Source organism: Patella vulgata, chromosome 9 (assembly GCF_932274485.2).
Source record: "Patella vulgata chromosome 9, xgPatVulg1.2, whole genome shotgun sequence".
Taxonomy (NCBI): domain Eukaryota; kingdom Metazoa; phylum Mollusca; class Gastropoda; family Patellidae; genus Patella; species Patella vulgata.
In genome coordinates, this window is record NC_065887.2 from 9,887,235 (window position 1) to 10,025,381 (window position 138,147).

Consider the following 138,147-nt stretch of genomic DNA (forward strand, 5'->3'; position numbering starts at 1 on the left):
ACTGATGGAAAACCATCCAAATAAGAGATATCACTTTTGTTGGGCAAATTAGAATTTGTACCGGAATAATACATCTCCAAAGAGATGATTTATCTCCTATTTTATTTTTTATTTATTTTTTAAATGTTTGAAATAATAAAATAACAACATGCCAATCAGCTGTCTAGAAAAACTATTTGAAATATTAATTTGTGACGCAAAGTTTGATTATTGAAATAAGAAAAAAAGACGGACCTAAAAGTGAACCCTGTTTGACCCCTAAACATTACTTAAAAGTTACAATAAAATTATTCTTTAAAAATTGTGTTTGCATGAATGGAAGACATAATAAAGAACTTTTCGTCGCTAATATTAAATAATAAGCCTCGTTAAAATTTGACAGTTTCCTTTAATGTCCAAAAATAAAAATGAAGCAAACTTGGATGAGTGACAAAAAAAACAAACCACGTATTTTTTTAATAACGTAAAGGGTTCGATGTAGTCTTATATATTACTACCCTCTTGAAAACATTAAGTGTAAAGTAGAATTTAAGTGTCATATTTGTTAAAACACAAAAAAACTGATTCACTTTTCTTAAAAAGTTTATTGATTTTTGTACCAGTTCTGCTCACGTGTAAAAACTGTGACATATGGGCATTTGTGCGAAAACAATACCTGCTGTAATTTATGCATGTATTACAAGTAAAATTATATTTTTTCTACACAATTTCCTTCACACCATAATTGATAGGTAAAAAATGAAATATTATTATAATTTGATAGTAATCTATTTGATTACTTTAATATGATTTCAACGACTGCTTTGTTATAAGGTAACAATCGACCGGTTTTAAGTACATTAATTTCTAGCTTTTGGAACATGTGTTTTCAAGTGGAAATAGTGAAAATCTGTCTACAAAATCTTGAAAACAAAAGACTACATAATATTTTTTCAAAAGAATCGAATTTTGGGGGGATACAATTAACTGAAATTTGACATAATTTTGATATTCTCAAAATAGAACGCTTTACCTGGATAAACATGACTACACATTATTTAAAAAGAATCAAATTTGTTTTTCGTATAAAATTTTCTGAAATTTGAAATAATTTCTCATGTTCCTAAAATAGAATGTTTTACCTGGATAAACATGACTACACATTATTTGAAAAGAAGCATTAATTTTGTTTTTTTGAATGATCTCTGATGTTCTCAGAGCGGGTTACGTGGATAAACACGACTACACATTATTTAAAAAGAATCACAATTTTATAGTATAAAATTTTCTGAAATTTCAAATAATTTTTGATGTTCTCAAACTAGAGCACTCTACCTGGATAAACATGACTACAAAGACTTTTTTGAAATTTGAAATAATTTTGATATTCTCAAAATAGAGTGCGTTACCTGTATAAACATGACTACAAATTATTTAAATAAGGATCAAATTTATTTAGGATAAAATTTTCTGAAATTTGAAATTATTTTTGACGTTCTCAACAGATCGCGTTGTCTGGATAACCATGAACAAACGTAAAAAGTAAATTTCCATACATGGTTGTACGTTTTAGTTAGATTCATTTTGGACATGATGCAGTGGAATTTTGAAAGTTTCGGGATTATTAACATACAAATGTACGTACATGTAAAAACAGTCATAGAATAGATAGGTATTTGTATTATTGCCAATCTGATTATACCACAAATCCTATTTCGTTTCGTTTTTTTTAGTTCAAAATTTCATTTTACTTCTCTTTAGTACGCTTTATGTAGAGGTGGCCATCGAAAGTATATATATAAAAAAAACCGGAACGAAATATTATTCTGTATTTTAATGAGATTGTATTATTGCGTGGTTCACGGTGAAAAAATATCTTTACTTTTCTTTACTTTTCGTTGATAAACATTGAATTTATACACTCAAATAATATAAAATCAGACAGAATGTGTATAATAGAACATAATTTCAAAACAATCATATGAATTTGGAGAAATTTATAATTATTTGTCCAAATAATTAGTTTGTATAAATTCCTGAAATGATTAAATGGATTTATCATTTATTCATAAGACTCCAAATTAAAGATTAAATTGAGAAAATTAGAGATTGTCTCCAACCTGGAATTGTGAATATGTGATAGCAAATGTTTGACATTTAAGCTTATAATGAACTTGGAGATGGACAGGGGCGATAATTGCTATAAACACTAATAAACATAGTCACACCGACGCCCATATAAAGACCTGGTTTCATTTGAAACCCCCGAGGGTCCCACACCCTGGTCATAACAGAATAAGTCACAGTACGCGACCTCGTGTCACGAGCTCCATATTTGAGAAGTCCATTTTCTCAGCACTTACATTACAGTTGGCCTTTCGAGCCAATTTGGATAATATATGTACGAATTTGTTGTGTGAAAATGACCAATCTCCAGAATTCTTCATATAGATCGAGTCCTGACGTGACCTTCCAGTACAACTGGTCAGATCTTCATGTGCTGTAGGCCATCGAAAGTATAAAAAAAGGAAACGAAATATATAGATCTGTATTTTAAACAGCGATTAGTAAGACCGCTTTTTTCAAATTTCAACTGACAAAAGAGCAAAAGAGAGAGAGAGAGAGAGAGAGAGGTGGGGTTTAACGTCTACTCGACACAAACTAGGTCATTTCGGGACTAACACATGTATCCGGAGAAAACCCACGAGGTTGGACAGGCGACCCTACTCCTTGTCACGCACAAGCGGGGAATGGAAACCCCGCCCCGCTAGTTGACTCAATGACAAACTGACAAAAGAAACACTCTTGTCGGTGAATAGTAGGACCGGTCAAAATGTAACCAGTGTATTTAGAACAAACAACAGCAAAATAATAATAGAAAAAAACCTCAAACACCATCAACAACAACCATAAACACAACCACGTCATTTCAATATGTCTATCTATATCAAATTCTATAATAATTTCAATAAAATATAACAATCAGTTAATCAGAAGCGACACGTGCCACGTGATGTCTCGTGTGAAAGGATATCGCCATAACATGGTCCACCACGAACAACTGACCGGTGTATTATCTAGGCACACTGCTGATGTTTTGTCCGAAAAAACGATTTTCCGATAAATATCAAATTACTGGCAAATGTCAATACAAGTTAATTATAATGGCCCATGAGTAGTTTCCCTTCCTCTTGACATATTGAAATAATGGTAGTTTAAGATTGCCCATAGGCCAAACAATATTTAAAGATTGCCTGGGGTAGGAGCAAATTACACCTCTTATAATTATGAAAGGCGTTGACCACTCGTCCAGTTTGTAAATTTCATTTCATTTTCCCTTAGGTTTGTATCAAGTGGACTAAAATCAAAACAAAAAGCGTTCTTTGATATTTGAATAAACTCTCAGTAGGCTGGGATTAGATATATTTGATAAGGCCAACTTCAAGTTCAGGGCTAGCGCTTACCCTAACCCTGGACCTAGCCATAACGCTTACCCTAACCCTAACCTACAATCTCGCCAACAATCACGTGCCCTAATATAATATATACATCTTGACTCAATGGCGCGTGCATGGTTTACATAAGACGTTACTGGTCCGGACAGAATGGTGCCTTTTACTCATTTTAATACCTATTTACACTAATAGGAAATATTTTTACCTACATATAGGCTACTTCAAACCTCTTCTTTATTTTTCTAATACTTAAAAAAAATGTTTTGGAATTTAATTTATCGGAGGAAAAAAGTTAATATTTGGGGCTCATTAAGCCGCATCGATGCCATCCTTATCAGTGATTGCAGCGGCCTAAAGAATATTCATTGTTGATCTATATATATTTTAACGGAGCTAAATCGCTAATATTTGGCAATAAATATTGACACAAATGGGTCGCAACGCATATAATAATGTAATATGAATGTATATAAACTGTTTACATTCAATCGTTTCCGTTTTTAATCTAATTTCAAATCTGTTATGTTCGGCGAAATATGCCAAAAGTCTCAATCGAATGGCATTCTCTGGCGTCTGGTTTTTCCAGTCTACACCGAAAGTATTTATTGCGCATGTGCTGTGGCATATGTTTAGTCTCGTTCTTAGAGTTCCTTGTTACAAATGGTACTGAAACGCATTATGGTACACGATTCGTGTACCAATGGTAAAATGTTTACTTTGTCTTAAATATTGGATATCAGAAGCCCATCTTTTCCCGGTAAGATCACAACATCAATGTTGATTTAAATTGACAAATAATTCGTGTTTTAAATGTCGAAGACTTTGGATGATATTGAGTTAGAGCCTTAGCTATTTTAAATGTTATCGCATTCAAATTGGCAAAACTATAAGGAGGTTTTGAATTCATTGTCAGTGTATACAGATCAAACAACTGTTTTAATAGGTTTTTTTTTTAAAGATGTAACGTATAGCACGAAACTGTCAATTAAGTTTTTAAAATGGCGACGCTTCCGGTAAAAACTGAAAAATCGAAGAATCTCTTCGTACAATTTCCACTCTTCCGCTATTTTTGTTGATTTGCGGCTATATTACTCACACAAAAAATGGTATGGATGTACAGTTAGTTCGAATCTCTTCGTACAATTTCCACTCTTCCGCTATTTTTGTTGATTTGCGGCTATATTACTCACACAAAAAATGGTATGGATGTACAGTTGGTTCGGGGGCCACGGTGGCTCAGCGTGTAAGGCGTTAGATCGCTAACCTGGAGTTCCCGGCGTTCGATCCCGTTGCTCATCGAGATTTTTCCGGCCAAGGTTCCCCCTTGTCAGCTGTGCAGGACGGAGAGCATGGCACAAGCTATAAACATCTTTCGGATGGGATGGAAATTCGAGGTCCCGTGTTCACATTGACGTACACGTAAAAGAACTCTTGGCAGTTGGATTTCAAAAAAGGGTAGGCTGTAATGACTATAATATGGCGTGTATGGTCGTCTTCATTAGCCCAGTCGGTGCAGAACAGAAGGATGTTAAACCCCATTTCATTTCATTTTATTACAACATGGTTCCACGAGAAGACAAAAACTACGACGAATAATTTAACCCAAAAACCAAATTAATCTGGGTAGGCCTATATAGCCCATTGAAAACTAATAAATTACTGATCTAATTGATACTTCAAGCTTTTATTAGAGGCACTTGGGTTAAAATTATTACGATTAGACCCAAAAACATGTTATCATAGATGACATGATATAATAACAGTTGAAATTGTCGTCTGATCTCCAGTTAATGGTCGGCCATGTTGGTTGTGGGAATTGTCAACAAACTCTCGTTCCCAAAGCTTCAACTATTTAATCACGAGACAAGAATCTGATTAATAACCGACTTCTTATCTCCCCATATTCCTTTCAGGATGTTGCCATAGAATAAAGTGCTAGACCAACAACATAAGCAATAAATTGAAAAAAGTTTGGGCGACTTTATACGTTGCAACGTGTTTCAATGTAGGCTATGTACTCTTAAGTTTCCGAGCTTTTGAAAAGACTCCTTATGCAATACAGCTATAGTACCACCTATCCGGGAGGGCAATCAAAGTCAAACATCCATCACTAGAAAAAAATACGGAATTGAGACTTGATGACCAGGTGAATGTGCAGTAGTGATTTTCGAAGAGAGAGAGAGAGAGAGCGTTCACTCGACACAAACTAGGTCATTTCGGGACTAACATAATATGATTCAATTTTATTTCAATATTTCGGTTGCGCGTAGGGGTCTTTAGCAGTTGGAGGAAACCGGAGGACCCGGAGAAGACCCACGAGGTTGGACAGGCACCCCTACTCTGTGTCACGTAAAATAAAAATTTTGCAGGGACAACTTCCCGGCAAATTAAAAGCATTTCTAGTTCCAACCATTCTACTCCGTATTGTCTCCGGTGTGGATACAATGAATATTTGTAGAACGGAGACAATACGGAGTGGGCCGATCTAGAATACAAAACAGACGATGTCTATATCTTACATATTGACTAGAATCAGTAGAGTGCTACCATAAAAGGGTTACGGACACGAAAAGTCCACCCCTATTAATTCTCTGTCGACTAACCTGCAGCATTACTCTCACATCCCTAGCTATAGGAAATGTCTGTCACTTGCCTATATTTAAATTAATATTAATGTTTGGTTAATTCAGCTTGGCAGAAATTCATTACAACCCTGAATTTGATAATATTAAAGCTAACACCAATTTGTCGCCCAAACGCAGCCACTGCTTGTATATGATATCAACACTGCGGTGATAAAATTCACTTATCTCTTGGCAAGTGTCCGTTAACAGCTTGACATTCGCTGTGGTCGCGTGGTGAACACACTTCTACAGATAGGAAACATTTCAATAAGTTTGTCCAGAAACCGTCCCTTATCAGTTGACTCCAAACAACCAGTTTAATACAACCCAAGTCGCCATTTATAGCAACTAATATGAATGAATTTGAAAAGCAAGACCCGAATTCAATTAACTCTGTTAAATTTAAAGAACTACCAAATGTGATGATAAATGACTAAACTTTAAAGAGCTGGCAGTTCTGACTATAATAGTTAAAAACTAGATAATGTAAAGGGAATTTGATGAAAATTTCACTCAAACTGATCCACTCTGAACCGAGATTTTAGCAATAAAATTTTCGGCCTAGCCTCGATCATCGTTATTAAAGTCGGTAAGATAAAAACATAGTCTCGACTATCCATTTCATGATTAAATTATGAATGCAAGTCGAACAGCAAATCAGAACCTAATCCAATAAATATCGCAGGCTAGCGATGACATCGGGAGTTGATGGTCTGGATAAGTTAATTAATGTCTAACATTGCAGGCCTAAAGAAAGACCTGCAATAGGCAGATTTAGCTCTTGCATAATATGACGGGGGATTTGAGTCAAAAGTCAGTGCTGTGTTGTTAGTGCTTTTACATCTACAATGTTGCAAATGTTGAATGTAATGTGTCAATTGGAGGACGTCAAATGTAAAAAAATCATGTAATACTGACAAATACATCGTGTAAATTAACATCTACTTTTTGTCATTTAACATTTCACATTAGACATTTCCAAATTTCCACAACACGCCTAACTCCATCTACCCAGATCTTTAAACACTGAACTCTCACATCTTCTCATATGACACGCGCACTATGTATTGTACCGTTCAACATTTCACTTTTACATCGTACACAGAACTGACGACATGAACTTAGCCAGTTCACACGGTACCTATTTTTAATCACGCGACATCTCGCGTGAAGAAAACATAATTTTCAAGCAGGGAATTCCCCCCGGTATGAGACCTGCAACCGGATGTTGATTTCATGATTTTTATACGCCCACATTGAAATGTGGTCGTATATTGTCGTCGCCCCCGTCCGTCCGTCGATCCGGCGTCCACAATTGCTTGCGGACGTTCTAGAGACTAAAGTTAATATCCGATTAACTTTAAATTTATACACAGTGTTTAAGGTCATGAGAAGCCTATTGATTTTCAGCCATTTCCGATAATTACTGCCAGAGTGATGGCGACGTGATCACTTCAAAAAATAATGTGGACGCTCTAGAGGTCAAAGTTAATATCCAATGGACTTTAAATTTATACGTGTTTAAGGTCATGAGACGAAGAAGCCTATTGATTTTCAGCAATTTCTGGTAATTACTGCCAGAGTTATGGCCCTTGATCACTTCAAAAAACCTTGTGGAATCTGGAGGTCTAAGTTAATATCCGATTGACTTTAAATTTATACATAGTGTGTAAGGTCTTGAGACGAACAAGTATATGTATATTGATTTTCAATGAATTTTTATGACTTGAACAGCTAAACCCATGATGTTAAAAGTTTTGTATACTAAACGTTAGCATGGGGCAGAACTTTATCAAAACAAACAAATTCTAATGGTTTTCTGATAATTACTTAATGAGTTGTTACTCCTAATCTGATTTTAATGTATTATAAATGTTTCATTACCGAAAAAAGTAAAAATATGCGACAACTCTTGTTGACTGCCCGGACGATTTAACTGCTGTGGGCGTATGTTTCGTTGCCTGGCAACCCAATATCTTTTTTCTACATAAAGAAAGAAAAGTAAAATATCTCGGCTTCCACATATAACACAAGAGATTGTTCGTAGAATTCATAGACTTTATCGCCTGTCCAACCTCGTGGGTTTTCTTCGGGTCCTCCGGTTTCCTCCCACTGCTAAATACCCCTACGCGCATGCGAATTATTGAAATAAAATTAAACCATGTTAGTCCCGAAATGACCTAGTTTGTGTCGAGTGGACGTTAAACCCCATTTCTCTCTCTCTCATAGACTTTACTACGAATAATTTTACTCTGAAGTTACCAGGGTTTTGTGTGAACGTGTGTGACAGTCCATGAGCAATGTGGACACAGAAAGTTGCCACAACAACCATCCTGCCCTTCGTGAGAAGTATACACAATACAAAATATAATAGCTCAACAAATAAAAGGAGAAGAATGAACATGGGTATTATATAATTTATAAACAGGATAACATTATAATGCAAAAGATGACAGCACCAAAAAGAGAGTCATACAGCTTAGATCTCGCGTGATTAAAAATAGGTACCGTGTGAACTAATTTACATACTGGCTAATTTGATTAATTGTTCTGTGTTACGGTACACAAGACATATGTCGAAGGGTACAATACATAGGGCGAGTGTCAAATGAGAAGATGTCAGTCAGAGTTCAGTGATTAAAGTTCTAGGTAGATGGACTTGGCTTGTTGTGAAAAGTCTAATGTGAAATGTTTAATGACAAAAATTTACACGATGTATTTGTCAGTATTACTGGATTTTTTACTTTTGACTTAGTCCAATTTACACATTACATTCAACATTTGCAACATTGGACATGTAATAGCACTAACAACATATAGCACTGACTTTTGACTCAAATCCCCCGTCATAGCATAATGTATGTTTAACAATTGCTTGTTTCGGACCCAGAATAATGCAATCGTTGACGATTTATCGATTTTTGTTGTAGCTACGAATTTGAATTGAGCATCAACTTTCCTGATTATTGTTTTCCAAATATTTCAGTTTGATTAAGAGAGAGAGAGAGAGAGAGAGAGAGAGAGAGAGAGAAATGGGGTTTAACGTCCACTCGACACAAACTAGGTCATTTCGGGACTAACATATGGTTTAATTTTATTTCAATAATTCGCTTGCGCATAGGGGTCTTTAGCAGTGGGAGGAAACCGGAGGACCCAGTGAAAACCCACGAGGTTGGACAGGCGACCCTACTCCAATTGTCACGTACAACCGGGGATTCGAAACCACGCCAGTCGACTCAATGACAGACTTTATGATACAGCGCGCGCACGCTAACCATTCAGCCATCCACCCCCCCCCCCCCCCCCCGTTTTATTAAAGAACGTCTAGACTCAGTTGCTAGTCCCAAACTATCCATTCTACAATTATTAAATTATTCACTAAGTCAATACAATTTTTCGTTTTTACAACAGGAAATTTACAAATAATAAAAAATCAACGACAATATAAGCAGAGAGCTTCGAAACACGTCCTTCTCTTGTGGTTGACAAACACGCACTGGCTGTCGCTGGCAAGATGCAATCTCACGGGATCTCGTAAGGTTAATATTGGGCTTTGAAAAATTTGGTGTTATTGGGAAGAGGCTGACTTCCGGTGTATGTGATCAGTTTTCTCATGATACTGTTCTAATTTGATCGTTTTGTTTTCATGAACTGGACCGAGGGAGCAGACATTATATCTTAGACGGATTTTTGTCCATAATGATTGGTATCTGAAAAGCATAACTTATTAACGTGATCTGTCAATTAAAGCCAGGGGAAGGGGTTCTTTTTCCCTATACTAACACCTTGCATTAGCTACTAGAGGTTAGCCTTCTGTCAATAATATAGCCTAAAATCAACCAAAAGCATATTTTTTCGAAAGATCTGTACGGCAAATCCCACGTGTAGAAGGCACGGTCCTCACCGTGGTATGGCTAGATTTAGTTATAAGGCCAACTCAATTTTTCGTCAAGGTCGCTCAGATGTCAAGAAGGTTAGGCCACGTGATTGTTGGCGAGATTGTAGGTTAGAATCCAGGGTAAGGGTTGGAATTAGCGCTAGCCCTGTTTACATCTCGTGCCCTTTGACCAAACTTGAAGGTGGCCGTATGAAATAGATGTAACCCCGTGGTATAAAAAAGTGAGAAATTACAAAATGAACGAAAATAAAACGAAACGAAGTACTGGTATCTATACAATGGGGATACTCGATTGAACGTTCCGGAATTAAATTCTCCCAATTCCGAAAATAGTGTCAATCGAGTGAAAAGGAGAATTTCGGAGTACAGCGCATGTGCCCACTTCATAAAAAATATCTCAATCAATCATGGCAGCTGAAACATATTTGTTACTTAAAATACGTCACGATTCTACTCACACCACCTCAACTGTCGGGACTGGCAGAACTGTGACAGGACTGAATTCCGTATCACTCGATTGCAATTCTGGCAATTCGGGACTTCCGGACTGACAATAGAGCACCCCCTATAATACGCAAGACTAACCCACGGCCACAATATATACGTAGAAATTTTGAACAACAAACGTATAAAAAATATCAAACCATGTGAATGGGGACGGCATACACTATATAAACGCAATGCAATGAAATGAAATGGGGTTTAACCATTCGGAAAACCTCGACAGATTCTACGCATCTAATCTCGGCTGTATGACCATTTCCGACATATTTGAACTATTTTAAAGGTTCCGAATGAAAAATGGCTGCCCCCATGGAGATTTCTGTGGAGAGTGTATTATATCAACAAACATCACGTTTGGCATTGGGTTTGGGGAATTACCAGGGAATTTTATCAAACCAGCAGCCTTGAGACAATATCTCTGCTCATTTAGGTATATACACCCTACAAAAGACGCAATTTGGGACTTTTTGTAAAAGCGACACGTTTTCCTGTTTAAAGTAAACCGGTAGCCGCATCGCAAATGTATGGGCGTAGGCACATATCACTTACTGTCATACAGCCGAAATTAGATGTAGGGTACCGGAATCTGTCGAGATTTGCCGAGTGGGGGTTTAACGTCAGACTTTTCTGCTTCATCCGGGAAATGAAGGCACAGTCTATATTGAATCATGTTCACTGAGGTAACTTATTACTGTAATCTTCCAATGACATTTAGCGATTTAACATAATATAACACAACACAGTTCTATGTGTTATAACTTATTACTGCTCCAAAATAAAAATTATTTACCATGTATGCCATTATTGTCAGAAAAACCCAAATAATAAAACCATGCACCGAAACAAAAATGGAGGTACGCTTAAAAGGCAATTAATGTGAAAAAGCTGGTGTAATAAATTAGATTTTTGACAGCCAAGATCAAAATGAATAGTTTAATTGGGATTAATTAGTGTTTGACCATTTTTCTTTTTTATGACAGGTTAGATTTGTCGAAGAGATTATAAAACTGAGAACACCCGGCCACACCAATGTGCCATGCAATTACGATACACCTTCAAAGATATTTCGTCCATAAAATGGCTATTAATATCCCATAAAAGGGAGTTTTGATCACAGAAAGCCAATTTGATCAAAACCACCGTTTTAATCGATTATAAAACAAGAACGAGGTCCACTTGACCGACACGCGCCTATTTTAAAAGGTCAACAAATCCGAGTTTGAAAGTAATTAGATTTTGGTGAATAAAACGTCTTTGGACCAATATTTTTTTTTATAGATCTCGTTTCACTTGTTTAATCTTATTTATTATAACGTCACGTGTATAATATAATATAATATAATATAATATAATATATAGAGGATATTTGTCATTTTAGAGTGAATAACATATTTTATTTCATCGAGAAGCAAGAAAACTTATATTTTCACGAATGCGTAGCATAAGTGAAAATATAAACGTTTTCTTGCTTAGAGATGAAATAAAATATGTTATTCACGACAAAACGACAAATGTTCTATTTATTTTATGATTTTACAATCATTTTAGGTAAAAACAACATGGACTACTTTAGCCAGTGGAATAACACTTTTATTTCACTGATAAAACGCGGTATTCTACTACTGATCATAAAATAAAATATAATATAATATAATATAATATAATATAATATAATATAATATAATATAATATAATATAATATAATATTAATTATATACAGGTTCTATATAGCATTGTTTTCTACATGAGATGAAATTAATACTTATTCTAAAAGATGATGGGCGGGGTGGATGGCCGAATGCTTACCGCGGGCGCGTTGTATCATAAGGTCTGTCATTGAGTCAACTGGTTTGGTTTCGATTCCTCGGTTGTCCGTGACAAGGAGTGGGGTCCAACATCGTGGCCTCGCTCTCTCTCTCTCTCTCACTCTAAAAGTAGATAAAGTTTAAAAATATGCAAATAAAAGACAAGCACAAGCCATTCTAACGAGTGATTAAAATATTAAATCCAGTGAATGAATTACACGAAATCGATTAAGAAACAGGTGTTTTCGGTTGTTGTTTTCATTAGTTTGGGTCTATTTCTGATCCAATTTCATTAATTAGACGAAAAAACATTACCGACTGAAATAGGGATGACCTCTTTGCCCCCAGACAGCCTCTTTCCCCCATACTCATTTGTTATTTTTGTAAAAATGTGTCTTGAAAAATCTAAAAATAGCCTTGTAGAGAAAGAGGCCAGGGATCAAAATTAATCGAGGCTGATCAGCGAAGAAAAAGTTAACAGATGTGTGCTAGGAGTAGAGGTAGGGATTATAATTAAACATTGAGGCAATTAAGCGAACCGTTAAGACGCGTATAACTGTAAATCGTGAGTGTCGAGTCTAGATCACTTTCGTCCAGCCAGTATTGTTTAAAATGATGCTTGATCACGACAGTTGTCCACATCTTAAGATGAACAATAGTCCGAGAATTATCTCCCTATCATCCAAAACTCTTTGATCTATGACCGAAGAATACCGAATGTTTGATTGGCAAAACTACTCTACAAGAGAGAGAAAAAGAGAATTGAGTTTAACGTCCACTTGATACAAACTAAGTCATTTTGGGACTAACATATGGTTTAATTTTATTTCAATAATTCGGGTTTTTAGCAGTGGGAGGAAACTGGATGACCCGGAGAAAACCCACGAGATTGGACAAGCGACCCTACTCCTTGTCACGTACAACCGGGAAATCAAAACCACGCCAGTTGACTCAATGACAGACCTTATGATACAGCGCGCACGCGCTAACCATTCGGCCATTCCCCCATCTCTACAAATGGTAATATTGTATCGTTTAATAAATACTGCCAACAAACACTGAAATATAGAATATTTATATATTTGTGTTTATTTACTATAAAGTATTTCAATTAATGAAGATTGAAGATTCTCACTATGCAAACATAAAATTATATTTACTATTCAATTTAATATAAAAAGTATTTCAATTTATCTTGTAATGAAAATTCTCATTATAGAAAAATAAAATTATATTTACTTTTCAATTTAGTATTAAAAACCCCCAAAGAAATTAAGCAATATCAGTTGAAAAATGACTCGTTTTCGTTCAGTATTTACAAAGATGTTAAGAATTGAAAATTTCGCTGCGGATATAAACAAGATATCTAGCGCCACCCATGTTGGATGAAGTCTTCTAATAGACTTCTTTTAAATTTGATTTAATCCAAACCGAGGGATTAACTACATGCCAATGTTATTTTGATTTTGTTTTATTAATAAAATGTTGAATATTTTTATTTTCTTTTCTTAAACATATATTATGGAAGAGCTAAATCTGCCTATTGCAGGTCTTTCTTTAGACCTGAAATGTTATCTTAATTATTAATTAGACATTAATTAACTTATCCAGACCATAATCAACTCTCGATGTCATCGCTAGCCTGCGATATTTTCTGGATTAGAATCCTATCTGCTGCTTAACGCTCATTGATAATTAAATCAAAAAATGGATAATCGAGACGATGCTTTTTTTTTATCGTACCGACTTTAGTAATGATGATCGAGGTTAGACCCAAGATCCAATCGCTAAAATCTCGGCTCAGAGTGGATCAATTTAACTAAAATTTTCAGCAAATTCCCTTTATATTATCTAGTTTTTAACTATAATAGTGAGAACTGCCAGCTCTATATCTAATCTCCCATAATGTATCTTTAAATAAATGTCAAATATTTTGATTTTCTTTTCTTAATTAAATGTTAAATATTTTGGTAGATCTCTTTTCAATTCCAATCCTATTTAATCCAGACCGAGAGATTAACTACATGTCAGTGATATTTTGAATTTGGTTTCTTAATTAAGTGTTAAATATTTTGGTTCTATTTTCTTAATTAAATAATCAATCTGGGAATATTTTAGCGCGGATTAAACGGTAAACAATTTGATATCTTTCCGAAAATTGCAAATAATGAAGATGATCAGAGGCTTTAAGCAAATTTCTAAAATCCAAAGTAAGAAAAATATTTTTAATAAAAGATTCACGTGCTTGTTGTATTATGTTAATTTAATCGTCAATAACAAAACGAATCAAGTGCTGACATAATAATGCCACCTGCGCATGTTAACGGTCTGACAAGAAGAACTAGTTTCTATTGGCCCGGTCCGTCACTCCGTCATCATTCATAAAGCTTGTGAAAAGCGAAATTAAGATTCAAGTTACAACTGGGCGTGAAACTCGACAAATAAAATCGCTCTTCAATTGCCGGTAGCTACTTCTCTGAGACACCTTAAGCCGGAATCGGAGTCGATTCTTCTCATGGTTCTCCTCAATTCCAACCATGTGACATCCTATCTAAGAATACAATTAATATTACTTACACAAAATACGACCTTCTTGTCATTATCGAAAGATTAATTTTTATAAATAATTCAATCAAGTCATGATTTATAATAGTCTGGCGCTTAAGAGGGGAAGATACCAGTCAACTTGTTTTATTCTACCCTCCAATATGATTGTTTATTCCATCGAACGCTGCAAGTCGCGCCATCTGTCATGCAATTTCTCAAAACTACCAGAGACTCGGAACGGCGCGAAATTGGCACAGATGGCTCGATGAGTCTCATTGTTTTTCTTAGCTCGCTAAAACGTGCACGGGGCTATTGGAGTATTGTAATGTACATATCAAATAGCACGTATAATGTAATTTTACATTAATCCTCGAAGCCACGGATGAGATATGAAATATTCTTATGTCGAACATTATTGTTACTCGTTGACTAATATGTGGTCCCCATATGTCGTACCGTGGTTCTCCATTTTTTGTTGCGTGCGCATAACGTTCGTTTTAATTAATTATAAGTTGCTACTAATCTGTGTTCACTTTTTTTTCTCCTTTGATTTTAAAATTGCATAACGTGCCAACCCGTTCCTTTGAAGAGTAAAAAAAAAACTTTTGAAAAGATTTGCCAGATATGAAAAAAAAGTAACAGATGAAATTTATTATTAAATTATTTCTTAGAGGCATTTTGTTTTAATTTTATTTTTGAATATATTAAACGGGTAGTTCTGAATAAAATAAAATGCACCTCATTCTATAAGCTATTTATGAAAGACAGAAGCCATGTATAATAAAATATTTAAAAGATTATATGCTGGTTGTCCTTTCACTAGAAGGGGGGGTTGGATGGCCAAATGGTTAGCGCGTGCGCGTAATATTATAAGGCAAATAAGACACGTGCCTTAGGGCCAGCCAAAAATCCAGGCCACAAAATAATAAAGTAAAACTTTTTTGATAATTATCAGGTGGTGACAAAAATGCTTGCCTTTATTTTTCCGAATTTATTTATCTTTAATGGCTACGAACTGCTCAGGGGAACGCTCCTTTTCGCAACTAAAAAGAATTAAAGATGTTAAACGATCAACGATGGGTCAAAAACGTCTTGGTATACTGGTACTTCTCTGCATTGAAAGTGATTTACTTTATAAAATTGACTTTAAAAAACTAACTGACGAATTTGCAGTCAATGAATGGGAATATGTAGGCTACTTATAGCAAATACAGTACTGTCAATGTTCTGAATTTGTTTGTAATAAATTTTCGAGTTAACTTAATTCCTTTTGTCAATGAGCCCAACATATCTGTATTTTCAGGCCACCTATCAAAATGTGCCTTAGGGCCAGCAGAGCCTTAATCCGGCACTGCCCCATCTCTCCCCTCCCTCTTTTTTTCTGTCCTACTGTTCTGCACCAAATGGGCTAATGAAGACGGGCATACGCCATTCAGTGTGCTATGCGGGATATTTTGCCCGGGCAGCGGCGCTATGGCCTACTCCAACTGTCAAGGTTTCCTTTACGTGCCCGTCAATGTGTGCATAAGCCCCAGTTTTTTGTCCCATCTGAACGACTATACGTTGTCCCTTGCCAGTCCCCCGTCTTGTACCACGCCGGAAAACGCAGATGAACTTTCTCGGCTAACACCGGGATCTAACACGGGATCTCCGGGTTAGCGAACCAACGTCTTACTCACTAAGCCACCGCGGCTACCGATATTCTCTAGATGAATATCTGGGTCTTGTAACTACACGTAGAATATTTGTGCGTCGCGGTGACTCAGCGAGTATGGCATCTGGAGATCCCCTATTCGATTTTGTAGTTCCTTATGGGCGAAGGACGGAGGGCCCAGCAAGGCACATCATCACTCTAGTCATTCGGACGGTATGAAAAACCGAGGCCCGGCGTAAAAGTTGGCGTGTACATTAAGTAACCAGTGGCAGTTGAAGAGTTATAAAGGTTGTTTTTTTTTGTGTCCACTCGAGATCTTGTTGCCAGTTGTGCAGGATGGAGGGTCTGACAAGGACACTTGTCTAGTCGTTCGGATAGGTCTATTTGTGTATGTTATTGTGTTAGATATTAATAATAGTCACGCTTTAAAGAGCCAATCTCTATTAGATTTTGAAGAATAAAACTGCATAATTTTGTTTTAAAGTTGCAATTTCATATTTTTACGTTATATTTCTAAAATTTATTAAAATAAAGCCTTAAAATAGATGGTATCTATAAACAGTCCTACCTTGTTAAAGAATAATCCTATTAATTCTATAATTCACTATTGCCAGTTGAGAAATTGGCACAAATATCATTTTCCTCTTCAAATTCAAACGTTTGAGGATAGCTACTCCATGGTGGAGAATAGAAAACAAGGGAGGTAATTGTGTTATTATTTCCGGTGTAAATGAGTTTTAAGTGTGAGAATGACACCTATGATCGTATAATAGTGAGTTGACAACCTATTGAGCAAAAGACATAGAAATAATTATGTTTTGACTTTCTTAGAAAATATGAAATTGTAACTTTAACAGCCCTTAAAATCCTCTTAAGGCCGAGCAACTTACTTAATATACGCGATACGTTTTCAAACACCTTAACCCGTCAGTCTTCATCTGGAAATGGAGACCGGTGTCCCAAACTGTATTATACGGTGTCTGGATAAAACCAGACTTTTATTTTATAAAAATAACGTTCACGTGGACTATGCTTTGTCTACACCTCTAAAGGAACGTCAATAGATTATCAGGTCATCCAACGAAACAATTGACCCGAAATCTTAAAAGGGTCACGTGTTCGGATAAGCGGTTTTGACGTTCACGTCCAAACGACTCATTATTTTGAGCTGAAATTTTGAGACAAGGTAAATACATTCCTCTATATTTTGACGCTCAATTTTCATACGTAGACGGATTTTTATTTCTGAGAGTCTGTTAAAATCGGGATGGTCCCTTTAACGATAGTAGTAACATCTTCTACAGCTATAAATTACACATCAGTTAATTAACATTAGTTAAGATTTTAATAAAGAGTTGGCCATTCTTGCTATAACATTTCAAAAATAGATGATAAAAAAGAAAATATCGAAAATTTCAGTCAAATTACTTTATTCTGAACGGTGTTATCACTGTTGGAAGTTTGGACTAGAAATAGGCATCAACTGTCTCCGCACCGTCTTCGAGAATTGTAGATCGTTTGATTAACAGACGATATACTCCGCAACATATCCTCGATTATCAAGTAACATTCTCAATGCCTACGGTACCCTCGATTGTCAGTCCTTTCATCGACAGTCTCCGGTAGTGACGTCAGTGATTAAAGGTAATAAATGTTAGCTTGGTCAGCCATTTAAGTGATTTAATTATTAAATGGATGACTGTTTAAATCCAGGCCATCCATGGGTCTACAGAGTTGACTTTGGGCTTGTTATGCAAAATAAAGGTCTAATTAATAATTTCTATCATTGAAGCCCATAGAAAGACCTGGAATAGAGAGAGAGAGAGAGAAATGGGGTTTAACGTCCACTCGACACAAACTAGGTCATTTCGGGACTAACATATGGTTTAATTTTATTTACATAATTCGCTTGCGCGTAGAGGTCTTCAGCAGTGGGAGGAAACCGGGGGACCCGGAGAAAACCCACGAGGTTGGACAGGCGACCCTACTCCTTGCCACGTACAACCTATGAGAGAGAGAGAGAGAGAAAGGGGGTTTAACGTCCACTTGACACAAACTAGGTCATTTCGGGACTAACATATGGTTTAATTTTATTTACATAATTCGCTTGCGCGTAGAGGTCTTCAGCAGTGGGAGGAAACCGGGGGACCCGGAGAAAACCCACGAGGTTGGACAGGCGACCCTACTCCTTGCCACGTACAACCGGGGATTCGAAACCACGCCAGTCACTCAATGACAGACTTTATGATACAGCGCGCGCACGCTAACCATTCAGCCATCCAACCCCCCAGACCTGGAATAGGCATATTTAGCTCTCAACTAATGTATCTTTAATGATTACTGTATAATTACTAACCACATTTTATACATGCTAAACATTAGAGTAATGATCACTTATATCAATTAATGACCTGAACTTTGTTGGGTAAAAGGAGAGAGAAATGGGGTTTAATGTCCACTCGACACAAACTAGGTCATTTCAGGACCAACACATGGTTCAACTTTATTTTAATAATTTGTTTGCACGTAGGGGTCTTAAGCTGTTGAAGGAAACTGTAGGACCTGGAGACCCCCCCCCCCCTCGGTTTGGATTGTTGAGTAAAAGGACTAGGTCAATAAGTATGAGTTTATCAGTAAAAACTGTTGAATCGTGCAAACATAAAACTATAACAAGGTATATGAGATCAAAATTTATTTTTTAATACAACTATATAACATCATTTAACAATGTATGAGATTCTAAAACATATATTAAAATAATTCTTTCTTAGTATGTAATGTAAATATATATTTCGATGTATTGAGTGAATACTGCAATAGTGATAACTAGAAGACTACCCTATAATGATCATTCAATAAAGACAAAGAGACGTCCACTCGACACAAACTAGATCATTTTGGGACTAACATATGGTTCAATTTTATTTCAATAATTCGCGTGTGCATAGGGGTCTTTAACAGTGGGAGGAAACCGGAGGACCCGGAGAAAACCCACGCGGTTGTAGATCATTCAATAAATTAAATATTCTAACATACTATAAATTCTAAACATTTGACTCAATTTCATCTGATTATTTTGTCTAAATCCTTTTCAATACTTTTGATCAATCCAACCTGAATATTTTTGAAACTTTCCTTATGAATAATATGAAAATAATCTATTTCAATATTCTCATAATTTCCATACGAAAATTTTGACAATAGATGACAAATTGATTATTTTATCAAAATATTTTAAAAATTCCATCAAAATTTTCTGATAAATATGATAAAATCAATTTAAATATTCTGTATGATAAATTCAATCTGAATATTCTGGTCAAAATTGTTTGTCTTATTTTAAATAAAATATAGCCTTTTATAAAACTTTTGTTGTTTTAATATATCAAATACATAATAAGAAACTATGTGGAAAGTTTTGTGTTTCTGGATCAAAGGTATTTCTCATAAACAGTGATTGAAAGTTGAGTAAATTTGTAACTTACTCAAGAGAATGCTTTGAGAACTCGGGGCCTGATAAATTCAATCTGAATAATCTGATAAATTCAATCTGAATAATCTGATAAATTCAATCTGAATAATCTGATCAATTCAATCTGAATATCCTGATAAATATAATCTTCATAACCTGTCTAGAGATAGACTGGTTAATTTTATTTCATCAGAATATTTTGATATAATCCATGTTTATATTTTCAAAATTTGTGATAAATATCTAAAAATTCGGAACATGCTGTTGAAAAATATCTGATCATTTTATATGTATCTTATGAATTTGATAAATACCTGAATATTTGATAAATACCTGAATATTTGATAAATACCTGAATATCTAAAAAAAAATCCCCAGCTGAATATTTAAAAAAACAGCTGAAAATTAGCTGAATATGTTTATGAAATCTCATTTTGAAAATTTGACACATTAAAAACTTTGACAACTGAAGAGAATAAAGAAATAAAATTATGCAACAATAAAGACATAAAATAATAAAAGGTATATTCTATGCATTTGTCTCTAAATGCATTCTTCCATGAAAAAAACATTTACAAAAAAAGAGTTTAAAATATAATTTTTACATTAAAATGTTGGTCACCAGATTGTAACAATAATATATAGTAATACTGTACAATGTTAATGGGATAAAGAGAGAATATTGGGGTGTAACGGCCATTCAACATTCTTCATTAACAAAGTCATATTGAGAGACAACTCAAGGTTTAACATCCATTCAACATTAACAAAGTCATATTGGGAAAGAGAAATGGGGGCAGACAACTCAGGGTTTAACGTCCATTCAACATTAACAAAGTCATATTGGGAAAGAGAAATGGGGGCAGACAACTCTGGGTTTAACGTCCATTCAACATTAACAAAGTTATATTGAGAGAGACAAATCGGGGTTTAACATCAATTCAACATTAACAAAGTCGTATTAAGAGAGAGAGAGAAGTGGGATTTAACACCCATTTAAAATACAAATAGTCATATTGAGAGAGGGAGAAATGGTTTTTAACACGCATTTAAATATTGAGAGTGAAAAATGGGGATTTAACCTTTATTTCAAGACTAACACATGGTATATCTTTATTTCAAGTTTAGATAACAGACGTTTACAAGCCTGGGACGAAACAAGTGATCTACAGTGTAAAGTATAAAACATCACTCATACCCCCCTCCCTCCCACCCTGTTTACAAGCCTGGGACGAAACATGTGATCTACAGTTTAAAGTATAAAACATCACCGATACCCCCTCCCTCCCGCCCTGCCGTATCACTGTTAATGATTATATGAAATGAAATGGGCTAATAAAGATGATAAAACAATGAAGTAAATATGTGAAGGGATAATTCATCATCACAAAGGTGTTCATGCTGTTTTGTTATCTTCACATGTCATTATTGTTTGATATAAACAAAAATATAAAAATAGGCTAAAAAATATCATTTTAAATAAGATAACATGAAAGGTAAAAGTTTAGATTTAATAAATAAGGCAAGCTCTGAAAAAGAAGATGTTTTTAGCCTATTTTGACCCATTTGGGTGTCACAGCTCACATATTTTAGACATATATATAATATGAGAGAGTTTTTAACTCATACATAATGGTAACTGAAATATTGTGAGCTGGCTGTAAGTAGCTAGGTCTGTAGGCATCAGTGTTACAAGTCCTTGTTTGAAGGTTGCTGCTAACTATTATTTTTTCTTATACATAAACCTAATAGACTTTTTATTAAACTATTTCCATATATTCATTCTAGGTTGATTTTTATTTTTATCCGTATCATTAACATCAGCTAAAACATCACCAGTAGCAGCAGCAGCTACAAAAGGATCACTGTTTATAGCATATCCAGAATCAGGTCGACTGTATGAGGCCTACAAACAAATTGAATTGATGTTTAAACATCATTTATAACTACTGTATAATTGCTAACCACATTTTATACATACTAAACATTAGAGTAATGATCTCTTGTATCATTTAAACATACATTATGCAAGAACTAAATCTGCCTGTTACAGGTTGTTCTTTAGGCCTAAAATATTATCTACATTATTAATTAGACATTATTTAACTTATCCAGACAATAATCAACTCTCGATCATCGATGCCATCGCTAGCCTGCGATATATAGTGGATTGGAATACATTTATTGAAAAATAATTAAACATAAAAATGGATAATGGATGAGATATTGATTTTTTATTGTACTGACTTGAGTAATGATGATCGAGGCTAGCTTAAAATTCAATAAAGAGAAAGGGGGTTTAACGTCCACTTGACACAAACTAGGTCATTTCGGGACTAACATATGGTTCATTTTTATTTCCATAATTCGCTTGCGCGTAGGGGTCTTCAGCAGTGGGAGGAAACTGGAGGACCCAGAGAAAACCCACGAGGTTGGACAGGCGACCCTACTCCTTGTCACGTACAACCAGGGAATCGAAACCCCACCAGTTGACTCAATGACAGACTTTATGATACAGCGTGCACATGCTAACCATTCAGCCATCCAATCCCCCTTTTGACCTATGAAGTCAGTGTTGATGTTTTTAGCTGAATACCCTCTGTTCCGTGCATCGCACAGCAAGAAGTCTCTGCAACAGACTATTTCATTGGCTAATCCCTCACATCAACCAGAACGTAAGTTATATCACAACTCTTCCAGATCCTAGTGTAGTAAAGACAGGTAAAACCAAGATTTTGAACTATAAAAAACGAAAGGAAATAGGATCTGTGTTTTAAACAGATTGTCTTCTTGTGGAAATCATTTAAACTCACTTAAGTCACTTATCTATTAAAGGTTAAAAAAAGAGATATGTACTTACCATTTTAATACCATTTGCTGGATCTTTATATCTTTGATCTCCTGATGATGTCTAAAATAAACATTTAAAGATTTTATTGGCTTTATATACACAAAATCCAAGACTAAATCCAATCATTAGCCCAGTCGTTACTGACAGTAGGATGTTAAACCACATTTCATATCATTTTTAAATAAAAAATCTCCCTGTAAGCTCTCTTGAACTTAAAAGAAAATAAAAACTACTATTATAGCCTGTACATTATAACAGACAGTATTATTTCTAGGTGCTTAACCAACATACATTGTACACCTAGTTTTTAAATAGAATGTCTTTAAAACCAGATTAGAAAGGACTAAATGATTCAACATGTTGAACCTACAGAAGAGTGAAATTTTTGCCATACATGTACTTGATTGTAAAAGGAAATCATTTCTCTACCAGCTTGAAGTCGTTGGACTAGACATGAGTCCAAGCGCATAATTCCCTAGATGGGGTTGAGTTGTAAATTGTTCTAAAACCTGCGTCTGTCATTCAGTCATGAGGTGTGGTTTCGCTTCCCACCATGTACGTGACACGAAGTAGGATCGCCTGATTTAGTTTTCTCCTTGTACTCTGGTTTCCTCCCAATGCTAAAGACACTTACAACCGAATTAATGAAATAAAATTGAATCACATGTTAGGATACGTATATAAATTCATCAATATACCAGTACTCACCCTTTTAATAACTTTTTTCTCTAATAAATCAACTCTTGAAGTTCGTTTTAAACCCAACATGGCAAAATGTGGCCATATTATATCTGATACAGAGGCAAAATCTTTTGGTGTTCTGAAATAATAGAAATAATTTCATCTCGGAGAAGACTGTGAATCAATGTCCACTCAACACAAACCAGGTCATTATGGAACTGATCTGGATTTTTATTCCATAATTCCCCTTGCATAGGACGGAAAATAGAACAGAAATAATTTGACAAATCTACTGATTCAATCACAGTCTCTGACTATCATAATAAAGTTTTTACCCTATGAGACAGGACACCACACAGTCTCTTAATTATGTAAGATTTAGATAAAGAGCTGGTCGTTCTCGCTATAATAGTTAAAGACACATTATGTAAGATTTAGATACAGAGCTAGCCATTCTTGCTATAATAGTTCGAAAATAGATCATGTAAAATGAAAATATTGAAAATTTGATTTAAATTACTTCATTCTGAACCAATCACTGTAGTTTTGACAAGATGTGTACCTTGTGGTAACCAGAGCACTGGTATATTCGAGACTTAGCCTTGCTGTCCCATTTTTAAATTAAATTTTTAAATGGCGAACCATTCTAATCTAGTTAAAATATTGCGTATCCAATGCCATCGATAGTTGATTATGGTCCTGTTTTGTTAATAAATGTCTAATTAATAATTTATATAACATTTCAGGCCTAAAGAAAGATCTGCAATAGGAAGATTTAGCTCTTGCATAATGCATGTTTAAGTGCCACTCAAGTTCACATTTCTCTTCCTTTTTTGTGAATAGTTCATTTAAAGAGTTATTTTTCGGCTGTTTGCAAACAGGCCGAGATGAAACTTGACAGGGACATTTTTTTAAATATTCCCAAAGTATTAACAGAGGTATTATTTCAATTTTGCCCTCAGACTCAAGAAAAAGGCCGCTATTTAAGCACACTATCTCAGTCGTTCATGATCATAATCGAAATCAGTCGTTCATAACCTCCCCTTGATGAAATATGTTAATCTAGATGGAGTCAAATCTCTACACGTACAGGTACTGGACAGTTTGTCTTAACGAATGGACACATCGGGTACCATGAGCATAGGGGTCCCATGCTAATCTATGTACATTGTGACATTCTGTCAATATATACTATAGTAATTAAACTATACATGTTTTTAATGTTAAACACTAATTTTATTGGATGTACAAATACAATACTTTTCTGTCAATATATACTATATTATACTAATCTATACATATTTTAAACACTGATTTTGTTGGATGTACTAGTACAATAAATTATAGGTTTAATTTTATCAACCATTTATTCCTGTAAGTGGTTGTATAGATAGAGGCCCAAGTGCACTGCCTTGTACGGGGCCTTTAATGGTATTTAGACGGCCATTGCCTAGACCAGCTACTTTATGCATAATTACTAGAACAAAAGTTAATTGGAATTTAAAAGAAATTTTATTATCTTGTTGCCCAAGTAACTGCTGAACTTATTATATTATTGATTAATTTCTAGGGAATGTGATTATTGTAAATAAAATTACCTTCCTTCAGCATCAGGTATATCAGGCCTGGCATGGTTCTCTAATAACATCATTACTATCTAGAACAAAACCCCTAGTATAAATATATACATTATAGCTTTCAGATCAAAATAATCATAACTCTTCATAAAATTATATCTAATTTCTAATTATTAGGCCAACGTACTGCTTGGCATTTATTTCTAATGCAAATTCTTATTATGGTCTCTTTCTCTACAGGGCCCTTATTCACGAAAACTTAAACTAAGTTAAAATCGAAATTTTAAGAAATACTGCAATTCGATTGGCTGACCAGTAAAATCAATTTGCATATATCCAATGAAGTTTAGTTTAAGTTTTCGTGAATAAGGGCCCAGGGGAATAGAAGCAGTAGAAATGACCTTAACAGTCAACCTTTTGTTAGAACTTTTATTAGTTTAATAAAGCATAATCTTTTCAACACGTTTATCCCATAGTTTGCAATATGAAGGGTACAAATATATTAGCATGTAGATCGATGGATCTGTCGAATCCCACATAATAAGATGTATATCTAACTACCAATTAATATAGTTGTATAGTCGGGGTCCTGCACGTTAGTCAAAAACAAAATCCTGTGTTTAAGATATATAGGACAAAATTCAATAAGTACTACATTCTCCGTCCTGCCATTGTTTTACCCATATTGGGAATCAGACCACTATAAAAGACCTTCTTACTCCTCTGTGGATTGTTTGTAATTTACAATTTTTCACAACCTCCACAGGTGGTACGCATAAATAAAACTGATCAGCTCTTGTACCAGTAGGCCTATTTGGCCATTTTTAACAATATTACAGGGCCTACAAGAAAATGACCTATAGAATCTTTAAGCCTAGTCAGTTTTTAACAGTAATACTATTCCTTAGTATCTACAAGAGTTGTCTCCCTTTTCACATGATTCAATCTGATTAAAAAACAGATTTATATTTCGTTTCGTTTTTTTATACTTTCGATGGCCTACACTACATGAAGATCTGACCGGTTGTAACGATAGATCGCGTCAGAGGTCATAAGAGCTCGCCGTAACAGACCGTTTCATTGGCTATGTCCTCACACCATTCAATACACGTCAATGATAACAACTCTTCCAGATCTTAGTGTAGTAAAGACAAGTAAAATGAAATTTTGAACTATAAAAATGAAACGAAATAGGATGTGTGTTTTAATCCGATTGCACATGATTGTAAATGTTACTTGTCAATTTTATTTATTTCTGGCCTGAAATAAAAAAAATTAAGAAGCTTGGTACTTACAGGACCATTTTCTTGAAATGTAGCTGCATGAAGTGGTGTCCACATAGAACCTGGATTCGGTTTATTACAATCTTGTAAATAAAAGAAAATTAAAAATGTAAAAATGAAAAACAATGATTCACTAAAGTTTACATTTCTGAATTTATTTACTGGTTTGAAAATATTATAAATTGAAATTTAAAAATGATACACCATATTGCTAGTAAAAATTAGCAAGTATGTTGTAAGCTTTTCATTACTTGGGGTACTGTCAACTGGCCATGGAAAACAATACATAAACTTTACCTGGGACCAAGTTATTTTATTATAAGAGAGAGAGAGAGAGAGAGAGAGAGAGAGAGAGAGAGAGAGGGAGGTCATTTCGGGACTAACGCATAGTTCAATTTTTGTTTAATTTCAATAATTCACTTGCATGCAGGGGTCTTTAGCAGTGGGAGGAAACCCGAGGACCCGGAGAAAACCCACAAGGCTTGACAGGCGACCCTACTCCTTGTCACGTACAACCAGGGAATCGAAACCACACCAGTTGACTCAATGATAGACCTTAAGATACAGCGCGCACATGCTAACCATTCGGCCATCCAACTCCCCATTTTATTATAAGAATAGCCTACAATATAAATGGGCATAGTAAGCTGATGACCATAGTGACCACTGACCAGCAGCTAAAGGGTTAAAACTGATAATCAAATACAATTTATACTTACTCACTCCCATATCTAGCAGCTTCTGAACAATATCTCTCAGTCCCCAGAAACAGGCTACAAGACAAAAAAATGATGCCATTAGTATAAACTGTTCAAATATGAGAAGAAACACTTTATCCCTTTCAGAGAGAGAGAGAGAGAGAGATTGAAAGAGAGATGGGGTTTAACATCCACTCACAAATTAGGTTGTTTAGGAACTTCTTGGGATTATTTGTTTAGGAACTAATTAACATATGATACAATTTTATTTCAATAAGGAAACTGGAGTGCTCAGAGAAAAATCACGAGGCTGAACAAGCAACCCTACTCCTTGTCACAAACAAGTGTGGGTTCGAAACCATGCCACTAAACTCAATGACAGACCGTAAAATATAAAGCACATGCATTAGACAACTAGAGCCCTTTTAGAATCTTGGCAGTTGAAATCGAAATAAGACTAGGCTGTAGCGCTGTTGTCTGGACAAAATTCCCCTCATAGCACACACTGTATGGGGTATGCATGTACATATATTATTACCCCAGTAGGAGTAGGACGGGCATTCAACCACATTTCATTTGATTTTAGAAGTAAATTTCTAGTTACACAACAGTACCTATATAAAGTTGACTAGTCTGAGCATCAGGTCCATTATCAATTTTTACAGATTCACATAAAAACTCTTGAACTAACTGGAAAAACAAATATACAGTATTTGAGAAATTTGTCATAAATAACTACCAAGGAAAGCAGTAGCATAAGGGGGAGGGGGGATGCTCCCCCAAAATGAACTGTCAAATCTAACTCAGCACCCCCATTTATTGATTTAGATTCCAAGATACCTCCTTTAGTACAACCACTTACTTCTTCTACCGCCTTTAATGTTAATTTAAGTGATTTATATATCTAAATACAATATTGTGATATTATGACATATCTAAGTATAAAATTGTGATATTATGACATGTCAGTTTCTAAAATATGCTGAGATACATTAACCAAGTTGTAATAAAAACAAATCATTTTATATCAGATTTGGAAGAATAATTTACTTTAATTTTAATATAAATATTTCTTTATAGAGTAGAAATGTAAAAAGTTTTAAAGTTAAGAAGCAATGCAGGTTTCACATGGAGTTAATCAGTTACAGGGAGGGACATAAAAGGGGTTTAACGTCCACTCCACACAAATTAGGTCATTACTAGACTAATAATTCTTTTCAATAATTGGATTGCAGCATATAGGTCAGAATTCTATGGAATATAATTACTGCTTATTACTGAGCGACGTTTCGACTAGGATTCTCTAGTGATTATCATAACAAGCAGTAATTGTATTCCATATAGAATTGTCACCTGTATATTCCAGTTCAATTACTAAATGCCATTGAAACAATTTGATTACACATAGGGTTTGTTTCCAGTGCCCAGGAGGAATTTGGACGACCCAGAAAAAGCCCATGATGAGATCAGGCAGTTGGAGAAGGATATTAAAATGGACTCTGTCCACCTAAGTTTTGTTTTGGGCTTTAGGAAACTTTGTACACACAGCAACATATTACAGGAGTTATGCCATTTGCTAATAAAAAACTTCTTTAAGTTAGTAATATTTTAGTTTCTATAAAAACTAAATTGACTGGAATGTTTCACTTTATCATGAGATGTAAAGAAATAAAATGAAATGGGGTTTAACATCCTACTTTTCTGCATCGACTGGGCTAATGAAGAGTTAGAGAGAGAAATGGGGTTCAATGTCCACTCAACACAAACTGGGTCATTTCGGGACTAACATATGATTCAATATTATTTCAATAATTCGCTTGCGCGTAGGGGTCTTTAGCAGTGGGAGGAAACCGGAAGACCTAGAGAAAACCCATGTACAACCGGGGAATCGAAACCACGCCAGTTGACTCAAAGACAGTGCGCACGTGCTAACCATTCGGCCATCCAACCCTCCGGCTAATGAAGAGGAGCATGCATCATACAGTGTGCTATAGGGTACTGCCTGCTCGATTTTTCCGACTGGACACTGTCCTTGCCCGGCCCTCCGTTCTGCACCGGATGCAAACAAATCAAGCCCCATACGTACTTTATTAGACATGTACTAATATGTGCAACTACATGTTAAAAGATATATTTGTGTCAGAAATAAGACATATCACTACTACGATACACTATACACAGAATGATGGACCAGTCTAATATCCTACCTTTAAATCTTTATCACTTAGCTGCGTAATAATAAAACATATATAAATCAAAGCAGAGAACACTATCAATTATCAATAATGAAATAAATGGGTTAATGACTTTTCTGCTCCATCTTGGCTAATGAAGACGGGTGTATATATGCCTTGCAGTGTCCTATACTATAAGTACATTTTGCCTAGTCTATGACACTACAACCTACTAATATTTAGAATTCCTATAGTCAAGTCAACGTGTCCATAGGACCTCGTACTATTCGAACGACTAGACAAGACACGGTTAGTTGCCAGGCCTTGTGTCCTGCACCACTGACAAGGGGAACTACTCCAGAAAATCCTGAGGATCTTTCTCGGCCAACACTGGGGTCGAACCCAGGACCTCCAGGTTAGCGAGTCAGCATCTTACTCACTGAGCGAGCTTGGCACCCATCAATAATGAGGGAGGGAGGGAGGGAAATGGGGTTTAACTGGAATGTTTCACTTATGAGATGTAAAGAAATAAAATGAAATGGGGTTTAACATCCTACTTTTCTGCATCAACTGGGCTAATGAAGAGTTAGAGAGAGAAATGGGGTTCAATGTCCACTCAATTTTATTTCCATAATTCGCTTGCGCGTAGGGGTCTTTAGCTGTGGGAGGAAACTGGAGGACCCAGAGAAAACCCACGAGGTTGTCACGTACAACCGGGGAATCGAAACCCCGCCAGTTGACTCAATGACAGACTGTATGATACAGCGCGCGCGTGCTAACCATTCGGCCATCCAACCCCCCCCATCAATAATGAATGATACCAACTCAACTGAGGTTTTTAAATATATCTTTTTATAGTCTCAGTTATAACATAAAACTGTACACCCTGGTGATCTTATTAGTTTCCAAAATGTTGATCTATGCATGCAAATTTGGAGATATCACAAAGGATTTGGCAGATTTAACTAATCTCTCAATGAACTGAATCCTGGTTATGAAAGCAACACGCTTGAGCTATTTCAATAAGCTATGAGAATTCAGGCCTATTCTAAACCTTGCACATTTCATAAGTTTAGTAGGCCTAAAGTAAAGTAATGTCATGTGTTCGATCGGATTTATTCCAGCAATCAGACGTCATTAAATCTTGAATAGGAAATATACCGAAATTGATAAGTTAGTAAAATAATATGTAAACCACCTTTTGATCGCCCTGGATAGATAATGTTGACAGTTTATCGGTGGGAAATCTTGCATTTTGAAGATGTAACTGAAGATCTCTAAGGACGCCCAATTTATCAGCCATATTGTTTACTGGTTAATTAAAAGTCAAGAACCGTTTTATCAACCGAAACGAAAATATATGGACGATAGCCACTAAAGGTAGACAACTCCATTTAAAAGGTTGGAATCATGAGAATGAAAACGAGACACATTATATAATTTTTCCTACATTTTTATTGCATCCACCAAACATCTCATATTATATACTCATTCACACACATTCGGAAATAATATAGATCTACATAAAATAGTACGACGGAAACATGATTCTATATTCATTAGATCACTTACTTGAAATTACCAAGAATAAAAACACCTTTTTATTGGATGCACAACCCCAACAAAAAATTAACACCTTTTTATTGGATGCACATAGCACAACACCAACATAAATTTAAAATATTTTGACTATCAAAATTCATATATGGTACCTTTTTTTGTTTGGATGTAACTCCATTTACTGATGAGTAAAAAATATCTTTTTTTAAAAAATGAAATATTTGATACCGGTACTGTATGCTACCATATATTGTTTTATATAGTATAATTGATACCATATATCACTGAACAAAGATTTGAAATATGACCGGACAAAATATCATAAGAATTGTTTTAATACATTTTATAATTCATATTATTTATTTTTATATCCATTTAATAATTTTAAAATATAAAAAATTTAATTTTGCACGTTTTTTTGATTAAAAATTTCCAAATGATTCAAAATGGCAAGCATAAGCAAACAGCCTTCAACTTATCTCTGCCTAATTAAAACATAGATATTTTAAAAACATTAATATTTATTAGTTCCGATGAAGCATTCATTAAATAATAAATCTCTTAAAATGACAGAAACAAAAAATCTATTATGCATGGCAACTTATAATGTTAACCAAGTACTAATTAATTACCGATGAATAATAAGGCGTGTAGAAACAGATTTGTAGGCAGATCTATCAGATATCAGATCAAAACAACTTGAATTTAAAAATCAGTCTGAAGAGTTCAATACGAACGAAACTAGTCACTGATATTCGGGATAACCAGGTCATCATAGCCACTCTTATCTCTTATATCAATTTAAAAAGAGGTATTATAATTTATGCCTGAACAAAAATCTACCCTAATAAATGTACAAGACAATACTGATTCCTGAATCTATTTAAATAAATAAGAATTCCTGACATTAAATTAATCATAAACAAATAAATAAATACAACAAAAAAAGCTCAGTCATATTGCATACAAGTTACTTGAATTTATGTCTAGTGACATATCGACAACAGTTCTCTCATCTTAATCAAGCAAATTTTAAATAAATAGATAAAAAAAAAATCTCTGCTTTAAACATATATTTACTAGCACTATATATATATACAGACTATCTTTTGATTTGTAAACAGAATATCACTGTTAGCACTTTAGTACTGGGTACAGAGAGAGAGAGAGAAATGGGGTTTAACGTCCACTCGACACAAACTAGGTCACTTTGGGACTAACATGGTTCAACTTTATTTCAATAATTTGCTTGCATGTAGGGGTCTTTAGCAGTTGGAGGAAACTGGAGGACCCTGAGAAAAACCCACAAGGTTGGACAGGAGACCCTACTCCTTGTCACTTACACCCGGGGAATCGACACTGGGTACAGAATGTCACTGTTAACCCTCTAGCACTGTGTCATGTAAATATGGACAACTCCAGATCCTTGAAGGAAATTAGTCAAAAGTGATATATTACTACCGGTACATCTCTAATCAGACTGAAACTGCTGTTACTTAGACTTCCTCAAACTGCTTGAGATATGTGAATAGCTTTACATATTATAGACCCATTTTGCATGCGCCACAACTGTGCAAGTGACGGTGCGGTCTAAGGAGCCCTAAATAGGGTGGTTTTGGGTGTAATGCTAAAGGGTCGATTAAGATTTTATCTTGACACCTGTTTCTGGAAAATACTATTTACAGCATTCTGTTTGAGTACAGATCCGAGCCAAGACATTTATACAAGTTATAACTTGAAGCCGTGGAGATACTAACTGAATCGTTCGGTACCGAATTGTAGCCGAATTCATTCGAGCGAATGAGTGAACACACTAGGCGAATCATTCGCCCAATTCAGCAATCGACTGCATCACCTTTCACATCACGTGATTAAACAAGGCAGCCACCATGTCTTCAAACAATCATGTGACTTCTCGATATCAGTGGTGATTGGCTAATGAATTCTACAATCGCGCGAATGTTTCGGTGAAGCAGACACACTAGGCAAATATATCGAATTTTGGGCCCATTAATTTGACTGAATGATTCGACTAGTGTGTCTACTGTTTTAGAATGTATAACTGAAGAGAAAACTCAATTTCTATACAGAAATTGTTCTTAACTTTGTATCATGGAATGAACAGATGGCTAATATTTCCCTTTTACACAAAAACATAATTAAATATATCTACAAAATATTTCAAACAAAAGTATTAAAACCATAGAACTAAAATAAAGTAGGCCTATACAACATATTTTAATGTACAGCCATTTTTTTCCTATAAATTATCCTACAAGATGATACAAATTTTAAATTCGATCATAAAATATAATATTTACAAATGTATTATTACTCTAAAATAAACGAGTAAAAAAGAAAGGATTATATATGGCCTTTAATATATCTATTCATCTTTCTAGCTTCTTAAGGTTGGATTAATATAATCCATGGGACTGGACCACAAGACACATATATATTATGATCTCTTTAAACTGTTTCAATGGCATTTAGTAATTGAACTAGAGTATACAGGTCACAATTCTATGGAATACAATTACTGCTTATTACTGAGCGACGTATTAACTAGGCTTCTCTAGTCATTGCTCGATAAATGACTAGTCTAGTCGAAACATCACTCAGTAATAAACATCACTCAGTAAGTCCATTGAATTGTGACCTGTATAAATTACTGTAGATATATGTTTTCAAGGATAAGGCCTGAGGATATAAACATAATTATCACATATGCAGTAATTGTATTCCATAGAATTGTGCCCTGTATGATCTCTTTATTTAGTTGTACATATCAAATGAGGGAGAGAGAGAGAGAGAGAGAGAGAGAAAGAGATTTAACGCCCACCCAAAATAAACTAAATCATTTCGGGGGCTAACACATGGTTCAAGAAAAGACTAGTCGAAACGTCGCTCAGTAATAAGCAGTAATTGTATTACATAGAATTGTGACCTGTATATTCCAGTTCCATTACTAAATGTCATTGAAACAATTTTACAGTAATTTACTGGGAATCATACATCAGCCTAAACTGTCTCTTACCGGGTGTGTGATATGTTTGTTGTTGTGGAAGAAGGATGTGTCTTAATAAACATCTCCATTGCTCCAAAGAATACCGGCCTTGGCCAGCTCCCCCACATGTGTGGTGCACCTGTGCCCTTTGTACATCAGAAAATATGGTGAACACTCAATATGGTGAACACTCATTCAGCATTCTTAGACCCTGAATTAAGAATTCTAATTACTTTTTAAGGGATTTAAGATTCTAAGAGTAAGGCCCTAGGTTTTCAAAAAAAACCCTATTTTTTGCAATATTTTTTTTTTCTTTTTGTTTTTAAGTAAAACAAAATTTTGATAAAACCACTATAAGCAAACCAGGAAAAAAGGCACCTGTCACAGACAATGTCAGGCACAGATTCAGGCTTTGTCAGGCACTAAGCCTCTGACGCCTGTCATTTTGTCTGGCAGTGATTTGTCTGGCAGTGATTTGTCTGTTTTATTGATATTATTAATACATGTCTGGCAATAAGTTGAAAATGTCAGGTACTATTTCATTAGTGCCTAACATTTTGTCAGGTACATCTAAAACCGTTATTTCCAGGTCTGCTATAAGTCTTTAATCAACATCATTTTCTGTGCCATTTTCTGCACCATTTTCTGCGCCATTTTCTAGAGAATTCATTTCTTGTTTTGTTAGCTGTTGCTGCCACATATCAGCATAATGACCATCTTGAAGTAACAGCTCTTCATGCCTGAAATATGGATGATTTTTATTTTGTTAATATGAAATCCAGCACACATTGGAGCAATTGTAGTCTTTAGAACATGGTATCCTTTAATCAGTGGACCCATCCCACCTAGTGTACCATTTCCAATTGCATGATATGTAAGCTCTCATACAAGTATTCGTTGGCCAGAGCCTATCAAATTTTGATCACTATATGTAGTCAATATTTCCTAAAAAAGGTTCAGTAGTTAACTCTTGAAACGAAATGAAATGGGGTTTAACGTCCTACTTGTCTGAACCACCTGGCTAATGAAGACGGGCATACACCATGCAGTGTGCTATAACGGAAATTTTATTTTCTTGCACGGTGGTAATATCACCCTCTCTTAATTCATACTATCCGATCCACTAGATACTATTCCTTGTAAGGGCCTTCAACCTGCACCACTGACAAGGGGAAGCCAGGTCTGAAAATCCTTAACACTTTCTCGGCAACACCGAAAGTGAACCAGAGACCTACTGGTTAGCAAGTCAGCGTCTAACTCACTGAGCAACTCCCTCCTGTGCACTGGTAAACACATTTTATTATTTTTCTTTAATTCTTAATTCGAGAAAGTTCATCCAGATTTTCCGGCGGGGTTCCCCCTTGTCAGTGATGCAGGATGGAGGGCCTGACAAGGACAGCTGTCTAGTTGTTCGGATGGGACGGAAATCCGAGGTCCCTTGTCAGTTGGAATTCGATATATGAGTAACCTGTAATGCCGCTGTTCGGGCAAAATTTCCATTCATAACACACTGTATGGCATATGCCCGTCTTCATTAGCCCAGTTCGGAGTAGAAAAGTAGGACGTTAAACCCCATTTCATTTCATTTTAATTTTAATTCTTAATTTATAAACCTAATAATAAAACTAGATAATTGTACTTACGTTCCTCTTTCAATAATTTCACCTTCACTTAAAACTAGAATAAGATCAGCATGTATTATAGTAGATAGACGATGAGCTACTATTATTGTTGTTTTATTTTCACAGATACTTGATAATGATGTCTGAATATTGCGTTCCGTTTTCGTATCCAAAGCTGAGGTAGCCTATTTGGAGAAAAAAGCAAAAAAAAATTAAATATAGCTGCCATAATAAATGATCATTTCAGACAAATAGAATATTAAAATACTTAAAGATACATTATGTAAGATTTAGATAAATAGCTGGCCGTTCTTGCTATAATAGTCCAAAAAATGGATAATGCAAAATGAATATATGAAAATTTCATTCAAATTACTTGATGCTGAGCCAAGTTATCACTGTTTGTAGTTTTGACAAGGAGCATGCATTGATTGTTCATTATTGTAATCAAGGTACTGGTATATTCGAGACTAAGACTCACTAATCCATTTTTAAATTAAATCATTAAATAGCCGAACCGTTCTAATTTAGTCCAAATCTTGAGAATCCGATGGCATTGAAAGTTGATTATGGTCTGGATCAGTTAATTAATGTCTAATTAATAATTTAGAAACCATTTCAGGCCTAAAGAAAGACCTGCAATAAGCGGATTTAGCTCTTGAATAATGTATGTTTAAATCAGTCAGAGGAGGGAACAAAAGTTATTAAAGGAAAACCAACAGAACTTGGCAGGGTTCATCATCCATTGTGAAACAAACCAGACAGAGTTAGGCCACTAGAGGTCGATGTTCACTTCAGGAAATAAGTTTCATGAAGCTTCCGGTCTCTTTACTATTAACAGGCTTCAACGTTTTACTTCAAGGTACATGTGTCTATATCTTTTCCATTGATTCACCATGACATGGAGACCATTAAGATGCAAATGTAACCTGTTTCAGCAGAAGTCACCAGTAATTGTTTAGGATAATAATATATGAACAAAAATGTTGAAATACCCCAAAAAATAAAACAAAAATTAAGTTTGTTTCAGTTGTCAAATCTAAACTTTTTAACTTTCATGTTGTATCATTAAAAACATATGAAGAGCCCCGGGGAAGAACGATCTAAGTCACTTTTTCAACGAACCCCAGTAAATGGTGCCATCTGGTAGCAAATTGTATAAGTTTTCTGTGGAACAATCTATTTCAGGTAAAAACGATTGGAGTCAATCGAACCAAGGCCCTTCTGAAATGGCCTCCCATACAAATACAAGTCCATCATACCCTTTATTAACCTTAATTTGCCTGAAAAGTTGAAGTCAGTTGTACTGGTAATTATGGTTCGTATTAAACATCATTTTGAAGTTGTAATTAAACCCACTCGTTGTTCTGTTCGCGTCAAACATTCTTGTCCAAAAATATGTTTTGCCTTTTATGGGAAAAGACAAAAATTTGACTTAGATCGTTCTTCCCCTGGGCTCTTCATATTTTAAGCCTATTTTAACATAAAATAAAAGACTGGATACAAGAAGAGGGACGACAACCCTCCTTAGACAAGGTGACTAAAGCTGGACAGGCTTATACATCTGAGTGGCTACTAGATCCAAAAAAGATATCGGCGGGGCAGAGGAATAAATAAAAGGAATTTAAGATCCCCGCTCATCAGTAGCACAGCAGACTTGGAAGAAGTAAACATTGTTTAATGAATAACGTTTCCGGGTGTGATGGTATCACAAACCGAAATGTTATTCATTAAACAATCTTCACTTCTACCAAAAGGGTATCACAAACCGAAACGTTATTCATTGAACAGTTTTCACTTCTACCAAGTCTGTTGTGCTACTGTTGAGTGGGGATTCTTGAATTCCTTATATCGTAAAAGACTTGCGACCTTAAACTAGACTCATTTTGCTATTTAAGACAGATGGAGTGCGAAGGCTTTCTCCTATGAATGCTATGATATTTATAAACATTTGTAACTCCAGTTTGCTTTTAAAGAGCTTTAGCTTTTATTGCTTTTTGTTTATGGGAAGAATTCTGATGGTGGCTTTAATATACTGACCTCGTCTAATAATACTATAGAAGGTGCCTTTAATATTGTTCTAGCAATGGCTGTTCTTTGTTTCTCTCCACCACTTAATTTTAAACCTCTTTCACCAACAACTGTCTCATAACCTGTCAATATATACAGCCATTTTACTGTTACAAGATTTGGGAGAGAGAGAGAGAGAGAGAGAGAGAGAGAGAGAGAGAGAGAGAGTTTAATGTCCACTTGACAGAAACTAGGTCTTTTTGAGACTAACTTATGATTCAATTTTATTTCCATAATTGGCTTGCGCGTAGTGGTTTTTAGCAGTGGGAGGAAACCGGAGGGCCCGGAGAAAACCCACGACGTTGAACAGGCGACGCTACTTCTTGTAACGTACAACCGGACAATCGAAACCACGGCAGTTGACTCAATGACAGACTTTATGATACAGCGCGTACGTGCTAACCATTCAGCCATCCAACACCCCGACAAGATCCAAGAATCATAGTCATTTCAGGACTAACATATCTTGCAATTATAATAACGGGATCGCACATAGGGGTCTTTAGTATTGGGATGAACTTCGGGAACTGCAGATAACCTCTGGGGTTGTCAAGTACAAGTCTGGAATCAAAACCATGCCAGTTGATTCAATGACAGACCTTATGATCAATAGTGCAAACAGACCTCACAACCATCGAAATCCCCAGCTCGATCAGTATGGCACCAACTCAATAACCAATCCTTAGATTCCTGGTTCCACAACAGGTGTTGGTGGAGAAAGCTCCTTAAAAAATTTTCAGGCTGGATTCCAAAGACGAGACTTCCATAGTAATAGAGGTCATGTTTGATCGGTGCAGAATCTTTTCATGGTTTTGAACAACCAATGAGAATGTACTACTTACCATTAGGAAAGGCTAAAATACGATGATGTATATCAGCAGCTTTAGCAGCATCATAAACTTCTTCATCTGTAGCAGTAACACGACCATATCTTATATTATACCTAGTAATACATAATACAGTAACACGACCATATCTTATATTATACCTAGTAATACATAATACAGTAACACGACCATATCTTATATTATACCTAGTAATACATAATACAGTAACACGACCATATCTTATATTATACCTAGTAATATATACATCATACAGCAACATGGCCCTAACCCTACCTATAGTAGTAGTAGTTATATATACATATATACAGTAACATGACCATACCTTTAAATTATACATATATATTTATGCAAATATCCATTAAAGAAATGAAATGGAATGGGGCAAACATTTTATTTTCTGCACCGACTGGGCTTAGGAAGACAGGTGTATGCCTAACAGTGTGCTATGAGCGAAATTTTTACGAGACAGCAGCAATTTCTACTCTTATTTCAAATTCCAACTGTCAAGGTTTTTTTAACATTAATACCAACAAGTACATGGATCTCTGTTTTCTGTCCCTCCAAAAGTTGGTTTTCTGTCCCATCCAAAAGTTGGTTTTCTGTCCCATCCAAAAGTTGGTTTTCTGTCCGCTCCAAAAGACTAGACACTGCCCTTGCCAGGTAGTCCGTCCTCTACCACTGACAAGGAAACCGTGCCTACTGAAAATCTTTAGGAACTTTCTTTGCCAACACTGGGAGCAAATCATAGACTTCCTCGCTAGTAGCCAGCACTTTTATTCACGAGTCACCATGCCCCCCCCCCCACACCCACACACACACACAAAGAGAGAGAGAAGTGGGGATTAACATCCACTTGATCCAAACTAGGCCATTTTGATTCAACTTATTTCAATAATTCGCTTACGTATAGGGGTCTTTAACAGTGGGAGGAAATTGGAGGACCCCGAGAAAACCCACAAGATTGGACAGGCAACCCTAATCCTTGTCACGTGTTAGTGGGGAATCAAAACAACGCCAGTCGACTCAATGACAAACCTTATGATCAAAGCATACATGTTAACCATTCGCCCCTCCCCCGCACAATGATAGATATATTTACCTGATGTCACTGTTAAATAATACTGTATCTTGTGGTACAACACCAATAACACTACGTAAAGAATCTTGTGTCACCTATAAATAATTCAAATCATAACAAAAATAATGATAGCATGTATCGGGGCACCCAATTTGAATCGGGGCACCCAATTTGATTAAAACACAGATCATATTTCGTTTTGTTTTATTATATTTCAAAATTTTGTTTTACTTGTCTTTACTAAACTAGGATCTGGAAGAGTTGTTATATAAGCCACGTTCTCGTAAATGTGAGAGCTTAGCCAATGAAACGGTCTGTTACAGCGAGTTCTTGCTGTGTGATGCACGGAACTGTGGGTAAACCACTAGAAACATCAACCTTGGTTGATTAATCAATGTCTGACATCATAGGATCTGGAAGAGTTTTTATATAAGCCGTGCTCTGGTTAATGCGACGGATTAGCCAATGAAACGGTCGGTTACAGTGAGTTCTTGCTGTGCGATGCACGGAACTGTGTTTAAACCACTAGAAACATCAATGTTGGTTGATTAATCAAGTGTAGGCCATCGAATGTATAAAAAAACGTAACAAAATACGTTTGGGTGGCCCCAAAAAAACTTGCCAAACTATAACACTGTCTAAATCGGTAACCATCTTCAAAACATGGTTTCCATAGCCCCCCTCCCCCACCCCTCTTCAGTGAGAAGGTAGGATTGTTGACATTGCAATTTTGACATTGAATACAAGTTTTTCTCTGGTAGACTGCCGGAAAATCCCAATGAACTGTCTTGGCTGAAGGAAAATGACTCAAATTATATCAAATGAACGGGGGAGGGGGGGGGCTGTTTCACGAAATTTTAACTAAGATAAAATCTAAATTTGATTGGATATTATTATATTGAATCAAAATTGAAGTATCTACTAAAATTTGGATTTTATCTTTAGTGAAGATTTCGAGAAACAGGGCCCTATATGAGAAATGTAAGAAAGTTCTCAAACCACCTAGCATAAAAGGCTGTACACCTCTATTCTTTTAAACTTTAGAGTATATAAATAACATGATTTATATACAATTTTCTAAATTTTTATAATAATTTTTAATCAATTATGTTTGGTTAAATACATGAACAGTCCAAACACAGGTTTGTTTGGATTATTTTTTTGTCATTTGTGAGTGACTGAATGAGCCATTTTTTAATTTCCACACTGTTTTCTTGCATATGTTTTTCTTTGTTCATTATAAATGGCACTCCAAACCATTATGTCAATAAAGGTCATGATGTTGTGTACTGATCTGAAAATGTCCATTGGATATTAGGACCCCATATTTAAACGGTAAGGTAATAACATCTATATTGATTGAAATGGACCAATATTGATATCTAATTGGTGTTTTTAAATACAACTTACCGCTGATATATCCTGTCCGTCAACTTTAATACTGCCAGATTCTATATCATAAAATCTGAACATTAAACGTACTAGCGTACTCTTACCACTACCTGTATGACCCACCTATAAAAATATAATACATATAACTTCTCTGATTGGCATTTAGTAATTGAACATATTGATACAAGGTACAATTTTATGGATACACAATTACTGAGTTTAATACGAGTTTGACGAGGATCTCTCGTCTTTATATCATTTGCTTGATAAAGACGAGAGTTCCCTCGTTGAAACTTCGCTTAGTATTAAACTCAGTAATTGTGTATCCATAAAATTGTACCTTGTGTTAATAATACATATATTCTAAACTGCACATTTTCAGTCAAATGTAATAGTAACTACAGGAGGACCTCACTAAACACAAAACAAAACTAATAAGACAAACCTGCGGACAAACTACACAAACATCAGGGGCGGATCTAGGAATTTTGAAAAGGGGGGGCACTGCAAAATGAAAGCATTGTCCGCGGAGACGGGGCACGTCGCTGAGGGGGGGGGGGAGTCCCAAAGAAAATTATCCGTCATTTCCTTGCATCTGTAGCCATTCCAAGAGCTATTTCCCAGGCTGGTGTGTTTGAGTCGATGGTTTGAGTCATTTGGGATCCCTACAACGGGTTGGGAACGGACATATTTGAGTCTGAGAAAAGGCACTTTCAGCACTAAAAAAGGGCACTGTAAAAATGAAATACAAAATAATGAATGATTTATAAGAAAGGTTTCTGCCAGTTGATGCTGTGAGTTAGAACATCAAAAATTTTAACAATAATAATGTCGATAATCTGGATCGAACATAAAGTGTAGTGAGCAAAGATTTCTTAATTAACCACCACATATAGACTTGGTCCCTGGATTGGTTGTCATCTTATTTTGACATAATCCCAAGACTACAAAAGTTTTCATTCCAGGACGTGTTTCGGGCAGTAGCCCTTTCTCAGTTGGTTTTAATTTTGGGATTATTTTCTATGGATTGCTTCCATGATAACCTGGACTGCTCCAGGGATTCTTCCACCCACTGCTACTTACTTGGAATTATTTTATGTTGACATAAAGATATGATTATCATTATCAGTATTATTATTAATGCTTGAATGTGAACCAAGAAGATACATTTGTCAATAATCACACATACACTCCAAATTTGTTTTTTCAACTTTGTTCAATAAATCTGTTGATATTATGTTCCTAGTTATGTTACTAGTAGGCGTTATGGCAGAATCTTATCATGAATTCTTTGGTTTTTTTTGTCCCATCTGAACGACTAGCACTGTGTCTGACCAGGCCATCGGTCGATTCTGCACCAGACAAGGGGAAACCACAGCAAAAAAATTTTCTAACAGACTTCCAGGTTAGGGAGCTAGCGCACTACTAAATGAACCACCGCAGCTACTGTTGTTGAAATGAAAATAATAAATAGACTGCAATTACCAGAGCTAATGTCTGTCCTGGATTCACTGTAAATGATATATCCTTCAGTATTGATTTCCTACAATAAAAGTAAAAATTAAAGTTAAAAATCGATAATAATTGACCAGTTAGGTTTTTCTCCTTACATAATAGATATACCATGATACAGTATAATATCCTTTACTTTATTTCCAATCTAATACCCGTCTTCATTACGCCTGTCGGTGCAAAACAGTAGGACGTTAAACACCATTTTATTTCACTGCATTTCAATCTAACCAAGGTCCTGTGTACAGTTAGAATTCGATATAAGAGTAGGCTGTAGTGCATCTGTCTAGGCCAAATTGTCCCATTGCACACTGTATGGCGTATGCCCTTCTTCATTAGCCTAGTTTGGAGCAGAACAGTAGGACGTTAAACCCCATTTCATTTTATTTCAATCTAATAAAGCAAAGAGTTTAACTAACTTCCTCTCGTCACTTTAATTGTTTCTAGGATACAGATAGAATATTCGGGAAAAAAACCAAGTATGGACATATTATATGGACATGGAAACAAGCATGACCTCATCACGGCCATCTTGGAATTGTGAAGTCATATCAAAAATCAAAGTCTCCTAACCATTGCACAAATGTCCAAGGAACACACATGTTGAACATATTTAACCCGTTAACTGCGTAGGGCGTTATATAACGTCCTGGACAACTGCCACTCACCGTGTGTAGGACGTAATATAACGTCCTGGAGGTATTTTCCCCAACCTATTCTTCGAAAACGATCGCAGCATGTGTAAGACGTTATATTACGCCTGGTCGAGGAAATCTAATTAAAGGGAGACAACTCTATTTACCGTTAGTTTTAATTTGGTTTCAGACTACCAAATTTTGTATTCAGGAATGAAAAGGTCCAAAATGACGTTTTTCGTCAAATTAATTACGCAATAGGGGGTAGTTAACGTTTTAAAAACTACGCAGTTAAGGGGTTAAATTGCCAGTCTTAAGTTGTTTTACCAAAGAAGAAGAACTAGATGAGTAACACTAGGGGAACAGATCCTGATCCAACAAATCAACTATCATATACATAATCTTACCTCGGATCATATCTAAAGTTAACACGATCAAATTCTATTTTACCACCTTTTATGTCCAGATCTTTAGCTCCTAGTTTATCTACTATCTGGAATAAAACCCACAAACTCTTGTTAAATATAAATATCTAATTAACATATTATTTAGCTAAAAATTCACCCAGGCTGCGCTATAATGGAGCTAAAATATCAAAATATTCCTCTAACACTTTCCTAATGCTAGGTTCCAACTAACACGATTCATGCTAGGATTGAAATCGTGGTTTTGATCGTAGAGTAATAGTGGGGATCCTATCAGGTCTTATTATATATTGAGGTCAGTTGTAGCAATCGTGTTGATTGTATCTGTACGTATCCGAACGTATCTGAGGTACTAGATGCGGGATTCAATATGGACAGTGGGAACCTAGCACTATACAAACCTGCATGCGAGTACCCCTGTCCCCTGTTACCAAATTCCTTGCTACAATTACTCTGATTAATAACGATTTAGTCAAGTATTACCAGCTACCCCCCCCCCCCACACACACACACACCCTCCCCCCCCCCTTTAACCTTTCAGAACATTTACAAACATACATTACCTCTGTATCTTGATCTAAAAGTTCAAACATGTTTTCCATATCTATAAATGCTGTTTGGATCATTCTAAAAATATATAAATGAGCTAATGTATAAACGAGAATCTAACAGTATATAGATCTACTAAAATTTTTTAAAGATACCTTCCCGCATACAAACTAGTAGTCTCGGTCACTCAGAACCTCATAGTCTTCAACATACGGTCACCCAACCCGCATGGAGAGAGAGAGAGAGAGAGAGAGTTTAACTCCAATTGACACAAATTAGGTCATTTCGGAACTAACATATGGTTCAATCTTATTTCAATAAGTCACTTGCGTGTAGGGGTCTTTAGGAGTGGGAAGAACACAGAGAAAACCCACGAGGTTGGACAGGCGAGCCTACTCCTTGTCACATACAATCAGGGAATTGCAACCATGCCACTTGACCCAATAACCGACTTTATGATGCACCATTCGGCCATCCACCACGCCCTGGAATGTATCTTAAAACCTTACCTATAATAAGTTCCTAGCCAGTTTAAAGGTACGTACAGCTGTGCTATATAAGTACCAAATAAAACATAGTCACCAACGGTTAGATGTAAATCCTGTATACCATGAACCACACCCCACGCTGCCAACAAACAACCCACTAAATATCCTATTGAAATCACAAAATTCTGGAGAAAATTCAACAGATTCAAACTAGCAGTGGCATCCCATTCAGCTTTCTGAAATAAATAAAAATGTAGTACTATTAATACATCACATGTTACGCTAAATCTTATTCATTCAGTGTTTTTTTTTTTAAATGATTCATGCCATGCTAGTTATTGATCTTGATTAAAACAAAGAAGAGACAATTAATAAAACAATCATTTTCATCATTTCCCTGTCCACATTGTTATGTATATCATGTCCATCATTTCGATGTCCATATTGTTATGTATATCATGGCCAACATTTACCTGTCCATCATTGTTATGTCATTAGCCCAGTATAGGAGCAGAACAGTAGGACGTTAAACCCCATTTCATTTCATTTCATTTCATTGTTATGTACATCATTTCCCTGTCCATATTGTTATGCATATCATGGCCAGCATTTACCTGTCCATTATTGTTATGTACATCATTTCCCTGTCTATTATGTTTTGTCCATCCTTTGAATAAACTATGTATAATATGTTCATTATTTCCCTGTCCATATAACTATGTATATTATGTTCATCATTTCCCAGTCCATATTTTTATGTTTCTCATTTCCGTATTTTGTCCATCATTTCCCTGTCCATATTGTTATATCCATCATTTCCCTGTCCATATTGTTATATCCATCATTTCCCTGTCCATATTGTTATATCCATCATTTCCCTGTCCATATTGTTATATCCATCATTTCCCTGTCCATATTGTTATATCCATCATTTCCCTGTCCATATTGTTATATCCATCATTTCCCTGTCCATATTGTTATATCCATCATTTGCCTGTCCATATTGTTATATCCATCATTTCCCTGTCCATATTGTTATATCCATCATTTGCCTGTCCATATTGTTATATCCATCATTTCCCTGTCCATATTGTTATATCCATCATTTCCCTGTCCATATTGTTATATCCATCATTTGCCTGTCCATATTGTTATATCCATCATTTCCCTGTCCATATTGTTATATCCATCATTTGCCTGTCCATATTGTTATATCCATCATTTCCCTGTCCATATTGTTATATCCATCATTTCCCTGTCCATATTGTTATATCCATCATTTCCCTGTCCATATTGTTATATCCATCATTTCCCTGTCCATATTGTTATATCCATCATTTCCCTGTCCATATTGTTAAGTATAACATAACTAACCTGATAATCTAAAATAGCTTGATTATATCTGTCTGATTCAAACTGGGTATTACCATAATACTTCACCTTAAACAAAAACACATTTCCTATTATTGTAACAAAACTAGAGATTTATTATTTTAATAGAAGGATATGCGTGTTCGCCCGGGGATGGTAATCCAGCGCCACCAAGCCTAGGTTACTCCCTAGTCCGAGCTACCCCATTACACCAAATTTCAGTCTTGGGACAGCCCTAGTGTAGCAGCCAACCCTGAACAGGCAGCCAGCCAAACAAACAAACCACAGTCACAAATATTAGTATAGATATATATATATATAGAATTACAATACATAAATATCATTCAAATAGACACTGGACATCTGTATTGAATTAAAATATGATAAATATAATAGAGAATACCGTTTAAACCAACACGTAGACACATGTTTTCATATGCCATACCGAAAAGGCAACTATAGCAACTGAGACTACAAAGGAAATATGGATTCTTTCATATGACATTGATACATGTATATAAGACCCTTAAAATCATAGCGGGAAGGGGGGGGGGGTAAGGTAGCCAAATGGTTAGCATTAGCATGTGTGCGCTGTATCATGCGATCTGTCATTGAGTCAACTGGCGGGGTTTCCATTCCCCGGTTGTACGTGACAAGGAGTAGGGTTGCCTGTCCAACCTTGTGGGTTTTCTCCGGTCCTCCGGTTTCCTCCCACTGCTGACGACCCCTACGCGCAAGCGAATTATTTAAATAAAATTGAACCTTGTGTTAGTCCCGAAATGACCTAGTTTGTGTCGAGTGGACATTAACCCCAATTTCTCTCTCTCTCTAAAATCAAAGCAGAACAGGAGTAGATATAAACTATGTTATATTATTTATCCACCCGCATATAAAGAACCCTTGACAGCTTGAATTTGAAATAAGAGTAGCTTGTGGTACCACTGTCCAGTAAATCTTTCCATCATATGACACAGTATGCCCGTCTTTGCCAGTCCAGTTGGTGGAGAAAAGTATGACGTTAAACCAGTGATGGGATTTCAAAATTTTACTTGTCGGACATTTTATTATTCACCATGTCTTGATGTCCGATTGGGCATATTCCCGGTCGGACAATTTTGGGCGTTTGGAAAAAAGATTCGGACAAGTCCGGAATATACGGGCAAAATCCCATCACTGCGTTAAACCCCATTTAATTTCTATGACAATGTCATCATTAAATTTAAAAACAACTAAATTAGCAGAACACCGAAAGCTTGATTGATATATAAATTTTGTTAATTGATATACAATCTTCAATAAATTAAAAGACAGTGGTACTGTGTTTAGAAAAGTTTTTAACTCACTGTTTCAAAATTAAGAAGAGAATCCACAGCCCTGGCATTAGCAGCATTATCTAATCTATTCATAGATCGTCGATACTTAGTTCTCCATTCTGTTATTATTATAGTTATAGCTAAATATACAATAAACACCATTCTGTTATTATTATAGTTCAATATACAATAAATACGTATACAATTCTGTTATTATTATAGCTCAATATACAATAAATATAATTCTGTTATTATTATAGCTCAATATACAATAAATACCATTCTGTTACTATTATAGTTATAGCTAAATATACATTGAATACCTTTTTGTTATTATTATAGCTCAATATACAACAAAAACATTGAACATCATTTTGTTATTATTATAGTTATAGCTAAACATATATCAGGTGAGACATTAGGCGTTTTTATCGACCACTGATTAGCCAAAGTGATATGCATTCAATCAAATTTTCATTTTTAACGTCAATCTAATTCAAATTGGTTACCCTAATCAACGAATTTATCGACACCGATTTCCGAAGCGATTATATCAAATCGCCAAATCACTTCAGGGTGCGATTTGACGATTTGATCGGGTGATCATGTGTTTTTTTCAACTGTGTCCAGCCACAACAATTGTTTACAGCTAATCGGAGCATTTAACGAACTCGCCAAAGTACTTTGAAATCGACTATACTGTCACATGACATCTCCACTAAATTCAAATCGATTTGGCAAGTCGATAAAAAAGCCTAATATCCTTGAAGGGGGAGACAACTAGACCATTTAGAGGTAATATACAAAAAGTACTAGTATGCTACTTCAAGATATCCATTGATAATATACATGTTTTTGAGTAAGACATTGTCACATGTTGCTCCATCTGTGGTAGAAAGGGTCTAACCACCAAAAATTAAGGAAAAAGAGCTGTGCAAAGAGACAAAAATTAACATGTAAGTTGGTGACAAAATGACAATACTACGTCACAAGACACCAGGGCTGGGGTAATGGTAATGGGTAAAGGTAATGGAATGTATTCATTACATTTTTTAAGTAATGGCCATGTAATCAGTAATGGTAGATTTCAAAAGTAATGAGTAATGGAAATATAATTAATTACATTCCAAAAATCATGTAATGGTCAATTACATTTCAATTACTTTTCAATTACATTTTATGGCACATATAAATATTTCCAATATGACAAGTCTCAAATTTATAGCACCAAAGAAGTAATTAAATGTATTTGACACAAATCCAATTCATAATAATTCTAAAAAAAAGATTTAAATCAGTTTTAACAAATTATAACAAATATAAGAAGGCATTAAACATTTTCTTTTATTACTTTTTATGTACGAATCTTTTTTAGACATGTAACCTAAAAAGTGGATTTCTGATAAGATGTATATTGTAATCAAAGATTAGTACTAATTTGCAGCCAATCACTCAGTCAATCAATCAATCAATCAGTTAGATTAAAAGACAATAAATAGTTTCACTGCACTTTAATCTCAAGGTAACAAGTGACAACCAAGCAATGACCTTCAAGTATCTCATCATTTTATGGTTTCTTAAAATGAAACAAATATATATTTTGTTTTTGAGTAAGGCTGAATAATTTACCAGTTATTATACAATATATAGACAAACTATTTGGCTTGATTAAAAATTTTAAAAAAATAATTAAAAGAAAATACAGTTAATTAACTATACTTTTGATTCATTTTTCAAGTCATACCGGGAAAATGTCAGTTTTTGTCACCACTGTCCGTCTCTATAAAATTTGCCTTGATGTTATAATTGCTAGAAAAAATAATTCATGAACAAATATCTATTTAGTGAATCAAGGTTTATTTTGAGTTTGATTTTGTAGGTACTGTACTTCATGGCAGAAAAATAAGGTTGGCTTTTTAATTTCTATGAAAAATGTTGTTTTTTTATTTATATAGTCATAAAGTAATGGGTAATGGTAATTAATTACTTTCAATGTAATAGGTAATGGTAATTAATTACATGGCTAAAAATGAGAAAGTAATTGTAATGATTACATTTAAAAAATAATGGTAATGGTAATGTAATTAATAATATTGGCAATGTAATGGCCGCAGCCCTGCAAGACACATGTGAATATGAATAATAACTTACTAAGATAAAGAGCCATACAAAGAAAGACAACCAGACCAAATATATAGTTAAAAGCTGTGACAAAATATATAATAGCTATCACTATATCTATTATAGTTGGCAAGATATTAAATACCAAATAACTGAAACAGAAAAAAAGGAAAAATACTAACCAACAAAATACTGAATAGGAATGGAATGGTGTATCTATGATGTCCACTCAACACAAACCAGGTCATTTCAGGACTAACATATGGTTCTATCTTATTTCAATAATTCAATTGTGCATAGGGTCTTTGGCTGAGGCAGTAACCTGAGAAAACCCACGATTTTGTACAGGCGACTCTAGTCCAAGTCACGTACAAGCGGGGCAATTTCGGGACTAACATATGGTTTAATTTTATTTCAATAATTCGCATGTACGTTGGGGTCTTTATCAGTGGGAGGAAACCGGAGGGCCCAGAGAAAACCCATGAGGTTGGACAAGTGACCCTACTCCTTGTCACGTACAAGCGGGGAATTTCAACCGTGCCACTTAACTCAATGACAGACCTTCTGATCCAAGGTGTACATGGTAACCATTCGGCCACTCCAACCCACATTTCCTCAAAACACACTTTTGAAGCATACTCGTCTTCATCAGCCTGTTAGATGTAGAAAAGTAGGATGTTAAACCCCATTTCATTTCATTCATTTAGAGACTTTAATATAACGACATGTTACCTGAGTAAACTATTTATACTATTGGTACCTCTATCAATGACTCGTAGAACTTCTCCTGTCTTTCTACCGAGATGCCAACTTAGCGATAACCTGTCAAAAAATACATCAGTAATATTACAATAAAATATAAGAAATTCCAATGCTGTAGAAACTAAATATATTCAGAGAGATAGAGAGAAATGGGTTTTAACGTCCAATCGACACAAACCATGTCATTTCGTAACTAACATATGGTTTAATTTTATTTCAATAATTCGTTTGCACATAGGGGTTTTATCAGTGGGAGGAAACCGGAGGACCCGGAGAAAACCCACGAGGTTGGACAGGAAACCCTATTCCTTGTCACATACAAACAGGGATTCGAAACCACGCCAGTTAACTCAATGACAGGCCTCATGATACAGTGCGCACATGCTAACCATTCGGCCATCCAACCGCCCTCTAAATACATTCATGTGATGAAGAAAAGTTCTATGAATCATATATATATAGAGAGAGAGAGAGAGAGACAGAGAGAGAGAGAGAGTGTCCAGACAGACTTAGCGGACCAAATTTCTATGTGGCCCTATACAAAGTATGATTTGGATATAGTTCAGTGTAGTAGACTGCCTTCGGCTCACATTAATTTCAAAACATTATGAATTTAATAACACATTCATTTTGTAAAACATTAAATAATTGATATTAAAACATTAAAAATTTCATAACACATTCATTTTCATAACACATTAACTCATTTTATAGCACATTAATTTCTTGCTCTTTCAGTAATGTAGAACTGAATTTAAAACTTACGAATGTAGATGAGTGAATAATTTAAGTTCTATTCTTCTAGTGGTGAACTGTTGAACTCTAATCCACAACAATGCTCTAATATTATTCAATAAACCAGTCGTACCTTATAAGAAAACATAGAATAACTATTAATTTATGTAAATACTTCATTATTATATACAGTACCTGCAATAAGCCTATAACGTAATGGTGATACATGTAGATGTATATATTTTGAGAATTGTGATTAGACATACATTATTCAAGAGCTAAATCTGCCTATTGCAGGTATTTCTTTAGGCCTGAAATGTTATCTAAATTATTAATTAGACATTAATTAACTTATCAAGACCATAATCAACTCTTGATGTCATCGCTAGCCTGCCATGTTTATTGGATTAGGTTCCGATTTGCTGTTCAACTTCCATTCATGATTTAATCATGAAATGGATAATCGAGACTATGTTTTTTTTTATCATACCAACTTTAATGATGATCGAGGCTAGGCTGAAAATTCAATGGCTTATATCTCGGTTCAGAGAAGATCAATTTGACTGAAATCTTCAGCAAATTCCCTTTACATTATCTGGTTTTTAACTATTATAGTAAGCACTGCCAGCTATTTATCTAATCTCCAATAATGTATCTTTAAATTCTATTTTTTTCACCTGCCATTCGGTGCTTCAATAGATTTCTATGGATTTTGAAGATTGTGATTGGATTCTGTTTTTAATCGTGTACTAAACATTCACTTGGGTTGCTTGAACTTGAAATGACATAAAATGAAATAGAGTTTAATGTCCTACTGTTCTGTTCCAAATTGGCTAAAGAAGATGGGCATATGCCATGCAGTGTGCTATGAGAGAAATTTTGCCTTGCCAGTGGCACTATGGCCTAGTCTTATTTCGAATTCCAACTGTTAAGGGTTCTTCTATGTGCATGCCAATGAGTACACAGGTCCTTGGTTTTTCATCCCATCCAAACGACTATACATTGACCCTACCATGCCCTTTGTCCTGCACCGCTGACGAGCGGGAACCATGCCCGAAAATCACAATTAACTTTCTCGCCAACGCAGGACCTTGAGATTAGTGAGTCAATGTCTTACCCAATGAGCCACCATGACTCCATGTTTCGTATAAATTTTCAATGAATTATTATACAGGCATTTGCTTTATAGTTTGAAAAATCGACCAATAATACATCGTTCCAGGCCTCAAGTGGCTATCTAGTTATCAAAACTTCCAGGAACTAATAAATCATTTATCATTTCATTTTATTTATTTGTTTTGATATATGCTTGACACCAACTAGGTCATTTCGGGACTAACACATGGTTCAATTTTATTTCAATAATTCACTTGTGCCTAGGGGTCTTTAGCAGTGGGAGGAAACCAGAGGACCCAGAAGAAACCTACAAGGTTGGACAGACGACCCTACTCCTTTTCACGAACAAGTGGAGAATCGAAACCATGCCACGTAGCTCAATGAGAAAACCCATGAGGTTGGACAGGCGACCCTACTCCTTGTCACATACAACCGGGTGCTTGATAACAACTTGTGAAATGTTGTTGAAAAGTCACAGTGTAATAAACCATAGTAATTGTTATCCATAGTGTTTTATTTAATTCTGTTCCAATTACTCAATGCCATTCAAAGAATAATAATTCATTTCGTTTGTCCAATACTAACCTGTGCCACCTCCTTTAAGAAAGAGTAGAAAAACGTATATTAAGATAAAATCATATCTAAAAACAAGAGACAGGTCGGCTGGAGCTTGTGTAGCAGATTGTGTCGTTGTTAAACTGTTAACTGAAATGAAAAATATAAATCTTGTATCAATTACTAATATATTTAGTAAGTTTATATATACAGTACATGTATATATAAAAACAGGTACAAAGAAATTATTGATATATTTACTAAGAAATTATTGATATATTTACTAAGAAATTATTGATATATTTACTAAGAAATTATTGATATATTTACAAAGAAATTATTGATATATTTACTAAGAAATTGTTGATATATTTACTAAGAAATTATTGATATATTTACTAAGAATTTTTTTGAAAAATATAAACCGGTACTAAGAAATTATTGATATATTTACTAAGAAATTATTGATATATTTACTAAGAAATTATCAATATATTTACTAAGAAATTATTGATATACTTACTAAGAAATTTCTGATATATTTACTAAGAAATTATTGATATATTTACTAAGAAATTATTGATATATTGACTAAGAATTTTTTTGTAATATAAACTGGTACTAAGAAATTATTGATATATTTAATAAGAAATTATTGATATATTTAAGAAGAAATTATTGATATATTTACTAAGAAATTATTGATATATTTACTAAGAAATTATTGATATATTTACAAAGAAATTATTGATATATTTACTAAGAAATTGTTGATATATGTACTAAGAATTTTTTTTAAAAATATAAACCGGTACTAAGAAATTATTGATATATTTACTAAGAAATTACTGATATATTTACTAAGAAATTATCGATATATTTACTAAGAAATTACTGATATATTTACTAAGAAATTATTGATATATTTACTAAGAAATTATCGATATATTTACTAAGAATTTTTTTTAATATAAACTGGTACTAAGAAATTATTGATATATTTAAGAAGAAATTATTGATATATTTAAGAAGAAATTATTGATATATTTAATAAGAAATTATTGATATATTTAATAAGAAATTATTGATATATTTAATAAGAAATTATTGGTATATTTAATAAGAAATTATTGATATATTTAATAAGAATAAGAAATTATCGATATATTTACTAAGAAATTATCGATATATCTTCTATGAAATTATTGATATATTTAAGAAGATTATGTAACAAGTAACACAGACATTATTACAAAGAAGGTAATGATTTCTAATGTACAATATTGGACTAAGAATTTATTGATACCTTTTCTAAGAATTTACACTTTTACAATAACACTTGTATTAACAACTTACTGAACTATATATCAAATATATATATTGGAACTAGCACATTAAGTTCCTTACTGATAATTTACTGTATATTGGACCTAGACTAAGAACTTACTGATATTTTTACTGTATATTGGAAGTAGACTAAGAACTTACTGATATCTTTACTGTAAATTGGAACTAGAACATTAATGGCTCGTCCTATTCCTAATAATATTAAACATATAAAAACTACAACTTGTAAGACATGTTGTCCTTTAGGCCAAACATACGGTAACATTAACTTTAACTTCACCCACACATTGGACCATGTTGAAGCATTCTGTTGACTAATAGTAGTATTATTCACATTCTGTAATAAAAAAAACAGTTCAGAGAGAGAGAAATGGGGTTTAATGTCCACCCGACACAAACTAGGTCATTTCGGGACTAACACATGGTTCAATTTTATTTAAATAATTTGCTTGCGCGTAGGGGTCTTTAGCAGTGGGAGGAAACTGGAGGACCCGGAGAAAACCCACGAGGTTTGACAGGTTACCCTACTCCTTGTCACGTACAACTGGGGAATCAAAACCATGCCAGTTGACTCAATGACAGACCTTATGATACAGCGCGCATGCGCTAACCAATCGGCCATCCAAACCCCTTAAAAAAAAAAACAAAAAAAGAAATCAGCTATGAAATGAAATGAAATGAAGTTTAACTTAACATACTATTTTTCTGCACTGACTGGACTAATGAATACAGGCAATCAGTTATGGTATTTAGATAGAAACAGACACTCTCAGGGTTGCCAGAGATTTGAAAATTGAGAATTGGAATTAATTCAATTTAATTTAATTTAATTATTAAAGTTTTGATTTAAATTATAAATTCTTTGGTTAATATCTTTACTTATAATGTTAAATTATTTTCAACATATCATTAAGACAAAGTATTCACAAAAAATGTTGTAACTGAAGAAGCTTTAGACCTACATGTACCATGTGCAGTTTCTCCATTGTTTAGATGTCAAAATGAATATTATGTTGTGCATCATAAATTTACAACATGGTTGGTTTGATAAATTAGCATATTAATGATATTTATTCATTTGGCTAATGTATAAATGATTGATTTATCATCCAGTAGGTCTACACATATTTTCAGAACTCTAATTATTTCAGTCTGGATTATGAAGTCTTTGAAACTATAAGTGTGAGTGGACCACTCCATTCACAAGTACAGGTAAAGTTAGAGATTCAATTAATCATTATTTGAGTTTATAATTGGGTGCTTGGGGGTGGATGTGTGTGTGTGGGTGAAACGGCAGTAGGCAACCGAATTAAAATGCGCCCCACATAACAGCTATGTCTCAACAGCAGCTTTTCTGAAAGGAAAAGTAGATAACACTTGAGACAATTATATGGAATACAAGTTACTTGAAGGATTTATTTCAGCGACATTTCGACGAGGGTTTTCTCGTCTTTATCAAGCAAAGACGGGAGAACCCTCGTCGAAACATCACCTAAATAAATCTTTCAAGTAACATGTATCCCATATAATTGTGTCATGTGTTATTCTCATCCAGTTAATAAACGCCACTTAAACAATTTGAAAACTTAGATGTTGAACAAATTTGATATGAAAGGATACCTTCAAGAAATCTTATCACTGTTATATTTACAAGCTTGAAAACTTCCGCTTTATACTGTAGTCTCTATCGCTTTAACAGGGATTTGGGAAAAAGGGGTAACTCCGCAACAGAGGGCATGCAACACAGTGTTTATAGGGTTTGTCCTGTCGCCTTAAGACCCCAATCCTTCACATCCAATTTGAAAGAAAGCCATTCAAGACTAGCCTATATCATGTTCACAAGGTTTTTGGCAAAGGGGGCATAATTCTTGATCAGAAAGTAGCTGCATATTGATAGGATTCCTCCTCTCATGAACCAATGCTTCATACCAAATTTGAAAAAGATCTGTTAGAAATTGTAACCTCTATCGCATTCACAACGTTTTTGGCAAAGGAGGTATAACTCTGATATGGGAGGATGCCGAATGCTGAATATTGATAAGGTTTGTCCTCTTATGGCCACAATGCTTTGCATTAATAAGGTTTTCAAAAAAAGGTGCATATTTCTGGTATGGAAGGTTGCGGATCACTGAATGTCAATCGGGTTCATCTTCTCGTGACCACAATTCTTCACACCAAATTCGAAATGGATCTGTCAAAAACTGTAGCCTTTAGGGCATTCACAAGCCAATTGTTGACAGCCAGCCCGAAGGCCATACTGACCGACAACTGCATATGCCCAGAACACTGTTTGGAGTTTCTTCATACTAACAGTAACATACATGTACAATACTCTAAATATTTGGTTAGAAGGTCCTTATATCTGAACACTGTTTAATATTACTGAGAGAGAGAGAGAGAGAGAGAGAGAGAGAGAGAGAGAGAGAGATGGGGTTTAACGTCCACTCGACACAAACTTGGTCATTTAGGGACTAACGCAAGGTACAATTTTATTTCAAATAATTCGCTTGCGCGTACGGGTCTTTAGCAGTGGGAGGAAACCGGAGAAAACCCACAAGGTTGGACCGGAAAATCGAAACAATGCCAGTTGACTCAATGAGAGACCTTATGATACAACATGCACATGCTAAACATTCGGCCATCCAAACCCCCTTAATATTACTGAGCAGATATCGTGTCCATAGCAGCATCTAATAATAATTATATAACCTACCTCAGGAGAACTATTAACAAGTAGTTCATAATTTAAATGGTTTAAAGCTGGTGCCCTTAATCCCAGTATAAACGCGGTTAACGTTAAGAGGAATCGAACTAACCAGAAACCCAACTCAACCTGGTCTTTTTCACTGAAATAATGAAATATATTTTCTATAATTGTATGAATGTTGTTCCAATCCGCAAAAAGCATTTCATATAAATCTTACATAATGTATCTTTAACCCGTTAAGCGTGACGTTTTTAAAATGTTAACTACCCCCTATTGTGTAATTAATTTGACGAAGTGATGAAGAACTATGTTCTATGTTCTAAGAATAGGTTGGGGAAAATACCTCCCAAGGGATTCCCCCAAGTGACGAACTATGTTCTAAGAATAGGTTGGGGAAAATACCTCCAAGGCGTTATATTACGCCCTACACACAATGAGTGGCAGTTGTCCAGGACATTATATAACGCCCTACACACTTAACGGGTTAATTAAATTCAATGGTAATGATTTAACGGTTTAACAAGGGCAGGAGATCATTAACTAGCAGTTGCTCGGGATTCAGAACCAGAAATAATAAAAAAAAAATTGATGAAGGATCATAAAATGATTGTAATTTGTCGTTATCTCTGACTGACTTTGCTATGTTCGTTAATCAATGTTACCAAATTTTTCCCTAGAAATACCCTATTCCCCCAGACAAACTGACTTTGCCTCTTATATATAATAGTTTTTGTAGGATAAGCAAAAATGTGTTTTCGAGAAATTTCTCAGAGCACAACATTTAAATACAAAAAGATGCCTTAAAAATTAATTCAACTGTCAGAACAGTAAAATATATATTTGAAACAAATTTCTCAGAACATACCAGAAATATCAAAAGACGTCTTAAAATTAAATAATCTGCATGGACAATGAAAATATAATTGGGAGAACAGGCCTGGAAATAACGGTTTTAGATGTACCTGACTTGTCAGGTACTAATCAAATAATATGTGACATTTTCAACTTAGTGCCGGACATGTCTTAATAATATCAATAAAAAAGACAAATCAGTGCCGAACAAAATGACAGGTACCGGTACCAGAGATTTTGTGCCTGACAAATCCTGAATCTGTGCCTGACTCGTCTGTGAGTGTGACAGGTGCCTTATTTCCAGGCTTGGGAGAAATTTCTCCATTCATTGCGATTTTAACCCCTTGGGTGTCAGGAAGCTACTCTTGATAATAATATTGTGCCTACCTTTTTAATTGGAACCACCATGAAGAACTCCACCATGATATGGTTGCTAGAATTTCCCTCATTAACGCTAAACCCCAGAAAAACAACAGAGCTAATTGATGACTGCGCGATGGCAGGGACGGTAGCATATAATTTCTCTCCAAGCTGACTAAACGTAATGTTAGAAACCAGCAAACGATTAACGCCACGCCTGTCAATACTTGATATCCCAGAATTCTTTCATTGTTAAAAGCACTGTCTTGGACAATCATGTGCATCAATGCCTCCAACATTAAAATAGTCGTCACTATGCATTGCAACCAATACCCCCAGGAACTCTTTATTTGCGTTGTGATTTTTATTGCGTAATGGCTATATATGGTACACTGAATAACACAACTAAGTAGGATAAACAAAAGAAGAATACCACTGGTTAAAGAGTCGTAAAAACACAAGTTTATTCCTTTATTCACCCACGTGTCCAGCCAATCACTGTTATTGGCACAAAATTGCATCTTTGGACTTCTAGCCTATAGCTTCAACCAAGACAGATATTTACTAAAAGGAAAAATAAAAAAAACAATAACAAGAAAATTAAAAGAGAGAGAGAGAGAAATGGGGTTTAACGTCCACTCGACACAAACCAGGTCATTTCGGGACTAACATATGGTTTAATTTTATTTCCATAATTCACTTGCGCGTAGGGGTCTTTAGCAGTGGGAGGAAACCGGAGGGCCCGGAGAAAACCCAAGAGGTTGGACAGGCGACCCTACTCCGTGTCACTCACAACCGGGGAATCGAATCCCCGCCAGTTGACTCAATGACAGACTTTATGATACAGCGCGCATGTGCTAACCATTCGGCCATCCAACCCCACTCCACCAGCGAATAAAATACTTGTCTGCAGACGCTGAGTCTTTTTACAAACACCCTAGATAAATGAAATTTTACAGGAGCTCTAAAATATTTTAGGCATAGTTTTAATTTAATATGGGTTATCCTCATAGGAGGCTGATCATTCATGATCATTTACACAACATATGACATACCAAATAGCCTACATGTGGGTATGACGGGGGATTTGAGTCAAAAGTCAGTGCTATGTGTTCGTGCTATTACATGTCCATTTGACACTCGCCCTTCGACATATATGGCTTGTGTATCGTAACACAGAACAAGTAATGAAATTAGCCAGTATGTAAATTAGTTCACACGGTACCTATTTTTAATCACGCGAGATCTAAGCTGTATGACTCTCTTTTTGGTGCTGTCATCTTTTGCATTATAATGTTATCCTGTTTATGAATTATATAATACCCATCCATGGGCCATTGTTCATTCTTCTCCTCTTATTTGTTGGGCTATTATATTTTGTATAATGTATACTTCTCATGAAGGGCAGGATGGTTGTTGTGGCAACTTTCGATGTCCACATTGCTCATGGACTGCAGTCACACACGTTCACACAAAACCCTTGCGACTTCAGAGTAAAATTCTTCGTAGTAAAGTCTATGAATTCTACGAACAATCTCTTGTGTTATATGTGGAAGCCGAGATATTTTACTTTTCTTTCTTTATGTAGAAAAAAAATCATGAAATCAACACGCGCTTGCAGGTCTTATGCCGGGGGAAATTCGCTGCTTGAAAATTATGTTTTCTTCACGCGAGATGTCACGTGATTAAAAATAGGTACCGTCTGAACTTATTTGCATACTGGCTAATTTCATGTTGTGAGTTCTGTGTTACGATGTAAAAGTGAAATGTTGAACGGTACAATACATAGTGCGCGTGTCATATGAGAAGATGTGAGAGTTCAGTGTTTAAAGATCTGGGTAAATGGAGTTCGGCTTGTTGTGGAAATTTTTAAATGTCTAATGTGAAATGTTTAATGACTAAACGTAGATGTCAATTTACACGATGTATTTGTCAGTATTACAATATTTTGTTAAATTTAATGTCCTCAAATTTACACATTACATTTAACATTTGCAACATTGTAGATGTAAAAGCACTAACAACACAGCACTGACTTTTGACTCAAATCCCCCGTCATATGTGGGCCTACTGAAATTCTTATACTGCATTTAGTAATTGAACATATAATATAAAAACACAAATTTATATGGAAAACAATCACTGATTTTTATACATGGCCAAAATAAAAAAAAGAAAATTTTTTCATCACGGAGCCCCTCTGACTGAAAAGGTCACTTTCACTGGGCAATGGGGCCTGTGCATCAACAGTGTAAAATGGGCATATTCTGGTCACCAGTCCGTCACACTTATACAGATACAATTTATATAAGACAATTTATATAGGACAGTTGTCGTACAGTGAGTATAGCCTATCGATAGATTTCTTTGGCACAAATCCTTGAAATACAACTAAAAAAATGACGTATTTTATGGCATAATTTTTTTTCTTTGAACAAATTTGGAAGACCCTTTAATAATATTTGATCCTGGCTGCAGCTCTGTCAGCCCAGCCCCACCCCTTTAATATATGTCTTGGTCAATTTCCTAAAATAAAACACTCACCGGACTCACCCCTGATATTGATTTGAATAGTGATAGTGACTTCAACTCGGTCTCTACTCTGTTGTTGACTTGATGAACTTGTTAATTTTACTTGATAAATGTAGGGTAACCAATAACGGTGTAGGTATTCTTTAGATTTGATTATATATACCGTACAGTTTAGCTTTGATTAGGTCGAGAATACGTGATGTTGCATAGCCAGGGAAATAATACGATAGTTTATAATTCACACTATGTCATGTTTTGGAACTCTTTAGCTTAAGGAGATAGTTTAAGTATAGAAAAGGTATCGCTATTCGTCATTAGATATTAAAATAACGGCAAGTATGTCGCTATTCGTCATTAGATATTCATTCAAAGCTGCCAAGGGAAGCCCACAGCCTATGGAAAATTGGAAATTAATATTAGTTGTGGGTTTTCTTTTCTTGTGTTTCACAAACTGGGATGTATAGTAAAACTCATAAAAATAAATGTCTTTACTAGAACTAATCGTGCTCGTTCGATAGTCATCCGTACGCGCATTGCAAAAAACAAAAACAAAAAAAACAAAAACAAACCCCGTATAGTGTTCTAGCACAGTAATCTAGTAAATAGAGATGAACTTTCAATGTTGTGTTAAAACCAGTGAATGTTCCATTTTTCTGAATATATCTTGGAAGATTATTCCAGATGATAACATCATGAAGTGTTAGTTAATCTTCCTCATAGACCTTTTAATAAATATTGAAACAGAGATGTTGAATCTGTAGATGATCTAAAGTTAGGCACAGGCTGTTTACAGACAGAAAAGAGTTCTTTTATTAGTCCCCAAATTACCTAGTTTGTGTCGACTGGACGTTAATCCCAAATTTCACTATTTCTCTATGTCCACAAACTAAGTCTAATTAAATATCTAAATGAAAATTAATTACCGTATTTCCCCGATTTGATTAACCTGATACAATCGATATACATTGTTGAATGTATTAATTATAAACTTGTTACAGTCAATCTTCGAGATCTTTAACGCCATATTCCACCTTTTATGTGCCCAAAAAATGTACATCTGTAAATACATGTTCAACCTGGGGGGGGGGGGGGGTGTTATTGGTTTTTTTTTGTTTATATATATATATATATGTTATATTTATAATGTTCAACCTGGGTTTTTCTTAATTGTTTTTGTTAATATATATATATGTTATATTTATAATATGTTTTTTTTTATTATTATTATTATTATTAAGTCTTGCAGACATTTATGGGGATTTTATAGTCTATTCTAGCTTACACAAATAGCAAATTCTTAAAAGGGTAACTAGCATTTCGGTGATATGATTTCTCTCTGAAGTTCCCGTCACGTACGATCCGAGCTGTATTATGTTCTGCAACTTGTAACTAATTGGGGCACAGGTATACAAATTTGCAGTGTGACCTCGATTTGTCGTCCCATCCGAATGACCAGGCATTATCCTTGACGACTTTCAATACTGAAGGACGAACTAAAAAATGAAGAAATTTTGCTGTCTCTAACCTAATCTATTTTGGTTAAATGAAATATAATAAAAGCTTATTTATGAAATGTATTTATGAAAGAAAATAATATATTAAAAAGTAAAATCAATGAATTAATCGACTTTGATTAATAAAACTTATAATCCGCTTAATACAATGTCTTTATAATCCTCTGGTTTTGACGCCATGGTTATTTATGTATATATACGATATTTTCCTTTGTTTATAAAAAATAAATCTGTTTACTGAAGTCTGATAAACATTTCAGCCTTCTACAGCATTTACAAATATTGTAACTACCCTTAGCAAATGAAATGAGATGAGTTGTAAGGTGTTACTTATCTGCACCGACGCGCGTACGCCATGCAGTGTGTTATGAGGGAAATTTGTTATGACAGTGGCGTTACGGCCTATTCTTATTTCAAGGGTTCTTTTAAGTGCACGCCAACGCGTCCACGGTGCTTTGGTTTTTTTTTTGTCCTACATAAATGACTATAGACACTGTCCTCGCCAGACAGGAAGGGTTGGTTGGCGTTGCATCATAAGGTCTATCATTGGGGTAAGTGGCGTGGTTTGGATTCCACGCTTGTACGTGACAAGGAGTAAGGTCGTCTGTCCAGCATTGTGGGTTTCCTCTGGGTCCTCCGGTTTCCTCCCCTCCCATTAATTAATTGAATAACATTTTACAATATGCTAGTCCCGAAATGGCCTAGTTTCTCCCCCCCCCCCTCTCTCTCTCTCCTGTCTCTCTCTCGCCGACTACAAAAGACAATATCTCAACTAACCATGACTGCTGAAATATATTCGTTGTGTTTAATTACGCCACGAGGGGATCACGTGGCTAAGTGGGTAAGACGCTGACTCGCTAGCCTGGAGGTCGGGTGTTCATCCAGATTTTCCGGCGTGGTTTCCCCTTGTCAGTGATGCAGGACGGAGGGCCTGACAAGGACAGCTTTCTAGTCGTTCGGATGGGACGAAAAACCGAAGTCCCGTGTACATATTGGCGTGCACGTAAAAGATCCCTTGGTAGTTGGAATTCGATATAAGAGTAGGCCGCAGCGCCGCTGCCCGGGCAAAATTTCCCTCATAGCACACTGTATGGCGTATGCCCGTCTTCATTAGCCCAGTTTAGGAGCAGAAGAGTAGGACGTTAAACCCCATTTCATTTCATTTCATTTCGCCACGACTCGACTCACACCACCTCAGTAGTCGGGATGGCAGATCTATGACAGGACTGAATTCCAAGGCACTCTATTGCAATCCGGGATGTTTGAGTATCCCCAAAGTTTTCAAGGATAATAACCCTAAATGCACCCTTTGTACATAGAACGTTTATATGTATACAAAATTGTCGAATTTTCCATCGCCATTTGCTTCTAACAAATCCAAATAGTGCATAAAGAGACGACACAATCAACAAGAGCTAAAAAGATTATGGTGCCCAAATACTCTGGAAGAAATTATTGGAAATCAGTTAATTCCAATACATGCCATCGCCTTATCAACAACCAAACTAAATTTCAAAACCCTCAGCATCTAGAATTAGCTACAAGAACGTAGCTAAAAGCGTTGAGATATTCTGTGATGTTTTTGTGTTTAGCTACGATTGGATGACTTTAGTTTCACCTGGCAAACTTAATTTCTTTATTAATGCATGTAACATCTTTAAAATCAGAACATCGTCAGGCGGAGGTGACAGTGAAGGTTTGTTTGCCTTTGGATCGACTCTGGATGTTGTTTAGGACTGTTAATGATACTGACACAAGACGATTAATATAAATATGTTACTACTGTTATATTTTGGTTATAAAAGTGTAAGCGTGATATCGGAAGTCAAATTGTGGAAATGTTCACGGAACCCTAAATCACCAGAAACCGCGCTTCACCAATAAAGCCTTAAAATAGGCCTCGTTCCTTCCAAAAAGAAATTCAAAATCCTGCTGAAATGCATAAAAATATATCTTCATCGATTCGGCATAACCTTTTGCACATATTAGTAACTCAAAATCAAGTTAGCCGACTTAAAACTTTTCAGATATAACGAATGTAAAAGCTGCTCCATTTGCATAACTGCATAACTTGGTAGTATCTCGGGCCTACCTCTTTCAGAGCCCAAGTAAGGCATATTCCTGAAGCAATGGCCCGAGACATCACTCTCTGGCCATTGCTGGATTGACTTTGATACTTGAGCTTTTGAGCGAGTGTGTCTATTCTTCACGTTCAATCAAATCTATCCCAAGTACAGCAAAAATGAATATAAATCAATTTAGGTACATTCATATTACATTGATATGTGCTTTTAGTCACATTTCTGTCTATTTTAATGTTCAAAAGAATAGTGCCATACGCCCTTTAAACAATTGTATATATGACGACTTCTCATTATATTATATAAGATACATTATGGGAGATTAGATAAAGAACTGACCGTTCTTGCAATAAGAGTTAAAAATGGATAATGTAAAATGAATATATTGAAAATGTCATTCAAAATACTGCTGTGGTGCAGATTGTTTATTATAGTAGCAACGTTACTTGTTATTCGAGGCTCAGTCTGGCTTCTCCATTTTTAAATTAAATCATTAATGGTGATCGTATTTCAATCACATTAAATCTCGCCATCCGATGGTATAAGGAGTTGATTGCGGTCTTGTCATGTTAAAGGCTCAATACCACTCTTGTTGTAACTGAATAATATGTCCCAATCTTTATTCTGGTCAACAAATTGTACTATTTAGAATATTTCAATTAATTGATGATACAAATTTCATCTTAACACACCTTATTTAAAAATTTTGAAAAATTCAACATAATGGTTTGAAACGTCTAACGTAAACCATTTCAAATTAAACTTCGATTTAAAAATATTTTCGAACCCTCTGGATAAGTAAAATAGGATGTAATGGATAATTTACACAACAGGTAGGACACTTAAACATCTAGTACTTAGATAGAGATATTATTTATTTTCTGGAGCTTTCAAGCTAGCAAGAGTGTTATTGTCCCTTTAATAAATGTCGTATATAATAATATATATATAGCATTCAAGACCTAAAGAAAGACCTGAAATAGGCAGATTTAGCTCTTGAATAATGTCTCCTTTTTGGCAATCGTCGTGCGCACGTTATGTCTCTTATATTTATTAAGTAGTTTTATTTGAAAATGAATGTCACGAATCTTGTGTTAAGTGTATTGATCACTATACCTTATAAAAGGCTCAAATTATTTCCTAGTCCCCACCACACCTCTGCACACGAATGCCAACTTACACGAACCTATACCCAAATTTCCAAACCACGTCGGGCACACGTTAGCTCTATTCGCAACAGTGTGACAGGGGCCTTACGATGGTGATCAATATCGACGTTCTCGGATAAAAAATTTAATCAATAAATTTTCTTTCATCTGTCTCCTTCCTACTTATACAACTTACAGTTGTTCAGTTCAGGGAGATTATCATCATCTATATATCGCCGTCGGTCTGTGTATGCTTCGTTCAGTACAGGGTGATCATCAGCACATATAGTCACCTGTGTATGCTTCTGTCTGTGTATACTTTGTTCAGTACAGGGTGATCATCAGCACATATAGTCATCTGTTTGTGTATGCTTTGTTCAGTACAGGGCAATCATCAGCACCCACAGTTGTTCAGAACAAGGCGATCATCGCAAGCACCTATAGCCTTCTGTCCGTGTATGCTTCTGTCAATACAGGACGATCATCAGCATCTTTTGCCGTCAGTCTGTGTGTGCTTTGGTTCATCGTAATCTGATCCAGCTATAATGAATCTAGTAATATTTGTATGTAACCTGTCCACGCTTCTTGCCATCGCAACAACAGACTGTCCAGAAAAAGTTTTTAAAAGAATACCACTAAATAATAGTTTATCGCCCAGTTATCTCCATATCCACGCAAGCGTAACAATACAGATGTGTGCAGAGAAATGTATAGAAACAGCTACATGCGCATCATTTTCTTATATTCAGACAGGCATTAATAAATGTTACATATTTCAAGATAGAGTTTGGCCTGGGTTGAATCAGACATATCATCAACAGATGGTGACGTATTGGCTTCTAGCAGGTATGACTATCTTCAACCTTGTTTTTTGTAACGATAGAATATTTGCATTGATCATTCAAGTTACATTAATGTGAACATTGTTGGACATTGTTCAAGGCCTTGAACTAATGAGAACGCAACAGTGGTCATCTGTTCGTCAGAAACTTGTAGATCTTTTAGAACTTCTTCTGCAGAATTCGAATTTGAACGGTAAAGTTGCCGTTGGGGGTGGGGAGTGTGTGTGTGTGTGTGGGCGGGGGGGGGGGGTGTCAAACGTCAAATATGGCCATTCCCAAGATAGTGACCTTAGGAACTCAGTCCATCATTTACTTTTATCATTGATGATGATCACGAAATCACGGAATGGCGTTGCATGTTTGGTTAAAATAATATTTTTGATGGCGTTGAGATGAAATGAAGTTTAACGTTCTACTCTTCTGCCTCGACTGGGCTAATTAATGGCATTGCATGTTTGGTGAAAACAATAATTTTGAAACTAAAAGTTTTACTGTACTTTTGATAGTTGATTTTTATTTTATCTTTCTACAGAAACGTGCCCATCGGGGTATATGTACAATATGACGTTAAATGTTTGTTATAAAGTTTCTACCAATCCGCTGCAGTGGCTAGATGCCATGGATCTGTGTGAAGAAGATGGTGGATATCTGTATCTTGGTAACACAATGGAAAGGTTTCAGCTAATACAGGATCTTGATGGTGAGTTTTCTTATATAAAAATGTAGATAAATCCTAAAAAAATATTTTTGACTGATTGGTGTTGAATACAATGGAAATATTTTTGGACAATACATACATTCGATGGTGAATCTGTAACCTTTGTAGTTATTAGGCCGGTAATCATAGCTAATATAATAAAGGTCTCTATACCTGTTTAATGCAATAGAGGTCTTTATGTCTGTTTAATGTAATAAAGGTCTTTATGTCTGTTTAATGTAATAACGGTCTTTATGTCTGATTAATGTAATAAATGTCTTTATGTCTGTTTAATGTAATAACGGTCTTTGTGTCTGATTTATGTAATAAAGGTCTGTTTAATGTAATACAAGATCATGATTATAGGTTAAGAAATGAAATCAAATGGGGTTTAACGTCCTACTGTTCTGTTCCGATTTAGGCTGATAAAGACGGGCATACGCTACACAGTGTGCTATGAGGGAAATTTCTCCCGGGCAGCGGCACTACTCTTATATCAAATTCCAACTGTCAAGGGAACTTGTACATGCACGCCAATGTGTACACGGGACCTCTGTGTTTTGTCCTATCCGAATGACTAGACAGCTGTCCTTGTCAGGCCCTCCGTCCTGCATCACTGACAAGGGGGAACTACGCCGGAAAATCTGAATGAACTTTCTCGGTCAATGCAAGGATCGAATTATAGGTTAAGACGTACACCAAAAAAAATGAATAAAGCAAAAAGAAATAATACAAAATGCTGTGCCGCCTTATCTTTTCGTATTGCATGTATAACAGTAATATATATGGTTTATATTTTCCACAGCTTCGTACAATGATATAGTGCATATTGGTGGTACAAGACAAGGTACAATATGGAGTTGGTTGGATGGCTCTGAACTGGCAAATACTTTGTGGTACCAAGGAGAACCTACCAATAATGAAGGCGAAACCTGTGCAGGTATTATTTATCGTGGCAATATACGAAAAGCTTTAGACCAATCCTGCATTGCTGTAAGGAAATTTATATGTGAAATACCGATACGTTTTGCATGAGATATCGATATGGAGTTTTCAATATGTAATTAAATAATGTTTACAGTGATAGATCATGTTTACAGCGATATGTAAATCATGTTTACAGCGATATATTAGATCATGTTTACAGCGATATATTATATCATGTTTACAGTTATATGTAATTATATTATGTTTACAGTGATATATATTCTTCAAAAAAAGTAGGGGATATTCAGAAACAATACAAAACTGCGGACATGTACTGCTGTTTTTATTAGAGGTAACCAGTGTATGTTAATAACAGGCCAATTGCCTAAAAATGAACATAAACAGTTCATATGGGCGGCTTATCTGACGGCCCCCTTTCACTCGCAAAGAGATACACCGTCAAAAGTGAAAACGGACGTTTTTGATTTTTGTCTTAATAATGAGTAATTGCTCCACCAATCCTCAGACATTCAGCAATTCGTCGTGACATGCTCCTAATCAACCGTCCAATCACGATTTGGGGCAATCTGACCCACTCCCCTTGCAATGCCACGGCCAATTCTTGCAGTGTTGTCGGTTGAAAATAAACGTAACACACTAAAACAAAGATACGCTAAACAGTAAATCTTATGCAAGAACCGATAGGAATGCTAACATGGATAGATAAACCAGCACGCGGCAGTTTTCATTAACCCTCCTTGAAGTGTCAAATTTGACAATGAACCCCTTCCACGTGTATGGCGCTATCGCGTGTCGCATGTGTAGCTCAGTGGTTCTGTTAGGGCGATAAGTTCTTCATCTGTAAACATACTCCCAAAGCATGTCAAGTGTCCATGACTATTTATCATATCACAACCTGCATAGGTATTTGGATTTCAATATCCCCTACTTTTTTGAAGAGTATATAATTATATCATTTTTACAGTGATATGTAATTAGATCATGTTTACAGCGATATGTAATTAGATCATGTTTACAGTGATATGTAATTAGATCATGTTTACAGTGATATGTAATTAGATCATGTTTACAGTGATATGTAATTAGATCATTTTTACAGTGATATGTAATTAGATCATGTTTACAGTGATATGTATAAATTAGATCATTTTTACAGTGATATGTAATTAGATCATTTTTACAGTGATATGTAATTATATCATGTTTACAGTTATATGTAATTATATCATTTTACAGTGATATGTAATTATATCATGTTTACAGTTATATGTAATTATATCATGTTTACGGTTATATGTAATTATATGTAATTAGATCATGTTTATAGTGATATATAATTAGATATGTAATTATGTAATAGACCACGTTATTCTTATTTTTGTCTGTCGGAAGATTAGGCCGATCATCAGGATCCTGATTGATGGCATTTTTAATTTTGTTTTTATTACGCCTGCTCAGAACATTCTACACGTTTTATTATTATTATTACTATTATTTTGTTTTTATTACGCCTGCTCAGAACATTCTACACGTTTTATTATTATTATTACTATTATTTTGTTTTTATTACGCCTGCTCAGAACATTCTACATGTTTTATTATTATCATTACTATTATTTTGTTTTTATTACGCCTGCTCAGAACATTCTACATGTTTTATTATTATTATTACTATTATTTTGTTTTTATTACGCCTGCTCAGAACATTCTACATGTTTTATTATTATTATTACTATTATTTTGTTTTTATTACGCCTGCTCAGAACATTCTACATGTTTTATTTATTATTATTACTATTATTTTGTTTTTATTACGCCTGCTCAGAACATTCTACACGTTTTATTATTATTATTACTATTATTTTGTTTTTATTACGCCTGCTCAGAACATTCTACACGTTTTATTATTATTATTACTATTATTTTGTTTTTATTACGCCTGCTCAGAACATTCTACATGTTTTTTTATTATTATTATTATTATTATTATTATGTCTATTGTGAATCAGCTATTTTTAGATACCCCGCATTGTTTTCTGAGACATGGTTTTCTTTGTTCATAACAAATGGCGTTCGAAACCATCTTATCTTTATTCTAAACGTATGATAAAAATACCAATATATTGATTGGAAAAGGTCAATATTGAAATCTTATTGGTGTTGTACTTTCCGGTATGATAAATAATATTAAGTAAGAGGTTTAACTCCTTTAAAGAAGGCAGGTCGCTAATACAATATCATTGGTCAAGCTTCTGATATCCAATATTTAAGACAAAATGAAAATTTTAAAATTGCCAGAATACTTCCGAGCTCAATTTGAAATGAAGCGACTTCATGAACGAGACTAAACATATCCCACAGGAAATTACTACCGGCGTAGACTGGAATAACCAGACGCCAAAGACGGCCATTCAATTTGGACTCTTTGCGTATTTTGCCGAACATAACTGATTAGAAATTAGAGTAAAAACAGAAACGATTGAATGTAAATAAAGTTTATATACATTCATATTACATTATTATATACGTTGCGACCCATTTTGTGTCAATTTCTAGTTGCCAAAGAATAGAGATTTAGCTCCTTTAAATACCATTAAGCAAAAGCCGATTTTGAAAATCGTCAATATCTGCGTACTTTTATTTTACCGTGTATTGTCTGGGTAGATTGATTAAGTCAATTTAACATCAATCATTAATCTGATGTTTTTTTTTCATTTTGAGAAGCGATTAAAGAGTTGACCATTCTTGCTATAATATCTCAAAAATAATGTAAAATGAAAATATTGAAATTTTCATTCAAATTACTTCATTCTGAGCCAAGATATCGCTGTAGTTTTGACAAGATGTGTGCATGGTGGTAACCAGGGCACTGGTATATTCAAGACTTAGCCTCGCTTTCCCATCTTTAAATTAAATTTTTAAATGGCGAATCATTCTAATCTAGTTAAAATCTCGAGTATCCGATGCCATCGAGTGTTGATTATGTTCTGGATAAGTTAATTAATGTCTAATTAATAGTTTATATAACATTTCAGGCCTAAAGAAAGACCTGCATTAGGCAGATTTAGCTCTTGCATAATGTATGTTTTAGCGAAAGTCGGTTATTCTTACTAATATTAGTTATACTGGGCTTACGTGTCGACATTACATCGGTTATATCTCAACACAGACTATAATCTACAGAAGTAAATATTAAAAATCTTAAAGAAAACAAAAGGACTCTCTATTAATTGTGGTTATGGAAATAAGGCATCTGTCACAGACATTGTCGGGCACAGATTCAGGATTTGTCAGGCACTAAACCTCTAGTGCCTGTCATTTTGTCCGGCACTGATTTGTCTTTTATATTGATATTATTAATACATGTCCGGCACTAAGTTAAAAATGTCAGGTACTGACTTTTTGTCAGGTACTTCTAAAACCGTTATTTCCAGTACACCGATGCTGAGATATTATAAGTTACGTGAAACATGCTGAAGTCGATTTATAGTATTGATTATGAATTAATGCACTCAGAATCTGATCATACAAGTAACAAGTGACTGTGAGTTGATCAAGTGCTTTCATATCTTTAGTAATGTAAGAACAGATGGGGTGTCTATAACGTTGAAACCCGCATTGAAATCAAATGATTTTTCCATTTTAAAGTGGGCTCAAAAACTCAACGGGAGACAAAACCTCACCTATTATGCAAACCGCAATGTAATCTTTTATATACCTAATATAATGTATTCGTTGACACACTTTATATCATACTCCTCGCAGTGTTTCGTTTGATTAGAGTCAACACTGCTGTAAAGGAAGCAAATTTATGTTCCAAATTATGACTGGTCAATAGTCCGATTAACAACCAATAGCTAACTGCGTAACAATATCATTACGCTTTAAACAGAGGACCAAATATGTTTACATAACGTTACGTCATGACTCGCGATTTTATTATGTCCAATTAACCAGTGCATAGCAGAATATTGCAGAAAAACTAATTGCGTGACAAACGAGGCTATCAACACGGATACAATGTATACAATACTGTATGGAGACGAACAATACTTTCACCGTTTTTAATACCTTAAATCACCGTCCAAAGTTTTATGGAAGACCCCAGAATAAACGAAGGGCTGTCATGTTACTGTACATGGGATAGATTTGATTGAACGGGAAGAATAGACACACTCACTCAAAAGCTCGAGTATCAGAAGCCAATCCAACAATGGCCAGAGAGGGATTTCCCGGGCGTGCCATTGTTTCAGGAATATGACTTTATATATTATTTCCTACAATATTTAAACGTTTATATACTAACATAGTACCGTTTATAAATAAACCCAATATGATGTAACCGTTAATAAACTAACATGGTTTCACCGTTTATATACCCAATATGATATAATTGTTTATATACCTTTATATATGATGTAACCGTTTATATACCCAATATGATGTAACTGTTTATATACCTTTATATATGATGTAACCGTTTATATACCTAATATAATGTAACCGTTTATATACCTTTATATATGATGTAACCGTTTATATACCCAATATGATGTAACTGTTTATATACCTTTATATATGATGTAAGGGTTTATATACCTAATATAATGTAACCGTTTATATACCTAATATGATGTAACAGTTTATATTCCTAATATGATGTAACTGTTTATATACCTAATATGATGTAACCGCTTATATACTTAATATGATGTAGTCGTATTCGAAACGAAATGAGAGAGAGAGAAATGGGGTTTAACGTCCACTCGACACAAACCAGGTCATTTCGGGACTAACACATGTTTCAATTTTATTTCAATAAATCGCTTGCGCTTAGGGGTCTTTAGCAGTGGGAGGAAACCGGAGGACCCTGAGAAAAACCACGAGGTTGGACAGGCCGAAACGAAATGAAATATCAAAACAAAATATTGTGACATGATCCTTAAAATGGTGAAAAGAATACCGGAAGCCTGTATTTACCTGTTCTTACAAGTAATTACTGAATTATAATTGATTCCAATTTTGTTGATGCTATTTGTTTTATCAAGATGCAGCAATAATATTGATTTTTTCAAATAAATATTTTATTTTATTTCCTTTCGTTTTGACAGTTTGTTATATCACGATGCAACAATAATATTGATTTTAAAAAAAAATTATGTACTTTCGTTTTGTTTTTATAGTTCATCTTCAGTCTAATTTTATTTGATGAACCATCATTGATTATCAATATCAAGTACAGGTGAATCGTACTAATAGTTTGCATCACCTATCGATTATTATATTTCATTAAAAAATACTAGACACAGGTAGGTGTGTTTTTACCTTTGGCTGAATTTTTTAATAATAAAATGTTATTATTAAAGTCTTGGAATTTATACAGTATTAGATAGATTATATAAACGGTTTCATATAGGCATACAACCGGTTACATCATATTAGGTATAGAAACCGTTACATTATATTAACTATAGAAACATTTATATATTAGGTATAGAAACATTTACATATATATTAGGTTACATTATATTAGCTATAGAAACATTTATACATTAGGTATAGAAACGGTTACATTATATTAGGTATAGAAAGTGTTACATCATATTAGGAATATAAACGGTTACATCATATTAGGAATATAAACAGTTACATCATATTAGGTATAGAAACGGTTACATTATATTAGGTACAGAAATTGTTACATCATATATAAAGGTATATAAACAGTTACATAATAATAGGTATATAAACGGTTACATCATATATAATGGTATATAAACAGTTACATCATATTAGGTATATAAACGGTTACATTATATTAGGTATATAAACGGTTATATTATATTAGGTATATAAACATTTACAGAAACTGTTACATCATATTAGGTATATAAACAGTTACATCATATTAGGTATATAAACAGTTACATCATATTTAAGGTATATAAACGGTGACATTATATTAGGTATATAAACGGTTACATTATATTAGGTATATAAACGGTTATATTATATTAGGTATATAAACGGTTATATTATATTAGGTATATAAACATTTACAGAAACTGTTACATCATATTAGGTATATAAACAGTTACATTATATTAGGTATATAAACCGTTACATTATATTAGGTATATAAACGATAGGGCCTATATATCGTGTAAGGTATATATATATATGAACTTTTACATTATATTAGGTATATAAACGGCATATAAGGGAAAGTGATTGTAAATAAATTGTTCTGGGAGTATTAATACATGGTTAGCCAGAAAGCATTTGGTTTTTATGGTTATTTCTAGATAAATGTAGAATTATATAATTCCGCCCACTTTCTCCGTGAAAATAGACTTTGAATAAAACAGATGACATGTTGTCTCTATGCAGAGAAGAGAGAGAAATGGGGTTTAAAGTTCACTCGACACAAACTAGGTCATTTTGGGTCTGACAGATGGTTCAATTTTATTTCAATAATTCGTCGTTGTTGTTGTTCTTAGTGTTTAACGTCCGCTTCCACCGAGGGTGATATCGCAGACAAGGTTTCATTCCTGTGGGAGGAAACGGGAATACCCGGAGTAAACCCACGAGGCGCTCCTATCTCCAAGCCACAAACGCTCCCACCATGCATTGAAATCATGACCGCAAGCCAGAGGTGACTGGCCAGCTAGAGGTCGAAGCGCCACACCCTAGACCACTAGGCCACCCCAAGCAGGTTACCAATCAAGCCAAGATTTCATGGTTTTTCTGATTATTGTTGAATGTGCCTACATGTATATATAGCGCTTTCACATTTTTCTTCATTTGTAAATTTGTATGCTTGATAAAAACCAGTGAAATCTTGTCAAAACGTCGTGTGTATATAATATAGTGATTGCTATCCATAGAACTGTGTTGTGTTATATTATTTTGTCATTGAAAATTCCTCAATTTTGTTTCTAAACAAACTTAGATTAGATTTCTGAAAGAAATTCCAGTGTCCTCTTTGCTTTATTTGATATTTATTAACGCAGGGTTATTTTATTTGTGTGGGGTCACGGTGGATAAGTGGGTAAGACGCTGGCTCGCTACTCTGGAGGTCGGGTGTTCATCCCTGCATTGACCAAGAAAGTTCATCCAGATTTTCCGACGTGGTCCCCCCTTGTTAGTGATGCAGGACGGAGGGACTGATACGGACAGCTGTCTAGGTCCCGTGTACAAATGGGCGTGCACGCAAAAGATCCCTTGGCAGTTGGAATTCGATATAAGATTAGGCCGTAGAGCCGCAGCCAGGGCAAAATTTCCCTCATAGCACACTGTATGGCGTATGCCCGTCTTCATTAGCCCAGTTCGGAGCAGAACAGTATGACGTTAAACCCCCATTTCATTTCATTTCATTTATTGTATTTGTGAACTGTATTTAAGTCCCAAACAGGATCAAGTCTAGCAGGTTTATGTGAACTGTTGATTCTTGATCACTAGCATGGTCGTATATCTCATTATAATATGCATCGTGTTTAATATTCCTTCCCTGGTTACAAGTACTTTCCTAGTGGCTACAATTCCTTCCCTTAAATTTGACATTTCTTCCCTGGGAACTAACCTTCCCGCCAGAATGTTCCAGGTTTGGATCCCAGTGCTGCCCAAAAGACCCATTGGGATGTTTCAAACATGTATAACATGTTCGGGGTTACACCGAAATGACTGTCAAGGACAGTCTACCCATGTACATGCAGGTGTGTACGTAAAAGAATCCTTGCAGGTTGGAATTCGATGACCTGATTGGAATAGCCGCTTTTTCATTGGCTGTTTACAGTACACAGGCAAGAACACGATGTCCTGCGGTAAGATGTAAAATATGGAATGTAGAATGAACGAAAATTAAAGAAAAGCCCTGTGAGATGTTAATGCTTATGGAAAATCCCCCATGACGAATTCATTTAGGTTCCTTCGGGCCAATCCAAACATTGATTAGTAAAATTAATACCGGTACAAAATGATACAATCACTAGTATCTTCGAAAAAAAAGAAGTCTGATTGGGTGGTTGGTTGGCCAGTGGTTTAGAGAGTACGCTTTGGTCTGGCATTGAGTCAACTCGCGTTCTTTCGATTCTCATATTGGACGTCTAATTAAACTCATCCCTTTCTCTCTCATCCCCCTCTCTGTCTCTGTCTCTCTCTCTTTCTTTCTCTCTTCGTACATTTTAAAATTATTTTTTCGGAAACTGCGTATCTTTAAGGTCAACTATCTTCTATAAAATACAACTGTTAGTCACGTGTACAACAAGAGCTATAACTATCATATAACTTGCCAGACCGCCCAGAAAATGGCATAAAGGGTCTATAAAGAACAATTTATTGCCAGGTGAAGTGTGCTTCGCCTTTACTATTCAATCGGAACACAGAGGTGGATTTGAACGTTAAACACACCCGTACGTATGTTTTATGGTTGTATCGTTACGATTTAAATAATTATAAATGCAATTAGTTAAATGAAGAGAATATCGCTTCTTAAAAATTGTGCTCCGATAATAGGTTGTCGATCAAGTTAATATTGTCATATAAAACGAAAGAGGGTTCTATCAGAATTCGCAACAAGTTACAATAATGCTGAAAATAACGATGTTCGCCTAATGCCCTTCTGTACATACTAATAAATTATAAACCTTATCAATGATTCAGATATATGCAGTCATACAGCAAACGGAAATGAAACTTAATATTCAGTAATCGTATTTACAAAAATGACAATTTCCGAAAATTTGTATTAGACATTAAGGGAGTGAAATTAACAAACCGACCTTTAACCTATGACACATGACCATACAGAGCAGAAGAAATAAAACTGAACCATTTCGACGATACAACCATTTTATTCGGGGCACGTTTCTTCATACAGCACCAGCCGCAGAGGAATCATATTTTCATCAAACATGGAATCCATCATTAAATTTCTAGTTTTCATTGCCTTATTAAGTAAGTGTATTTCAATTAATTTTTTTCTCATATAAATTAATTTTGGGTTAGTGTAAGTCGACATCTTTCTGAACATAGATATTGTCTATGGGAACAGCGTCTTTTCGGACATTATTTTCAGATTTTAACATGCAAGTCATTTTTTAATTAGAACAATAATGTCAGTTTATTGGTAGACTTAATAATGCTTATTTCTCGAGGTATATTGCCGAGACAAAGTTTAATTTTTTTTGTTACAGTTTGAAGATAACACTTGACAGATACTAAATTTAACCGAAAGTTGAATTAAGTAGCTCCTTAAATATACATTATGCAAGAGCTAAATCTGCCAATTGTAGGTCTTTCTTTAGGCCTGAAATGTTATCTAAATTATTAATTAGACATTTATTAACTTATAATCAACCCTCGATGTCATCGCTAGCCTACGATGTTCATTGGACTTCATTCATACTTTAAACATGAAATGGATAACCGAGACTATGTTTTTATCGTACCGACTTTAGTAATGATGATCAAGGCTAGACCGAAAATTCAATCGCTAAATTTTCGGTTTAGAGTGGATCAATTTGACTGATATTTGGATGATCGAGACTATGTATTTTATCGTACAGACCTTAGTAATGATGATCGAGACTAGGCTGAAATTTGAATCGCTTAATTCTCGGTTCATAGTGGGTCAATTTGACTGAATTTTTAGCAAATTGCCTTTACATTATCTAGTTTTTAACTATTATAGTGAGAACTACCAGCTCTTTATCTTATCTTCCATAATGTATCTTTAATAACAAAGCAATATTCACTTATAGTAAAATAAAACGTTATCCGAGAATATTTTTTACTATTTTGAAATATAAAATTTTTTTGGGTTGGATGGCGGAATGTTTAGCGCGTGCGCGTTGAATCATAAGGTTTGTCGATATTGCATTAAAAAATGGGGGGGGGGGCGAATGGTTAGTGTGTGCGCGCTGCATCATTAGGCCTGTCATTGGGCCAACTGGCGTGGTTTCGAATCCCCGGTTGTACGTGACAAGGAGTAGGGTCGCCTGTTCAATCTCGTGGGTTTTCTCCGGGTCCTCCGATTTCCTCCCATTGCTAAAGACCCCTACGGGCAAGCGTTTTATTGAAATAAAATTAAAACCTTGTTAGTCCCGAAATGACATAGTTTGTGTCGAGCTGACGTTAAGCCCCATCTCTCTCTCTCTCTCTCTCTCTCTCTCTCTTACGATTTGGGGACTCCCTGTTTTAGTCTACTCCAGTAAGTTTTAACAGTGTCGAAGGTAAAAGTATGCAGAGAATTATTATTACAACCGACGAAATGTGTTAGAGCTGGTTTATTTAAAGTCTGATTAAAATACAGGTGCGCATCTTTAACTTACAACGATAGATTCCATGGTATATCAACTAACTATAGTATAGAATGTCCAGAATGTCTAGTATAAATAATTTACTTAATTTCCCAGAGTTTATTGCTCTGTTTATTGTAATTAAACTAATGAATGGTGTATTGAGGTAAGTGATTGACAAACCACTCGGAAACCATCGTTTATATAGGATATAGCTTTAGACACCATATAGCACCTTTGTGGATTTCAGTACTTAACAATTCTCACGATAACATAAATGATCCATTGTGATTTTTGAAGTGATGACGTTAATCTAGACTACTAGTGATTCGGTGCCCCCCCCCCCTCCGTGGCGCCTATGGGGTTGCCAAGGAGTGTATGTTCTTCAATATTGGACGAAAATATGAACCAACTGGCGCGTAAAAGACTCCTTGTTAGTCGGAATTTGAAGGAGAGTAGGCAGAAACAAGACTGTCAAGGCAAGTCGGGCAAAATTCCCCATCTTGTATTGCATACGTAACCATAGAAATAAAAATACCATATGTTAGTCTCAGTATGACCGAATTATGTATTAACGACACGTTAACCCTATCTCTTTCCTTTCTTTCCTTAACAGTTGACCAGGGCCTTTAATCATATTAAGTCCATGCCTTCTTGTTTCAGGTGTGTGTTCATCCCAGTTTACCTGTACTACCCTGCCCTCTGATCTAACTAAATGTGGCACTGATCATCTAAGTAGTAAAATGCCTGAGTTAGCTGAGATGCTAACGGGCACCACAGACTTTATAGCTCTAGCGGTTTTAATACCACACTGGAAAGACATGTGTATGTAAGTATAATCAATGACTAACTGCCGCTGCATGATACACCTGAAGTTGGGCGTAAGGTCTTAAATGCAGATCTATATTTCGTTTCGTTTATTTATACTTTCGATGGCATCCACTATACAAAACGAAACGAAATAGGGTCTGTGTTCTAATCAGATTGCGTCTACTCAACATTTGGTAATTTATTAATTCCCATGACCGAAAATAGTTTTAGGAGGGAGAGGAAACGACTCGGAACAACCCTTGGATCTTCAGTTGATCGTTGATCATGCCACTGGCTCATTAATCAGAGGTCCCAGGTTCTATCCCGGTATTTGCTAAGATATTTCCAGGTTCGATCCCGGTGTTAGCTGAGATATTTACAGGCTCGATCCCGGTGCTAGCTGAGATATTTCCAGATTTCCACTGGTCATTTTCACAGACAAGCCATGATGGATAACACTGTCGCATATCGGATCAGCAATTCCCTTTTTTTTTCTAAAAGTACCATTTCTCTATTTTTGTACTTGTAGGTATTCAAGTGATGTGAAGGATTTCTTTACTTGTAGTTTCAATGCTATAGAAAACTGTGCGGAAAGTGACTTTATAGGAACATACCCAACAGCTAGTCGATTCATTGAAGGTTTTGATTATGCTTGTAGCAAGGTTAACGGTAAGGTTTTATACAATACAATACAGTACAATACAATACAATACAGTACAGTACAGTACAGTACAGTACAATACAATACAATACAATACAATACAAATAGGATAAAGGAAATAGAACATCTTTATCGCTGTCTGTAGAATCGTTTTGGGAGGCTCTATCAATTTTAACCACTACAAAAATATATATTTTGATTATGCGATGAAGATATATTTTGATAATGCTATATTTGGCGTTGTAAGTTATTTAAAATGAATAAGTGAGTTGTATAATAATTATACCATTATATCGATGCTTTCATGTAGTATTTTGTGCTTTTATTTTAAAATGAAAGTAGTGATGTATACTAGTCAGTTCTATTCACCAGTAATAACATAAGAATGGTAAGCAGTTAAGTGATGTGAATGAAACATAATATTCTATATACCAACAAGAGAAATTGTAATTACTAAGTACTTAGCGCATTGCGAGATCAGAATACAAATTCGTACGTGATGTTCTTAAGTTTTCACGTTTCATCTCGGCAGAGGTTTGTTGTATGGCATAGCGTATTTGAACTCGGCCGAGGACTGGGGGAAGTTAAATCACCCAATGGGCGTCCTCGCTAGAGAGAAGGGGCGTAATTTATAGGTGAGACAATAGAGCAGGTGGTCCCACGTGACCTCATTGTTTACCTTACAGCATTACGTGGAACCGAATTTTTACTAGTAACGCCTGGTGGGGATTTTTTCAGCGAGAACGCCCATTTTTGGGCCATTAAAGAAAACAATGAATTCCATTTTAATTCAATATATAAAGTCGTATAGTCACCCATGTCCGATCTTCGGTCTATATCTCCGTAATTTCAAGTTCAAGGTCATACAAACTGTAGAAACTATACCCGAGGAATAAGTTTATTGATTTCCAAAAATTTTGAATGTTACGCTTATGAAGATGGTGTTGATTGCAGAAGTCGCGCCATTTTGAGGCCAAACCTTGTTAACCCACCAGATGACACAATTTTATTATCTCTGTTTTATTGATGGGTGTATGTTTTATTGTCTGGCAACCTATTTTTGTAATTTTTTAGATGTGGACATCGGCTGTTATCAAATCAATCAAAGAGCTATTCACGAATGTGCCATCACTGCTGCAGGGAGCCCACCCACATCAGATGTTATAAAAGATATTGTAGAGCACAACTGCCGGTATGTATACACCCGATCCACTTCCGGGATACCCAAATTTAAAGGCTGTTACATCCGGTTCGTTGTGCGTCACTTATTACTGGAAGCAGTCATATTAAGTACTATTATGTGTGTATGGAGGCAGACCACCATTAAATTTCATCATCTCGGTACCCACGAATTGTAGTTCGTCTATTTATAGCAATTCTCTCTCTCTCTCTTTTCTCCCCTTTTGCATGCCCATTTGTGTTGATTTTTTGGTCTAGAATGGATGAAGAGGGTTTGAATTAACATTTTCTGCCAGGTTTTGGTAAATATTCATGATTTTGAGGCGGAAGGATAAGAGGGTTATCAGGTTAGCTACGGCGATATGTACGGCAACTAGTTACATGATTTTAGTATGCTTCTTCAAGTTTGTGTATCTCAAAATTTTGGTGGTCAACCTCATACAAATTTTAGTGCAAAGACATGACCTTTTGTTCCTCTGTCTGTAGTGGAAAGCATTCAGCCCAACGAAAATTTGGGGAAAAGTTGGAGGTGGGCAAAGAGGCCAGAATTAACATTGAAGTCAATGGGGAAATTAATGGTGGTCTGCCTCCGTATAAACTGTTCGAGTTATCCCCCTTCGTTCTTTATTTAAACATTCAGAACCAGTAAAATGTGATATGCCTCAAGCATGGGAAAGGTGGATGCAAGAGTTAAATCTGCCTATTGCAGGTCTTTCTTAACTTGCTCGTGATTTTCAAGGAATTTAAAAACGATTGGCGGTTAACGATTTAAATAAAAACATGGACAATCGAGAGTTTCTTTACTATCGTAAGAACGGTAGCAATGTCAATCGAGACTCCGGTATTCTCCAAAAAGCCCTAACGTCGCTCAAAATGAAATAATTTGACTTAACTTTTCAGGATATTTCTTTTTTCCATTATCTGGTTTTTAATTGTTGTAGCGAGAAATGTCAGCTCTTTATCTAAATCTTACATCATGCATCTATCTATATTTTAAAAAAAGCACGATAGGTTATCTTGCGCAAGATACGATTTGCCTACTACCTGTTTTGTTTAAGTTTGAAATAATGTTTCCTTTTATAGACATATGATTACAATACGGAACTTTTTTCAGAATCTTTGAAGCAGAAGTGGAATGTACTAGCCGATCAATGACCACCTGTGAAGATAGTAAGAATATAATAGAAACATATCTGGAATATCTCGCACGACCTGCTTGCAGCGCCGCCATCTACTTCCGGCCAAGTCTAACATTGTCCGCCATTATGATTTTTGTAGCATATTTTATGAACAAACAGTGATTTTCTTTTACTCGCCTTAGATGTTAGACTGGGTAGCCTGCTATCCTACGTACGTCAAACGTGCTTCTACGTCAAAATCATAGAAATATATACATAGAATAAACCCATGACGTATTGCCTGAGCAATGGTCACGAATCAAATTAGCTTAGCCGGAGCAGAACAGCAGAACGCTAAACCCCATTTTATTTCATTAAAATGTTCTCTCTTGAAAATCGAGGGGTTGGATGGCCGAATGGTTAGCACGTGCGCGCTGTATCATAAGGCCTGTCATTGAGACAATTGGCGTGGTTTCGAATCCCCGGTTGTACGTAACAAGGAGTAGAGTTGCCTGTCCAACCTCGTGGGTTTTCTCCGGGTCCTCCGGTTTCTTCCAACTGCTAAAGACCCCTACGTGCAAGCGAATTTTTGAAATAAAATTAAACCATATGTTAGTCCCGAAATGACCTAGTCTGTGTCGATTGGACGTTGAAGTTAAACCCCATTTCTCTCTCTCTCTCTCTCTCTTGAAAAACATGTTTGACTGTATTTTCGACAGAGTTTCACGCAACGTCATGTAGAGCCGGTTACCCAGTCCACTTTAGATGTAACCAATATCATATATTCATTTCATTTACATTTCTCTCGTATGAATATGATAATGACGAGATAAATTGCTGTCATACTGCATTCTTCTCATATATAATTTAAATAACCCATGTAACACGTATGGCATAATAAATTAAAATTTAAAACAGAAATGATTAGTTGGGAATTATATGAAGATTTGTTTGGTTTTTTCTTATAATTATTCACTGGCGTTCAGTGCCGGACTGGGTCCACCTGTCCACCTGTCCGTGACAGGTGGGCCTAAGCTCATTAAAAAAGGTGGGCCTAAGCCTATAAAGAAAAAAGAAAAAAAGAAAAGGGGGAGGACAAAAAAGAAAGACGGAAGGAGAGGACAGGATACTTGTGTGGGCCTTGGTCAATGACCTGACAGGTGGGCCTTCGGCACACCAGTCCGGCACTGCTTGCGATAAATAACAATGAACTCCGGAAGTAGACACAACAATTAGTCTGTACGATTGATATGAATATTCTATGAAAAGTGATTAACAGGTTCTGGGTGACCGAAGCTAAATTGTGATCAAATTCATTCGTCCCGGTAAGTGAATGTGATAAGGGTTTAAAATCGTAAGGTTATAAAACAATGTTAAAACATTTCAAGTAAAACTGTCTAATATATTTTTCAGGTGGTACTAGCTTATCACCTTCTCTTCTCTTCTTATCTTAGGAGCCACGGTGACTCAGTGATTAAGGCGCTTGCTCACTAATCAGTGGGTCCCAAGTTCGATCTCGGCGTTGACGGAGAAAGTTTAAAGTTCCATTGTACCCGAACTGACAAAGTTGGCGTTTGTTACCCCCCCCCCCCACTCCCACTTCTGGGCCCCTAACCGCACCCTTTCCATTGAACGCAATACGAAACCAACGACCAACATGCCCATATCAGTATAGTATGGGCGCCCCATAAAGCCGAATGACATTGGTTGGCCTGCCACCCCTTAAAATTTTATTACACTATAAGGCATAGTTATTGTAAACTGCTACTAATAACATTCTTTCAACATTATCAAGCTATAACGTGTCATTTTGGGACTGAAATGAAATGAAATGGGGTTTAACGTCCTACTGTTTTGCTCCTAAACTGGGCTAATGAAGACGGGCATACGCCATACAGTGTGCTACGGCCTACTTTCATGTCGAATTCCAACTGCTAAGGGATCTTTTACGTGCACGCCAATTTGTACACGGGACCTCGGTTTTTCGTCCCATCCGAGCGACTAGACAGATGTCCTTGTCAGGCCCTCCGTCCTGCATCACTGACAAGGGGAAACCACGCCGGAAAATCTGGATGAACTTTCTCGGCCAATGCAGGGATCGAACACCCGACCTACAGGCTAGCGAGCCAGCGTCTTACCCACTTAGTCACGTGATCCCCCATTTTGGGACTGATCGCCAATCAAATGTGGACGTTTGTCTGCGGTATCATATATATTCGGGTCGTTGCACTGGAATGACTTCTAATATTCTGTTACACAGAATTTAACCGACGTATTTACCAATACTAAACTTACGCTGTCTGTCTACAGACACTTGGGAACAGACACTAAGCTAGTTGACCGACATTTTAATTCCTAAATCGACGATTTTGGTGGAAACCACTCAGTGTTCTTCGCGAATTTTGAAGAGTATTTATTACGTTTCCATTTAATAAACTAGAAAAGTTTTACTTAGTCTTTTGTATGTTGGACAGATGTGAAACGGGGTAGAGCCGCAATACAAAATTTTAGATATGGTAGCGGCAATACTATATACAACACCGATGTTTTCCGGTGTTTTGCGGTTTTTCCGGCGTTTTCCGGTATATAGTATAGCCCTATGGTGGCGATTCGGGGAGAGATCTATTCTCGATATAAACTTCGCGAATTTTGAAGAGAATTTTATTTCGTTTCCATTTAATGTATGTTAGATAGATGTGAAACGGGGTAGAGCAGCATATACAAAATTTAAGATATGGTGGCGATTCAGGCATAGATCTATTGTCGAAGTAATTAGTTCTCTGTGTGCAGAGTGTATAATTACTAAGACTGAATTCGTACGTGATACTTCTCATGCTGACTAATAATGTCATTTGGATATTTTGTTTTATGACGATATTCAATTTGAACCAGGAAGAAACATAAATGATAATATCGAACTACACGGGCTTGAATTAAACATCTGACAGGCTATTAAATATTAAATATTTATCACATAACCTGTCGAGTGTCACATTGAAATTTTATGATTTTATTTAACTTATACTTTCTCAATGATGTGTAAATATACTATTGACACGCATGCTCATTAGGATTATGATACTGTGCTATGAGGTTAAGCGATTGGCCAAGCATAATCTAGAACAGTATACTACGGAAGACCATTAGGATCAAATAAAAAAATAAAATATTATGGGTATTTTGCAATTAATTATTATTATTATTATAATAAATTATCATATAACATGTTCAGGGGCATTTTACAAAGTGACAATGTAATCATAAATAAACAACAAGATTATGGACATGTTAACAGCTGTATGTATACAGAGTCAGTTAAAAGCCTGATTAAATAAATGTGTTTTAAGTTGTTTTTTAAAAGAATGTAGAGATGTACATCTTAAGAGTTAATTATCATCTAATTACGAGATTGACACTGACAATATACGCCCAAAACAAAACATAAATATTCCATCAAAAATAGTACCCCAAATGGTGAATGGTTCTAGAACGAGTAACTATACCCACATCGTGCACGGCCGCCGTCATAAATATTAACAAGAGTTTCAGCTGAGATTTCAGAAGCCAAGGCTACTTGGTCGAAGCCACCATCGCCACCATCGCCACAATAGACACCAGTAGTGTTCGCGAAGTATACTGAGTGGTTTTGACTAAAATCGTCGATTTATGACTCAAAATGTCTGTCAACTAGCTTAGTGTCTGTTCTGCAGCAGGAGCGTATTGTAGACAGACAGCCTTAGTTTAGTATGTCATTGACCAAGTTATGTTTATTCAAGCCCGGTTCCCACTTGCCAGACATTAATTAAGACTTCGAAGAGGACGGTCGCACTTTTAACACAGTGAGATTCACCCATCCGTAACCGTTTTTAGGTTTTCAATTTTTGTTGAAATGGGGCCTGAAATTGCTATTTGGAGGATGCAAATTAGCTGTTGTCGATACAAAAGTGCATCTTTGAAGACATATGTTGGAATTATTCGATAGAATAATAGGATTATGACACTTTTGATAATCTCCACGCTGGTATTGCTGTTATCGGGTGATATCGAGAGTAATCCAGGCCCTTCTACCCGTCAAGGTCAGATCTCAAGGACCGGAGATATTGTTTATCCACAGGACAAAGATAAGGATTTAGACCTTATGACTGTGCTTCAATCATTAAAAGGTGATATAGCCGATATGAGACAAGAAATGCGAGATATGAATATTAAAGAAGAGTTTCTTAAACTAAAATCGGATGTGCATGACATGAAAACGAATTTTGTTAACTTCGGCTCAAAACTGGATTCACTGGAAAATAAAGGCAAAGAGAAAAATATTATTATCTATGGAATAGCAGAAACAGGCGATAGGAATGAAAATGGAGAAGAACTGGTAAGGAATATTTTGTCTGAGGAATTTAATATTGAAGGTTGTAAGAGTGACAAAGATATTGGGATTGAACGAGCTCACCGAATTGGAAAAAGAACGCCAAACGCAACAAGACCAAGACCTATGTTAATAGTGTTAAATAGATTAAAAGACCGAGACACGATTTTACGAAGTTGTAGACTACACCTCAAATCATTTGACTCTAATTTGAGAGTCGGAGAAGATTTCAGTGAACGAGTTCGAAAAATCAGAAGAGCGCTCATACCTAAGTTGAATGAAGTTAAGAAGAATGATCAAAATGTGAGAGCGTATTTGAAATTCGACAAGTTAATAGTTAATCAAGATGTGTATACGTTCGACCTTGAAGCCGAAAAGATAATAGTTCTAAGTGAAAACAACAAATAGCAAATCACATCACATCCGGAAGTTTCTGAATTTTATTCGAGTGTTAAAAAACTAAAATGTGTCTGTTGGAACGTAAATGGACTAAAGAGTAAATGTAAATTTGGCGATTTTAAACATTATTTGAGCCAATTTGATGTTATATGTTTAATAGAGACATGGTGTGGAGATGACTTTAAATATGATGAAGTTCTTACAGATTATAAATATGAAGTATGTATTCGAGGAAATGGTAAAGAAAGGGGTGGGTTAGTCGTGTACTTCCGAGAAACTATATCAGCTGGTATTGTTAGAATAAAGAGTTGTTATACAGAAACTATACTTTTGAAATTTAATGCTGCCTACTTTGGTTGGGAAAAGGATGCAGTGTTCTGTTTTGTTTATATTGCACCTGAAGGGAGTAAAGTACACACGAATGGCTGCCTGTTTGAACAATTTGAAGAAAACTTAGTTGAAGTTGAAAGTGAATATCCTGATGTAAATTTTATATTGGCTGGGGACTTCAATTCCAGATGTGGCCAGCTGAAAGATTATATATTAGATGATAACATAGAATATTTACCGGGTCTCGAAGATGCTGAATACAATACTGACGGTTTTGACATTCCAAGAAATTCGCAGGATAATGAAGTTAACAAATTTGGACTTAAATTAATACGCATGTGTGCTGTATTCAATGTTCATATGCTAAATGGGAGGAGTGATCGTGATAAGTTTGGTGCAATGACTTGTATAAAACATAATGGTTCTAGTGTTGTAGACTATGTCATTACTTCCACTGAAATGTTCAATCTTATTGACTATTTTTATGTTCAATGTAAAGACGAATCGGATCATCTGCCCTTAGAATTCCATATTCAATGCCATGTAGAAGGTTTCTTAACCGAAAGCACAAATATACAGACAACCCCCTACAACAAATATGTATGGAAGCCCAGTAAAAAGGACGAATTCGCTATGGAGATAAATACGAACTTTGATAATTTTAATTTTGAATTCAAACATTTACTGTTAACGGAGGTGGACCTGGCTATAGAATGTGTAACGAACTTTATTAAATCTTGTGCAAAATCAATGAACAGCAGGAAAAGGTCATATCATTTTAAAACAGAGGAGCAACCGCCATGGTTTGACTCCGACTGTGTAAATAGCAAGAATAGTAAGTACTGCGCATTAGATAAATTTAGACTTAGTAATTCTGTTATTGATTTGAAACTATTTAATACATGCAAAAATAAATTCAAAGAATTGTGTAGTTTTAAAAAAATAGAATATAATCGACATGTCTGTAATCAGTTACTTCAAAATTTAAATGATCCAAGTAAGTTTTGGCAGACTGTAAAAGGTTTTCGTCAAAAGGTTTCGGTATCTGACAGAATAACCCCAAGTCAATGGGTGAACTACTTTGAAACACTGCTAAATCCAATAACTGATTCACAGAGAGTAGATAATATTAATATTAATATTACAATTAGTGAGTCTAGTAATATTTTAAATGAACCTATAACATATTATGAAATTAAGAAATGTATAGACAATATGAAAGCAGGTACTTCACCTGGTCCAGACGGTCTAGGAATTGATTTCTATAAGTCATGTGTAGAACTAATAGGCCCAGTTCTCACAACTTTGTATAATACCCTATTTGATGAAGGCAGATTTCCAAACTCGTGGTCAAGGACCCTAATCACACCTCTGCACAAGAAAGGAACAAAACATGACCCATCAAACTACAGAGGCATATCTCTGACTGATTGTATCGGTAAAATATACTGTGCTGTGCTCAATAATAGATTACAAAATTGGTGTTGTGTCGAAAATAAGTATTGTGTAGCACAAGCAGGCTTTAGGAAAGGGTACTCTACTGTCGATAATATTTTTACTTTACATGGTCTTATTCAAAAATATCTCACAAAATCAAAGGGGAGAATGTATTCTTTATTTGTAGACTTTTCTCGTGCTTTTGACTCATTGAATCGAAAGAAACTATTAGCATTAATGCTAACAAAAGGTGTGAATGGTAAGATGTATTTAGCATTAAAAAGCATGTACTCAAATGTATTATCAAGTGTAAAAGTAGCATCCAACATAACCCCCTATTTTGACTGTTTATCAGGCGTTAAACAAGGATGCATATTAAGTCCTCTTCTATTTTGTTTTTATGTCAATCAACTCGTAGAAATGATGGAAGCTAGTGATGTAAGAGGGTTGTTCACTACGCAAGAAGCAAACGATATAATTATGTTATTATATGCAGATGATCTTAGCATATTATCAGACTCGGTTGGTGATTTACAAAGAAAACTAAATATTTTGTATAAATTTTGTACTAATTTTAATTTAAATGTAAACCTTTCAAAGACAAAGATTGTAATTTTTAGAAATGGTGGTATTACTAAGAATATCGAAGTGTTTTATTATAATAATGTAAAATTAGAAGTTGTTTCTTATTACAATTATTTAGGTATATTATTTTCGTCGCGATTATGTTGGAGTAAACCTTTGTATAGTTTAAGTGTCAAAGCTGATAAAGCTCTTATACCCGTAAAATGTCTTCTTAGAACTGTCGACTGTATATCCCTAGATCATGCTTTCAAAATATTTGATGTAATTATCAAGCCGGTATTGTTGTATGGGTCACAAGTATGGGGCTTCGAATACAGAGAAGATATTGAGAAAGTTCATAGTGCATATTGTAAATACATTCTAGGCGTACACAAATCTGGTACAACCGTTGGATCACTGGGAGAATGTGGCCGCTATGGTTTATCGGTATCTTATATTTCAAATTGTATTAAATATTGGGTCAAATTATTAAATATGACCTCAGATAGATACCCTAAGCAAGTATATATAATGTTGTGTAATTTAGATAGTGCTGGAAGGGAAACATGGGCGACCAAAGTAAAACATGTGCTTTGTTCTTTGGGATTCGGCTATGTATGGTTTAACCAAAATGTTGGAGACAAACGAATATTTATGACATTATTAAAACAACGATTAACTGATATTAACGCACAGGAATGGTCATCGAAACTAAACGAGAGCAGTAGTCTATCAGAATATAAATGTTTCAAGCTTAATTTAATTCCAGAACAATACTTGTCTGTACATATTCCAAAAGTAGCCAAAAGAAATATCACTCTGTTACGTTTAAACTTATTGCCATTATATGTAAATATGTTTAGAAGAAAATTAAGTAAAACAAATTTGTGTCCATTATGTGAATTAGAACCAGAAGATTCTTTTCATTTCATATGTAAATGTAAATTATTACAAGACACTCGTGTTAAATATTTAGATTTTGTAGACTCTTCCGATATTAATTATTTTTATAAATTGTGTACATATAAAGATAGAGAATCTTTATTATCTTTGTCAAATTTTATAAATGCAGCCATAAAGATTAGAAATCGTCAAATTATGAATTAAACTGTTTATTGTAAATAAATTAACACTTTTTAAAATGTTCATAATAGTAGCTAATTTATTTATTTAATGACCTGTTTGATATATTTGTATACATGTATATATTTATTATTTATATATTTACAACCTTGTAACTTTGGGTCGATGACCTGTTTACTGAATAAAACATTATTATTATTATTATTAAGGAGATTATACTATACTCACTCGGCTGAACATAAAGGGAAAGTTGACATAAGTTCCTATAAAGAGTAGAAGAAACGCCGCTTTCCGGGCAACCCCTTCCAATAATAGCTTTGCACACATGACTATAAAACACATGTTCTATTCTATCCAAGTTCTGTTGATAATAATTAAAGTGGCGTCATTCCAGACTACAAGGCAAATATGGAATTTCTAATAGCACACAATACAATCTGATTAAATTACAGATCTACGAGCGTATATTTCGTTTCGTTTTTTTTATACTTTCGATGGCTTACACTACATGAAGATCTGACAAGTTATACTCGAAGGTCGTGGCAGGGGTAGTACGAGTGGCTTTTGACCCTATGACGTCAGACATTGATTAATCAATCAGCGTTGACGTTTCTAGTGGTTTACCCACAGTTCCGTGCATGACACGCCAACAGCTAGACCGTTTCATTGACTTATCAATCACTACAACCAAAACGCTGGCTATATAACTACTTTTCCAGATCCTAGTGTAGGAATGAGAAGTAAAACGAAATTTTGAACTATAAAAAACGAAACGAAATAGGATCTGTCTTTTCATCGGATTATACACAATAAGACCCAGTCGCACTAAATCGGTTAGTCCTAACATTTAGCCTACCGAAGTCTACATTACTTTCTGTTGATTTCCTGTCGCTATCGTCTTTCCTCTCATACTCGCCATCTGAATACTGAAGGATAATCCATTCATAAAAGATCATCTAAATTTGTATTAGAAAAACTGCATATATCCTCATCTAGTCGCCCGGCAAATATATTTGAACACCGTAATCAATGAGACTGTAGTAAATGTCAACATTTCATTTCCTCAGGGATGAGTTTTAGGCGATGAGAGACTCATGCTCTCCAAAACCCCAATGTTACTAATTTTAAAAGATTAAATCTAATAGGCTGTGAAACTTGTACACTAATGATACGATAATTTCCCAAGTCTGAACGAGAACGGTTATCTTTTATAGGCCTACAAATATAGCATATTAATATACAAAAAAAAATTGAATACGTCATCTCGACGCATAGCAACCCCCAAATGATAGAAAATCGGGACACTTCAACTAAAGAGAGAGAGAGAGAGAGAGAGAGAGAGAGAGAGAGGGGGGGGGGGTTAACGTCAAAGCGACACAAACTGGTCATTTTTGGACTAACATATGGTTCTATTCTAATACAAACATTGCTTGCGCGCAAGGGTCCGTAGCAGTGGGAGGAAACCGGAGGACCCGGAGAGAACCCATGTGGTTGGACCCTACTCCTTGTCACATACAACTGGGGAATCGAAACCACGCCAGTTGACTCAATGACATACCTTATGATGCACACCATTCGGCCATCCAACCCAGCTCTTCAACTAAAGAGTATTATTGTTCATGATATCACAATAATCATTATAAAAATTACCATGTTATATTTCAAACTTGAAATATCTATATTGGTATCATAGGGTTTTTGATCTTTACTTGAAAGAAAAATAAGAAGGCATATCACGTGATTCAATGACCGCTTAAAAATTTGAAATGTAAATATATGATCATATGTTTAAGACATGGATCCGGGTTGATAAGCTCGTTGATGTATGATATATTGAAATACACCCAAGACCTGGACTAGTTCAGTGGTTACTCAATAGGTGAATTGACGGTTTGGACGCGAAGAAACAACTTTTATTTCTTCAGGATGGCTAGGAACTGGATTAATAGAACTAATGCCATGTACAATGTAAGAACTACCTTATTTTTATCATTTTAATTTAAAAAAAAAAAAAAAAAAAAAAAAAATAGTTCGAATAATTTTTTGTAAAATTTAAGGTATCTATATAAAGTTGAATAGAATAGAATAGAATGGGTTTATTGTAGTAATATAGGTCAAAGACCAAAAGTTACAAGTTTGAATCAATTAGAAAATGATATGTACAATTATATTTTAAAAGGTGCGAGTCATTACAAGATTATTAATTGTTGACAATCTGAGGTTTATATACAAATGTGATATATTTAACATAGATTTATGAGTGTTTAAAATTGTTTTTAAAAAGTTTGGATTATTATTTCTAAAATGTTTATATTTTCCTCTTCGTAACTTTAAAATGTACGGTATTTTTACGGAGTAAAATAATAATTTCAATTGGCATACATTTATCCAAAGCAATGTGAATTTTGCAAATTGTACATCTTGATTCTAGAACATAGGGGATGCCCTGAAATGAATTATGATGTTTGATTAAACCGCGGTTTTTCGTACCATCCGAATGATTAGACACTGCCTTTGACAGACCCCCACTGTCTGGGGCAAACTACGTGGAAATATTATGGGAAACTTTATCGAAAAACGCCGAGTTCGTACCTCAGATATCCTGGCACGTAAGCCTGCCTCTACCGTTTTAGCACTTATAAGTGTTTTAATTGTGGCTACATTGTTAGTTTTAACACTTAATTATATTTAACACTTAATTAGAAGCGTTTTAATTGTGGCTACGTTGTTAGTTTTAACACTTAATTATATTTAACACTTCATTATAAGTGTTTTAATTGTGGCTACATTGTTAGTTTTAACACTTAATTATAAGTGTTTTAATTTTGGCTACATTGTTAGTTTTAACACTTAATTATAAGTGTTTTAATTGTGGCTACATTTTTAGTTTTAACGCTTAATCATAAGTGTTTTTATTGTGGCGAAATTGTTAGTTTTTACACTTAATTATAAGTGTTTTAATTGTGACTACATTTTTAGTTTTAGCACTTAATTATAAGTGTTTTCATTGCGGCTACAATGTTAAATTGTGGCGAAATTGTTAGTTTTATTACTTATAAGTGTTTTAATCATTGATATATTTTTAGCTGTAAAACTTATAAGTTTTTAAATTATTTCTTTACTAGTCAGTTTTAGCACTTAAGTGTTTTAATTGTTGCTACGTTGTCAGTTTTATTATTTTCGTTATTGCTACGTTGATACATTTAGAACTTTCCAGAAGTCAATCAAATAGACCCATTTAGATTATGGACCCACTTGTGGACAAGGTGTGTCTTTTATTGCCCGTTTATATAATCACTATTTTTATTATTATTTTATACACATGTTCAACCCTTCTACAGATGCCCTAAATATAAGTGAATGATAAAACTAATAAGGATCTACCTACGTACATGTCTAACAATATTTGTGGAAGGTTTTATGGGGCAGTAAATCTCCGGTGAAGTGATTTACAAGTCAAATGTCGTCTGTAAATGTTCTGGGTTTTTTTACTTATATATGCCATGAACTAACACGCTTACAATATGCTGTAAATTTTTAAACAAGAAAAATAAAAGAAAACTAAACAAAATAAAACAAAATAATAAAGTAAAACAATAAAATAAAATAAAATAAAATATAATAATCAATAAATAAAAATAATCAATTGTGTGCCCAATTAAGGTATTAACCAATCTGATTCAAACACAGATCCTATTTCGTTTCGTTTTTTAGTTCAAAATTTCGTTTTACTTGTCTTTACTACACTGGAATCTGGAAGAGATGTTATGTAATCAGAGTTCTGGATGATGTCAGGGATTAGCCAATGAAACGGTCTGTTACGGCGAGTTTTTGGGGTGATTTGCACGGAACTGTGGGTAACCCACTAGAAACACCAACGCTGGTTGGTTAATCAAATGCCTGACATCTTAGGGTCAAAAGTCTCTCTATAACCTCTGACGCGACCCCCCACTACAACTGTAATAGAGGCCATCGAAAGTATATATAAAAAAACGAAACGGAATATAGATCGGTATTTTAAACAGATTGGTTATTAACAAGCACGATAGCACTTTGGACTAGAAATTATCATCTTGGAATTGTGATGTCATATAACAAATCGATTTGCGGAATTTTCCAAGCAATATCATTCCTCGGTTTATACTGGTGACACGTGTTCTGTATTTATACGTAGTTATAACGAGTTTTGTAATTCATTATGACATACTAGAGTTTTGATGGTGTTTTGTCTTGTTTAATATAACCTGTGATAGAAATGATCTGTATACTCAGAAACAAATTAAGCACCAATGTTTCTTTCAATTGAAAATATCAATCGAAAAAAAACCAAATGTGAATTGCGATATTACATCTTTGACAACATCCAGTTTTGAGATTTTAATCATTATTCTGAAAAGATGACATATTGGGAGCCAAACAAGGAGTCACAATAAGCTTCGAGGTGCTGAGTCAGAAACTCAAATCAACAGCGTGATTGATAATGAAAAATGTGATTTTGAGTCCACTGATGACATTTTAACAAATTATTCTAGATTCTCAGATCTGAGTCAAAAGTAATTTCTAAAAATGACAACAGATGGGACATATCAAATGAACAAAATATGAGTAAACTATATGCTAAGATTATAAATTATACTTTATATTAAATCTTATCATTGCCGTGTGTAATAAGATAAGTCACTCAAAAACTGTCTATCAGACACTGAATAAAAAATGGGCAGATAAATAAACTGAATTCGGAGAACTTGGGTCTCTAAGATATAAAATACTGTTTTCAATATGCACTTATACAAATTCATCAATTCATGTTATATAAACGTGGAACAAAGTTAAGCACCCCTTGACAAAATGAACCAAACAAAATGCCCCATCACCACCACCATTAAGTAAATTAAGTATGTGCACTACTGACCTAAACAGATGAAGGGTATTAAAATCGGTTTGTTTTAATATCGGCACTTTGTCTATGTACAGGGTGCGACGGATCGCCTATTGTCAAATGCTCAAAGATGGTATTCGGCAATTGAGCATCCATCACACAGTTATCAGCTGCCTGTGTCGGAAATATGGACAAACTCCTGTCGTACAGGAGTGACCACGTTCCGGACAACTTAAAGTCAAGTCACAACACCAATACATGGCGCTGATTCGCCTGGAAGTACAATTTTGATCCATTATAGAGCCACTTTGACGGGCTTGATTAATTCTATGGCACCAAACTTAAAGTTTCATGCATTGTTTCCTGCCGAAAACAGTGCCATTTGTTTCATGCCAATTTCTTCATTAAATCATCAGAATAACTAACATGAAAGTTGCATTGCAAATTGCTGTTTCTAACAATTACATTTATATTTATCACCGCGACTTGTTATTAATGGCTACCAAGCAGTTCATTAGTACGTATTGCATAAATTCGGGGTGTGCGGGGCGGGGCGGCACTTTTTTTCCAGACGTATATAATATTTCGCTTATTCTGCCTTGTTGATTAAGGATTCATAATTCCCATTGGCTAAGATCTAAAATGCATACCAGGCTTTCAACTCTTATCCAATGAAAAGATAACATTCTTAAATAAATATTAGTTTCCCCAATTTACGTTATAACTGTATTATTGTCGCTTATTCTTCCGTATTCACGAAAACTTGACTAAGGAACATTCAATCTCAAAACATCCCACGTGATATCCGACTAAAATAGTATTTATTTTTAAGTTTTATATAAGTTATCCGGTTAGTGCTAAATGATAAGGCCTAACCGACAATCTCGCCAACAAGCACGCGTCCTTACCTTATTTACATCTCAGCGACCTTGACAAAGATTGAGCTGGCCTTAACAAATAGATTTAGCCTAACTTATCCATAATGTACGAGTAATATGACTGTGGACTGGAGAAGTCTTACAAATCCCACTTGATATCGTATAGCCAGATCGTAAAACCATAATTAAAGATGTATCCTTATACTTATCAACATACTTAAAACAAGCTTATATAAACAAAGGGTCTCCTATTTTATAAGGACCATCGTCAATATCCATAAATTCAGTAGCTTTAGCTTGAGGCAAGAAGTGAATCGTGGTTTATTCTAGACCCAGTCGGATCCAACAGAGATGTTCCGGGGATTTGGGGTTAGTGTTGAACTAAGTTAAATTATAATCAATTTAGTATTAAGGAAATATCTTCAGATAAAATATTAATGATGTTTTACAGTAAGGTATATTCTGGATAAACTGTGTTAGACAATAAATCAGTTATAATTACTTCAATTAATTATGTTTTTCACCACAAGGCAGTTTCTGGATGACTTGAAATCGGACCAGTATCTCCATCATTTTGAAGTTATGGACAAGGATTCAATTATAATTACTTCAGTTTTAAGGAAATATCTTTAGCTGTGTTTTTTTTATTTAGTTTGAGTCATTTTATGTGTCTATGACTAGTCTCTGTATACGGTTGTATGCCATCTGACTCACAATGTTTTTATTTTGCAAAATTCAAATATTTTTGATATATATTTAGCAATTTAGCCAGGTGTGCCGCTAATTTATATGTGTTCCAATGTGTGCCGGTGGCAAAAAAGGTTGAAAACCACTACTTAGGGTAACTATAGTCAACACATTCAGCATACCACACACAAATCGGGTCACATTCTTGACTGGATTCTGACCCCAGAGCCATGTACTCTCATTCAAAGTGCATCAGTTACTGATATTCAAATATCAGATCACTATCTCGTTTCAACCCTATGGAATTTTGAAAAACCGAAGTTGCAGCCAGTTACCATTTCGTTTAGGAAGATTAAATCATTAGACAGGGAAGCTTTCAGCAACGACCTGAAGTCTTCAGATCTCCTATCAAATACACCTATAGAGCTTAACGAACTGTGCGGTAAATTTAATAGCACTTTACTTGCCCTACTTGATAAGCATGCCCCTATTGTGACTAAGAAGGTATATCTCCGGCCTGGCAGGTCTTGGTACAATAAAGATGTTCTCATAGCAAAAGAAGATCGTCGTAAAGCGGAACGAAAATATCGCCATTCTCTGCTAGAAGTCCATCGTCAAATCTACCGAAAAGCAAGAGGTGCATACTCAAAGACAATCAAAGATGCAAAATCCGCATACTGCGTTCAAAAGCTAACGGATGAATTTAAGTCTCCCAATCAGTGTCATAATTTTATGAAATCACTACTTGGTACTACAACTGAGATAATTCTACCAAAATCTGACGATGATGACAATCTTGCAAACTCTTTCTGTCAATTCTTTTCATCCAAAATAAATCAAATACGTGAACAATTAGATCACTCCAGTGAAAATGAAGAAGCTGAAGGCATTACACCTTTTTCAGCCACATGTGGAGATTATCTAACATATTTTGAGTCATTCTCTAACGATGAAATTGAAAAACTTATCAAATCATCTAAGAAGACAACTTGTCTACTCGATCCTCTTCCAACAAATATCCTTGTTGAATATCTTGATCTGCTTCTTCCAGTCATTACTCAGATTGTGAACACAAGTCTTAGTACAGGAGTATTTCCTTTAATATATAAAGATGCCGTTGTAAGACCCCTTATTAAGAAAACTTCTCTTGACCGGAATGTGCTTAAGAATTACAGACCCGTCTCAAATTTGTCATTCCTCTCCAAAATCATTGAAAAGGCAATAAACAATCGACTACAGTCCTTCGTAGTTTCTCGAAATCTTTTAGACAAATTTCAATCTGCTTACAGACCACATCATAGCACTGAGACAACTATCCTTTGTGTGCTAAATGATCTGCTGCGCTCCGTAGATAGTGGTAAACTTGTGTCCTTGACCCTGTTAGATTTGTCTGCCGCATTCGATACTGTCGATCATGAAATTCTCTTAAGAAGACTTTATCAAACTTTTCACATAACTGGTACGGCCTTACAATGGATTAAATCTTATCTTACTGACAGAAGACAGAAGATCATTATAAACAAATCTCATTCCGAGTTTGCAAACCTTAATTGTGGAGTGCCTCAAGGATCTGTTCTTGGACCGGTATTGTTTATACTGTACACACGATGTCTGGGGGATGTTATAGACCAGTTTGATATAAGCCATTTCTCCTACGCTGATGATACACAGTTAATCAGTAAGTTTAAACAAGACAATGCTCATGATTCCTTTGAAAATACCACTCGCTGCTCCAAAGCTGTTAAATCCTGGATGAATAATAATAAATTGAAGTTAAACGATGAAAAAACAGAAGCAATACTTGTTGGAACACCACAGCGTCTCGCATCAACTCCTGATTCTCGTCTTGTAATTTGCGACTCTAGTATTGAATTTGCAACAAGGGTTAAAAATCTAGGTGTTATATTTGATCCGTCTTTAACAATGGAAAAACAGGTTGATCAGTTATGCCGTGTTTGTAATTTTCATCTCCGTAGTATAGGAAACATTCGTCATCTATTGACTACTGCTGCTTGTCATCTTTTGGTGCGGTCTCTAATTTTTTCAAGATTGGACTATTGTAATAGTGCCTTGGCTGGAATATCTCAACATTTATTAAAGCGACTTCAAATAATTCAGAACAACTGTGCCAGAATCATCACAAGAACAGCAAAACGTCAACATATAACATCTGTCCTTAAATCGCTTCACTGGTTACCAATAGAGGCTCGTATAAACTTTAAAATCTTAACACTGGTCTACAAGTCTCAGCATGATTCAGCTCCATCCTATATCACAGATCTTATGCAGCCTTATGTACCAAACCGACCACTCCGTTCACAGAATAATCTATCACTTGTTGTACCTTCAACTAAATTAAAATCTTTTGGTGATAAAGCCTTCAGTGTATATGGTCCACGACTATGGAATGACTTACCTGACAAAATAAAGTGTTCAGAAACTGTTGCTCAATTTCGATCTAGACTTAAGACGCATATGTTCACGATGTATTATCCACAGAAGCCATTAACTTACAGCGCTTAGAGCATGCTCATGGATGGATTAAGCGCTATATAAATGTACATTATTATTATTATTATTAAGTTTTGGATATGATGTGTAGAATATGCATATCTAAAACATATGTTTCCTTGAGGTGAATCCAACACAGACCTAAATTACTTAATTTTTTAACTAGCAACATATATTGAAAAAAATCCATTCGTATTCATTTATATGGCCTAACAAAATGTTTTCCAGCAACAACCGGGCCCTGGACAGTTCAACCAGCGGATAACCGTACCGGAAATAGAAGATGATAACGATTATAACTGTTATGACAATTCTGCATACGACGGTGAGAAATAATATATTTATTTCAACTTATTTTAATTTGATTACTACATGTGTACGGGTCGACATGCGTGTAAAAGAACTCTTGACAACTATTCTGGAAAATATTGCTATAACTGTAGAGGAGTTGGGAGTTCGATTCCCCGGTTGTACGTAACAAGGGGTAGGGTCGCCTGTCCAACCTCGTGGGTTGCCCCCCACTGCTGAAGATCCCTACGCGCAAGCTAATTACTGAAATAAAATTGAACCATATGATCTAGCCCCCCTCTCTCTCTCTCGCTACCTCTCTCTCTCTATCATGAAAGCATTGTTCTTGACTATGATAAGGCACTCATTTTTACGTTTATATTAATGTCTGTTTATTTCAGATATTTCCTGGAGTGATGATGAGTGCCCTGATGCCGATTGCGTATTGACGTCATCTGACTCAGAAGACGACGTACTCGAAACAGAAGATGTCCCCCATGTTAATGGCAATATTCCCCATACAAGAATAACTAAAGTCCAGATAGAAAAACGGAAATCATGGGAACCAAACGAGGATATGAAACCACTAGGAAGAAAAATGTCAAAAGCCAAGTATGATATTGTAATGTTTGATGGACTAATATTTCTGTTACAATACAACATCAATATCAAATGCATTAGTTAATGGGACAATTTTTCGAGAAAATCTAGGGCGTGTTTTGAACGCTTACATCGACGGGACGATAGATTTTGATATTTCAAATAAAGAGAGTGAGAAATGGGATTAAATGTCCACTCGACACAAACTAGGTCATTTTTGGAATAACATATTGTTTAATTTCATTTCAATAATTAGCTTGCGCGTAGGGGTCTTTAGCAGTGGGAGGAAACCTGGGGACCCGGAGAAAACCCACGAGGTTGGTCAGGCAACCCTACTCCTTGTCACGTACAACCGGAGAATCGAAACCACGCCAGTTGACTCAATGACAGTTTTTATGATACAACGCGCATGCGCTAACCATTCGGCCACCCAATTTCCTAACATTTAAAATAATTAGATGTACATGTATTTAGAAAACAATTAATAAGGAAGTTTTAGAAGACTTACGTAAATATTTCTAGATATCTGTTGGTTGTGTGACATTTTCTTTATAAAACGTTAGAATAATCACTACCCATTCCAAAATAAATTGATTTTATTATTTGTTACAGAACCAAACAGTGGAATGTATTTGCGGAAACGTCATCCGAGCAAGGTACTCATTCGGAAAGGCGGAGGTGGAGGACAATTAATGTAATAGTGAAAATTGTGCTTTGCACTATTTTTTTCTTTTTAGTATTGGGAACAGCAACTCTATCTAAACTGACCTTTTTATATATGACGTTTTACATTAATCCCGGAGAAGGTTTTAGTTTTAAACATCAAGATGTTCACAATAAAAACAAGACTTTTCACTACGAGCTGAAAAAACCAGTTCCAAATCATACTATGGATGTAAAATGGATCTGGGCCATTATTCTGATTCTGTGTTCTCAATATTTGTTTACTGTGATATTTTCCTTATGGACGATTATTTTTAAGAAAACAGTTCCTATCAAATGTGTGGCATTAATAATGGTAAGTCTGTGCAATATTTCAAAACTGTATTTTTCCCAAATGAAAACGTCTTCTTTGCAATATTTTCAAAACTTGATTTTGTCCGAAATCAAAGCTTTTTCCTAAAAGGAGCATAATGGTCGATTTTGGTCACATTGAGGCAGTTCACTATTGATTTTAGACTCTACAATTAAAAAATAGCAATTTGTATTACTCTTTTATCTCCAAAATTTGGTTCCAAAAATGGTACCTCTGGCCCCGACTTTACAAACCATTCTCAGACTTAAGTTAAGAATTTACTCAACTTTTAATAACTGTTTTGGTCCAGAAACACAAAACTTTGCACATAGTTTCTTATTGATGTATTTGATACATTAAAACAACAAAATTTTAAGTTTTATAACGGACTATATTTTGGTTAAAATAAGGCGAACAATTTTGAGTAAATTCTTAATTTAAGTTTGAGAATGCTTTGTGAACTCGGTGTGCGGCGCCGGATTTAGATAAAAAGATAACTCAGGGAATACAACTTTTGGGATCCATCCCACTCCCCCACGCTCGCGAATAGATCAAGATGAATGTGTGAGCAGAAATTCGCCCGTGTATCTGTTATCGCTCGTCACTTCAGTCAGATATATAGAGGGGTAACTCGTGTTTTCCTTTTGCGTTCGTCACTTCCGATTGTTGAAATCTTCCTAACACATCTATCGTAGCAATGATCCCTGTTTTAAAATTATATTTGGAACGTGTTTAACCAGTCCTATCACATATGTGTTAATGACTGGCACCAATATTGTCCTTTAATTCCTATAAACTTGAAACTTTAGTTGCCTAATCGGGTGAAAATCAGGGGACCCACCCATTGTCCATATTCACATAAGCCATATAGACCAACCCTGAGCACGATGTAGTAAAAAGTTGAAAAAGTTAACTCGATTATCCAGAAACTGGACTGTTATCACATTGACTATCGTTACGAGAATATAGACGTCGATTGCAATAAGGATAAAAAAAACAACAACATATAACTGTAATGTTTCGAAGACTTTTGGTGGAACGTTTGTTGCGTCTAACTTTCTCCAAAGTACCATTGCCAAAGGATTTTTTTAATGTGCACAATTAGCAGTGCGGGAAACCGGGGAAGCAAGAGAAAACACACGAAGTTGAACGGGCCTACTCCTTGTCACGTACAAGGGAGGGGGGGGGGGTCGAAACCACGCCGGTTAACTCAATGGCAGACCTTATGATCTAAAGCGCACGTGTTAAACGATTCGCCCCCCCCCCCACCACAACCCCTAACTAAGTATCGGAAGTGTCAATCAACTAAGTACATATATATGTAATTGTACCTTTTTATTGCAGACACTTGTTACAGAAACACTACACACTGTTGGTCTGAGTATCTTTATTTTCTACGTTCTTCCGAGCTTCGATCCACTCACGGCTTGTCTACTAACGTGGAATGTAGCAGCCATACCCGGAATTCTTAAAATATTTCTCCCGGATGAACCATCTTCTACTTCTCTAATCCCAGACACCAAAATCCCTGAGGACTCAAAAACCACGACTAAATCCTGTTGTCGTAAGATCATTGATGTTACCATTGCAATTCTTCATCTTGGGTCAATGGCAGCTTGGGTTTACCAGTCGTATTACGATCGCGATATATACGTCACAATACTTCTACCTGTTTCTTTAACACTGATATCCTTATCGTGGTGGGAGAATTTCGTTGCTTTGCCAAAGAAAAAAGATGCTGGCAATGGGTGTTTATCGTCCATGAAGGAATCTTTGGGGAAAAGAAATGTTAAAACCATCTTCATTGCAACCGTCTGGAAGATTTTGCTAACTATTGGTTTCCCAGCCTTGTTTTTTTCTTACAGTAACATTGAATGTGTCGAAACATTTTTCTTCCTACGGAAATTAGGAACCAACTGTTCAGTGTTCGGGAATATAACGCTGATGGATGATCGACCTCCAATATATGAAACAGATTGTCATAATATGATACCCTTCTTGGTGGCTTGCGTTAACATCATATCTAGTGTTATATGTTATAAAACTGGGAAATCAGCTTGTAAGATCTTGGCACAGGTGCCATGTTTCACGCTACCTATCATGTTATCTGGACCACTCTCAGTAGCCATACTTCTCAGTACCTACACATTTCCAGAAGAGGTCTCTATCTTCATGGGCTGCTCTGCTCCTTGGGTAGATATCGGCACCTCCACCATAGGTGATTTTTTGTTTCATTTTACTGTAGAATGGTGGATTCCAGTAGGATTTGTGGGCTATGTGTCCATGTTATATATTGTAGGTCATACATTTTCACCCAGATCGGATAGACTGGCTAGAACTGATAGGTACGTAAACACCTTTCCTATATTCTATGCATTTTAAACATACTTATATCCTCTTCCTTGAGAGGTTTGAGATCTTTTTAAATTTACACGCACTATTTTTAAAGAGAGAGAGAGAGAGAGAGAGAGAGAGAGAGAGAGAGAGAGAAATGGGACTTAACGTCAACTCGACATAAACTAGATAATTTCGGGACTAACACATGGTTCAATTTTATTTCAATAATTAATAATTCGATTGCGCGTGGGTGTCTTTAGCAGTTGGAGGAAACCAGAAGACCCGAAGAAAACCCACGAAGTTTGACAGGCGACCCTACTCCTTGTTACGTACAACCGGGGAATCGAAACAACGCCATTTGACTCAATGACAGACCTTACGATACAGCGCGCCCGTGCTAACCATTCGGCCACCCAACCCCCCAACTCAAGAAGAGATGAAGAAACTTCAGATTGACCAAACCCTGATTTGATACGTTATTCATTGTAGGTTGTTTTTAAAACCATTGTTTTGTGGTGTATTGTTAGAACAATCGATGCTGCTAAACAGAAGACGGGATGAAGATGACGGACGAAAACATAAAGTAAAATTCGTGTTCACAGCCCTTTTATTTCTAATAACCCACTACTATATTCCAAATAACCATAACCCAAGGCTATATTTCTATTAACCATAACCCACGGCTATATGTCTAATAACCATAACCCACGGCTATATTTCTAATAACCATAACCCACTACTATATTTCTAATTACCATAACCTACTACTATATTTCTACTAGCCATAACCTACTACTATATCTTTAATGACCATACCTTAATGCTATATTTCTAATTACCATAACCCACTACTATATTTCTACTAGCCATAACCCACTGCTATATTTCTAATTACCATAACCCACTACTATATTTCTAATCACCATAACCCACTATTATATTTCTAATCACTATACCCTACTACTATATTTCTACTAGCCATAACCCACTACTATATTTCTAATAACCATAACCCACTACTATATTTCTAATCACCATACCCTACTACTATATTTCTACTAGCCATAACCCACTACTATATTTCTAATTACCATAACCCACTACTATATTTCTAATCACCATAACCCACTACTATATTTCTAATTACCATAACCCACTACTATATTTCTAATTACCATAACCCACTACTATATTTCTAATAACCATACCCTACTACTATATTTCTAATAACCATACCCTACTACTATATTTCTAATAACCATACCCTACTACTATATTTCTAATAACCATACCCTACTACTATACCATACCCTACTAGTATATTTATAATAACCATACCCTACTAGTATATTTCTAACCATACTCTACTCCTGTATTTCTAGTATATAGTTTTGAGTGAGGTCAAGGGGATTACCCGAAAAATGTATAAAACCAGAAGTTTGAGGGAATATGTCTGCCCATTTAGATGCAAACATGTAGATGCTTAGAGTGTAGTGAGGCAACACCGCGGCAATGCTTCGCACGTTTGTTTGGTCGACGTTATTTCAATCTGACGCTTAGGCTTACACACATGCACTTCGTTATTATCCCAAAGACTAAACGTTTTTCCCTGCCAGACCTTCCATCATGTACCATTGGACACTGTTCTACACCCCCACCCCACCACGCCCCCTATTTTTCAGGAAAAACCATGCTAAAAATCCGGAGGAATTTTATCGGACAACACTTAACCTGAGAACCCCTGGTTACTTGGACAGCACCATAGTCACCTAACGAGTGGACATTAAAACTCATTATATTTTCTCTTTTTCAGCTGAAAGGTAAATGGACTTTGGGAGATACAGACACAAAAGAGACAGATGATCCTAAAGGAGAGAAGAAAGATGACGTAGCTATGATATATATCTGTGCCACCATGTGGCATGAGACTGAACAAGAAATGATTAACATGCTAAAATCTGTCTTTAGGTATTTCATTTCTTTCCCTTTATTTGGGAAGCTGGTATGATATAGTTCATCTGGATTTTCCGGCGTGGTTAGTGGTATAGAGCGGAGGGCCTGGCAAGAGGCAACGTATAGTCGTTGGGATAGGAGGAAAAAAGCGAGGTCCTGTGTACGCGTCCACGTAGAAGAAACCTTAACAGTTGGAATCCGAAATAAGAGTAGGCCGTAGTCCCGCGGTCCAGGCAAAATTTCCCTCTGCATGGCGTATGTCCGTCTTCATTAGCCCAGTAGGAGCAGAACAGTAGGAGACTACAGATGGTGATGGTATATTTATGCAATCCGCTGGTGACGCTTGTAAAATGTACTAGACAATGGTGGGTGTGGGATGGGGTTGGGATGGCCGAATGCGCTGCATCATAAGGTTTTTGATTGATCAGTCAACTGGCGTGGTTTCGATTCCCCGGTTGTACGTGACAAGGAGTAGTGTCGCCTGTCCAACCTTGTGGGCCTTCTCCATGTCAATGGAGAATATGTGATTCGCATTTTCGCCTATGGGATTATCAATCATAAATAGCCAGAATAATGTGAATTAATTGGATATTATTCTTAATTCTAGGTTAGGATATCTGTTACATTATAATATTCTGTCAATGGAGAAGATGAGATTCGCCTATGGGATTATCAATTTTAAATAGCCAGGATAATTCCGAAATAATCGGAATTTTTTTTAAATTCTAGGTTAGACTCTGATCAAAGTGCTAGAAAGTTGGCCCAGTCGTATTTTGGATTGACAGATCCTGATTATTACGAGTTCGAAGGTATCGATATAAATAAATATTAAACATACATTATGCAAGAGCCAAATCTGCCAGTTGCAGGTCTTTCTTTAGGTCTTAAAATGTTATATAAACTATCAATTAGACATTAATTAACTTATCCAGACCATAATCAACCCTCGATGTCATCGAGGATCCGATCTGCTGCCCAACGCTCATTCATTATTAAATCAAGCAATGGATAATCGAGACTATGTTCTTTATCGTACCGACTTTAGTAATGATGATAGAGGCTAGGCCCAAAATTTAATCGCTAAATTCTCGGTTCAGAGTGGATCAATTTGACTGAAATTTTCAGCAAACCCCCTTTACATTACCTAGTTTTTAACTAATATAGCGAGAACTCTCAGCTCTTTATCTAACCTCCCATAATGTATCTTTAAAAAAATATGTAAAGATCGATATTGCTGAAATGGGTAAAGATCGATATTGCTGAAATATACGACGTGTACATTGTTTTAGGGTCTTGTTACATGGCTAACAATTATTTTCTGCCCCACCAAAAAGTAGGACACTTAGAATATTTTCTTTGTTGTAGCACACATATTTTTTGATGATGCATTTCAAGCTCATGACGATACATGTGTAGATTTTCGGGTCAACGATTTTGTTAAACAGCTGGTGAGGGTTATGCAGCGAGCAGCAAGGTACGTTGCAGCCATTGTTGTATGGAAGTTTATTTGATTTTTTTAAACGTATATATTTATTGCAAATTATTATCGAGTGTCTGGGAATGGCTCAGGCTCACTAACCAGTAGGTCCCAAGTTCGATCCCGGTGGTTTTGGCCAAGAAAATTCTTCTGGATTTTCCAGGCTGGTTTTCTCTTGTCAGTAATGCAGCACGGAGGTTCCGAGTTCCATCCCTGCGTTGGCTGTGAAGGTTCTTCGGCTTTTCTGGCCTGGTTTGCCCTCGTCCATGGTGTAGACGTGCCTAGCACTGAAAAACAGAGATCCCTGGTATACAATTGGCAGCTTGATAGTTTGAAAAAGAAATAAGAGTGGGTCAATGCAAAAGTGCCCCCCACTGGCGTATGTCAGTCGTCATTATATATATATATATATATATATATATATATATATATATATATATATATATATATCGGTTAGAGAGAGAGAGAGAGAAATGGGGTTTAACGTCCACTCGACACAAACCAGGTCATTTCGGGACTAACTGCCTTTGGCAATGGATAAAACCCACGACCATACTCCTTGTCACGTACAACCGGGGAATCGAAACCATGCACGCCATTGTATACTATTTTCATTATAGTGATATTCATGGTGGAGGTATGGAAATTCAATCACCAGTGAAGGTTGCCACGCCGTATGGTGGCAGATTAACATGGAACATGCCTGGCGGAAACAAGATTATAGCCCATGTCAAGGACAAAGCGAAGATCAGACATCGCAAACGCTGGAGTCAGGTATTCTCCTTGTTGTCACTTTCTTCCTCCTCTTCATCATCATCTCATGTATCTTTACCAATGGCATTGTCATCCTGGTTGTCACCATCATCTCCACCGCCATCTTAAGCGTCTACTTCGCCATCATCCCTTAACTCCCCTCCCCTCCTCTATCGCCGAATAATTAGTATTACCTTCTTCACAATCATCATCACTATCACCATCGCCAGCATCATCATCATCATCATCATCATCATCAGCTTCAGCATACCAGCCATCGTTGGACACCTTGCAATATAGCATATTTGGAGGGATTTTAAAACAAGCATCCCCTGTTACAGGTGATGTACATGTACTATTTTCTTGGGTATCAATTACTCAGTAAGAAAATGTCTATGAAGCGAAAGAAGATTCGAGCAGAGAACACCTACCTCCTAGCTTTAGATGGAGATGTAGATTTTCAACCCATGGCTGTACAGATATTGGTGGATAGGATGAAGACAAACCCTAATCTAGGAGCGGCCTGTGGTCGCATTCATCCCATTGGTTCTGGTAGATTTACTATTTATTATATGAGGAAATATTTTACTGTGCCCAGAGCCCAATTCCAAACTAATTAAAAATAGATGGTATTTTGTTTCGTCTTTATGTTTCTGATGCATATTCAGAGCGGCTGCAGGTAGGGCGACTGGTATAGGCTGCATTATGCACGGGACTTTATAAATACTTCAGTTGCTGGAACAACAGAGGTTTCAACACTGATAAAACTTATTAGATGTTAAGTAAAACTGAGCCCGGTTGAATATACAATACGAAATATAAAACGAATAATTCCAATTTAGAATCACCGGATTTTAATCAGAGTGAATACATTCTAACATACTGTGAGGTAAATACATAAAATTACAAAGTAACAGAATAAATTACCCTTTGAAATTGACTACTAAAACAGCTCAGCATTCTTATCAAATCATCTTCTGACGTAGCTCTTGGATAAATCAAACGAATCACTGCGTTGAGAGTACCAGAGATAGTCTGGTCAGCTATGGTCTCTATTATGATTGGGTAAAGATTATAGACAGGTCCTGTCTCCGACCCACTATGTCTTATGCCGAACTACCATGTTGTTGGTTTTCACTAATACTCGGTTATTTTATATTTCTTTTGTTCCAATGTTGATCTGTTAGACTTACACATTGGGCTCAGATGACCAGACTCTCTAAATGTATCTTTCCATAAAACCCGATATTGATAAACCATCTGAACTTTTGAATTAAGATTATCCATTTATCTACTAGGACCAATGGTGTGGTATCAGAAGTTTGAGTATGCAGTAAGCCATTGGTTAGCTAAAGCCACAGAACATATGTTAGGTTGTGTTCTGTGCAGTCCTGGATGTTTCAGTTTGTTCCGTGGTTCAGCTCTGATGGATGATAACGTCATGAGGAAATACACAACTCCACCAACTGAAGCCAGACACTATGTACAATATGATCAAGGTGAGAGAGAGAGAGAGAGAGAGAAATGACAGCTAAATATTGAAACAACAGTATATATTCGCTATGCTTTTGTCGAGAATAATATTTATCTGTGTACCAAGTAGCTTGAACTTCTCATCGCACCGGTTTCTCTACAAACTTTTACTTCGCTCGCGGTCTGCTTGCTGCAATTTGAGCATGTATCTTTATTCGAATGATGAATTTTGTTATCACACCGTTGCCTTGACAACAGGTGTTCTGGCCTGATTAACCCATCGTAAGACATACTCATGCTCGGAAGTCTAACATCATAATTTCAAAAAGCACTTAAAACAACTAAACCGCCTTGATTTAAGTAGAAATAAAGCATGTTCGGTTATGTTGGTTTGATATGTTATTTTCAGCGGTGATGGGTCAAGTTGTTACGCGATTAAACATTTTTTTAAAAAGTAATCGTAAGTCGTCTTGTTAACTAATGTTAGATTTACTAATCAATGTTTTGACATACTATGTCGACTGTGGAATCAAAAGTCGGTTATATTTCAACATATTTATCTTTATCGGAAGACTGTCTTCCAGACCATAATTAACTCTCGATGTCATCGCTAGTCTGCGATATTTACTGGATTTAAATCCGATCTGCTGCCCAACGCTCATTGATGATTAAATCCAAAAATGGATAATCAAGACTATGTTTTTTTTTAACGTACCAACTTTAGTAAAGATGATCGAGGCCAGGCCTAAAATTCAAAAGCTAATATCTCGGTTTTGAGTGGATCAATTTGACTGAAATTTTCCGCAAATTCCCTTTACATTATCTAGTTTTTAACTATTATAGCGAGAATTATCAGCTCTTTTTTGCTAACCTCCCATAATGTCTCTTTAAACTTCATATGCAGGTGAAGATAGATGGTTATGTACGTTGTTGCTACAACAGGGTTATAGAGTTGAATATGCTGCGGCGTCTGATTCCTATACATTTGCACCAGAAGGATTCTATGAGTTTTACAACCAAAGGCGAAGATGGACCCCTTCCACCATGGCTAATATCCTTGACCTTCTGATGACGTGGACAGCAACGACTAAAAAGAATGAAGATATTTCCTGGCTGTATATGTTTTATCAAACTAGCTTACTTACATTCAGGTAGGCTCTAAACCTTATGCTAGGTTCACACTTTCACGATTCGCTCTACGATTGAAATCGTGGTTTTAATCGTTGGGCAATCGATCATGGTGATCTTATCAGGTTTTATCATATATTGTGGTCAGTCGTATCGAAACGTATCCGAACGTATCTGCACGTACCAGATCGTGGACGACTCGATTAGGAACGACCATATCGTACAGTGGGAACCTAAATGAAATGAAATGAAATGGGGTTTAAGGTCCTACTGTTCTGCTCCTATACTGGGCTAATGAAGACGGGCATACGCCATACAGTGTGCTATGAGGGAAATTTTGCCCGGGCAGCGGCACTATCGCATACTCTTATATCGAATTCCAACTGCCAGGGGATCTTTTACGTGCATTCCAATATATACACGGGCCCTCGGTTTTCGTCTCATCCGAAGGACTAGACAGCTGTCCATGTCAGGCCCTCAGTGGGAACCTAGCATTACACATAGTATGTATACTATTTATAAAAAGGCTGGCATATACATATAAAACTTCAAGAACGATGTGTTAATTATGTGAACCCGCCAAATGAGAAGTGGTATCGAGTGCTCCGAGAGGAGTAAGCATACTCTGCCTCACTTACCAGATACTTCTCAAAGCTAACAATTCCATTTGTACATTTTATATTGTAAGTTAATATTTCATATATAATATTATCTGACATTTGCAAACCGTATTAAAGACTCCTTCAGCATCGGAATAGGGAACCATAGATCGGTCCGATGGCGTTTTAAGTTGAATTATTAGGTACCAATATAATTGTCTGATTATAATTGCTGTCCCAAATTACTAAATTATAATCCCATTTGAAGTCCCATGGCGACAGCGAGTTTGGGATGTTCAGGGACGATAACTGGCTGTTAAAATAAAATAAAACCAAGTACGAACAATCCAAACCATAAGACAGAATTCGAAGTCCTAAAAAAACGTTATAGGCAAAATAGTGTATTCAAGCAAAATAGTTTAATCAGCAAATGGACTGCTCCTCGTGTACAAAATACACGACAAACAGTGGTAACAGGTGTCCGGAAGAGTAAGCTTACCCTGCCTGGCGCCACACCCGCCATAGCTGCATCCAAACTATTAGGCGAAATGTCAGTAAAATAGCGTGATTGGCCAATGAACTATCGGTATGCAAAATGCAGGCGATGAACTGTGTTAACGATGTAGTAGACATTATCAGGGAGATAGTATACGTGTCAATTAAATATATCTAGAATAAAACATTATGTAAGAGCTCAATCTGTCTATTGCAGGTCTTTCTGTTGGCCTCAAATGTTATATAAATGGTTAATTAGACATTTTTTTTACATGTCAATCCCATTATTAATAGATGGAAACACGATCTCTATTTAATAATTTAATTTAAAAATGGATAATCGAGTGTTTGATTAGTATCGTAACAATGGTAGCAATGGAAATCGAGACTACTCTATTCTTACCAAAACTTCCAGCAGTTATAACTTTGCACGGAGCCACGGTGGGTAAGTGGGTAAGACGCTGGCTGGCTAGCCTAGAGGTTGGGTGTTCGATCCCTGCATTGGCCGAGCAAGTTCATCGGATTGTCCGACGTGGTTTCCCCTTGTCAGTGATGCAGGACGGAGGACCTGGTAAGGACAGCTGTCTAGTCGTTCGGTGGTATGAGAAACCGAAGTACCGTGTATACATTGGCAGTTGGAATTCAATGTAAGAGTAGGCCATAGGGCAAAATATCCTTCAGAGCACACTGTATGGCATATGCCCGTCTTCATTAGCTCAGTCGGAGCAGAACAGTAGGACGTTAAACCCCATTTAATAAATTTGATCAGAATCTATTCTTCACCTATTATAACAAGAACGACCAGCTCCGTATATAATTTCTACTTAATTAAACTCTACGTGTATTTTGTTAATTTTAGTATTATTACACCTGGTACGATATTCCTGCTAGTGCTTGGTGCTTTAAGAACAGCTTACGAAGACATCCCTCTATACGGTGCTTTAATTCTTAATCTAATTCCTGTATGTATATTTGTATTTCTGTGTTTAAAGGCACCATCAAAATACCAGGTAAATGTGACATTATTTATGAATAGTCCCAAGACGGACGAAAAGTACTTTAAATTGTAGATAGAAAGATAGAATTTTGTGGTGTACGGGGATAAGTAAAAATTCACCTTTCCGTCGACTCCGCCCACAAATAAGCTTTAACAAATCAGCCCCGATTACAGTTTTCTGCGGAGTGACGTCGCTTTGCCATACTTATTTACCTTAGACAAACTACCTTAACGTTGACAATCATGGTTAAATACATTGATCACACGAATGTCCAGCCCCTATTCAGACATAGAAACATTGATCACACGGATATCCAGCCCCTATTCAGACATAAATTAAATGGTATAAGTTAGTGGTGTACAGGGATAAGTAGTTATCGATCTGTGAAAATAACATGTCGGCGAACCAGCTTCATGATTACAGATTTTAATCTAGTTTGTATTCAATCGACAAGAGGTTGAAGAGGCGACCCTACTCCTTGTCACGTACAACCAGGGTATCAAAACCACGCCAGTTGACCCAATGACAGATATTGATATTTTCTGGAAATGTGTGTCACATAGTTGACCCACTGTATCGAAAAGTTCTGTATCGAAATGTTATGGGTCGGCAAATTCAATAACAATTTGCTTTCTGATCATAATGAGCTGTATTACACATTTTTATCCTTTCTTTACAGCTTGCATTTGCTGGAATTCTGTCTATTTTCTACAGTTTACTTATGATGTTAGTATTGGTCGGATTAATCAAACAAGTTGGTGATTATGGTTTTTGTTCTGTGACTACCATCTTTATGACCACGGTAGCTTCCATTTTTATTGTAGCTGCTTTTCTGCATCCACAAGAGTTTACCTGTATTCTCCACGGTTTTTTGTACTTTTTAACCATTCCATCTATGTCCATGTTATTGGTTATCTATTCACTGGCTAACTTGCACAACGTTTCTTGGGGAACTCGTGAAGTTAAACAAGCAGCTCCACCACCTAAACAACAGGTAAATAGGATATGTTATCCAACAGTTAAACATACATTATGCAAGAGCTCAATCTGCCTATTGCAGGTCTTTCTTGAGGCCTGAAATGTTATATTAACTATTAACAAAACAACTCATAATCAAACCTCGATGGCAATCGGGTACTCGAGATTTAAACTAGATTAGAACGGTTCGCCATATAAAAATTTAATTTCAAAATGGAATAGCGAGGCTAAGTCTCGAATATACCAGTGCCCTGGTTACAGAATGAAGTACTTTGAATAAAATTTTCAATATTTTCGTTTTACATTATAACGAGAATGGTCAGTTGTTTATCTAAATCTCACATAATGTATCTGTAAAGGAACAGAAATGAAATGAAATGGGGTTTAACGTCCTACTGTTTTGCTCCAAACTGGGCTAATGAAGACGGGCATACGCCATACAGTGTGCTATGAGGGAAATTTTGCCCGGACAGCGGCACTACGGCCTACTCTTATATCGAATTCCAACTGTCAAGGGATCTTTTACGTGCACGCCAATGTGTACACGGGACCTCGGTTTTTCGTCCCATCCGAACGACTAGACAGCTGTCCTTGTCAGCCCCTCCCTGTAAAGGAACAACTTGATACGAAAACTATACGGATGTTTCGTAGCTCTAGTTTGGTCCTCTATATTCCGATTCTGGTTTCTATGGATTTGGGCTATTCGATCTCTGTAAAATGATTTTGGGATCCTAAATATCAATGCTATCAATAGGGGTTAAATGGAAGAGGTACAATGACGCCCTTTGCCTCATGGGTTTATACTTTTTTCGCCCTCTTCCGTTTATGTCCCCACCTTGTCAAATTAAAAAAAATCACGTGGTCAACTCACAGTATCCAATTTACAGTATGCCCCACTACGGAGTGTTTATAGTTCCTTTTGCAAAATTGTCTAAAATAGTCTACTTATAGGATGCATAATTCATGCAAGAGCCCGCTCAAAGTGATAAAACCCAAGGGGTAGCATACACGAGACTCTTTGATTAACTTATTCTTTAAATCGAGTGCTAGTTTTTTGGTATTCCGTCTTTACTAATAAACAAACGTATCTATGTACCTAATCGAAACATTGAATTTTAAATGTTGAACTGTTCTATTTGCTTTTAGGATAATACATCTCCTCCCGTTAGACAGAACATGCTGCACCAGTTTGTGGGAAAGGTTGTCGATAGCCACAATCTGGAATCAGACTTTGGTTTCCGCTGTGGTAACATGTTTACATGTGCTTGTTGCCCATCTGAGAATAGTTCCCGAAGTACAATGGACAAGGTAAGAACACGAATTTCGTAAAATAAAATGACAAAGTGTACCATACGTTCAGAGAGAGAGAGAGAGAGAGAGAGAGAGAGAGAGAGAGAGAGTTTAACGTCAACTCGACCAAAACCTGGTCATTTCGGGAATAACATATGGTTCAGTTGCGCGTAGGGTCTTTAGCAGTGGGGGGAAGCCGGATGACCCGGAGAATACCCACGAGGTTGGACAGGCAACCATACTCCTTCTCACGCACAACTGTGGAATCAAAACCACGCCAGTTGACCCAATAACAGCCTTATGATACAACGCACACGAGCTAACCATTCGCCCCCCCCCCCCCCCGGATGGACAATGGGTTAAAGTTATATTAAGTAGTGGTTCATATCTGTTCCAAGCGATGTTTGTTCGGCCAAAATGTGCGGATATTAATAATCAGAGCTTGTTCGGGCAATGATATATATACTATTCAAAAAAAGTAGGGGATATTTGATTTTGGGGGCATAATACTAGCAAATGACTACGAAAAAAGTCACTATAGAACCTAACAGAAGAAACATTTCCAGTTACATGTGACGCCCAAACGCACCAATAGCTACCGCATGGAATGCAGGTGATGCTTGGGATCATCATGGGGGTCCAACCCAAGATTTGCACGACTCTGACTTTGAATGTTACAGTCATTGTGGCATTGAATTCCAGGGTGGAAACATCAGTTTAATTGTTTTAGTGACCAGAAAACAAATTTTGATATGCGTCGGCTTACCCAAAATGAAAGGTTACGTGCCCTTGGCATGCTACAGATCGGCACAACACAGGCGGTTGTGGCGCGGACGATGAATGTTTCTCAGTCTGTCATAAGCAGGCTATGGTCCAGATACCGTGATACACAATCTGTACAGGACAGACCACGCTCAGGTCGACCAAGGGCGACAACTCAAGCCCAGGATCGATTTATCCGTACCTTGGCCTTTAGAAATCGTGTCATCACAGCAAATCAGATCAGCGCTCGTCTTCAAACAGACACTGGTGTGAGAGTGAGTGGCCAGACGATTCGGAATCGACTGCATAGGGGTCACCTTCGCGCCCGACGTCCTCGCGTGATCCCTTGTTTGAGAGATCATCACATTCAGGCAAGACGTCGTTGGTGTAGGGATCGTCAACACTGGGATAATCGACGCTGGATCAATGTGATGTTTTCAGATGAGTCAAGGTTCACTGTTGATTTTTTGGACAGACGTAGGAGGGTGTGGCGTCGTCGAAACGAGCGCTTCCAAGACGTTAACGTCATCAGACATGATCGATTTGGGGGTGGTTCTGTTATGGTGTGGGGAGGCATCACTGTTGCTGGAAGAACGGCTTTACATGTTGTTGCAGGGCGTGTTACAGGCCAGTACTACCGAGACAACATCTTGGCAGTCCATGTTGTGCCGTTCGCACGACGTCATGGCCGCCGTTTCATCTTCCAGGATGACAACGCAAGATGTCACAGGGCCAGGATCGTTACAGGTTACCTCCAACAACCACATTACCTTGGCCAGCACTGAGTCCCGACCTCTCCCCCATCGAGCATGTCTGGGACATGCTTGGACAGAGGTTACGTCAACGTCAACAACGTCCTGCCAATGTCCAAGAACTTGCTGCTCTGTTGCAACAGGAATGGGACAATCTGGACCATAAATGACCTTAGACGTGTCATTAGGAGTATGCCACGTCGGATCAATGCTTGTTTGGCAAACAGAGGAGGATTTACCCGTTACTGACTTGGTTGTGATGCTGTGGTAACTTTGCTGTTTGACCCCGGGTATCATTTTACCCTTATAATGGTCAGTCTGTGCCTTACTTAGTCTAACGATCATTTGGAATAAATCGATGAATGTGAACTTCATTTCATTTTGTCATTTGTTTCTTCGTCAGTTTCATTAGGTGACTTTAATAACACTTAAAAATCAAATATCCCCTACTTTTTTTGAATAGTATATTTGGGAAAATTAACAATCCTACGCACCTACTTTTCATTACATTTGTCCTATGCTCTTTGAAGACCCTTCAAATTAAAGATACATTATGGGAGATTTGGTAACGAGTTGGCAGTTCTCACTAAAATATTTAAAAACTAGATAATGTAAAGGCAATTTGCTGAAAATTTCATTCAAATTGATCCACTATGAACCGATCACTAAGCGACTGAAATTCCCATAAGCCTCTGTCATCATTACTAAAGTCAGTACGATAAACAGCATAGTCTTGATTATCCATTTAATCGTTTAATCGAGAAGGAAAGTTATGCAGTAAATCGGCTTACAATCCACTAAAGATCGCAGACTAGCGCTGCCATCTAGAGTTGATTATGGCCTGGATAGGTTAATTAATGACATCGAGAGATGGTTATGGTCTGGATAGGTTAATTAATGTCTAATTAATAATTTAGATAACATTTCGGGCCTAAAGAAAGACCTGAAATAGGCAGATTTAGCTCTTGCATCATGTATGTTTAACAAACTGTTATTTATGCCTAGGTTATTCTGGCCCGTTTAGAGGAGTTAGATGAAAAGATCACAGTACTAGCTAGTGTTGATGGTAGTATCAGAGATGTTAGTGATCTACCTACAGATTCCTCACAACCACCCCCCTTCTCCAAAGATTTAGATCTCTTTGAAGGTGCTGGTGAACGAGGTGAGAACAGATTCGAATAGATTAGTTGTTTGTATATTACAATACCCGGATTAGGGATAAACTGCTGTATATAATGAAATGAAATGGGGTTAAACGTCCTACTGTTCTGCGCCGACAGTGCTAATGAAGACGGCTACTGTATATATGAACACTGTATATATATGAATACCGATGCGTTTAATAATACGAATAACAAACCCATCAGATGTTATATGGTTAAAAACATAGAACCTTATGATCTGGTTTGTGTTATATGCTTGATAACGACTTGTGAAATCTTGTTGAAACGTCGCAGTGAAATAAACCACAGTAATTGTTATCCATAAATAGTGTGTTATTTGATTATGTTCCAATTACTAAATGCCATTTAAAGAATAAAGAAGAAAATAACCCACGTGCTTATCGTACGGAGGCTGTGGGTAGACATTCGCAACGCTAGAAAACATAATAAAGTCATAGCTAGGGTAAGAAAAGCACTTGTATGTCCTCCTGACACGACCTATAATACCTTGAAATTTGTAATATTATGACTTTATTTTTCAGAAAATCGAGGTTTTGAAGACGAAATCGTCAAGATTAAGGAAAATACGCATTCTCCTTTCTGGATAAAAGATGATGATCTTGGCGATGGAGAGATTATAATGTCAAGCGGAGATGAAGATTCATTTTGGGAAGAGTTAATATCTCTCTATCTCTTCCCTCTTGTGGAAAATAAGGACCACAAGAAAAAGATTCAAACAGAGCTCATTGAGCTAAGGAATAAAGTCTGTCTGGCATTTTTGCTCATCAACGCCCTTTTTATTATTCTAATCTATGCACTGGAGACTATATCAGAGAGTAGTGACAATCTGTCTTTTGAAATTCCTTGTGATATACCGAACTTCAAGGGGGAACGAGTGGAACCTATTTCAATGACTTTCACCCTTGTCTTTGGCGTTATGTTATCACTACAGTTTACTGCTATGCTATTTCATCGCTTTTCCACCTTTCTTCACATTGCTTCGATAACCAACCTCCACATCAAAACTGGAATGTCAAAAAAAGGTGACCAACCCAGTCCAGTTACTGTGGAAGAAACTATTGATTTGGTTCGTGAGATGCAAACAGTGGCCCGAGAAGAAGATACCATGTCCGTGGTTACAGTTAGTGGTAATTCAACGGACAGCAATCCCATAGGAAAGGAACTGTGGCACAAATTAGCTGTAAGACGGAAGCCTAGTGTAGCTCCAAAAACGCTCAGTAGAGCCTTCATAAAAAATTATGGCAAATTAGTAAACCACTTACAAAACGACGAAATAAACGAAATAACGGAAGAGGATAGAACTCAACAATTGCAGAAAAAGTTTAAGAGATTCGAACGCAAATCATTAGCAACCATTGTCAAAATGGCACAAGCATCACCAGATGTTAAGCAACAGATCATATCGAAAGGGAGGAAGCGATGGGACATGCTACGAGAGAAGGTGAAAGGCAAGGAAGGTCTTTCGGATGTAGTGGGTCGAGTTATACAGCAGAAGAAGCTGGAGGACGAACAAGCCAGTAAAGAGAACTTTATGCAAATTCCTGATACTCAGAATGATGCTGGGGTCCATCCGTTGATTCTCCTGGCTAGAAAACATAAACAAATGGAACAGCAGAAGGCACAAGAAGAAGCATGCATCGCAGAGGAATCAGAGCCAGATGATCAAACGGAATCTTCTGTGATTCACATAGAACAGCAGAAGGCACAAGAAGAAGCATGCATCGCAGAGGAATCAGAGCCAGATGATCAAACGGAAACTTCTGTGATTCACATAGAAGCCGCCGTTTCTACACCAGTTTCTGTTAGAAGCAGACGACAACAAAATGGCGAATTGCCGCCCCCTTCATCAAGACTACCAAGCGACAACGTCGACGATAATTTTTAATGGGCTGCGACCTATTTGGTTTTGGTTTAAAAAGAAAAAAAAGTGTAAATTTAATTAAATGTCATTGTGTTTTTGCAAAGTTTGTCAGCCTATGTTAAATATACAAAGTCTGCAAATATTGAGAGATGTCTATGTTCAGCTTTTTTTCTTGGTTACACAATCGACAAAGCCATTAATCCTGCACATGAAACTAATACATCAATTCCACCATTTGTATGGAAAGTAAGGAGTTGTAGCCCCTTTTACAAATATGTACAAATAATGTATATAATATATATCTAAATATACATGTTTATGTTATAAATGTTAATTCTATTATATGAAAGTTTTAAAGATGCATTATGCAAGAGCTAAATCCCACTTTTGCAGATCTTTTTGTTTGACATCCAATGTTAAATAAATTATTATGTAGACATTTATGCCCCTGACAAACCCATAATGAACTCTATAGGTCATCGAATGGATGAGCTATTCAGTGAATTAGTCCATTTTTGTCAGATTGTCGTTTGTTAAAATGGAAAATCCCTCATTATTGTATCAACAGTGTTTGACAATCGAGACTATTTAATTAGTATTCTTCCAGAATAGAGTAATTTGATTGAAATTTTCCATATATTAATTTCTCATTAAGATACATTATGTAAGATTTAGATAAAGGACTAGCCATTCTTGCTATAATAGTTCGAAAGTAGATGATGTAAAATGAATAATTTGAAAATTTCATTCAAATTACTCTATTGCAAGCGAAGATATAGCCTTTAAAGGTTTCACAGACGTGTGCAATAATTTCAACCCCCGTACTGGTTGATCGAAGCTAAGTCTCGGTCCTCCATATTTGATTAAATCAAAGTGTCGCTGAACCATTCTAATCTATTTAATATCGGAGAAATCTGATGCCATCGAGAGTTGATTAAACATGCATTATGCAAGAGCTAAATCTGATTATTGCAAGTCTTAATTTAGGCTTCAGATGTTATAGAAATTATCAATTAGATCTTTATTTAAACAACAAGACCAAAATCAACTCTGTAGACCCACGGATGGCTCGGCTACAGCTCGGATTTAAATAGGATTTCACTAATTGATTAAATCAAATAAGAGGTAACCTGATGAAAATACGTCAGTTAGATCGAGGCTAATTGATAGAGTGTACTTAGCGAGGCCGCTGTAAAGCGTTTCCGTATGCCATTGAAAACTTTACTTGATAATCAAGATATGTAGGTGGAGTTAACGCCTGTCAATCAAACGGTCGGCGAAGGTGAAGACACATTTCGCTACCATTTCTAGGCAAATATTACAACGATGATAACTATGTTCAGAATAAAGTAATTTGACTGAATTTTTCAATATATTCTTCTTCCATCATCTACTTTTGAACTGTTATAGCAAGAATGGCCAACTCTCTATAAAAATCTCCCATAATGTATCTTTAAGGCCTGGATCAGTTAATTAATATCTAATTAATACTTTAGAAAACATTTCAGGCCTAAAGAAAGACCTGCAATAGGCAGATTTTGCGCTTGCATAATGCATGTTTATCTATATTTTAACTATTGTAGCAAAATCGGTCAGCTCTTTATCTAAATCTTACATAATGCACCTTTATCAAAATTATACTTTCAAAAATAATTTCTGGTGATATTTTACTAATTTTATTTTTCTTAAAGTTACAATTTCATATTTTTAAGTTATATTTTTAAAATGTATTAAAATAAAGCCCTAAATTAGATGGTATCTATAAGCAGTCCTACCTTGTTAAAGAATAATCTTATTAATCCGATAATTCACTATTGCCAGTTGAGAAATTGGCAAAAATATCATTTTCAACTACAAATTCAAACGTTTGAAGATAGCTATTCCATGGTGGGGAATAGGAAAACAAGGGAGGTAATTGGGAGGTATTTGTGTTATTATTTCCGGTGTGAAGATTTTTAAGTGTGAGAAAGATAACCTATGATCGTATAATAGTGAGTTGACAACCTATTGAGCAAAAGACATAGAAATAATTATGTTTTGACTTTCTTAGAAAATATGAAATTGTAACTTTAATTGACTACTCAGATTACTTTCGAAATTTTAATAAAAATAAAAAAAAAACTCATTTGCTCTGATTATTGACAAGGGAATTGACAATCTCGATATATTTCGTTTGGTCTCGAAATCTTGTACTATGTACTATATAGTGAGGGTGGGATAATCGAACCTCACATAAACAGAGGCAAACCAATAAGACAAACCTGCGGACAAGACACACAACGCATGGCTAATGCATGCAATAAGCAACAAAATTAATTTGAATACTGGGATACGGTTTCCAGTCGTAAGCGTCGACTGCGATATACATACCCAGACCTGCAGTGATAAAGGCCTCACCCAAAATGAAAGCAAACTCACAATAATTGAGATTATCCACCCATGTAAAAATAAAGCGGAACACCCGGAAGACAATAATAATAATGAAATGGTGTTTAACGTCCTACTGTTCTGCTCCTATGCTGGGCTAATGAAGACGGAGAAACGCCATACAGTGTGCTATGAGGGAAATTTTGCCCGGGCCAACTGCCAAGGGATTTTTTACGTACATTTCAATGTATACACGGGACCTCGGTTTTTCGTCTCATCCGAAGGACTAGACAGCTGTCCTTGTCAGGCCCTCCGCCCGGAAGACGAAGGCATAATTCAATTTTCGATAAACAAGAATCATTTTACTAAATTAAGTGAATGGATGCAGGGGTGGGCGTAAGCATCCACTATGCTGTGCAGTCTCAGGCCTGTAGAGGTGGAGACTTCACTCAAAAAGAAAACAAACTCAAATCACGGGAAAAAAATCCACAAAAAAGTGAATCTTTGTGAAACACTATTCAATACTAGTGTAAGTCATAATCGGCCGTGTGTTTACAATAGATCTCTTCTCCAGGGGCCTGTTTCTCGAAATCTTAACTAAAGATAAAATCCAAATTTTTGTAGATACTTTAAGTTTTGATTGGCTAAGCACTAAAATCAATCTAATATTATCCAATCAAATTACTAAAATTTGGATTTTATCTTAGGTAAAATTTAGTGAAACAGGCCCCTCCACTATAGTCTCGGAGTTTTGCAATCTGAGGACTGGCTGAAAAGTTCTCAGCCTCTATCTGTAAAATACCTGTACAAAGTCGATGGTTTTCATTTAGTTTTCAACATAGTCCCCTTCGAGGTGTACACACTTTTGCCAACCATGTTTCAAGGCCCGGATGCCGGTCAGGAAGAAATTGTCTTCAGCCATCATGAACTAAAGGGAAATAATTACTACCCTTAAATGGAGTTAACGTCCTACTATTTTGCTCCATTCTAGTTAATGAAGACGGGTATACACCATGCAGTGTGCTATGAGGGACATTTTGCCCCGGCAGCGGCATATCCACCTGCTCTTCGTCGAATTCTAACTCGCAAAGATTCTATTACACCCAGGTTAACGTGTACACGGGCCACGTGACCTGTTTTTGTATCATCCGAAGAACCAGACAATGTTCCAGGACCACTTAACTTTCGGGATCGAGCCTGGGACCTCATGCTTGGTCTGCCACGTGGGTCCAAACTAGGTTGGGCCAATTTAACCAGCCAAACTAATAAGAGAGATAGAGACAGAAATGGGGTTTAACGTCCACTCGAAAAAAAAAAATAGGTCATTTCTGGACTAACATGTGGTTCAATTTTATTTCAATAATTCGTTTGCGCGTAGGGATCTTAAGCAGTGGGAGGAAAGCGGGGGACCCGGAGAAAACCCGCGAGGTTGGACAGGCGACCCTACTCCTTGTCACGTGCAAAGACCAATAAGACAAAGATCTGCTATAAATACTGATCAACATTATCGTGTTTAAATTGTCTCACATTATCGCGTTTAAATCATCTCAAATTACTTATAATAAGTAATATGGTACACATTTAAATTATGATATGATATCGGTATAAGGTGATATGTCAACAAGCTTTAAGTCTTAAGTAAAGAAACTATTTAAGTAAAGACTCTATGCAATAAATAACTAGATGACACCTGTTGTAGAAATATTCAAAATTTCCCTCCATCACCTGAACTCGTCTTTCTTGTTTGTGATGTAAAATGGCATGTGTTAAGAAGAATGGTGTGGTTATGTACTTTTTGGGCTACTCAAATTAAGGTAATTTCTTTATTATTAAAGATACATTATGTAAGATTTAGATAAAGAGCTAGCTATTCTTGCTATAATAGTTCCAAAATAGAAAATGTAAAATGAATAATTTGAAAATTTCATTCAAATTACTCTATTGCGAGCGACGATATTAGCCTTTGAAGGTTTGACAAGACGTGTACAATAATTGCAACCACAGAACTGGTTGTTCGAAGCTAAGTCTCGCTCCTCCATTTTTAGCTTAAATCAAAATATGGCTGAACTGTTCTAATCTATTTAATATCGGAGAAATCGGTTGCCATCGAGAGTTGATTAAGACCTGGATAAGTTAATTAATGTCTAATTAATAATTTAGAAAACTTCTCAAGCCTAAAGAAAGACCTGCAATAGGCAGATTTACCTCTTGCATAATGTATGTTTAAGAAACGTGTACGCTTTAATTTAAAGAGATCTTCGATTTATCGGTAAAACAATTTCGTTTTGACCATTTTATCAAATGTCCGAATGGTCTAACGTGTGTTTAGATAATAAGGTCTAGGATTGGTTTGTTCTCATTTTCCCAGCAGATTAACCCTACTAATTAAGCGGATTAGGGATAATTTATAGATTAGTGAGTTATACTCTGTTTTAATTATTGCATGACCAGTTCAATTTAACCTATGGCATGTATGAACTATAAATCACAATATGGAAATGGGGGCGTTTCACGTCCAAAGAAAAGAAAATACACGTACATAGAATTAAACAGAAGAATACATGATGAAAAACAAAGATTATTAACTGGTTTGACGACTTTATATGAATACGGAAATTCGATATCATACTTAGTCGTATTTTAAATATACATGTACAATACTTAATTTGATAATAAAATAACTTGTATGTAAAGTAGTTAATATTGATACGAAAAATATATAATACATGCTAAATTTGTTAATAAAATAACTTTTATATAAAGTGGTTAATATTGATATGAAAAAGACTATAGTTTTAACACCATTGTTACCCTAATTAGTACTGGTCCAATGATTCTACCTGGAAAACAATAGCTGCTGGGAAAGTGAGAACACCCCCTAGGATTAAGTCAAGAGGCGTGTTTATGATACCCCGTTTGTACGTGAAAATGATTAGGGTTGCCTTTCCAACCTCGTTGGTTTCTCCCACTGCTAAAGACCACATGTTTTTAGTCTCGAAAGGGCATAGTTTGTTGCGTGTAGAAGTTACCCTCTCTATTGACTGGTACGGTTGTTGATATGCGTTGCCCCTGACTACCCAATCGCCAAACATAACCGAGTGGAAATTACAGTAAAACAGAAACGATTTAATGTAAATCAGTTTATATACAGTCATATTTCATTATTATATACATGTCGACTCATTTTATCAATTTCTGGGAGGTTGGATGGCTGAATGGTTACCGTGTGCGCGTTGTATCATAAAGTCTGTCATTGTGTCAACTGGCGTGGTTTCGATTCTCCGGTTGTACGTGACAAGGAGTGGGGTCGCCTTTCCAATCTCGTGGGTTTTTTTCCTGGGCCCCTGGTTTCCTCCGACTGCTAAAGACTCCTACCCGCAAGCGAATTATTGAAATAAAATAAATTAAACCATACGTTAGTCCCGAAATGACCTAGTTTGTGTCGAGTGGACGTTAAATCCCACCTCTCTCTCTCTTTCTCTCTCGCTCTCTCTCTCTCTGTATACATTTCTAGGTGCCAAAGAATAGAGATTTGGCTCCTTTATAGGTGGTTGCTATATCGTGGACTGCAGGTGGTCGTATGTTACCATGACTACAGTATATAAAGTATATTAAATAAAGATGTTCGATTTGCCCGATCACAAAATATTTTAAATTGTTAATTACTGACAGTGACGATGAAAATACACAGAGTTACCGCACCTTGATAATTGTAGGGATTGGCCTTCTACAGTGACATTTGAGTCACATGTAACGCATTGAGATATCAAATCGTGATTAATTGATATGATATTTCGCCTTATCAAGATAAGCCATGCATGGGGTGGGTGTACAATGACACAATCAATGTTAAAGTAACCAATAGATGGCCTACTTAGAAACCACGTCATTTGACTCAGTGACAGACCTTATAATCTAAAGCGAGCGCATTAGACCACCCACCCCATCCCACCCCACCTCTCCCATCATTTGTGCTCTGCGAGTATCTCTATTATCAATATCGAAACTTTTCAGGTCAAAGTGTTGGAGATTCTTTGTTCAAATTGTTGTGGATGATTCGTGTAGTCGTAAGAGTTATCCGTCTTATTGTTTGCGTTGTTATTCGCTATAAATCGAAGGCTGCTTGTTATGTTTGCGTTCAGGTTCAGATTTAATTCCTTCTTCATTTATAAAAAACATACAGTCGACTTTATCTTTAAGAATGTTGTGTATTTGGGACAAACTAGAGATTATCAAAGAGACATTTGAACAAATTTATAAAAAATATACAGTCGACTTTATCTTTTAGAGATTATCAAAGAGACATTTAAACAAATTTAAAATAAAAGACAGGCAAGCTGTCCCTTTAAAGCGACTGTCAATTTATATAATCTTTGATCTTTATCAGGGTGAGTTAATGCATTCTTTCTGAGTGGATTACAGATATCAAACGTATCCATGACAATCGTATGTATGTTATATATGCATACGAACACAACCAGGTTAAGCAAATATAAGCTAAGTACACAGCAAAAAGCCCCCACCCCAATCCACCCCACCCCCACCGCGCTCTCCGCCAAGACTTTGCTGAGTTTGTTCGGTTAGTCATAGGGATGGTTTAGTGTAGCAAATGATTTCTGAAAGAGTACATTTTGTGAAAAGGGTTTTTGAGTTTCAGTCATATAGTATCAATGACCATGAGGGTCAGAGGGTTTTTTACATTTTATTTTTCGATTTCCTTCAATCAAATTCAGTGTCGCCCAGTCAATGTCTATCAATGGAACCTTGCTAGCGCCGAACTGGTCTGAGTTGGGGAGATATATTTATTCAACCCAGTCAATCTATCATGACAAAAGCAGGCATTCTATTGAAATTCCCAGTATACTTTAAATACTTTATACGGAGTTATTGCTCCTGTCCCCTTACCTTTGAAAACTTTAAAGCCACTGTTAAACACACTTTTGATGGCGTATATAGGTTTCCTGGCAACGCTAAGTTGTACGTTAACAAACAGATTCAATCGGTTGACATAAAATTATTCAAATGATGTCTGTCTCCAGACACTAACGAATTGTGTTAAGATTCACCAAAACAATGAACACATTTGGACAATTGCGTATTTTGAAATGACGTCACACGTTCGGTTCCTGGTACTTTTTTTTACTCAACTTGTCTAATTCGTAAATTATCTTAAATACACCAATCTGATTAAAATAAATATTTATATTTCGTTTTGTTTTTTTATTCTTGTGATGGCCTAGACTACATGAAGACGAATTGTAGTTGGAGGTCCGTGTCAGGGGTCACACGAGCGGATTTTTGACCCTATTACCCAATCAACGTCGTTGTGTCTAGTGGGTTACCTACAGTTCCGTGCACCCCACGCCATTGGCTATTCCCTCACATCAACAACTCTCCCAGATCCTAGTGAAGTAAATTTTGAACTTTAAAAAAACGAAACGAAATAGGACCTGTATTTTAATCAGACTTTAAATACACCAGCTCTAACACATTTCTTCGGTTGTAATAATAATTCTCAGCATACTTTTACCTTAGACACTGTTAAAAAGAGAGAGAGAGAGAGAGAGAGGGGGGGGGGGGGGAGAGAGAGAGAGAGAGGGGGTGGGGCTCAACGTCCACTCGAGACAAAGTAGGTCATTTCGGAACTAGCATATATGGTTCAATTTTATTTCAATAATTCGGAGAAAACCCATAAGATTAGACAAGCGACCCTACTCCTTGTCACGTAGATCCGGGAAATCGACCCCCCACCACCACCCGACCATAAAGCTATTTAACAGTGTATGTTAGTACCTTTTCGCTGTTCAGTCCACTATATTATTCCTACCTTAGATAAATATTGAACAACTCGCAATAAATCAAAATGACCCATTAAAACACTTCACTTTAGACATTAAGGGCCAGCTTATGTATGTAAACCAAGTCGACTATTTGAATACCTAGAAATATCTTGCCCACAGTATATCAAAAATTCGGAGCATTCGCCAGGAATATTCTGTATGGTAAGTAAACTACAGAGATTTTACAGTTTTCGAAAATGTTCAGGTCGGTGTTTTGAGAATTTCCTCACTGTTGACGTTTAGTTCCTCTAAACACTGATTTGTTATTGCTTGTCTATATATAATTGCCCTACGCATTTGTTGTACTTGCTTGAAAATGTTGAGAGAATACTCTTCGAAACGTCACCTAAATAAATCAGTAATTGTTCTTCCATAAGTATGTCTTATACTTTATTGCTCTATCCAGTTACTAATTATTAATATCTCTAAAAAAAATTACGGTTGTCTCCATTAGTTCCTGCCTGTTTTGGCAACAGAGCTAGCCGGATTTAACAGTACTTTCCACTTGAGTATTGGTAGCGGTTGGAGGTTCACTGTGTGATCTCCCGTAGTCCTGTAGTTAGTCTTGCTGCTCAACGTTTTCGGTTCAATCGGAAATTTGAATCATGTGTTTGTATTTTGTCATGCATTATCTGATTAGTAATGTACAAAACTCTAAGCAATAGTTCTCTGCAAAGCGTAATTACGTGCATATAATTATAAGCAATGATTTATGTTGGACGCATTAAATCTCCGCTTTACTTAAATTGTAAAATTTAAACCACCCAATGCAGTCCGAAAATGAACAACTTGTTGCCAAATGAACGTAATTCAGCAATCCGGATATTTGTTTATTCCAAACTTTCCCGGAGTGGACCAAAGAATATAATTTGGCTGTATTATCTTTCTGGCTGTGCTTATCTACATTTTGATAAAATACTAATAACACAATAATGAGGAATTGCCAATACCATTAAACCGTTTGATTTTCAAAAATGAATGGATGAAACAAACACAGTTTATCTGGTTTATTTATATATTTATTTATTTTGTTGATATGTTATAGGAATGGAGTAAAGATTAAGAAGGATGTCTCTTAAAGGTGGAGGTGTTTTCAATCAAGCTTTCCAAAATGACGATGGAAAGACTGAAGATGACGTGTATTTGGTTGAAAATGGTCAAGGGGAGGTTATTCTAGATCACGAGGACAACCAACGAAAGAGTACAAAGTAAGTATATTTGGTTCAAACTTTACTTTATTCAGTTTAATTTACATACGTCAAATGATAAACAGGAACAGAATAACACATCTGAATGGTTCCTAAAATCGTTTCTAATTAGGTATATTTCGCTGTATTAAAATACTGTATTTCTCATTTCACTGCTTTCACTGGATTAAGGTTGAGTCACACTAGTGGATTTGTCCTTAAGATAAATGCTAGCTAAAGTTTTAAAGGATAAATCCTGTAGGTTTTTGTGGTCATTCAGTAAGTAAAATCCTTAAGACAAATCCTAGCTAAAGTCTTATATGATAAATCCTCTAGGTTTTTGTGGTCATACAGTAAGCAAAATCCTTAAGACAAATCCTAGCTAAAGTCTTATATGATAAATCCTCTAGGTTTTTGTGGTCATACAGTAAGCAAAATCCTATGTGCTTTAGTCATTTAACACAGTTAGCAGAAATATAAATATGGAGTTCAACGTCAGCCATCTTGAGGAAGTGCGCGCTAATTGCATTTGATTGATCAATTCCTAGGACAAATCTTACGTGAATAGAACTTGTTCTAAACCTTAGGCCTGAAAATCTGTAACCTATAGGACAAATTTTCCCGTTCCCATGAAAGGATTTAGCTTATGGATATAAAACCTCGCGATAAATCCACTAGTGTGACTCAGCCTTTAAGTTTAATAATGTATTTTCTATAGCAATGAATTAGACTGGGTAGTAATGAATGTCGTGCAGGGTGCAGTTTATAATCTGTGCTACAAAAAGGTCAGATAAAGCTTGTCATGTATTTCAGAAGTTGGAAGAGCTTTCTATTTCTTCTGCATTTTTGCAACATGTAAATATGCAGACAAATAAATAAATAGCCAAGCCATTAGTAAACTATTAGTATTACATTGGGTGGGGTGGGGTGGGGAGTCGTTTAGTGTGTGTTGTGTATGTGTGTGTGTGTGTGTGGGGGGGGGGGGGTACACAGCATATGAGACCCCCACTCCTCCCATCTACGGCCATATATTCAGAACACGCGGAATAATTCAACTTTATATTTCTTATTTCGTTGTGGCCGTGTCCCCCTGTTTAGCGAAGCTTGCTTGCACCTATACTCAGACCCGGATCGGGTTCTACCCCTGTATACCCATGTTTCATTTAGTAAACCACTTGGGTGTTTTGCTTAATAATTTTAGCTGAAATAGTTTTAAATTATTATCAACCGTTTGATTACATATTAAAGAAGTTGTGTGTGGAGATCAAGATCAACCCAATCTTGTCACAATCAATATACAATAATGCTTTATACAAACTTCTTTTTCTAATTTAGGAGGAATGTCAAGAAATGGGATATCTTTCGAGAGGATGCCGATGCAGATGTTTCAACATCATCTGAATCGGAAATATGGAAGACCGTCAACATCGTCGTTAAAGTTTTGGCCTGTATTTTTCTCTTTGTCGTCATTTTGGGAACAGCTGTGGTGTCTAAACTTAGCTTCCTGTTCATGACCTACTACATCAATCCACTACAGCAGCCATTTACTGTGGGAAACCAGGACGCCAATTCTTCTAACCCTGACCAGTTCTTTATCATCAAGGACAATGTCCGTCCTCTAGATGTTAAATGGCTATGGAGTTTATTTCTGTCAATATGTCTTCCGTATTTGTTTACGATGTTTGGTAACTTGTGGACAATATGCTTCAAAAAGACAAGACCTGTAACTCTCCTGCCTTTTGTAATAGTGAGTACAAATTCATATCAACTAATTGATAAAAAAAAACGTTTCGGACTCGGTGTAATGAGTTTGTTAGTCAGTTGAGTCAAAATTGTTCCAATCTATTGTGTCTGTGCTTAGAATCTGGACAAATGACTTGACACATTGTCCATAAGTCATTTCGTGAACTCTATACGTCAGGCAGATAGTAGTTACCACGCACACAATGACTGTAGTCGACACAGGAATAGTCAAAACAAATCAATTTGTGTTTTTATCAAGCTGGACCATGACCAGCCTCTGGTACTCGATTTAATTATTTTGGACGTAGAAGAAAGAAAAGCCTATTATTATCCGCATGCACTATTATGTGAATATAATATTGCATATCAATATTTTAAAAGTAACCCGATTAAGAGTGTTTGCGATATTCTATGAATGTTTCCAGTCTATTCCACTGATAACGTGGGGGCATGGAGGCTCAGTGAGTAAGACGTTGGCTCGCTAACCTGGAGGTCCCGTGTTCGATTCCTCAGTTGACCGAGAAAGGTTAGACTTTTCTGACTTGGATCCCACTTGTCAGTGGTGCGGGACGGAGGGCCTAACAAGGGACAACGTATAGTCTTTTGAGTGGAACAAACGACTCGGGTCTCGTGTAAACATGGGTGTGCACGTAATAGAACCCTTGACAGTTGGAATTGAGTATAAGTGTATGTCGTAGTGTTGATGTCCGAGCAATATGTCCCTCATGGCACACTGTATGCCGTATGTCAGTCTTCATTAGCCTAGTCGGAGCAGGACAGTAGGACGTTAAACCCCATTTCGTTTTATTCCACTGAAAACGGACAGCCTTTGCCTTTCCAGAGAAGCATAGTTATAGACAGGTGATTCTCATTTGTGTCGTATATATATTATGAAGTTTAGCTTCTGAAATACCTGTGTAAACTGCGCCCCTTAAGTTTTTACTTGCGATATACATATACTCCTTCTAAATTACATATCTATTGATAAATAATTTTAACTATTAATCGAGGTATTTAAAAGAAAAATGCCCAAATCCTTTCTAAATCACCTGTGATTACTTAATCGCCTTTTTTTTAAATTTTAGGTCTTTGTTACCGAAACCTTTCATTCTATTGGTCTGTGTCTACTAGTATTCTACGTCATCCCCAGTTTTGATCCTCTGATTGGTTGTTTAATGGTTATGAGTGTAGGATCTATGCCAGGAATTTTACGTATATTTGAGGATAAACGAGAATCAAGAGAAAGCAACGCACATGCCGTCATTGGAAAAAAGAAGTCTGGATTTGCATTACCAGCTCTGGTACAGAGACTGTTGGATTTCATTGTTTTGTGTTTTCATATCGCTGCTATCGTTCTGTGGATCATCCGAGCCCAAGTGGAACTTCAATCCGTGGCGCTTACATCATGCATACCCATATGTCTTTTTCTTTGCTCGATAAACAACTGGGACAATTTTGTAAAGGGGGATTCTTTTTTGGTAAAGTTGCGGACACAAATCCGCAACCAGAGAGTCAAGCTATATCTTCTGGTATCAATGTGGAAGATAATTGTCACTTTCATCTTTTTATGCGTTGTGTTTGCCATTGGTAGCGACCAATGCACCAGGACCTTCTTTGCTTTAGACACAAGTGCCGCAAACTGTTCCTTATTTGGGGGACTGACTTTAGTAAATGATAAGCCTATACACAATACAGATTGCCATCAGTTATATCCATTTCTAGTAGCTTTAGTCAACGTCCTCTGTAGTATCATTTGTTACAAATTGTCCAAAGCTGCTTGTAAGATACTGGTCCAGGTGGCTTGCTTCACTATACCCCTGTCCTTAGCCACTCCTGTTACCTTCGCCCTTTTAGTACTATCATATTCCTCGAGTAATGCGAATTCCGAATTCCTCCAGTGCAGTCTCTTCTGGGTTCCAACTTTCAGTGGTGATAGCTTATCGCCGTACTTCCATAGACTGTTAATCCACTATTGGTTCATTGTTGGTGTGGTGGGCTATCTGTCATTCCTGTACATCGTGGGACACAACTGGCACCCAAAGACAAGACGTCTTTTGGCAACTGACAAGTAAGAAAATAGTTTTATTTGATGATGAATTTATGTTAATTAAAGACCATTAAAATAATAGTGAATACTGTTCATATCTTCATGGTGGTGCAGGATGGATGGCCTGACAAGCACAGCTATCAAGTCGTTCGGATTGGACGAAAAACCGGGGACCCGTGTATACATTGGCGTGCACGTAAAAGAGTGGGGCATAGTGCCGCTGTCCGGGCAAAATTTCCCTCATAGCACACTGTATGGCGTATGCCCGTCTTCATTAGCCCAGTTCGGAGCAGAACAGTAGGATGTTAAAGCCACTGATCTATATAATATATAATATATAATGTATATAGATCAGTGGTTAAACCCCATTTCATTTCTCCAACTTCGTGGGTTTTCTCCGGGTCCTCCGGTTTCCTCCCACTGCTAAAGACCCCTACGCGCAAGCAAATTATATAAATAAAATTAAACCATATGTTAGTCCCGAAATGACCTAGTTTGTGTCGAGTGGACGTTAAACCCCATTTCTCTCTCTCTCTCCATTTCATTTCATATCTTCATGGAACATAACACTTATATTCATAACCATAGCTTCCATCAAATTTATAATACTTGTATTTGAAACTCAGTTTGAATTTAAAAAAAAATATATATATACCGTTAAATACCTCGATATAACGAAGTCTACCTATATTTCAGATTATTTACAAGGCGTCTGTATTGTGGAATCCTGTTAGAGCAGTCAATGATGTTAACTAGAACACGTGACGAACAGGTTGAAGATCCATGGGAGAAAAAGGTAGTTAATAACCACCTACTGGAACAAAAATATTATATTTTGTCGGAAACTAAATATTTTGATATATTCTACTACAGGAGTAAGTACCAGTTGGATAGGCTATAAAGCAAGCGGTGGACATTGTTCTGTAATTATTTCACTGTTGGCCTGGCAAGCCACACGACTAGTTCATATGTACAGCGCAAATAGCTAAAATAAAATACTTCATAGAAAATATCAGTTGTAAAATCTATTGAAAACCGATTTGGAATCCAATTGTGATTCCCCTAATTATATTTTGTGTGCAATACCGTCAGTTTTTTTGTCCGATAAAAACATTCAAAAATAGAAAGCATGATCAATATTCTTACAAATATGTGTAAATATTTTGTTGGCAGGATGTTGATGCACCTTGGACTAAAGTTGATGATGCTGGTGATACTATCGAGGAGTTTGATTTGATGGACACAAGTAAAATCAGAACAGATAATACACCTTTTATATATATCTGTGCTACCATGTGGCATGAAACAGAGAATGAGATGATACAAGTATTGAGATCACTTTTCAGGTAATTCTGGGATGTCTGATTGTGAGTATTTGGAATTATTCGAATTGAGAGATTAGCAGATTGTTTTCATGAGGAGAGAGAGAGAGAGAGAGATGGGGGTTTAACGTTTCCCGCGAGTCGACCTGTATACTACCACTGCTAAAGACCAAATACGCAGGGTAATTACCAAATACAATTATATCGTGTATTAGTCCAGAAATGGCTCTGATACGCGATTGTAACACCCTTGACCTAACAATCGCCAACTCCAAACCCTTTGTCGGGTGAGAGATTTGGATGGCCGAATAGTTAGCCCGTGTGCGTTGTATAATAAGGTATGTATTGAGTCAACTGGCGTGGTTTCGATTCCCCGGTTGTACGTGACAAGGAGTAGGGTCGCCTGTCCAACCTCGTGGGTTTTCTCCGGATCCTCCGGTTTCCTCCCACTGTTAAAGACCCCTATGCGTAAGAGAATTATTGAAATAAAATTGAACCATATGTTAGTCCCGAAATTACCTAGTTTGTGTCGAGTGGACGTTAAACCCCATTTCTCTCTCTCTCCCTTGTCGGGTGAGGTTTTAAGATGGTTGAGAGAGAGAAAGAGAGAGAGAGAGGGGGGAAAATTTATTTCATTAATTCGCTTGCGTGTAGGGGTATTTAGTAGTGGGAGGAAACCGGACGGCCCGGAGAAAATCCACGAGGTTAAACAAGCGACCCTACTCCTTGTCACGTACATCCGGGAATTCGAAACCACGCCAGTTGACTCAATGACAGGCCTTATGGTACGTGCTAACCATTCGGCCATCCAACCCCCCTGACAAGAACGAACCGGTCGACATATTGATAATGGCGCCGTGATGTACTTTACATGTATGTTAGCAGTTTAATCTCTACTTGACCCGATATTTTATATGACATATTTAGGTTTATATATTTATTTATTTATTTACCTTCAGTTTATGAGTACTTGATCTTTAACAGAAACTCCGTGACACTTAACTTTTGTGGACATAAAAACTGTTAACACACCCACCCTAATCTGGGCGTAAATCAATTCGAATCAAGCTGATTACATCCCCATCTCTGATTATATTCCATATCCCCAATACAATAATTCGACAGTTATTCCATATCACCGATACAATAATTCGACAGTTATTCCATATCACCAATACAATAATTCGACAGTTATTCCATTTATTTACCTTCAGTTTATGAGTACTTGATCTTTAACAGAAACTCCGTGACACTTAACTTTTGTGGACATAAAAACTGTTAACACACCCACCCTAATCTGGGCGTAAATCAATTCGAATCAAGCTGATTACATCCCCATCTCTGATTATATTCCATATCCCTAATACAATAATTCGACAGTTATTCCATATCACCGATACAATAATTCGACAGTTATTCCATATCACCAATACAATAATTCGACAGTTATTCCATATTCCCAATACAATAATTCGACAGTTATTCCATATCCCCAATACAATAATTCTGCATCGCTGAATCTATACAAATCAGTCATATAATTTTGATACAAGGTTTCGAAGTCTCGAATACCGATAGACGAGGGGACCCCAAATTAGATCGATCGGCTCCTGTCATATCTAGCTATAGAATCCCAATCAGTTATTTCTTTTCAAATATATATAATTTTTAATCTTACTTCCTAAGGAATTTCTTATCCTAAAATGAAATGGAAAACTTAGCAACGTGTGCTATGATGGAAAATTTGATCGGATAGTGGCTACGGCAGGGGGAACCACGCCGAAAAATCTAAAGGAACTCTCTCGTCCTATTTATAGATATCATCTCTCTTTAAATTTAGCTGTTTTATTAATTCTTTTGACAAAACTCAAAGGAATTTTTATGATGAATATTCGTGATTTTGAGGCGTAAGGAGATGAGCATGTATGCAGCCATGTGATTCTACATTTCGGATATTTCTTGATTGTCCTTTAATATGTGCAGTAAATATATATCTGTTACATACAACTTTTCAATCGGATTAAAATACAGATCTATATTTCGTTTCGTTTTTTTTATACTTTCGATGGCCTGCACTGTAGTGATAGGTCGCGGCAGAGGTCATACGAATGGCTTTTTACCCTATGACGTCAGATATTGATTGATCATCCAGCGTTGACGTTTCAAGTGGTTTACCCACATTTCGTGCACAGTACGCCAAGAACTTGTCGTAACAGGCGACTTCTTTGGCTAATTCCCCACATTAACCAGAACGCGGCTTATGTAATAACTCTTCCAGATCCTAGTGTAGTGAAGACAAGTAAAACGAAATTTTGAACTATAAAAAATGAAACGAAATAGGATCTGTGTTTTAATCAGATTGACAACTTTTATTTCAGTTGTTCACCTGTGTATACGTTTGTTTTTCTTCAGGTTAGACGAGGATCAAAGTGCTCGTAGGAAAGCTGTCAAAGCGTTTGAGATAGATGCTGACTACTATGAATTTGAAGGTAGAATTTTATGGCTAGAACGCTAGACCATCCCTAGTTGTTGACATATTTAGTTTCGGATATTTTGTTTTTCGGAAATTATAGTTATTGTGTTGCTAGGGATACATGGATTGGCGGTTTATCCCTAATTGTTAATGTATTTCGTTTCGGATATTTTGTTTTGCGGAAATTATAGTTAGTCTAGCGCTAGACAAGGATTGGCGGTAATGCAGTGGGTGTATAAAGATTTAGGTCTAAATATTGAGGCCACCTGCAGATTTCGTCATGGTCACGAGATGTAAACATAGCTAGCGCTAACCCTAACGATAACCCTAGACCTAGCCCTATCTCTTACCTTAACCAACAATCACGTGCCCTAACACTATTTACATCTCGCAACCTTGACGAAATCGGCAGGTGGCCTTAATATTTAAAACTGACCGGTGTAAACTCTTGGCGATGTGTGAGGTTCCACTAACTGGGTTATGATATTGTTACAGGTGACCGCGACTACCCTTGTAGTTGCTGGGTTATAATAGTGTGACAGGTGACCGCGACTACCCTTGTAGTTGCTGGGTTATAATAGTGTGACAGGTGACCGCGACTACCCTTGTATTTGTCTTTAATAGGATCTAAGATATGTCATTTGTCAGAGGACTAGCTTGCAACGTCACCTTTTGGTCCATGCACAGAAAGCACCAGTTGCTTTTGAAATTCCCCAAGCGTTCGAAACGGCAGTATATTTAGTTAGCATGGCTCTTTTACGAATTTGTTTACATATTCAGGCACCTGGAAACGGCTGTCTGATAAAACTCCACAAAGTCGCAATATGTAATGGAAATAAATTTACATGTATATATTTGAATTATTTTAAACTGTATTTTAAAATGGATTTACTTATTAACGTTATTAGACACGCGTTATTTTTATCTGATGCCCGAAAGTAGTGGTGGTGGGGTATTTCACCGAGTATTGATAGTAGAGTTAAATATTGCGAATAAAATATTATTTTAGTTGAATAAATGAAGTTAGTTGTTGAAGCCTAATGCTTGGGGTGGTGGGGCATAGCCCAATAGCAACCCACTCACTAGGTACGCTATTATGGACGGCTACCCCCCCCCCCCCATCATCCGCGTATTTCCATACAGGCTTCCACCGCGCTGTTTCAAACTTGATGGCCGCCATGTTTAATTTATTTCGGGACTTCTACTGAGTGTATGTTTATTTACGTTTATATTTTTGTTCTAGCTCACATTTTCTTTGATGATGCTTTTGAATCTCATGGTGATGAAGAATTTGATTATGAAGTAAATGAGTTCGTGACGATGCTCACACGAGTCATATATGTAGCTGCTGAGTAAGTTAAACAGGCGCATGCTCAGAGGAGTCAGGACCCTCCCGTGCTCGACAGAGCATTTTGTTTTCTCCTACTATCGTCCGAGGCAATTCAGTCCTATACGCATGTTTGAACCGAAATGATCAGAAATATTGTACAAGAGCTTTTGATTTGTTCCAATTCGCTATGTCTCCAGCGTGCAACATCCGCCCCATTAGCTTCTCAAATCTCTAGACACATCCATGTTACATCATATACCTATATCATTACATATTTCCACATTTTAATGTCTTCAGGTCAGAAATACTATCCCATCTTTATCCATCTTCTTTGTACAATTGACTACACTTTACAATTGTTTGAAATGATTTAACTGTTTCTTGGTTGGAATATGTAAACTCATTCTCTCTGGAATAAATAAGAATAAGTACCAGCGATATTTTGTATTGCTTTATTTCAGTACACAGCATAGAACTACCATGAACATCCCACCACCAACTAAGATACCAACACCTTATGGTGGGAGGTTGATCTGGACATTACCAGGAGGAAATACTTTAACCGCACATCTAAAGGATAAAACGAAGATACGACATCGTAAAAGATGGAGTCAGGTTAGTGAATTGGGAATGGTAGGCTACAGGGTTTATGGTCTTTACATAAACTGTAGGTAGTCGAATTTTAATTTTAATGATTCTTTATCGGTGTGAGGGTACAAGAGAACCCGGAGAAAATCCATGAGTCTGGGTAGGCCACCCTACTGCTTATTACATACAAACGAGACATTGATACCACAAAACTTGAATCGATGAGCACTCTGATTACAATACAAATCTATATTTCGTTTCGTTTTTTATACTTTCGATGGCCTACACAACATGATGGTCTGACAGGCCGCGTCAGGGGTCATACGAGCGACTGTTGACCCTATGACGTCAGACATTGATTAATCAATCAGTGTTGACGTTTCTAGTGGTTTACCCACAGTTCCGTGCACCACATGCCAAGAACTCACCGAACAGACCGTTTCATTGGCTAATCCCTCACATCATCCAGAATGCGGAATATATAACAACTCTTCCAGATCCTAGTAAAGACAAGTAAAACGAAATTTTGAACTATAAAAAAATGAAACGAAATAGGATCTGTGTTTTAATCAGATTGATCGATGAGAAACCTTACGATCTTACTTAACAGTGCTGGATTTAGATTAAGAGAGGTCCTAGGTTATTGCACTGATGGTGACCCTTACAACCACGCAGAAAGATGAAAGCGTGTTTTAAACACAATTAATCAAAACCGAGG

General features: G+C 36.0%; 3 protein-coding genes and 1 long non-coding RNA gene across 7 annotated transcripts; 2 read left to right on the plus strand and 2 right to left on the minus strand.

Annotated features, from left to right (window-relative positions):
* Window positions 1-21,173: 21,173 nt before the first annotated feature.
* LOC126807657 (osteoclast-stimulating factor 1) lies at window positions 21,174-30,527 on the minus strand. Of its 2 annotated transcripts, XM_050532403.2 has the most exons (9): window positions 30,401-30,513; window positions 29,236-29,256; window positions 27,643-27,718; window positions 27,050-27,103; window positions 26,343-26,413; window positions 25,069-25,127; window positions 23,498-23,609; window positions 22,799-22,849; window positions 21,174-21,844 (listed from the first exon to the last, which is right to left on the minus strand). In XM_050532403.2, the coding sequence occupies exons 1-9, from the start codon at window positions 30,503-30,505 to the stop codon at window positions 21,704-21,706; spliced, it is 690 nt and encodes a 229-aa protein (XP_050388360.1). In that variant the 5' UTR covers window positions 30,506-30,513; the 3' UTR covers window positions 21,174-21,703. The 2 variants fall into 2 exon arrangements, with proteins under 2 accessions (XP_050388360.1, XP_050388361.1); XM_050532404.2 differs by lacking the exon at window positions 29,236-29,256 and having other exon boundaries at window positions 30,401-30,527.
* A 2,840-nt stretch (window positions 30,528-33,367) lies between these two features.
* LOC126807650 (ATP-binding cassette sub-family B member 6) lies at window positions 33,368-60,412 on the minus strand. 3 transcript variants are annotated; one of them, XM_056103352.1, is made up of 20 exons: window positions 60,181-60,412; window positions 57,655-58,191; window positions 56,422-56,554; window positions 53,850-54,045; window positions 52,392-52,511; window positions 50,721-50,823; window positions 49,926-50,015; window positions 49,224-49,345; window positions 47,103-47,212; window positions 45,763-45,828; window positions 44,410-44,624; window positions 43,915-43,978; window positions 43,334-43,419; window positions 42,265-42,322; window positions 40,798-40,902; window positions 39,409-39,482; window positions 38,304-38,404; window positions 37,432-37,544; window positions 35,413-35,576; window positions 33,368-34,509 (listed from the first exon to the last, which is right to left on the minus strand). In XM_056103352.1, the coding sequence occupies exons 2-20, from the start codon at window positions 58,146-58,148 to the stop codon at window positions 34,374-34,376; spliced, it is 2,550 nt and encodes an 849-aa protein (XP_055959327.1). In that variant the 5' UTR covers window positions 58,149-58,191; window positions 60,181-60,412; the 3' UTR covers window positions 33,368-34,373. The 3 variants fall into 3 exon arrangements, with proteins under 3 accessions (XP_055959327.1, XP_055959326.1, XP_050388349.1); XM_056103351.1 differs by having other exon boundaries at window positions 60,172-60,412; XM_050532392.2 differs by lacking the exons at window positions 49,224-49,345; window positions 49,926-50,015; window positions 50,721-50,823; ... (3 more) ...; window positions 57,655-58,191; window positions 60,181-60,412 and having other exon boundaries at window positions 47,103-47,388.
* A 15,796-nt stretch (window positions 60,413-76,208) lies between these two features.
* On the plus strand, window positions 76,209-82,353 carry LOC126807659 (uncharacterized). The gene is made up of 5 exons (XR_007674139.2): window positions 76,209-76,344; window positions 78,351-78,516; window positions 79,027-79,166; window positions 80,233-80,350; window positions 81,452-82,353. It is a non-coding gene; the product is annotated as an uncharacterized LOC126807659 (long non-coding RNA).
* Window positions 82,354-88,407: 6,054 nt separating this feature from the next.
* Window positions 88,408-112,702, plus strand: LOC126832633 (chitin synthase chs-2-like; the record flags this gene model as incomplete). The annotated part of the gene is made up of 10 exons (XM_050563485.1): window positions 88,408-88,425; window positions 104,643-104,797; window positions 105,512-105,591; window positions 106,148-106,256; window positions 106,880-107,033; window positions 107,354-107,564; window positions 108,311-108,511; window positions 109,390-109,636; window positions 111,567-111,717; window positions 112,385-112,702. Coding segments are annotated over exons 1-10 (1,644 nt in total), but the record flags the coding sequence as incomplete, so codon positions are not given.
* Between the last annotated feature and the right edge of the window lie 25,445 nt (window positions 112,703-138,147).

Excerpts from the sequence above, each read along its gene's own strand:
- LOC126807650 (XM_056103352.1), bottom strand. The coding sequence starts at position 58,148 with ATGCAATTTTGTGCCAATAACAGTGATTGGCTGGACACGTGGGTGAAT. Across the intron at positions 56,555-57,654 it reads TGGTGGTTCCAATTAAAAAG|TGAAAAAGACCAGGTTGAGT; the intron begins GTAGGCACAATA and ends TCATTATTTCAG. Across the intron at positions 37,545-38,303 it reads TATTTTAGCCTTTCCTAATG|GTTATGAGACAGTTGTTGGT; the intron begins GTAAGTAGTACA and ends ATATATTGACAG.
- LOC126807657 (XM_050532403.2), bottom strand. The coding sequence starts at position 30,505 with ATGGCTGATAAATTGGGCGTCCTTAGAGATCTTCAGTTACATCTTCAA. Across the intron at positions 27,719-29,235 it reads TAAGTGATAAAGATTTAAAG|TTAGTTCAAGAGTTTTTATG; the intron begins GTAGGATATTAG and ends TTGTTTTTCCAG. Across the intron at positions 23,610-25,068 it reads ATACCTGATGCTGAAGGAAG|AACACCAAAAGATTTTGCCT; the intron begins GTAATTTTATTT and ends CTATTATTTCAG.